At 33.4% G+C, this 144,179-nt stretch overlaps 8 protein-coding genes and 2 long non-coding RNA genes across 14 annotated transcripts in view; 6 read left to right on the top strand and 4 right to left on the bottom strand.

Moving 5' to 3' along the window:
- LOC130628951 (uncharacterized) overlaps positions 1 to 10,983 on the top strand; it is a 13,061-nt gene extending 2,078 nt beyond the window's left edge. Inside the window, exons 2-7 of the mRNA XM_057442016.1 lie at positions 2,635 to 2,829; positions 8,443 to 8,515; positions 8,720 to 8,811; positions 8,981 to 9,069; positions 9,263 to 9,551; positions 10,087 to 10,983. Of these exons, the coding sequence (XP_057297999.1) occupies positions 2,635 to 2,829; positions 8,443 to 8,515; positions 8,720 to 8,811; positions 8,981 to 9,069; positions 9,263 to 9,551; positions 10,087 to 10,419 (1,071 nt within the window). The 3' untranslated portion in view covers positions 10,420 to 10,983. The remainder of the gene's footprint in view (positions 1 to 2,634; positions 2,830 to 8,442; positions 8,516 to 8,719; positions 8,812 to 8,980; positions 9,070 to 9,262; positions 9,552 to 10,086) is intronic.
- A 25,884-nt stretch (positions 10,984 to 36,867) lies between these two features.
- LOC130629173 (uncharacterized) lies at positions 36,868 to 43,595 on the bottom strand. Its single transcript, XR_008981921.1, has 4 exons — positions 43,541 to 43,595; positions 43,185 to 43,240; positions 37,183 to 37,238; positions 36,868 to 36,979 (listed from the first exon to the last, which is right to left on the bottom strand). It is a non-coding gene; the product is annotated as an uncharacterized LOC130629173 (long non-coding RNA).
- Positions 43,596 to 55,025: 11,430 nt separating this feature from the next.
- On the bottom strand, positions 55,026 to 81,106 carry LOC130628625 (uncharacterized). The gene is made up of 8 exons (XM_057441606.1): positions 80,957 to 81,106; positions 80,491 to 80,574; positions 80,232 to 80,243; positions 80,033 to 80,089; positions 79,497 to 79,562; positions 79,066 to 79,152; positions 78,141 to 78,188; positions 55,026 to 56,468 (listed from the first exon to the last, which is right to left on the bottom strand). Exons 1-8 carry the CDS (start codon positions 81,104 to 81,106, stop codon positions 55,530 to 55,532), a joined length of 1,443 nt encoding a protein of 480 aa, XP_057297589.1. The 3' UTR covers positions 55,026 to 55,529.
- On the top strand, positions 65,462 to 81,262 carry LOC130629168 (uncharacterized). Of its 2 annotated transcripts, none has more exons than XM_057442288.1 (12): positions 65,462 to 65,596; positions 68,173 to 68,264; positions 68,885 to 69,196; positions 70,320 to 70,465; positions 70,942 to 71,101; positions 71,467 to 71,805; positions 73,946 to 74,085; positions 74,803 to 74,944; positions 76,282 to 76,326; positions 77,604 to 77,703; positions 77,784 to 77,808; positions 79,650 to 81,262. In XM_057442288.1, exons 2-12 carry the CDS (start codon positions 68,189 to 68,191, stop codon positions 79,695 to 79,697), a joined length of 1,533 nt encoding a protein of 510 aa, XP_057298271.1. In that variant the 5' UTR covers positions 65,462 to 65,596; positions 68,173 to 68,188; the 3' UTR covers positions 79,698 to 81,262. The 2 variants fall into 2 exon arrangements, with proteins under 2 accessions (XP_057298271.1, XP_057298270.1); XM_057442287.1 differs by lacking the exon at positions 65,462 to 65,596 and adding an exon at positions 65,784 to 66,000.
- LOC130629171 (uncharacterized) lies at positions 77,817 to 86,590 on the top strand. 3 transcript variants are annotated; one of them, XM_057442293.1, is made up of 8 exons: positions 77,817 to 78,461; positions 81,671 to 81,774; positions 82,876 to 83,193; positions 83,590 to 83,729; positions 84,081 to 84,231; positions 84,782 to 84,864; positions 85,033 to 85,219; positions 85,420 to 86,590. In XM_057442293.1, the coding sequence occupies exons 2-8, from the start codon at positions 81,714 to 81,716 to the stop codon at positions 85,497 to 85,499; spliced, it is 1,020 nt and encodes a 339-aa protein (XP_057298276.1). In that variant the 5' UTR covers positions 77,817 to 78,461; positions 81,671 to 81,713; the 3' UTR covers positions 85,500 to 86,590. The 3 variants fall into 3 exon arrangements, with proteins under 3 accessions (XP_057298276.1, XP_057298275.1, XP_057298274.1); XM_057442292.1 differs by lacking the exon at positions 77,817 to 78,461 and having other exon boundaries at positions 81,404 to 81,774; XM_057442291.1 differs by lacking the exons at positions 77,817 to 78,461; positions 81,671 to 81,774 and having other exon boundaries at positions 82,070 to 83,193.
- An 832-nt stretch (positions 86,591 to 87,422) lies between these two features.
- LOC130629169 (uncharacterized) lies at positions 87,423 to 94,170 on the top strand. 2 transcript variants are annotated; one of them, XM_057442289.1, is made up of 8 exons: positions 87,423 to 87,573; positions 89,192 to 89,527; positions 90,450 to 90,586; positions 90,792 to 90,942; positions 91,512 to 91,585; positions 92,143 to 92,350; positions 92,822 to 92,933; positions 93,581 to 94,170. In XM_057442289.1, exons 1-8 carry the CDS (start codon positions 87,504 to 87,506, stop codon positions 93,774 to 93,776), a joined length of 1,284 nt encoding a protein of 427 aa, XP_057298272.1. In that variant the 5' UTR covers positions 87,423 to 87,503; the 3' UTR covers positions 93,777 to 94,170. The 2 variants fall into 2 exon arrangements, with proteins under 2 accessions (XP_057298272.1, XP_057298273.1); XM_057442290.1 differs by having other exon boundaries at positions 87,425 to 87,573; positions 88,744 to 89,527.
- Positions 91,592 to 92,027, top strand: LOC130629172 (uncharacterized). The gene is made up of 2 exons (XR_008981920.1): positions 91,592 to 91,788; positions 91,822 to 92,027. It is a non-coding gene; the product is annotated as an uncharacterized LOC130629172 (long non-coding RNA).
- Positions 94,171 to 99,739: 5,569 nt separating the features above from the next.
- Positions 99,740 to 100,708, top strand: LOC130628624 (uncharacterized). Its single transcript, XM_057441605.1, has one exon. It carries the CDS (start codon positions 99,740 to 99,742, stop codon positions 100,706 to 100,708), a length of 969 nt encoding a protein of 322 aa, XP_057297588.1.
- Positions 100,709 to 121,694: 20,986 nt separating this feature from the next.
- Positions 121,695 to 126,493, bottom strand: LOC130629134 (uncharacterized). The gene is made up of 11 exons (XM_057442240.1): positions 126,389 to 126,493; positions 125,848 to 125,955; positions 125,048 to 125,221; positions 124,792 to 124,965; positions 124,522 to 124,704; positions 124,251 to 124,433; positions 123,583 to 123,756; positions 123,085 to 123,271; positions 122,524 to 122,715; positions 122,213 to 122,371; positions 121,695 to 121,859 (listed from the first exon to the last, which is right to left on the bottom strand). Exons 2-11 carry the CDS (start codon positions 125,953 to 125,955, stop codon positions 121,747 to 121,749), a joined length of 1,647 nt encoding a protein of 548 aa, XP_057298223.1. The 5' UTR covers positions 126,389 to 126,493; the 3' UTR covers positions 121,695 to 121,746.
- A 7,321-nt stretch (positions 126,494 to 133,814) lies between these two features.
- On the bottom strand, positions 133,815 to 136,027 carry LOC130629127 (uncharacterized). The gene is made up of 2 exons (XM_057442232.1): positions 134,898 to 136,027; positions 133,815 to 134,293 (listed from the first exon to the last, which is right to left on the bottom strand). Exons 1-2 carry the CDS (start codon positions 135,223 to 135,225, stop codon positions 133,848 to 133,850), a joined length of 774 nt encoding a protein of 257 aa, XP_057298215.1. The 5' UTR covers positions 135,226 to 136,027; the 3' UTR covers positions 133,815 to 133,847.
- Positions 136,028 to 144,179: the final 8,152 nt, after the last annotated feature.

Here is a 144,179-nt window from a genome sequence, read left to right as displayed (position 1 = left end):
AAAAAATATTCAGCAAAATATATTGGTAATGTTATACCACTAGCTATAATGCAGATGACTATACCATTTTGGTAAAGATGTAAAAAAAGTCAGGAGAACTTAATAACGATCAATATCTGTATAATCCAAATTCTGTAAATTATTTATATCAGGTATGCACAATAGAGTTATCAAGAATGCGCTCTAATTAAGTCCGAATAATAAATAAGGATTATTACAGCGTAAATTTCTGATAATATCCGAATTAACGAAGTAGCTACCGCCTGAAGACAATGAAGCTCTTTTAACATTTATTTTCACCCTGGTAAGCCATTTAAAATTTTAGGAAAAGCCACAAAGAACAGAAAGGCGGAAAGTTATTCAAAAAGTAGTAGAGTGTCTGTAATTTTCAAGATATTCTCCGACAGGGTCGACAGCTAAGTGGGAGGAATAAAATTACACAACACTGATCCTGATTTTCTCATATGGTGGAATGAACTACAAAAAAAATATTTTTAACATTTTCCCTTCTTCATCCAAGTCTGTTTATGTTCGAATTAATAGATAAAAAACAGATATTATTTGAATCCACAAACAGATATTTAAACACTAAAACGAACAAGACAACAAAAAAGTCATGATAGACTAGCTGAAAATATATGTGAAGAATCTGGTTTCATCATCAGCATTAACTAGGCAGCCAGCAGCGTGATAGCTACAAATATTCGATTTATCTACCAACTAATTGCCAGTCAAAAAAATTGGTAATCCTTATTCTTATACTTCTATTCGCAACTCATAGCTGATCAATTGAACCAGAATTTAACTAATTGTTTGTATAATGGTGCATTCTTCAAAAAACAAAGCAAGTGCCATCACAAGGGCAGAAACAAACGATGGTAAACTGTTACCTAATTATGCATGTCCTTGATGACGTCAGTTGAAACAATGCAGTACAGTAATTAATTATAGTCTTCTTAACCAATTTGTATGATCTGTGTGGCATTATAAACTTAACACCGTTATTGTATATACACATAAGGTGCAGCATGTTGTATCTGCATGTTGTATGTGAGGTTTGGTATCTATATTTTTACATATAGTATTGGTCTATGTAGTGTCGTTGATGTATAGTTGTATATATCCACATTGTTAATTAGCATGTTGTATAATGTTGTTTATTGTGGTTGTGTATCAAGTTGTTTATATGTATTTTATATCTACAGGTTAATATGTTGCAAAGCTTTGAAGTATATATAAAACGTAAAGCATTATCGTAGATGTATAATAGGTCGTATGCTTCTATAGTATACAAGTTTTACTCAATAGACAAAACTTTAACAAACCCAAACCCAAAAACAATGCTATATATAGTATGTTATATTATATGACTATATTACAATTTGCAAAAGTGTCTCTCAAAAAACTCTCACTTCCAATTTCGCGATTTGCTTAAGTAAATAGAAAGAGAAAAACGCGAAATTTTCTAACAATGGAAAACATACATATTGGATTTCGCGTTGCAGAACGTTGTATATTCTAATTGCATGCTACTATTTTTCCTGTATCGCAAAATAGGACAGGCAGTTTACAGTCTACCCGGAACAAGAAACAAAAGAAATTCTAAAATCTTTACACGTTGTAGCTTTACTAAAAAAATCTATAAGAAATCTGTAAATAATCTGATATGGCTTTTTTGTCGAGTCATGCAATTATTATGCAAAACTATGCGGATATTTTTTTTATTGTTCTATTATTAATTTCAACCTTTTCCATGCTATTATTATTAACTATACTAATTTGAAATGAAGCTTTGCTCTTAAGAATTTTCGTAACTTGTTATAAAGATTTTCTCAATGTTGCTTTTTCGTACCGTCCTCTAATAAATTCTGTGTGGAGAACGCAAATACTTCATCTACACTGCTAACTCCCTAATTAACGCACCATATTTTTTATGGGCGTGTTGAATAGATCATATATGAATTACAAAGGGGAAATTTGGATGAGTATATCATTTTATTGATACCTTAACAACACTTTTTGTGCGAATTTGAAATACGATAAAAATCTGCTCCTTTTATTAATAAGTTGGACCGTCCCTTTATTAGAACAGACTCTGGCCTGGTTGTGAGGGGAGTGGACGAGACCCTACAAAGAGGAAACAAGATATCAGAAAGAATTGCAATGAACATCACTGAGGACAGGAAAATTACAAATCAACAGAAACTGCGTCGGTTGAACATTTATCTCGCCAATTACTTTTTAATAATACTCAATTAATTTGAAAATTACTAAGAATGTTTAACCAAGCAAATTTACATTAGGAAAATATTTTCAACAGCTATAGGTTACCATGGAAATATATAAAAAGGATTGATGAAAAAAAAACCGTTTAGTAGGACACTAAAAACTCGAGTAAGTAAAAAAGAATCTTGTAGTATTCTAAAATGTACTGCACACGGTTTACTTTTGAATGTTAGGATTTTCTTTATTAGATATGCGCATGCGCACAGGATATATAAATTCCAGACTTTATTATTTTAAAATACGAGACATTGACGTCATTCAATTATAATGCGTATTATTAAGCAATTACTATGGAATTTTTTTGTAAACTGCTAAAGGCTATAATTTTTTTTTTGTTTCTTTCCTTAGATAATTACAAAATTTATAAGAGCATTAAAAAGCCAACATATCGTTGAATCAATCTACCAGAAAGTATCAGTGCATCAAAGACAACATTCAAACATGGCTGACGTGAAAGGAATAAATCCAATAACTGCAGAAACATCCAGTGACCCGAATACTCCAAATGACAAAGTATGGTTGTACGAGGAAAACATAAAGAGAGTAAGCTTATTTTTAATCGTTACATCTTTCCATTTGCAGAAACTTTTTCTCTTTTAAAAAGTATCCTGTAAGAGGGTTCTAACTTTAGGTAAAAGAAAGGAAACAAACCTTAAGGTCCTACTATGTGTGATTATTTTTGATAATGCATTTATACCTGTTTCCAGCAAATTCATAATATTGGGCAGAAAGTCTACGGTAGTATACCTCCTGTGATGTTGTGAAGCGAACATATAAATTTGTATTCTTCTGTAATAATTTACTTATAAGATAATTTTTATATTAAAAGGTGATGGACACTTTTTCCATCAATATATATTCTTTATCTTTTCGTTATACACAGTTGTACCTTATACTGTCCGAAACTATGACGTCATCATAACGTTAAGGACAGCTTATCTTGAGGATAATTCAAAAGATGTAGAAGAGAAGAATATTTTAAGGAAGTTTTAGTTATTTTCAGCAGTGGCATGCACCAACAGTGATTAAAAAACAGATAACTAACGTATCGAAAGGGGAAAATCCATAATATTTATTCACAAAATTGTCCGTTGCTCTTAGTGTCTTAGTTTGAAACAGTAGGAAACACAAATTTAAATTCCTTTATGTTAACTTGACTGTGCGCCGAATCTGGTAAAGATTTTGCCTATTTTTTGTCTAATTTTTTTTTTATTTTTTGACTTCACTGGCACCATCATATATAACACACTGAACATCTCCAGTATTTTAATCGTTGCATTTTTCCTTAAGGTCACACAATCACCCGTACGCAAAAATAAATAATTTCTTCCTATCTGCTTCTGTACCAATTAGAAAGTGGGTTGCAAGGTTAAAGGTTAAATTTGATTACTCGTTTTAAACTTTATTATGTGAAAAAAATAATAACCAGGAATAAGCATAAGCGCGGAAGTAAAAGTTTGCATTTGGTTTTAAAAATGTTATTATTTTTTGTGGTAAATAAACAAACAAAAAAACAGCTACAGGTTCTTCTTCAAACTTTTAAAGAAAATCTTTTTGCTGTAACTCTTGACGAAGACATCACTTGTCAGATGCTTAATAAACAATGTTTTAATAATTCTAAAAATTTTAAAAGCATCAATGAAACTTCCTGCGTCGTTACAACGTATACTTTAGATTTAAATTTCTCAAATATGTGATCTACAATAAGTTAACATACAAATTTTAGACACTAAAGATGCCATGATTTTATCAGGTACTTTTCCTGATATAATATATGACAAAAGCTGCACTCGGAGGGAGTGATGAAAGAATTGCGGTAGAACAAATATAATAACACTAGTTCAATGCCCCGTAAAACAGTCTATTTACTTTTAATGAATAGAAATATTGTAGAATCAATATTTCTTCGAGAATGAGTCATCACTGACTCTTATTACCCTTCTTTTGCCAGTTCATTCACCAGTTATGTTTGTTTTATTAGAATCTCGCCAAAAGTTCTATAATTGCATGTTAAAGTTCTTATTCCAGCAGCGATTTTCAGTGATTTTGGACCATAGATTATGAACTCATTCTCCTATCCTTATTTTAACCTCCAAATACACAAGGAGGGTGTAACCCTAATTAAAAATGTGTTCATTGCGCATGCGATACCTGGTTGTTGTTGCATGAATGATTCATAACTTAATTTTTTTTTTGTAATCAGAATGGGAACTGTTTTAATTGCCATATTAGGCAAAAACAAGAGAATATATTAACATTAAAACAAAGCAATTTGTTTTGTTGTGTTTTTATTTTTTGTACAATTTTAGTAACAATTTGTAATGTCCGACTTCCCTTTGAGAAGCAACTAATCAGATGGCAAGAATTACCGTTGCGTTTTATTTTACTCCAATCATTTCTTCTTCTGTGTTTATAAATCTTAATACTCCATTGGATCGTGGCTAGATTTATTCTTCTTACACTTGTGCAAAGACGAAAGGCTTGGAATGGGAAAGAAAGGCAATATTCTTATGCATTCTGTCTCTGTCTAGACATAGAGCCTATTTTCTTCATGCACTTTCACCTTCAGCATGATCGAACATGTACAGCGTTTGTATTTATAAGAGTTTCGACGTAGGGCATAGATAGATATGTGTTTTATTAGGTGCGTATAATTTGCACTGAAAAAGTTATGTAACTTTAGAAAGATTCGTTTTTAAGTAGAGCTGTGTTAATTATTAAACACACTGATTGAACACACTGAAAAACTAATTGCTAGGGGGTGGAATGGTTTTGCGGGCTTCTATTTGCGGTGTCTGACACTTAAAACGTCAGGCCTTTAAAAAAAAACAACACTTAAAACGATTTAAAACATGTTTTGATTTGTTTGTTGTTTGAAATATCAAGTAGACATAAACCGCACCCTAAAAAAATTTATTCACTGTTTTTACCGTTACACGAAAATCGGTTGGATATCACTTGACTTCATGTTGTTTTAAACAAAGAAAAAAATACGAGTTATTTATGTCGCTGTTGTATCGCTATCTCTGATATTTAATTACTTTTGTCTGAAATGCAAACTCCATATAAATCCACGTCCGGTACTTAATCGTATGTAACAACGGGAAAATTGCCCCCAATTAATGCAGACATAAAGTGTTCATAGAGGTGGCACGCGATTAGGATTTAGCTCTTTGCAACATTTCAGCTGAAACTTTACTTGTTGGTCACATTAAAAGATAAGTATATGTTCCTCTAAAATTAGCATGGTTGTATCAGCAACTTTTCATTTGCTTATTATATTGGATTCAATCACCTGAAAATTTATTTTTTTCGAAATGTGACAAGTTTTGCTTTAGAAAGTACCCAGACGTTTGTTTCGTAGAAAAAAATTTGTCTCGTGACTCATGCGCTAGTCTAATTTGCGGTCAAATCTAATGCGTATATCAACATCAAACTTACTCATTTCTATACAGATTAATCCTTAATTCTTTATCTTGTATTATGATATAATCCTAGGAAAGCACCTACGGACATGATCTGCATGATAAATGTATTTCGATATAGATATACGTCATTCATTATCGTTCAAGGAAATGGTGGCTTTACAACCTATGGACCTACATTTTCATTTCCTAAAAACGGATATCTGCTAGACGTACTCGAGTTTAGAATATTGGAATAATTTAACATTTTGATTGGTTGAAACGGAATACAGGCAATCCCATGTGATCTAGATATCGAAAAGTTGAAAATATATCACGTAAATTATATAATTTTAGAATAACCGTTGTATTTTTTAAAGCATCAACGACTAACTAAAACCATCCCTTACATAAGAGAATCTTTTTTAATAACGCCGAAAAAGATAAAAACAATAACATCAAAAGTCATTGTAACAAATAAAACTTTTAAAATCCAAGGCATGAAAATTAACTAATCCAACCTGATACAATAAACATACACAGATATCGCTGAATTTTATTAAGGATAGATTCGTTATTAAAATTCTTAAGCTAATAAAAGAACGTGTTACATGTAATGAACGTGCTACACATGCCTAAATTATTTAAAAAGGTCACAGATTCGTATTCCCTGTTGGCAATTTCCACACATTTATAATTACTCTAATTTTTAATAATTCTTAATAATTTTTAGTAATTAGTATCTCATATATTAAGATTAAAAACGCTTATGTAGAATAGGCATTCTTATATGAGTTGATGTTGCTTAGAAGAAATTACCAAACGACAATTATATTGACGCTTGAGTACAACATAATTTTAATGGCATTGATAATGTGACTGCAAGCAGACTATTAGGCACCATTTATCACAGATGCCGCTCATAAAATTAATCAATCAGCTGCATCCACGACATGGAATGGCCTGCTAAATTGCCTAATTAATTTTGATATCATTTATATGACAGTTGATGTCATTCTAAGTGATTGGGGGGAAAACTATACCGTTTATTTGATTATTCATTGCTCGCCGACAATTTGCTGTTAAAGGAAGGCAAACTGCAGCAAAAGGCAACTATTAAGTATTAGGATGAAGGGGTAAGGGGTAAGGGAGATGAATATTAGATAGTGAGAAAACTTGTTTTACTTTCCCCCCCCCCCCCCCCCTGCTGCATATTGTGTAAGGTTTTTCGAATTAAAACTTTTTGTGATACTCTTGTAATATTTAATATATCTTGTCTGTATAGCAAAGCTTCTAGGGGTTTAGAAGCAAATCTACTGTTGACTACAATGCGGTTGGGTAATTATTTAGTTAACTGCGGTGCGATTGGACAATTTTCAGTTAAACCTGCAGTGTGATTGGACAATTACTCAGTTAACTACAGTGTCATCGGACAAATGCTCAGTTTACAGAAATCAATGTTGTACTGCTGCTTGAATTAAACAATTCAACTAAAGAGAATATGCAAAAAGTAACCTTTTAACAGACCCATACACTGTAAATAAATTCATATAAAAATAATGACGCAGATTGAAAAAGCAAGTGAGTGGATATTATTTTAATGGCAGCATTATAGGAAGTTTCCAGGAATTGGTCATTATGATTAGTTTTATACCGTTTAAATGCTGCATGTTAATAAAATAGAAAAATCCTCGTTTCATTAAAATATTTTCTTGACTAGCCTTTATTGGATTACGATAGGTAATCATTTTAATAAGATGTTAAAATATATAGTATTAAAGTAATATTTATCTTCAGATAATCCTCTTTTTTGCAGTCTTAGTTAAAATGAAAATGCCAAATGTTTATTCTATCTCCTAGGCAACGTTGATATTTTCTCTTATGATATAAAACGCTTATCGAAGTATTGATGAGAGATAAGTTGTTTGACACCAATTATTGTGATCATGTGGAAAACATCTGCGGTTCTAATCTTTTCTAAACTATTTTGTCTGTCGGCTTTCACACATAAAAACATGCAGTGGTGAGTAACGAAGAGCACTGTCCTTAAGTAAGATTAAGTGGGGGATAATGAAAGATTAAGTGAGGAATAATAATTAGATAGTGGAAGGGTCAAGAAAATAAATCTTTTTGTGTCATTCTTGCATTTAAGGACATGATCATAAAAATCATTTTCCCGTTCCAATAACTCTTGTCTGATTTTTGATTACGAAACTGATAATATTTTTTCTCACCTTAACTAAACTTGCTGCCTTAGTTTTCATGCATGTGGTGACGTAAAAATATTTTTGCATAAAAATGCGCCTTTTTCATAACTTAAGGTGCTTAATTAACTAGATTTTAGCGTGAAATACATTTTAATGTTAAACTAATCTGTTAGTACCAATCTATCCCACATATACGAATGACAAGTAACTTAAGCGAATTTTGTTCAAAGGCCTTGGGGATTCTATCCTAATGGCTGGCTCTTCCTCCCCTCGACTGTAACTATGTTACATTACCGCAAAAGGTAAGTATAGCATTGGTCTAACTTGCTTGCCTGCCACACAAGCCGGATAGCGGTTAGTAGATGGCACAAAATGGGCTAACAATACTATTAAAAGTGCGCCGGTGTGAAGACTCGAACCTGAAACCATATGATTACAAGGCGAATGCGCTACCATTTCACTATCTCCACACTGTTAGGTCAACTTCTATTTGCCTGATTAATCTTTCATCACATTTATTTATCGTTATCTCATTTTACTTTTAGCTCTACAGTCTAGACGACAATCCGGAGCGCAAAGCTTTTTTGGATGATTTCTTCAGTTACAGAAGAAAAAATGGTGAGTCCAAATTTAAATTGTTAGTGGAGATATAAGAGCAAGGATCAAATCAATTAACATTTGCACAGCAATCAATGGAATGAAAAATTATTTCTCTAGTTTTTGATTTTTAGTTTTTGATTTTAACCGCTGTTTGTTTTGACCCTTCACATGGCAATAGAGTATATTAACTTAATCGAATGTATTTTGCATACCATTTTTTAGGTTTATACTGCAAGATTCCAGTGATTGCAAGAAAACCATTAGACGTTTTTGTGCTTTATTACATTGTGCAAAAATATGGAGGATTTGAACAGGTTGGTGCTATGTTGTAAATCAGTATTTTTTCTTGTAAGTCTATGGTTCAAAATGTGCACAATTGGAGTTATTCAAAAATGCATACCTAGTTTCTACTTTATCTAGCGTCCTGTAGCAACCAGTCGATTTGCTTTATTTCTGTAGCTATATATTGTCCTATGTTTCTAGACGATGAAAAATCGCATGTGGAGTCAAATCGCTCGAGAATTGGATTTACCAAGAACGATGACAAGTGGAGCATTTACACTGAAATTGAAGTAAGCCACGAAACTTACAAATCAACTCTTTTAATTAAAGAACCTAAAATATTATTACTAGTAAAGGAATACATTGTCGATGAAGAATAAGGGGATAAATATTTTTCTAACAATTGCCTTAAACCCTTTGTTTTCAAGTCATAATGTAATAATTTAAATGACATGGTTTTATAAATTTTTACTATGTTTACAGGTACATTCGTCTGTTATATCAATTCGAGTGTTATAAATGCAACAAGGCCGTTAACCACGCAATTTTATACAACGAATCAGCACTCATTGATCCGAAGGAACGCTACGACAGTCAATCAGATGATAGAAGACCACCGGCAATGCGTTCACATCCAATCCCTGTTGAAAGTTATGTAAAAACAGATTATGTGGAAAATAAAGAGAAGGAATATAGGGACGCATTGATAACACGTTTAAGAAGTTCAAGTGATGAATATGAATATGCTTCTTACCCCGTACAAAGGGGCAAGGTTAGTAGAGAATAATAATCATTGTGTAAAAAGCACTACAAGCGACATCGGAGAACTTAATTTTATTGGCTAAATTATGTCTATTTAATGGCATGTTTAGCATAAAGTGCTAAGAACAGTGTATATCTAGATCATTTGCACTAAAATTCCTCCTGTGGCACTCCTTAAGTGGCATGAAAATAAAATGCGATGGCTGATCAGAAACACGATGGCTATTCAGATGTCCTAAAATAATGTAATAGTTATATAATATTTAGCTTATTGGTAGTTCTATTTACTGTACTATCCATATTATAATACCCGTATACGTCTGTCCGTCTGTATGTCACGCAAAATGGTAGCTTATCTGCGCAAGTAGCGAGACCCACGCAATGCAGTATAAAAAAGAAAGGCGAACCCGTGGATTTTTCCACGGGTAAACGACTATTTATCTCTAATTCTTATAAGTGCCAATTAATTGAGTGTCAATCAATTAATTAAGTGCCAATAAACAAGATGTCACTTGATACATCAATATTTCTTTTTCTGATTACAGTATCGTCATTATGATCATTCTCCTAAAAGTCTGCCATCGCGAAGTCCTGACACCATGTGCGCATTAACTGAATCATCAAGACACGCTTCTCGATATCCCTACTACACACAGGCACGACCAAACTCGTACAAAAGAAAGTACTCAACGGAAGAGTATTACGAAGAGCCAAACGATCACGAGTTCCACCCACGAAAAGTCAGTCGACGCCCTAGCGTTACCGCCATAGATCTTCAACAAATGTCAGTGAGTTTTATGGAAATCACTAATAACAGACTGACTCTGAAAGTTTCTTTAAATAACGAGCGCTACGAAGGAGTGCTCAAATGTTGCTAAACTGACCAATCGATGTACGTTTTTAGGAAAATCCTGTTAGGCATTCGAAAGCATGTAAATAAAACGTGTCGTTCTTGACATGTATCTTAAAGTAGACCGTACAGAAACGCTTTGCGAGACGAAGCGAAGGAAGAGAAACATTTAAACATTTATGAAATGTATAAATTACTTGAAATTAATATGTATATATATTTGTTGTTATTATTTAAAATATTTTTATATAAACTTTTCGCTTCATTAAGTTTTTGCTTCATGTTTTTTAACTACAGATTTCATACAACCTTTCTGACCAATCAGTAATTTGCATTTTTGTAATAGTCAGCCTTTGTTTTATCAGATTCTCAATCTGTTTAGATTTTCAGTAGGTCATATCAATTAACCTATCGACGCTAGGCAACAGAAAGGGTGAGTCTACGACATTTTGAGACGATGATATCTTTAATTAGTAATGTATTCACACGCGTTAAAGCGTGACTGTATTTCATTTTATTTCTACAAGGAAATTGTAACATAATAGCAGAATTACGTCTTCTACAGAAATATTATATAGTCAATGTTTTCATACTTTGCTTGATTTTCGTGTCTAAACATTAAGGCGAACTTCCAAAAATATTTAAATCAATTAAATCGATGGATGTCTATTGAAGAAAAGTAAGACACAATCCTACTTTGAAAATCGATCGATTAAGTCGATTAAGTTAAACCCGCTTTTATTGTTTTCAATCCGTGTAAAGGCTAGATTACACGTAACTAAAATACAGTTGACGTCTGTTAATTCGAATGCCGCTTAATTCGAACTTTCCGTTATTTCGAACAAATTGTCAAGTCCCTTGAGTTTGGTTTAATAAAGTCTTATATTTTGAGCTGCTTAATTCGAACTCCGATATTTTGAACATTTCGCTAATTCCAACAATTTTTTTAGTCCCAAAGCTACATTATGCTCGTTAATTCGAACTTTTGTGTATCAAAAAGTTGGAAAAGGAAAAGTCTCTTAAAGTGATCTATCGTAAGAACGTGGTTTGTAACATTATCAGATGTGTCGAGAGAAAAAAATTGCCTCCAAAAATTTCTTTGCTACAAGGAATGCAAATGCTTGTTACAGCCTGGGATGCAGTGACAATAAAGACAATTGTTAACTGCTTCCGAAAGTCTAAAATATCAAGTGAAAGCCAGAATGCAGCCATTACTAAAGATGATAACCCTTTCAAGGAATTGGAAGAAGAAATTGAAAACCTTCGTACAACCCAACCCAATCTTGTTGTAGATTCCATAGATGCGTCTTCCTTTACTGACGTTGATGCAGAAATTGCATCTATACAGCCACCTCTCTCTGACGCCGAAATTATAGCCAATTTATTAGATATGGAACATGGCGGTGATAATGATGGCGATAATGGTGCATTAGAAATTGAAGATGAACCTGAGGAGTGCCCCAGCCGACACGAACTTCTCTATTTGATAGAAATAATGAAGCAATTTGCATTATTCACACATGACGTGGAAACGGTTCAATCGTATGCTAATTGCATTGGTCGCATAATTGACCAGCACTTTGCGCAAACGAAAAAGCAAACAACGTTAAAAGATTTTTATAAAAAATTGTAAAGTTGTAATAAAGGTTTTTTAGCATAAAACCTTTAAACGTTTATTAAAATTCTTGTTTTTCTGAACTTCCGATAATCCGAACATTCGTTAATTCGAACAATTAATTAAGTCCTTTGAGTGTTCGAATTAACGGACGTCTACTGTATTGACAGCAGGATAAGGAAGAGACTTTTTATACCCTTGTAAAAATCCAATTTTTTCGACTTGTCTATTATTTTCTCCGATGTCCCCGATGTCATAAGGATTTCTTTATTTCACCTCCAATCCTTATCACTTCGACTTGTACCAATAAATTGGGTGATTAACCCTTAATTTAAATTAAAGTTACGTTAAACCTATGAGATGATTATTTGGCTGAAATACCTGACGTTCGCTTATTGGTATTTCTTACAAGTTAAGTTACCATCTATCTTTTTATATGTGCAACCTACTGAAATTAGAAGGAAAAAATGCTGAAATGATACTTATTGTATACACCCCGCTCATTCTTAACAATCTGCTTGCAAGCATATCCTCTCTTCTAACGATTAAAAATATTACATATGTACATAGAATTTCTGCTTCTATAGCAAAACTTAAAGGCTAACAGCATTAACTGATAAAATAAGTAAGTAATCTGGATAAAATAGGGTTATGGATGGATTAATAAATGGATGAATGAACGGATGGATGAATAAATTGATGAATGAACGGATGGATGAATGAACGGATGGATGAATAAATTGATGAATGAATGAATAAATGAATAAATGAATAAATGAATAAATGAATAAATGAATAAATGAATAAATGAATAAATGAATAAATGAATAAATGAATAAATGAATAAATGAATAAATGAATAAATGAATAAATGAATAAATGAATAAATGAATAAATGAATAAATGAATAAATGAATAAATGAATAAATGAATAAATGAATAAATGAATAAATGAATAAATGAATAAATGAATAAATGAATAAATGAATAAATGAATAAATGAATAAATGAATAAATGAATAAATGAATAAATGAATAAATGAATAAATGAATAAATGAATAAATGAATAAATGAATAAATGAATAAATGAATAAATGAATAAATGAATAAATGAATAAATGAATAAATGAATAAATGAATAAATGAATAAATGAATAAATGAATAAATGAATAAATGAATAAATGAATAAATGAATAAATGAATAAATGAATAAATGAATAAATGAATAAATGAATAAATGAATAAATGAATAAATGAATAAATGAATAAATGAATAAATGAATAAATGAATAAATGAATAAATGAATAAATGAATAAATGAATAAATGAATAAATGAATAAATGAATAAATGAATAAATGAATAAATGAATAAATGAATAAATGAATAAATGAATAAATGAATAAATGAATAAATGAATAAATGAATAAATGAATAAATGAATAAATGAATAAATGAATAAATGAATAAATGAATAAATGAATAAATGAATAAATGAATAAATGAATAAATGAATAAATGAATAAATGAATAAATGAATAAATGAATAAATGAATAAATGAATAAATGAATAAATGAATAAATGAATAAATGAATAAATGAATAAATGAATAAATGAATAAATGAATAAATGAATAAATGAATAAATGAATAAATGAATAAATGAATAAATGAATAAATGAATAAATGAATAAATGAATAAATGAATAAATGAATAAATGAATAAATGAATAAATGAATAAATGAATAAATGAATAAATGAATAAATGAATAAATGAATAAATGAATAAATGAATAAATGAATAAATGAATAAATGAATAAATGAATAAATGAATAAATGAATAAATGAATAAATGAATAAATGAATAAATGAATAAATGAATAAATGAATAAATGAATAAATGAATAAATGAATAAATGAATAAATGAATAAATGAATAAATGAATAAATGAATAAATGAATAAATGAATAAATGAATAAATGAATAAATGAATAAATGAATAAATGAATAAATGAATAAATGAATAAATGAATAAATGAATAAATGAATAAATGAATAAATGAATAAATGAATAAATGAATAAATGAATAAATGAATAAATGAATAAATGAATAAATGAATAAATGAATAAATGAATAAATGAATAAATGAATAAATGAATAAATGAATAAATGAATAAATGAATAAATGAATAAATGAATAAATGAATAAATGAATAAATGAATAAATGAATAAATGAATAAATGAATAAATGAATAAATGAATAAATGAATAAATGAATAAATGAATAAATGAATAAATGAATAAATGAATAAATGAATAAATGAATAAATGAATAAATGAATAAATGAATAAATGAATAAATGAATAAATGAATAAATGAATAAATGAATAAATGAATAAATGAATAAATGAATAAATGAATAAATGAATAAATGAATAAATGAATAAATGAATAAATAAATAAATGAATAAATGAATAAATGAATAAATGAATAAATGAATAAATGAATAAATGAATAAATGAATAAATGAATAAATGAATAAATGAGTGAATGAATGAATAGATGGATAGATGGATAGATGAATAGATGAATGGATGGATGGATAATAGTTTAATAAAAAAATGAATAAATAGAAGAATAAATAAATAAATAATTGATAACAAATGATTACCATTAATTTTGAGACATTCCATTTCTCAAAGTCTCTTGCCTGAGGAATTTGTTTAAAATAATTTAAGGTTAGATCGTTACATGCGACAGGTTAAAAATACGTTAACATATTGGCAAGGAAAATGAACAGTAAAACGTTCTTCACACTTGAACAGCTGAAACAACAGCTGTCTCCTATTACCTACCAAATTTCCCCTTACATTGCACGGGTTAACCCGTAGTTGTGACAACGACACTTGCTAAACATGCTTGCGCTGTGGACTGAACCACAGACTTTGTGATAACGAAGCGATTTCCATAACTACAATTTCACGAGCTACTCGAAGTAGATGTTAAAAGTACACGCAACTAGTTAACGCAAGCATTCATGCAAATTTGTTAACAGCATTGCGGCATTCTTACATATTTGGTTGTATCGTTGCATGTCAAATCCTATCTTTGCCCACTACCGAGCATGTCAACTAGTGCAAAATCTTCCAAACTGAGGTATATAAGAATCGTTTTACCTATAGATTTCGAGTCAAGAAATTTTACGAATTTTTCGAAATAGCCTTTAAATTTGCAAATAAATTTATTACGAAAGAATTGTTTTTTGTCATTTCTTGTTAATTAAAAACTTAATAAAGTAAATAGTCAGATGGAGTCAACTGACAGGTAAATTATTTTATTATAAATAGGAACAGACAAATATAAGTGATAAAAAAAACAAGCTTTTAAGTTAATTCATTTTGTTTATCGATTTGCGAAAGTTAATTCTCAAAAAACTCTAACCAATTTTGCAATTTTTTAAAGGCCAAAATTAGTCGCCATCCATATTTTTAAACATTTTTAAATTCCCTACCACAGTTTCAAAAAATGTTTAATTCGTGAAAATATCTAAAGGCAAAATTCCTGATATTAAATTACTCCCCATCCATATTTAATGTTTCTTAGACCACAGAACATAACCTATTAGAGGTATAACTTCATATTTTATTGTAAATTAATAAGTCAAGACAATGCTCTTATTCATCCAATTCAAGTTATTTTTCATTCTCTATGCTTTACTCATTATATTGTTTATCTCCTTCAAAATATTTTCTTGTCCTACATGTCTGCTGACTTTGACCTCATTCTTTTTTCATTTGATTCTCCGACTTTTGATCACATAGATCATGAATTTTGTAATTTCATGTCACATTCTCGAGATAAGATTTTATCTCAATGAATACTTGTCACTAGTGTTGTTGTCGCATTTACTTTTGCGAACTTCACCGTGAATGGATAACAGAATAAAGGTAATACAAGCTATTAAACGATATCGGGAATGGACTTTGATTACATCTATATAATTCCTTAATATCTTCCACGTAACACTATTCCACCTTAATTAAACGACATTCACAATTTTTTTGGTTTAGGTATATTTTAGCCATTATTTTACGTTTTAACTCGCTTTTCCTGTTCCCTACAAACGTTTGTAGACCTTTACACCTTTTCGTGAGCTACATTTTTTCTTCCATACTTATCCTCGCGCGCTTCTAGCGTTGTCCTTATTATCTTCGCCCTTATTATCTTCTTTTGAAATATACACGTTAAAATATACTGCCAATGTAAACTCTGTGCTGCTCACTCGGGGATCAATCGATGATTTAGTTTAGAACTTATTTTTGTAATTTTTTTTTAACTGCAACAATTTTAAATAATAGAAAATCCCCCAAAACATTTAAAGTTCCAATAACTTATTTGGCCGTTATTAGGTACAAAACGTTTTAGAGATGGATAAAAAAGAAAACTTTGCGGAATGCGATTGTTTTAGACATCAGACGTTCTCGTGTACGTCGTATTTGGTCCGGACTTTTCTAAGTCTATTATGAACATGTGGGTTAAATTCTGCCTCCCCTCCCCTCCCAAGTGATGTCGACAAAACTTGAACTTTTTTCAATACACCACAAATTTAATTCACTCACACTGTGATTGCTTAAAACGCAACGCAAGAAGGCGTTGCACAACAGATGTCAATATCGAGCTTTTTTCACTAAAACTTTTGTTCCTGATAGCGATCATAGATAGCGATCATAAAAAAACCCCGACCAAAACCATCGTCGACCTCGCATAGCATCACCAAAAAAACCCGCCGGGTAATAGAAGCGTTCACCGGAACGACCGCCGACCTGATAAAACGCCGACTATAATGACTGCCGGAATGTGGCACTGATCCCTCCTGATAAATATGCAATGTGCCTATTGATATACACAATGTTCCGTTACTCTTCCAGCAGGTGCAGACAGCAGTAACCGCATTGATAAGGTCACGTTTACTTCAAAGCTGTTTCACCAAAACTTGTGAAATCTATCCTAAGTTAAATTTCGCCTATTTTGTTAAAGAACATTATATATAGTGGATTATATCAATGATCTTTCCCCAATGACAACTTCAAAAGCAAGTAAAAAATATTTTGCCTTCAAGTTGATTCAAGAAAAACTGAAAATCGATTCGTCTGCTTTTCTCCAGAAAAGAAGAAAGATCATAGAAGATATATCATACGGTGGCATGTATCTGCAGAAAAATCGTGTTCTTTTTATTTTTTGTAATTAGGCGGATCTGATAATACTTCAAAATGAGCGAATCCGCTTAAATGACTAAAAACGAACGAATCCCTCAATAATGACTAAAAACGAGCGAATTCGCTCAATGATACTTTAAAACAAGCGAATCCGCTCAATAATATTACAAAATGAGCGAATCCGCTTAAATGACTAAAAACGAACGAATCCGCTCAATAATGACTAAAAACGAGCGAATCCGCTCAATGATACTTCAAAACGAGCGAATCCGCTCAATAATATTACAAAATGAGCAAATCCGCTTGATAATGACTAAAAACGAACGAATCCGCTTAATAATACCTCAAAACGAGCTAAATCGCCTAAAAGAAAATTCTTTACTCCTTTGGCGTGTTAGTCAAACACTGTTTAAAGTTTCTACAACAAAATAAGTTTATATTTTCCGGTTTTTACATGATTCGCATGAAAAAGCTTCTTGTTTAAAAACATTCAAACGTTGATACTATTTTTGCAAGGAATCACCCAACAACCATACTATGGGGGATATCCTTATGGAGAAAAAATAGCCCGCCAAGTCGGAGGCCTCGGTTGTCCGAGATCTCTTTGTGGCAATTTTCTAGTAAAAAATGCTTTGCGTTCACGTGTGAAAAAACAGCCCGCCTAACCGAGATCTCTGTTAAGAGGCCTGGTTTGCTCCCATATGAACACAACTTCAAAATTCAGCTGGGCTGAATTTTTTTGTGCGCATAATTTATTTGCAAAAAAAAACAACATTTTTTATTTTGTACGTATTGACAAAATAAAAATTGTTACCACTCTCTTACATTTTTTTGAAGAAACTTCAGAACCCGCTGTAAAATATATAAACAACTTTCGTGACTTTTCAGTCTTTCTAATCGGGCCAGCTTGCCTCATATTAACGTAAAAAATTATCAGCCCGCCAACAGACAGACTTTACGGCTATTATTAATATGGAGATAAGAGATATAGGTGAATACAGATCTTCATGCAAAGTCAGTGAATTAAAAATAAACAAATCAAATTTTAAAAAAGAAATAAACTACCTTCATAAAACTTCATTGACAGATTACCACAACTTTTATAAAAAAATTTTCAGCAGAGATTTGTTTCATATCATTTTATGATCCTTTTGTTGAAACTTATAACATTATTACACCAACACTTCGGTTATTATTCAAAGGATATTTCTCTCGCAAAGATTTTTTTAATAAACGCATAAGGACCTATTTTAACCATGGCTTCTCGATGACAGGGTGGGGCATAATGAGCTGTTTATAAATCCTGATGCAGTTGTACTTGACGTAAGACTTGGCTCAACTGTCTTTCTTGTTGGTGCCAACAATTTAATTATCTGGGGGAATGTTTTTACCTAACTAATTCGCGTGATTGATATGAATGGTGGGGAAATCCCTCCGAAGCGATATATTTTTTATATCGGAATAGAATCGTAAAAATCGGATTAATTAAAAACATAACACTTTGTAAAGTTTACGTGTTCAGAGTCAAACTTGAAAAAAGCAAGAAAATATAACAATAGTCACATTTGTATAACAATTGAGCAAGTTTTTCAGCAAAATAACAAAGTTGAAAAAAGCGCTGCTGGTCCTTTCGTCTTATACCAAATAGGGTTTACAGGGACATTTTTCATGGCCGTTTAAAATAGTTTCAAAAGATTTAAGCCTGGTACACACAAGCATTAAAGTAGAATTTGATAAGATTTGTGCTATGAATGGTCGACGGAAAGGGCTTTAAAGCAGATTGCGCGTCCCATATAACACCGATGACATCAGTGTGGTTTCAACATTACAACGCTGAAAACACTTTTAATCCCATTACCATCATAAATAAGACTTTGTGACTGACACTCGCAATACAAAATATGATATGATAAAGATTAAATTAAACGAAGTCGAGCCACACAGTCTTCAGACCTTGATCAAATCTTCAAAAATCACGAGACAACGTTAAATTTCCAAAGTCAAGGCGCATTTTCTTTTAATCAACTTGGATAACATTTAATTACAGCTATACGTGCAATTCCTGTATCCTCATTTATTCAGTACTAGTGTAGTAAAACACACGTGGGTAGACGACCGCCAGCGGGCTGTACACGAAATTCTGAATATATACATTCATCATATGCGAGAATTTTCAAGTGCGAAATATTATATAAGTATATAAATATGAGTTTTTTCCGCGAAACTGCGTAAGAATTGTCTGCCTGACAAGTCTTAACTTTCGCAGTAACAAATTTTCGCGAATTAAGCTTTATTTTACATTTTCCGGGTTCGGCAAATATGTTTTCTTTTACTAGCGTTCCATCGGACCAAGCGTACGCATGAGTTGATGGAGATAATGCTTTTTTATGGAGTTAATTAACTCCGTCATTCTTTGCCACTCATTTCAAAAATGGTAGATGTTTGCAGCGATTTTAGTCCCTTCACCGCTGGTGACTAATTTACCTGACAAGTTTATTATTTTGTCGCTAAGCAGGAAGGTTCGAAAAACAATTGCTCACATTTGAGGTTAACAAATGTTCTGAAGGACATTCGCATTAACTTAGCATGACAAAAGATGGCATACAGAAACCAAAATCTCTCCAATGTGTTAATTTACGTGTTTTTTATGTGTTAAATAATTTACCTCCACAGGAATGCATATTTGTACGTATATTATGATTTGTACCTGTGTATAGGACTAGCTCTTGTTTCAACTACCCGAGTTTTAAATATTCCCGTCATATCTCTCCTGTTTACCAATGCTTTCCTTGCTTACCTAAACTTAGGTACTTGAGTTGTCATTGACTCTGGGCATGGTGGATGCGGTTGACACGACTGTTTAAAGATTACATGGAAAAATATTTTTCTAGTTAAAATACATGAATTATTTTGAAAATATAATGTATTATATATGTGATGTTTTTCTGGCTTTTTCTTAAAAACATTTGCATGGCATGATGACTTTCTAAATCCATTAGTCAGTTTGTTATTTCTATAAGCACAACAATTTGCAAAACCCCTGGTTTGTTAATACTGAATTCATAGGTTTTTCCCCGAATTCTAAGTATATTTTGGTAAAAATCCACTTCTTCCGTACTGGGAAAAAATATTTCTTACTTTAATGCGCGAAAAATTCTGTTAAGTTATTGCTATTTTGTAATTTTGTTTACTACAAAATACTGCAAAAATTTCATTGGCTGCTGAACCAGCATATAAAAAACTATCAAACCATGGTGGATAGAATAATATTATGTGTTGCCAAACGTAGCAGAAAAGCTTACAAGCTGATCTAACATAGTTTTCATTTCATATTCCACAGTTATGTTTACGTTGACTAAATATGGGCTCTAGCTCGGGAAGTTCTCCTGACGAATTCAAATCCGCCACAATAGCGTAAAGTATAAAGTATGTCTGCTTGCTAGTGCGAAATCCCTAATGGAGTTATGTAACGATGGAAAACATATAAACGGATCACAGTCCCCACTTCTTTCCCCATAAATATTTGGATATACATTGAATACATTGCCCTCTGGGGAAGAAAATTCCATTGAATTTCAAGTACACACTGTTTTAATAAGTAAAACAAAATATTTGCCGTGCCTCACTGTTGCTTCAGTTTCTCTTCTTTACAGGCTTACTTTTTGGTTGTGGCATGTTGCTTACATACAAGCATTGCGAAGAAGGATCGGAGACTTATCATGCTTAATATTCTTATGTTACAAATCTCCAGCAATTGCTGCAGTTAAAAATGAAAGTTACCCATGAAAGAAGCATTTTACCTTATTAGCCCAAACTGGAGCTCATTGTACTTCACCGCCTGTTTTTGTTACCGGAGCACATTAACCAGTGAGCGGTTGATGTGCACCGGTTTTCCTCAAATTTTATATCGGATCAGAAACTATTAAAAAATTGATTGCCGGTATATTTTTTCCGCAGAGGCCCATTTGTTGTCAGCCTATGTTTTTTTTTATTTTAGCTGTTTTTGCGGTCCCAGGATTTACTGTCCTTAATATTGTTTCCAGGTTAATTTTCTTTCCCATTATTGAATTATTTATATCAGTATTGTCCTAAAAATACAACTGTTGCTCAGCAGCTGGTATAGAGTTTCAATTTTTTAAATTTACAATGGAGACAACTAATTGTACAAGAAATTCTGTGCATAAAGGTTCGGGATAAGTCAATCTGTCATTTAATTTCTTGTGTGTATGTAAATAATGGTATGTTGCATTATATATATTCAGTTATTAGCGTGACGTGATTTTGTTTTGTTAGCAACAAACTAATACATAAAATGCCAAAAAGAAAAATTGCAGCTGAACAAGCCGTGGAAGATATTTTACATTTTGTTGAAAATAAAGATGATGAAGTTGAAAACAATAAGGATCTTGCTAAAATATATGATAATGGTAACATTGAAACTGCAGCTGTGGAAAGTGATAGTGATACTAGTAGTGATGATAAATATGTCTCTAATGATAATGATACCAACAATGACGGTAATGACCGAAGGCGACCACTAAAACTACTTACTCGGGTGCGTTTGGTAAATTTCATCAATAAATTCTTATCTCAATAAACACGACTTTGGCATGGTTGAAGACAAAAACAAAGCTGAAGTTCTAACTGGTTATTTGGGTACCAAGACAAATTCAAATACAGAGAAAATCCTCTGTGTGTCGACGAAGAACTTCGATATAGCGCCGATTGAACCTGTCTCAACGAGGCTTCTCCTGATATAGATTCCGTAGCTTATGCCTTCAATGTTTTGTTTCCAGTTGAGATGGTTGAGCTTGTTGTGAAGCACGTCGACAGCAAAATCCAGTTTGCAAAGGATAATTTACCTGAGCCCCGTGTCTGTTTCGGTAGAAGTACCTACATCCCACCATTGACCTACCGTGAATTTTTTTGCGTTTATCGCCTGGCTTTATGCTCGAGGTCTTTTTGAACAATCCATGCATAAATTTAAAAATCTTTTCTCTGACACTGCTGGTAATGTTGCATTCAGTGGAACAATATCAAAAACCGTTCCAGTTTTTTTATTTTTAATTTTAACTTCCGGCAATGCCAATACACGCTGATGGTGATAACCAAGAATGACGACATCTGCAAGCCTGCGATAATCAAATTCTATGACTGTACCAAAGGGGGTACAGATGTCATGGACATGAAGATGGCTAGAGTTTCTTCCAAAGCCTTGACTTGTCGCTGGACAATGATTCATTCTTACCTTCGCTGCAATTCGTTATCGCTGTTTTCAATCAAACATGAAAAGGATCGCCGAAAAATTGATTTATCTAAGACTTCATCGGATCTTGTGATGAGTTTGGTAAAACCTTTCATAGCTAAAAAGCCCCCTTACAGGCTTGAGCCTGAGAAGTAGGATGTCAACTTTTCTTGAAAAATATTCCGGTCAGGGCTGTCGTGAAAAAGAAAACCTAGGTATGTGGACATCCCAATGTCAAGAGTGTGGGAACGTTGTTTATGCTGCTCACTCAAAGCTGATTTACCAAAAACACTTGTAATCTGCTGGAAATGTCACCGGAGTTACATACAATTTCACAGCCTTGCGCCCTGTTTTCTTATTGCTTTCATCTTGTTCCTATTTTCTCAGCCAACCATCTGACGTGCTCGGTACCCCTTATCAATTCGATCTTTAAATTCCACGCCTATTACCAAATGCGTCGTATATTGACAAGAATGAAGGTCCCCATGCCTTATGATGATGGGTTTTCCCAGTACACAAATCCCTACTCAACCTCTGGATACGCACAGGTATGCCGCAAATACGGTGCGGATGCCAATGCTTTGTACAAGTTTAAAGCTGTCATGTCGTCACTCACCAACGGCAGATGGTGGCCCCAACTCTATGGTGATTGGGCGAAGTTTATCATTCCGACAAGTCAGGGTTTGACATCGGAGGGTTTGACCAAGCTAAGCGAGAGTATCAGGGTTTACGTGGTCTTATTGCTAGGATGGCAAGCAGGGACCAAAGCATCTCTGATAGGATCTGGTGCAGACAACTACACAGCAAGGAAGATCCTATTGCAAAGATTTGAGGCCATGGTAGCACGTCAGGAGAACGTAGGCCATGACATTATTGAATTTCAGAAGGTGCTGCAATATGCCCGAACTCCAGTAAATTGTGCGGTTATACCAAGCGTGTATATGCTGCTCTCGGACATGAACTTGCGCATAGGCAAAATTGTGTTACAACGACAACATCCTCATAGCACCTGTCAATGTTAATGTGGGGGGTCCAAGTTGATGTGAATAACAAGCTTATTCATACGGAGAGGGCTATCAAACCACCTCCGAAGCATACCACACCTCCTAAGCATACTACACCGCCCAAGCATACTATCAAAACACCTTAGCATACTATACCACCTTAATACCACCTATACCACATACTACGCCTCCCAAGCATACCACAAAACATACCATACCACCTACACCTTCCGATCATACCATACAGGCTATGCCATACACACACCCCAGGCATGCCGTGCCACCCACTCCTCCCGATCATACTACATCGCCCGGACAACTCCCATAATAATTAAGTGATTAATTGCGGTCACAACGGGGGTAAGAATCATCATTGCCTCTATATGGCTTAAAAAATAGTTCATAGTACACCTTTCCAACATATAGCACCATAAACCCGGCGGCAGCCGCAATAAACATGTACATACACTTAGCCGCATACTCGACGATAGTTGATGCTACCCTCAGAAAGAAGAAGACAACCGTACCGATGATGCCGGGTAATGCAGCACCTGCCTTGCCTGTCAGATATTTAAGGAAGTTTCCGAGCATTTCAAGCTGCTTCTCTACAAAGCCTTTTCCTCAACCTCCTGCAGCACTTCATCCCGCAGCACCAGCCGCGGCAGAACCTTCCGTAACGGATAGTACAATAGTGTAAACAAGCAGTCCAATGGCAGACACTATGCTCGCTATAGTTATACCATGTTCCCTGAATAGGGTTTTAAGCTTCTCCAGCAAAGGCATGTTATCTGCGGTGATTTTCATCAACTCGGCCTTGATATTTTTCATATGCTTAAAAATCTCGGAGGAAAGTAGTCCGTGTCTACCCGGCGCAACTTTCTATTCTTTTTCAATTGATCAATATCCTTCTCAAGTTTGTTAATTTCTTTATCCCTTTGCCTCCCGGCCTTCTCCTTCTTGAGTTCTTTTACCCTCGCCTCCTTTGTCTTGATTTCACATCATATTTAATAATCGTATCCTTTAATTTTTTAATGTTATTCTGTAAGGTTTCAGTTTCGGACTTTATTCCTCCTATATTAATGTCCTCGACGTCATCATTGTTAACAAACGAAGTATCGACAAAATCTTGCAGGCTGTACGTAAGATTTTCCAAGGGTTCTATTGTTTCCATCTGAATAATCTCACCCGATGCCTCTTCCTCCTCACCCTTATTCACGAGGACATCAATCCTATTCCTATTTGTTGGGTGTTTGATATTCATCAAAACCAATGGCCTTCATACGCGTACTACCTAACAACCTCTGGAGCTGTTTACAAGTTGGAAAGTTACCATCTTGCAACGTGAGTACTACTTCCGGTAACGAATTTTTCCCCGTCACAATCTTTTTAACGACAAGTTGGTTATCCTCCCCCATTTTAAACCTGTCGTAATGTGTCGCATTAGGCGTCAATCCCAGGCCATCCCTAAGATTTGTGTAGAAGCTATCAACCTTCGATTTAAATAATGTACTCTCGGCCGACTCCGTACCCAACCTCAATCGCTTACGCGCAGCCGACTGTTGTCCGGGCGTTGAAGTCCCCGATGTTCCAGGGAGTTGTTGCGTTGATGGCGTATCTTCCTTATCATCCCCACTACCCCTATCAAGATCTTCCTCATGCGTAAATACTGGGTTATCAGCCATTTTATTAGAAGATTTCCATCTATATATAATAAACATGAGTACATTCGGCACTACCCTAGACACATATGCGGAAATTAAGCAGCTTTTTTGTGTCAAAAGCAGAAAACAGAGGGTTCAGATTAGCCATATACCCTCAACCATCAACCAGAATGAAGACCTTTATGTGGATATCCCGAACATGCCCCAGAATGATGTCATTCTCCCGGGCAGCATAAAGCTCTTATTTGACCTAACGCTGACGGGGACCAATACAAAGCGTACGATCGTATCGAATATAGGCAAAAGCCTGGTGAAGAACCTGCGCATTACGTTGAACATTAACGAGGTACAAAATGTATCTGATTACAGCCTTCTGGCAGTGTACCGGGACTTGTGGTTACCCAAGTTCGATCGTGATAACAACCTTATCCTGGACGCCATCAACCCAAACGATGGAACAATCCGGGCCCTGCAAGTCAAGGCCAGTGATCACGTGGGGACGGATGAGGAGAAGGTGATTGTCGCCGCATATGGCAACACTTTCTGCGTGCTCTTGGGCAAGATGTTTGAGTTAACGAGAGATCTTCCGTTTTATCAGGCGGCATTGTACGACCGCCTCCAATTTGTCCTGCATTTCGCGGCACATGCCGACGTGATCAAAGATGCAGGGACAGCAGCCTCGAAAAGCACGGCAGCCAAGGCTGCTGACTCCGCCTACAAGATCACCAACATTAGGCTGGAGTTCGACAAGATCACTCATGAAGGTCTCGTGAGTGCCATGATGACAAGGTATGCGAGACTCGCTTTGCCGTATGAACGAATCCTAAGAAGCAAGGTCGTTACCATGAAAAAAGCAGATACCTCATACAAACTTCAAATTGACACTCCCGCGGAAAGCCTCAAAGGTGTTTTGCTACTCTTCATAGACCTCGGGAAAGCGAAGCCATATGCTAAAGTCAAAGAAGTGTTCTAAACCCCAATATTGAGAAAATCACCGTCACGGTGGAGGGTGAGCGTAATGAACTTTTTAGCCATGTCATGTTTCCCAAGGACCACCTCGAACACATCGTGAACATTTTCGGTGCCCATGAGTTCAATGTGACCATTGGGCATTTCTTCAACGAAAGATATCCGTTGTTCGTCGATTTCAGAGCGAGCCCCGACGACGGCCTGCATGGTTCTGGAAGACCCCTGCAAAGGCTTAGTGACGGAATCACCCTCCACATGACCTAGAAGGCTGACGGAACTGGGGATTTCAGGTACTATGTTTACCTCCTACAGGACGCGCAGCTGAATATCTTAGATGGTAGATTTCATAGCATTGAGTACTGAAATAAAGATGACCACTATCGCTGTAATAGTAGCCGGTGCTTCGATAAATGCATTGGCCTTTAGTGGTACGAACCTTCTATTTACCAAACTATCCGGACACGGGGAAGTGGAGAGGAAAAGACACGATGAGGCCATGGAAAAGCTCAATGATGCCCAGACCCAATGGATACGGGACAGGCAGGCCAAATTGGATTGGTTTGCTGGACAGCGGGAGATGCAATAAAAGGTAGAACTTTGCTATCGCACAGAAAAAACGTCTACTTATGGCACTGAAACTATCTCAAATTTCGCGCCAAAATTGTGGCAGATGATACCATCAAATATAAAAACATCTGAAACGTTACAAGAGTTTAAGTCAAAAATTAAGAAATGGAATCCAGAAAGTTGCCCTTGTAGGTTGTGCAAACCGTATATTAATGGATTAGGTTTTATTTGACAGGCAGACTTTTATTTAGTATTTATAGCATTTTGCGGTTTGTTTTGTTGTTTTTTTTCCCGAATTTTCTGGCATACCACTTCCTTGCAATATATAGGATCTCAAAAATAAAAGCTATAGTCTAACCATCCTTTATTTCAGGATGATGGTATGCAAAGCAAAGAAGTCAAATTAACTAAATTAATTGCCTTCTTCATTGACTTTAATTAGCGACTTTTCCCGAGAAGCTAGATTTTTTTTTTTACACGTCAATGTAAAATAAATTGTTAATAATAATATAATAGTAATCAGCCAAATCCGATAGCTTCAAGCCTTTATCTTTGATGACCTCGTAACAGAGTGCCCCGTACTAATTCTCTTTAACCGAAACACAATGGAGCCCTAGGGTTTGAATATCATCCTCTAGATCCTCATCGTTCTCACGTCTGGCGAGAGTGGCCCATGCTTTCCTTCCCGACCATACCCTGTGTTGAAGAGCGTCGTCTGTAGGGTACTCAAATCCTTCATAGTATTCCCCATTTCGATACATAAAACTTTCCAGGCAGGTAGGGCAATAGCCAGTCACCGACCCTGCCTTTATGCAGTATCGCAGTACAGGTACGCGGATGTCGTAATCCCTTGTAAATTGCTTTTTTTGTACATATGCTTCCATCTTTTTGATTTTGCAATACCTCATATCTCGGAGCCATAAGGGTCAAAAATGATAATTTTAATACTCTTTTAAGTATTAAAATTAGCGCCCGCTTACAACATGTTAATGTCAAACATCCCCTCGAATAGATCCCGCGTATCATTTTCGGGTAATGTGAAGTGATTTAGGTAATAATTCTCAATGCCTAGGGTATCGTCTCTGAATCGGCACCAGGCATGTACGGCATTCAGATCATCGCATTCCGGTTTCCTCACAGTCATCTCGGGGAAAATCTCCCCTAACGTGCTTATTCTTGCACTGAGTTGCCTACGCTGGCATCGGATCATGTAGTGCTTATGTATGCCTTTTTTTCGATGTTCGTGAGGATCTTTTTTATCAACCACACATAGCACAGTATCATATTGATATCGGTGCGGAAAATGCCTATGCTGTAGTTCCGAGTTGTCTTTCTTAAGAGAACTAAGTTGTTCATCCCTATCCTTGAGCTCATCCCCGAGTGCCACGAGCTGGCTATCTCTATCCTCAATTTTGTCACCGAGGAATCAATTGCATCCCGTTGTTTTTGGACACCTGCCCTGGCCAGCCATTTGATGACTCCTGCAGCCTTGGGTTTCCTGGAACGGCGAAAAATTTCCAAGGCTCCGTTCAATGTGACAAAGACATCATGCGGATTTTTGCCTTCATTTGGGGCATATGTACTACATACACCTCCTTCTATTTCTTCTCTTGTTGATATCATTTGATTATCGAGGCCACACTGTCTAACATTTTCAATGCCCACGAACCGCCCTAAATCAGCCCTTTTAAACATAGGTTGATCCTGGTTATTGGATAGTGTCTCGATGGCTCCTGCGTTGAAAATAACTTACGACGACATTTTGTATATACCAATGCTTACCCAGAGGATTTAAACGTGATCATTTTAATACCCTTGTCGGTAGTAAAATTAGTGCTCGATTACGACATAGTCCTCTAGGTTAATTTCAGCAAACATATAGCGATAAATCTTGTTAATGATGTGAAAAATGGAGAAGTTGGGGGCACCAGGGTTATATCGTATAAAGGTGCATCTCAAGGCTTGTTCGATATGCTTTTGTCTCTTTACCTCTTAGCCTATATCTCTATAAGCATGTCCAAATTCATCACATTCGATAGCCAATCTGTACCTTGGGAAGTACAAGTCGATCCTATATCCATCAATATGATGCTGCATCACCATATCTTCGCCGTCAAAAGCGGTGCGGATGTTGTAAATGGTGCCCTCCTCCTTGGGAAAAGCTTTATGTTTTGAACTCCTATACCACAACGTCTAGCAATTTTAATGGCATCCAAACTTCTACATCGAACCAAGATTTCTGTAACGGCTTCGGCGGAAATAAATATATCATGCCCATTTTTCCCTCTTCCTCGCATACCTAATCGGGATGAGGATGATTGAGAAAGTTTATCTCTACGTTGACCCTTAATTTTTTTGTATGATGTTTTAATCTTTACGATACCCAAAAACCTATCAAGGTCAACTCTTTTGAACCATGGGGCATCACAACCGTCGTATATGATTTCTACGTGTGGGGCAAGTACCATAACAACCTTTTGAGATGACATCTTCTTTTGTCATTTATTCAGGTAGATTGTTTGTATGGTCATCTGAGAATCTTCCAGGTCCTAGGATGTTCCAACCTCACATACAGGCATGCATGCTTGGATTTTTTAAGTTCAGCCTTGATATCATCCCAGTCGGGGAACAACTTCGTCTCCTCGTCTATCATTTTCATATCGCTCCTCTCATGTGGATACAATGCAAACAATGCCTTCTTCTGCCTCCTCAGATTCTTGGGCAGGGCAGTATATTACTGCGTTAAGAGCCACAAACTATGTCTTCTGTGCCTACCACTGATGGCAAGCTCAAGTAGGGACTGTCGACACTTGTCGAGGCTTTCATCGGCTATGACGTCGTCAACCACAAACAACGTCTCCTCACCTGCCAACAATGAGGATAGTTTTATAGTTTTTGGATCCATTCAAACAACTCATTCCCGGGATCCATAAGGAACACATATTCGTCATTCCATAGCGAGGACCTTTCAAGGTAGGTGGTATTCCACCGTATAGTAGGACACAGGATGATGATATTGTGATAGTGCTTTTTATACTCATTCTCGAGTAGATCCAAAACACGTTGTGTTTTCCAACATGATGTGGGCCCTGTGAAAATTGCCGTACACGGTTCCTTCACAATGTCCATTTACTAATAGTTCGACCATTTTCGACCGTGAATTTTAGGGTATATCGCGGCACATGCAGAGCAAATCAATACACCACCATGATTATTCACCAAAGACCCCCGGCAGGCAGGGCAGAGCTTGGTATTTCGAGCCTGGTATTCGAGGGGTAGCGTAGGATATATTAATTTTCCCTGTAGGCATTGCAACGCTTTGCAATATCTCTTGACGAGCAGTGCCTTTTCCCGGCTCTCTCCGATGAGTTTGGAGTAGTGAGGTATAATGTCATATGTGAATAGGGTATACAAAAGCAGGTAATCTTCATCCTGTTGAAATCCTCTAATTTCCCTATCAATATCAAGGGGATCTACTTCGCGTTCGATAACATGGTCCTTGCATTTGCCTCTTCTCCTTCGCTTTATCCAGACAACTTATACAACTCTTTGTTCGACTATTGCCTCTGATCTTAAACTTGTCTTGGGTTAGAACGCGCTTGCATTTTATGCATGCCTTGTACATTTACTATCCATTTGCTCACCTGGTGTATTGCCTTGGCAACCTCGGCAAGCGTCGGCTGCCTGCCAGTTTCCACATGCCTAAACGGTACCTTGTTATGTATATGCAAATATTCATAGAGCTCCCAGGTATAACCCTCGAAAAACTGGGCTTCAATATGACCTCTACAGATAGTCATGAGCTCTTATAGAGGCTGGTTGCCGGTGCGTACGTGCTGCTCTCTTGACATTTTCTTACCAGTTAGGCACCATATGCATGTCTTGACCATTTCCCTTGATCATCTACATCTACATCTACATCTCTGGCACTTGGTTCCTTCCATAATAGAAATTTTACTAGGCGCTCATTTAGGTTTCGGCACGATACTCGCGGGTAGCCATCCCTTGGAGACTTTTCACGGCTCGCCCTACCTGCCGCGAAGTACGCCGCCATCTTGAGGACGTCATTTGTATCCATTTTTGTAGAGGGCCTTGTTATGCCCAACAATTTCTTACCTGCCATGGCATAGGCAAAGGTGAAACTAAGGTCTACGACTGTCTCATAAAGCATATCGAAAATCTCCTTTTCTTTCGGGGTTACGTTGCTTGTGGTCATTTATTTAGTGTCAATTTTTGAAAAAATTCAAAACATCTTGAAGATGTCAATTTGAGGCTGAGTTTTGCCCTGTTTCCCCTGCTAAAGCTCTGGATTGGACGCCGGCGTGTTGGATTCATTTCCACCAGTTAGGCACCATATGCATGTCTTGACCATTTCCCTTGATCATCTACATCTACATCTACATCTCTGGCACTTGGTTCCTTCCATAATAGAAATTTTACTAAACGCTCATTTAGGTTTCGGCACGATACTCGCGGGTAGCCATCCCTTGGAGACTTTTCACGGCTCGCCCTACCTGCCGCGAAGTACGCCGCCATCTTGAGGACGTCATTTGTATCCATTTTTGTAGAGGGCCTTGTTATGCCCAACAATTTCTTACCTGCCATGGCATAGGCAAAGGTGAAACTAAGGTCTACGACTGTCTCATAAAGCATATCGAAAATCTCCTTTTCTTTCGGGGTTACGTTGCTTGTGGTCATTTATTTAGTGTCAATTTTTGAAAAAATTCAATACATCTTGAAGATGTCAATCTGAGGCTGAGTTTTGCCCTGTTTCCCCTGCTGAGGCTCTGGATTAGACGCCGGCTTGTTGGATTCATTTCCACCCCTACTAAATCGTACCAAACCCCGACACCTATGGCAAGCACGGCTAAAGTCCCCACCACATATATGTTGACATTGTCCGTCGACTGTACGGAACTGGTCCCAGAATAGGCTTTAACTGCAGGCTCTACAGTATCTGCTTGTTGCTTCATTTCTTCCTTCCTCTTCTTCATCAGTGCCGCCGGCTTGTTTCCTTGCGCAACCCTTCCCGGATGCTTTGGTGGTTTTGTAATGACTCTCTCTCTTCTTGCTTTTGTTCTTCTTCACTCATTTATCTTATAGCACCGCCCGAGGCTCCTTCTCCTTCTCCTCCTCCTCCCCCTCCTCTTACCCATGTGTCTGGCGGTATGCCCTGCTACCAAGATAGGCGCCAAACACCTCCCAATGGTGCAGTGCACGAGGATCCCGTGATCTGTAATAGAGTCTCGGATAATAGGGTCCTCTTCTATATCTCGACGTAATTCGTCGGCGCTGTCTATATCCACAAAGTTCCCGATCATGCTGGCATACAGGCTGATAACATGGGTAGACGGTGCCCTAGCAGTCTTCTCGCCCTTCTCTTGCAATTCTCGCTGTACGTACTCGGTATGTACCTTGTCGATGGCCTCATCTGGAGTCTCGTCGACAAACCCTTCTGTGCATTTCTTGGTTAGGAGATGCCCTTTACCTTTGCGTAGGGCCTCTTTTAAGGCTTGAAGTTTATTGGGTGGGGGTTCCACATGTTTATATTCTTCAGAGGCATTATCGAACACTCTTTCAATATCAGACATCTTTATTAGTAGTCGTTTATAAAGAAAAAGAACATAAGCGATCATGGCATACGGTAGAACTATAGCGATTAGTAGGCATATGTCCATTTATTCCGCGTAGAAACCCGGCGGTAATGGCCCCTGGCGAGTGTCGTAATTTGATCGGGTTGTACGAGCCTTTTGTCATCCTCCCTGTTGAGTGCTTCTGTAGACGTCAACGACCTCTTCCAGACATCTTCGGTAATCGTCAAAAGTGATAGATTTCTTAGTTATGCACTTCCTTACGCCCTTCGCTTTGCGATCACCGCCCTCTTCGTAAGGCTCTTGTAAGCATATAGCTTGGCCCTTAGATGAATGGTGATGAACTCGGTCATTATTTTCCCACTTAACTCATTCTTTATCAAGCCGACGACCTTCTTGTTCTTTCCTATAGGAAGGGGCCTACCATCGTCCTTGTTGTAGGCACTCGTGTCAAAGCGTGTTTCAACATCCTGCGCGATATCCCTGTAAAATTCATCTGTTGCGGTGGTTTCTAATGTTCTCCATCGTCTCGCCAAACACGCTTAAATTCATCAACTTAAAGAAATCCTTTTCAAACTCATTTTTGGCAGCCGTTCTAAGCCTCGTGTTGTGATCGATGTACCCTTTAAGTCAGGGCTTCTGGTTAAATTGGATGACCCTGCGCACTCTCTTCAATTCAAGCCCATGTTTTAAGGCTTCGTGAAGGGCTCTAATATGTACCACGTACTTTTGCTTGTCGTCCAAATTTGGTACCAATTTCTCGACCCTGTTGATATGCATGCGTTCGGGTAGGAACGGCAACTCATTATGTCTATCGTGCAGTCTCTCCGGGTAATCGATATCAACCTCTAGAATGTACCCATGTCTATTGCCAATAAAGAGCTTTTCCATTCGCCTTTCTGTGAAGGCCTCAGTATTTGAAACCCATTTGAAACCATCTGTTGGGAGGTCTTGACGCATCGCCCACCCGTACAGCTTGTTCGCATCCAGATACTGCAGGTAGGAGGATTCTTCATCCGGGTTATACTGGTCTCCCATGTACTTGTTATCAGCCTTGGCATAGCGATGTACAGCTTGGGTTATACCTCCTCGGATACCCTTCTCGAACATCAGGAGCATTTCGGGATCAGTAAGGAGCTCCAACCTGATTCCAGTATACTTGAGTGCCGCCTTCCAGGCCAGCCCAGGTGCGCTGTAAAAGTGTGCGGGATCAAGCTTGTAATTCGTCAAGCACACGTGCCGGAACGTTTCGAAGATCTCGGCTAATAGCAGAACGTCTATGGTCAGGTAGATTTCATGGTAGTCGCCCATAGTAACGTTAACACCCTCCGGGGTAATGACATTCCATACCTTTTTTGCGTATGCATACTCATTGTCGCTGATCCCCTTCATATTCAGCTTGCTGTAAAAAGCCTCCTTGGGAGGCAGCTCCACCTCTTCAAATCGTTGCCAGTTATCCATGTACTCATAAGGGTACACGCCTTTTCGAAGTATCAACCTGAAGACATCATTTTTGTCGATGAACTTTGCCATGGATGGTACGTTTTCCCTTAGTTTCTCCTTGTCTAATTGCTTCGTGGTATTCAAGTTGCAATTGTGATAGTGTAACTTTGTCATGTATTCGGCGTCTATACTCTGGAATTCCAGGCAGGTATCTGCACACTGGTGGCATTTCATACCTTAAGCGTTTGTACCAATGAGGTTGCTGGCCAATTTGTCAAGACTTGAGGGCATGAATCGGCAGCTATCGATAAACCTAATCTCGATCTTCTTATACGTTTCTCCATCGCCATACCCCATGCCTGCAAGGGGTACCTTGATTATAACATTGAAACATATATTTTTCACTATTCTCGGCGATGCAACCCATGTCCTGCCTGTCGTATTTTTTCCCAAGTTCCCGGATAAACAGGTGTGCATCGTACCGCTTAGATTGTGGAAGATGACGGGTATATGGCTAGGTATCTTGTATTTAAGGTTACAGCTGTTATGCGCTGCGCCCCTATACAGTCCTGTATAGTGACAATGGTCCCTAACTTTACGGTTATTATCGCAGTCGTCAAACAGTTTCATGCAGATATGGCAGTGCGTGGCCTCGTCATGTTCCCTTTTTAGGACCTTTGCTAGAGGCAGCATGGGCTGTTGTGGGTAGGTATTATATAACCTCTTTACCTCGTCTTCCAGATAGCTCACAAATCGTGTCACACAGTTCTCACCCTGTATACTTTTAACGGATCTGGTACATCCCCATAGGCGAAGGTACTATAGGTACACCATCCAGATGGTACGTGATTACTCAGCTTTTTAGTCTTGTTGCCTCTTGCATCCTCTACCGGGATGAGTAGACTCTCGAAGTCTGCATATATGGCAAAGGGTACCTTGAATTGCTGTTGTCCATCCCCATAGTATAGCCATTTCTCGGCCTCTGTTGGCATCGTGATTTTAACGGCCTCGTGGTCCTTGCAGTAGCCATGGTGTTTGTCCCTCGATTCAACCGTGTTGAAGCCTTGTTGGCAGTTCAGGCAAAAATGCATCGATTTTGTGTTCTTTGATGTCTCACTACCTAAGATTTGCGATAGAGAATTGACGGCTGTGTAGTGGGTCTTTTTCTCATCGGTGATAAGCAACAGGTTCACCTGATTGCTACGTCCGCTGTGCTCTGATCGCCTTAGGGCATTGATCTTCTTTCCCGTCACGTATAGGACATTCACCGCAATGCCTGGGTTATACTTCTCGAACTTGTATATGCTTTTGATGTTTTTGGGGAACTCTATACCCTCCCAATTGTAGAGGTCTACATAGGGCCTGATGCTCCACATGTGTTTTGATTTGAGTAAACATCCTATCCAGCATGTCGTCTACGTTGCTACCCTGGAAGACCGAGGCCATATTACTATTGAATACCTTTTTCACCTCAATATACTTATCGTTGGCCTCCTCCGAGTTCGTCCTCTTCTTCCACATGATCCAGAGGGACAGCTGTATTTTTGCCGAGCCCATATCTTCTACCTGGTCCTCAACCAAGGTTTTCACGTTGGGCCTTATCATTCCCATATACCCATCGACGTCAGCACCTCCTATACCGGGAATTCGGAAAGTTCAAAACGTCCTGTTGAGGGCATGCTTATGTTCTTGGGGGGTATAGTCTTGCTCCGGCTGATCATATAGTTTTTGGATATCTGGAAGATAGTCTTCTTCGGCCTCCTGTTCGACTTTGTCATGAAGCGTAGGTCTCGCATTAGCTGTCCCATTAGAGAAATCCATCACCCTACGTTTAAAGGCTGCATAGGTTCTCTTGATCTCCTCTTTTATGGGCTTTGAAACAGCGTCCACAAGCCAATTATACTACCCTTTCATCTTATCCCCTACAACCGAACGATTTTTCGACAGTTGCTGTTTCTTGAGTAGGTCCATCTCGGATGGGGGCAATACCCAGTTGTGCCATTCCCTGATTTTACCCCTGATAGTTGGACGGGCCTTCGCCATCTCCTGCCTCTCAAAAATGTCCATATCCCCCGATGTTATGGGCTTAGCTGGTTGCTTAGGTGGCCTCGATTTATACCTCCGTGGTACGTCCTCCAATAAAGAAATCAATTCATCTTTACGTAGCTTGTAATACCCCGTAATTCCACGGCTTTTAGCAATATCTCGTAGTTGTTTCACGGTGTATGTATTTATTTCTTTATTGTATATTGTAAGTTTTTTACTTTCCCGGACGATTTCATCCTGCTTGAAACTAACACAGTTCACATCTTGACTGCGGATGCGTTGATTATTAGCATAAGGAAATTCCCCCTACTAGGTGCCCTAGAAATTTTTTACTCATTTTTGTATGATTTTTGATGATGTCACTGCTATGCATGGATAAGCATTGACTATAAGGGACTTTACATGGCTAAGCACGGCATGGTACTGGATTTACCCCTTGAATTCCATGGCTATGCACTGCATGGTATGGGTTTGTAGGGACTTGTTGTGACGTCTGTGCGTGCGTGTGCGCGATTGTGTTAGAACATACACTTTCCTATCTCTAAAACTGTATTTTGTGCGCTTTGTGAAAACAGAACGGGAAAAAGGTTTTCCAAACTTTCTTAACCTCAAGTTATGTAAGCTGAAAAAAGGTAATTCTGGCCAAAATTTGATGTTTATAGCTCAATCCTACCAAAAGTTATCACCTAAGGTTTTTTAAAGACCGTAAAAGCCCAGGCTGGTAGGGTTAAATAAGTTTAGGACTGGTTTTTCAGGAATATACTTTACTTTAATTTACCTAGTTCTTTCTTTTAGCATCCTAATGTATTTTGCTTAAGAAAACTACAAAAAAAGAATATATATTGGTATAGGAAACATTTTAAAACCTTTTTTTTTCTAAAATCTAAACCCTCTTTGCACACGTATAAATGTCTTTCTATAGAAACTCAATAAATTTGCAATTACCTTATTGTACCACTTTAGGAGATATCGTGCAGCCCAGGGTTTTCTATTGATACTATAGGGAGAGGGAGATTATCCATGAACAATTGGGAGATGGAGGATAATTGTACGACATTATTGTACGAAGAAGTGCATGATACTTGAGCTCACCCCAGATACTAACCAGAGTTTAAAAAGTCATTTTTATCTTTAGCATTTAATCATCGAGTTACAAGTCTGTGCATTTGCTATTTATCCAACTTGACACCTTCTTCTTTACCGAATGTTGTGTGCCAGAAGCCTAAATTAAACAGCTAGTTATGTATACAAATAAAAATATCTAATTTCAGCAGAAACCAAGAAAATAAATAAAAATAACTAAATAAGTAGCAATTCAGTTATAGCCAACCTCGTACTCAGGCCTTTTATACGCCTTTGGAATTTAACAAGAGGGCTTCATGCCATAGGCGTAAAAGAGCTCTGGAACAAGTAGCTAAATTTTACCTGTCTGCTTTGCCTCTGGTTCATTACTTTTAGTTACGCAAATTCCAGGTTTTAACCTAAAAAACAAAAACTTTTTAACAGAATTGTTTTTATAAATAATTGATATCAAAGACTCTGTGGAGTAGTTTACTATCTTTTTACATAGTTTCTTACACCTAGTCTTTTTAAAAATCTTTACAACAAAGAGCAGGCTGAATTTGTTTTTCACAATGTTACAATAAGGTTTCAGACATTTCCAAAAGATAGGGGAGAATTCGTGAAAGGTGTAATGATCGAATGTGTTATTGCAACGGGAAGTTTATTAAGATATCGGTTTTTTTAAATAAATTAATAAAAATGTAATTTTACCAAGGTGCAAAACCCTGTTGCAGGGTGGGATCCAGCTATAGGCAGGGTAGGCTAAAGCCTACATTGGGAATTTATTCAATTCTTTGTTTTTTCTGTCATAAAAATTTTCGTATTGTTGTATTTTTCGACAAATTTAGAACCATTTAAGGCATTTAGATAGCCTTAAAAGCAGCGTTAGCTTCCAGCTTTTTTGGATTAAGCCCTAACAAGCGCAATACAACGCCTTGTTGGGGCGTTGTGAACTAACTTATTAAGCATTTTTTTACTTAAGCCTACTTTTAAAAAATCTCTGGATTCGACCCTGTGTTGAAGTGGTGAACTTTCTTTTGGTCTTGGTGATGGTGTTAGGCCTAAAAATATGAAGCATTTCATGTGCGGTGTTTACCACTATTTTTACCGGCACGGCGTTTTTTAATTGTGCAGTGCAATTATATGAGACCAGATAGGTTACCACTAAAATGTGTTATCCAGTTCGAAAATTATAGGTGTGCTTTTGCAACGTGGTGTCAAAGACCAATTATACCGATGTAGCAGTTAATAAGTACTCACCGAAAAAAAGTTCTTCCCAGTACTTATTCCCTGGGAAATAAGTACTCCTTCTGGGAAATAAGTATTCCCCTAAGTTTATTTAGGGGAGTACTTATTTCCTAGGAAAAAGGTACTCCGCAGAAGAAGACTCTCCATTGCAATTCGTATCGTGCCCATTGGTTTAAAACTTAAAGCGAAAGAAAAGAAAAGGTGGGAAATTTAATTACATATGACTTGGTCCATATACGTTAAAATCAATCTCGAAACGTGGCTTGTGTGAGCTTACCAAGTTAAAAGGAGAAATCTTGAAAAAAACGAAAGTCAAGAGTTTTCAGATAAAGGTCCTGCAACGACCAGCGAAGAACCCCCTATACTCGTCTACACCACCAGGATAAAATATTTTATTCTGTTGCTGTGTAGCTATCTAGCGCAATAAAAGTATGATAAATGGAAAGAATCTTTATTAAGAGTAGTACCATAGCTAAAATTTGCAAGAATTGTCAAATAATATGTTTTAACAAGGTCATAAATTATACTAACTACAATTTAGTACCTGGCAGTGTAATGTCTTCTTTATATCTGACGTTTTTATTGGCTTTTATTGATCACGTGAGCGGGCGGTATTTTTCTGTAGCGACCGAGTAAAATGTACACACAAAAAAGTAAACAAACTTGAAATTTGAACGCTATCATAAGATCCAAGTTTTGAATTAATCGAATTAAGCTTTTGGCAGTACGATGAAATAGATCAATTTATACATTGAAAGCGAATTATGCTGCGAAATATGGAAGCAATACTTTAATTCTAGAAACTTTTGCGAGAGAAACTTTTGCGATAGAAACTTTCGCGAATTCGCGATTTTTCGCCATTTTCGCGAAATTTTATCTCGCGGAAATGTGCGATTTTCTTTATTCGCGAAACTTTATCTCGCAAAAGTTTCCAAATTTCTTCATTCGCGAAAGTTTATCCAGTAAGCTGTTTTATCATTTTTCACCAAAAACGCACAAAATACTTATAAATCTTATTTCAAGAAAGAAAATTTATAACATTTTTAGTTATGCTAAGAATTTTGAAGTTTTTTCTAACAGCAACCTCGGTTGTTTGTGTCATGACGTCACAACCTCAGTCGCTATTTTCCCGTAGCGCCCGGATAAACTGTTTATAGGCCATTAATCGCACTCAAGACACGAAGAATTTATATAACCTTCAATTATACTAATCGCGTCGGAGACACACATATCTTCAATCAAATCCCAAAAAATCAGAATTCTGTGCGAGCTTTCAGCCGAAATTAGAAGCTGTGTCTTCTACAGCTAATTACAAAGAAAGTAAAACCGAATATATAAGTTAAATATTGGTCCCTTTTGTTAATTTTAATTCCTAAGAGAGAAAATTTTCGAACTGGATATGATATAAGACAGATAGAACATGGCATTACCGAATGTCATACAACGCAGTCTGGGTATTAGTAAAGAGCTAGTATGGGACAAATTTTTAGGGTATTTTAAAGGTCTTGATGTACCACTTGTCTATTTCTCTTCAGGAAGTTGGTATTTTACCATTAAATACTAATTATCAAGTTTTCCTGTACTCAAGAATTTGGTTAAAGAGTTAAGTGGTGATTATTATCAACAACATTGTGGTTCTACCTTAGGTAAAGTTAGCTAGCAGATAGTAATAGTCAGACTGTCAGATTTTTCAGGAGATACAGCTAGCTTTAGTTTACAATAATGGTCAAATGGTTTTGCTAAACAGCAAATGGTGAGCCAATAAAGTTTTATCGCTTGCCTAGAGACCTCAGTGCTAGAAACCGATAGTATAATAATACAATGTAAACTTTTTTGTCTATCTATACCGAGAAATATTACCCGAGAGGTCAAAAGTATAGAACCAGCTTGCAAGGTGGATACGTTGACCGAGGCTAATATTTCTCGGAATAGATAGACAAAAACAGGTGATATTGTATTTATTAACTGATGCTATTTTCAAAATGTTTGTAGAAACCAGGATTACTTTCTAAAGATTTACTTGTGACAAGTTTGTAAAAACCAGGTTTTGTTAAAAAAAAAAACGTTTGATTAGAATTTCATTGTTTCAATTTTTTAAATACATGTACAAAGAGAAAACAAAACATTCGAATAACTATATATAGAACTTTTTTAAACGTTTTTTGAGTTTATTCTTCGTCAGAAGAAGGCCGAAGAGTGTTAACGCGTAAAATGAATTTTGCAAAGACGAATTAAAATCTAAAATAAATGTCAAAGTCAAAGTTAAGTTAAAAATAAAAACAGAATTCAACCTTAAGTTCAAAGTAAAAGTCATTATAAAGTGATGCCACTATTCGGCCAGCAACGTGGCCTAACAGTGTCATGGTGCAAAAAAAGTGAAAATGCAAGTTTATCGTTTAATATGTTTGTAATGATAAAATTTGTCGTTACCGTAAGTTCAAAAGATATTACAAAAGCCCTTGTATTGAAGTCGAGCATGGAGAATATACGTGAAGATGCTGAAGGTTTGAAAAAAAAGTGAAAATGTTTAGGTTTAACTATCCAATTTCAACTGTTGTAACTGTGGAGCATACCCACTAGCAAACCTTAGACTGAATGATGCTATTTTGAAAAGATTTGAAGATATTTTTAAACTATTATAAAAGCAGCAGCAGGGCAATACGATGACTTCTTTGTCGGCCCAACACCCAAGTCTTAAGTGTTAAATTTTGTCTGGCGAGTTTAAATTATTAAGATTTTTGATTACATCCGAGATCTTATTAAAACTAGCAGTCTTTTTCTTTTCCTTCTTCTTCTTCGACCGATTTTTTAGCTTATTGCCGTAACGTCATGACTTTTAAATTCCAACCAAAATGAAAAAAAATTGTTATTGTGAAAAATTTAACGGTACCGAAAAAAATTGTGACACTCATCGGCCACGATGTTGGCCGAGAAGTGTCATCAGTTGCGTTTCAAGTTTTAAAATTAAAATCATTTCAAATTTTGTTTTTACTTTGAAATCAAATTTGACGGTACCGAAAAAAATTGTGACACTAATCGGCCACGATGTTGGCCGACAAATGTCATCATTTGCGTTATAGAATATATTTCACTTTACATTTTTCCTTCTCGAATTAATTTTATGCGGTGACACTCCTCGGCCACCATAGAAGAATCTATCACATAAATTCGACGTCTTTTTGCTTGTTGCTCATTGTGCTGATAAATGTTTATGTTAAAAACACAGTTACTTATGTGCGCACAATCGAACATGGATTTAAAACTCCTTTTCATGTGACTATGTTTAAAATTATCAACATTTCTTGATGATGAGATGGATGCAGTGTTTGTGATGTTTACTGGCAACCAAAAAATCGCTGATTTCATCTTCAATTCCAAAATCGAAATTACTTTCCAGTTCTTCAATGATACTTGAATCGATCATGCTGCTGTTTTTTGTAGCTTTAAAAAAAGTTGTTTTTGTAAAAATATAGTTAGCTATGTTTTCACGATTCTCTGGCAATGTTATTTGTTTACATTTATAGCTACCATTATGGTTTCTAAGAGGTTAAAAGTTATACCGTGCTGCTTTTCATCCAATCAGCGCTACAGATTTCCCGTATTAACCGGTTGAAAATAGCTATCAGTTAATAAACTGGAAGAATAACCATATGTGTTGCAAACATTGGAATGGAGGAATAAGAAAAAATACCGCTGATATACCTAATATGGTTGTACCATATTCCCAAGTATCATTATTAGAAAGTAAATTTGAAAAAGCTACGACAAGGTACAAATCTACTAACTAACCAACATCTGCCGAAAAAAAGCCGCTATAATGCAAAATTAAAAACAGCAAGAAAAGAAAGCGCAGCAGATTTGTCTAGAAATTCTTTCATGCTTATATGAACTCGTAAAAAAGCATTTCCACGCTTTCTAAATTTTCAACTTCTAACAAAGAAATAACAGAACTAAAGAAACAGCTGAATGAAGCAAATAATAAAATTAACATTTTACACACAGAGAATAAATCACTGAAGACAAAAGTGAAATGCTAAACAGTCTATGTCTAAAAAAAATAGTAAATACACAATAAACTATCTAACTCAGTTATATACTATGATTTTTTTCTTTATATATATTTTGCTTCCTCTGTATATATATTTAGAAATATGTGTATTTGTTTAAACTATATAAATGTAACAGTAGGTACTTCCTTCACTATTCTGTTAATATTACTAAGCAGCCGCTTAAAAGACTCAAACACTGTAACTCTGAAACTTTTTTCTAAGTCTAAAGATTCAGATTCTTGTTCTTCTTTATGAGATCATTTGATAATTAGTACATTTTGATAAATGCTTGTGGAAACACTTTTAATTATTGACCATAAATGATTGTTTCTCTTAATCATAAAGTCATTTGCGAACTTTGATTCGGAATGATAGGACATTATTATACAAAAATCAGTTGATATGCATTCCATTTGTACATGAGTTTGAATAAAGTAACAGGGGCTTTTCCTAAAGGATCTTCTGAATTTGCTCCTCTTGTTTTTATTTTCAACAGAAAAAATTAGACCATCACTAGCATTATAAATTTTATTTGATGGATGATTGAAAAATCCGCAGGTCTGTGATTTAGTCTTATTGTTAAAAAAGGTCATTGCCTCATCTTCATACTGGTAACCTATGAGAAAATTTTTTAAGTTTGTCTTTAATAGATTACTCTCTTGTAATCCTTCTCTTGCCAATTTCCAATATGTGTCTAACTTTTTGTTACCATAAATTCCAAGTAACGCAGGCAAACGACTACCTGTCAGTCATTGTTATTAAATAATTTAGATATTATCATGTCATGAGTTATAAGTTAATATTATAAGACAGAGGTTAAAATTTCTTGCTTGATGTTGTTGTTGTTTTCTTCTTGTTCCGCAACCGTTATGAAAAATTTATCCCTGCGCTTTACTAGTGTCCAGACATGCATTGTATGAAAGTTGGTAATTACTCCTAGCGTTCAGAACACCTCACATCTTACTCAAAGATGTGAGGTATGGATGTCAATTGTCACATCCTAGAGCTTGCAACACTCAAAAAAGCATTCAACGGTACATAACTTTGAAAGTTTGATAATATAATTACCGTTTCCCATGACTGCTTTAAAAAATACCAGTGTGTAATGGCTATCACTCGTAAAACTGTAACAAAGAATAAGTTATTGCAAATGTGCGAAACTTGCAGATACTTTGTAATGTACTAAATAAATGAAAAATCCTTAAAATATCATCAGAATTTCAAGTTAAAACATGTTAATAAGAATACTTCATACTGAAACCAAATTTCCTGGTTCATAAAGAAGATATTTAAAATTAAATCCTGATAAAAAGCTCTAAAAATATAAAGCATAAACCCAAAGCTAAGCGTGTAGCTTGCAGCGATTGTTCGTCACACTTTTTCGTTTTGTTAACAGTTCAAGCAGCCAAAAAAGTTTGAACTACCTTCCTCAACGTATCTCACTCTTCTCTTCGTAATCGTGTTGGCAATTTTATTCATTTAAAAGTTTTGTGGATTAATACTACGTTTACACTGACGCTAATTTATCAGTTTTCATGAGTCATGTTACTAAAAATAGAAACTTTTCCGGATTGCGTTTACACACGGTTTTTTGAAAAGTTATCCGTTTTGATATACAATTTTGACGAAAACGGATAAATTTGAAAACGCAATCTAATCGGAAAAGTTTTTTCTGTTTTCTTTGGGAAGTGAACTCTACCACTACTAGTCCGTCACTACTAGTCCGGAAATTTAGCGTATATAGTATATGTACATCATAGATATTCATGTTTGTGTTAAAGTATGGTCCCTGGTTATAACTGCGATTCAGTTTTTCGTTTTCAAATATTTTTGCATTGTGTTAACACGTGAAAACGGGATTTTTAGGAAATCATATTACGTATGAATAGTGTTTATATGCAAAAAATTATCATTTAGCAGTAAAAAAAATCTTAGTAAGAGCATGGATTCGTTTAGAAAGGTTATTACGATATTGTTCTTACATTTTTGTTTCTGCTTATGCGTCTGCCCAGTTGAACTTGATGTTAATATGTCTGCTTATGAGGAACAGAAAACTACAAATGAAAACCAATAAACGATTGTTATCTTTGATGGAGAATAAACGAGTCAAGTCAATGGTTAAAAAAAGGCAACCACGAAGATGCTGGGTAAAAACAGGGCGAACATTAGCTTAATGGGAAAACTTCATGAATGGTTCTGTTCCAGCTTCTGATTAGAAAGAAAACTGAAGAATGTCACAAAATGGCTTCATGGAAATTTGTAACATTCAATCGACCCTTGACATGACATTTGACAGTTCGATGACATGGATGTAATGCCTTTTTTTTCAGCGAACGAGAACCTCTAAGGCATAACAACATTACCGTAACAGGGAAAAGGAAATTTTTGTTCTAATATAATTGACTGCTTGTGATACAGGTATGTCCCCTTTCTCTGCAATTCTTTCCGATAAACGTTTGTAAAACAGCTTACACTCTCGCCCCATTCCACCATTTGTTGAGAAAACCAATGGGATGAACGACCCGTTATCAACATCAAGTACACGTTCATTGTACTGGCGTTTCTTCTCATCCTCGTTGCGTTTAAAGCATTTATTGAGTTCCAATCCCTGGTATCTCCGAGTGTTTAGGTCAAAAACTCGTATATCCAAAAATACCCTTTGACCAGGAGTTCAGAACACAATAGCGCTTATATCAAGACCAGCTTCTTGACTTCTATTGGCGCTTCGTGGTTGAATTTGTTCACCGTCCTACTGAATCAACATTGGTTCGTGTCGAACGTCCTTACACTTTCGTTTAGAAAAACAGAAGTGATATCACGAACTTCATTGTGTCTCATCGTGATAAAACCACCTTTCTTGCAATCAGTGTAAACGTAGTATAAGTTATATTATTAAAAGTTAATTAATTAAAAGTTACGTTTCAATAGCTACAGCGTAGAATAAACTCGCTTGTTATTGACATGATAATATCTATATTATTTAATGACAATGACTGAACAGATGAGTGGTATTATTTTAAAGAAATTCCTCTTTGTTATTTTTGTATTTCGAGGAAATACCCTTGTTTTATGTGTACGTTTTGTTGTTGTTTTTTCTACTGTTAATGTGATGTGTCTCTGAATATTACATTCTGGTATTTCTGTGAAAAGTATATCGCCATGACAGTTTTTGTCAATTTCCCTTTATTTGGATTAGCCGTGTGTGGAAGAGCAAAATCAAAATTTTACAACTAAATGTTTGCTTGTGGTTTTTGTTTAGTTATGGAAAATATTAATTGTCCTGGAAAATTTGTTATGGACAATTATAGCTAAAAAGGTTTTAGTAGCCAACATAGTCACCTAAAAAAAATGGATAAAATAGCGATAATGCAAAATGGATATTATATCCATATGCACGGCTTCATGAAATAAATATAATATCCATTTCTAGAAAATGGATATAACAGCTGATATCAGCTTTGTTATGTTTTCGTCAACTAATCAATCCGTTTATTGCAAAAAAGAAAGATGGTGTATTGAGCTGTGGCAGCCACAACTTCCTAATTTGAACGAATCCTATTACTGCCCTTCCTTCGCAGCTGGCGACTTAAAGACCATAAAAAGAAGTATTGTGAAATTATCCACCAAGATCTAGTTTAGCTATAGCCAGTCTGCTTAAATTTAAAACGTCAGAGAGAAGAAGAAAGGGAAAAAAGGAATGGCTGTCTGGGTTGCAAAAGTTGTGATGGTGGTATGTTGTTAGCTAGCTAGCCAGCTATAAGCTAATAACGGATATCACTGATAGGTGTTTGATAACTCTTCAGAGAAGAATACCAGACGATGCTTTATAGCACAATCTTTATATAACTATATGTCGATTTTTGTGTTACTTATAGTCTAATTTCTAGCTAAACACAGACAGTTTTCTTTGTTTAGTTTCAGCAACTGACATCTCCTCGTGTGGCATGCAATAATATGCTAGCTAGATCTTGCTAAAATAAAAAATTCTAGCAGATTTCTTCTTACAAAAGCATCATAGAGCACACATATATTAGAGGACCACTGAAAATGTAAACAAAGAAATCTGCCTACAGCTAGCTAGGGGCGGTCAACAAAATAGGTTTGTGACGCTTAGTGGGTTTTTTCAGCAAAAGGTGTAGTGGTCAGGGTTGAGATAAATTTGCTAAAGATATTTATTTCATGGTGAAAATCTGTTTAAGCATGAGTCATGGTCATGCCTTTTTTTCTTTGTGTTTTAGCTGTGTAGTTAAAACACAAAGGCAGAAGGTATGGGATAAAGTTTCTTGGTTATTTAAACAATGGCAAATGTCATCCATGACAGGTTTATTTTCCAGTATCAAACTCCGCTCTCTGCAAGTTTGTTACAAGGGTTTGTTCTGTCGATCAGAAGTTCAATGTGTATATAGTTAATTTTTGGCTGGATTCTGGGGTTAGGAATAAAAGTATTCATTAAGAGGGTGGCTGGGTGTGTGGGGATGTTAATAGACGAAATCTCCTAGGTGTAACAAACCTCGATTGTTAAGGCCCCTTATGGTTTTTGTTTTGACCACACTCAAAATATGTTTGGTTGGTATTATTTCTAATTACAAAAGTGAGTCTGTCATATTTTATTCTCTGTTTTTATTGTGAGCGCTAACTGTACTTAGCTAGCCTCTATTTCAAGTTCATTTTTTTCAATTATTATTTCTGTGGTTTTTACTCTTTTTGCACAAAACATATATATGTTTTGCAAAGTGGGAAAATAAAAAGGGTGTGTATGTCTGCATGTTTACAAAATTAAGTAATTGTTTTCACAATAGTCCGTACAAAATATTTTAGTGCTGTCGTAAATATATTTACCAGGCTTATCAATAAGAAAATAACACCAGAGTAATAAATCGTTCCCCAAGGTTACAATAATTTAAACTTTGGTCGAGCAATCTGAATAAATAGAATAAGATTATAAACGCATATTTTATCACAGTCTTTTTTATTTATTTTGGTTCTTTTTTACTGAAAATAATAAGAAGGAGAACATTGATTTCCATGTGAGATAAATTGATATTGCTCAGCCAGAATTTTTTTTGGGGGGAATTAATGGCAAAACTAGTTTCTCATTTCTCAGAATTGAGTGAGCCTTTGCTCTCCCCTTATTGATAGGCCTGATTTACGCCGTTTGGTTCCAGGTAAGCTTTCCAAAATTTTTGTAATTTTAAGGTTGAATCTTATTTTATTTAAAAATTTTATTTGACAGACTGTTTCACCAGCTACTTTCTTTGGTCCCATCTCGATTTTAGTTTTGACATTCTATAAAGAAGGTTTAGTCAGAAAGATAAACTAGCTACCACGTTTTTCTAATACGGATCAAGACGCAAAAGCCCTGCAAGAAAGAAAAGCAAGGAACTATCACAAAATACATTTTTTAACTGTACTAGACCACTAGCAAAATTATGTGATTAAGCTGAGGCAGTCTATAAGATTTTTCTTTTCTTTATTTCTTTTTTGTTCTAATGGCCACAGTGGAACAATCCCCTAATTATAGGTTTTTGTGATTATTATTATATTTCCTAAGCCATTTATATAATAACAGATAAACCTCTGATAGTTTTTACTTCTTGTTGGGTTTAAAGAAGGTTGCTTATAATTTCGTGATCTGGCGAAAGACAACAATTTAAAAAATATTTTCAGTGTAATTAGTGAAGTGGTGTGCTAGTTTTTACATGCTATATCATTAGCTATCCTGCATCGATAGATGAGTTGTTGGTGTTTATGTGCGTGCATCCTCACAGGCAATAGAAGAACAAGAAAGAACACAAGGAAAATTGAGTACTCCCTGTATCAGCCCTGAATATCACCGACTGTGATATTTTTTAGCTAGCTAACCAAGAAGAGGGCTTATTTATATTATTTTTAGACCCTTACTAGCTATGTTCCTGCCTTGTTATCCAATGAAGTCACCCATAGCTAGCACCCATAGCACCCAAATGTATCCCATAGCTAGTTAGCTATAGGTAGCTACTATTGCTGTTTAAAAAAAGTACAAAAGAAAAAAAATGGGCAGATATGGGATGGAGTTGTCTTTACAATAATTGCCACACCAACACCTACTAAGAGTCAGGACATCTAGTTGCTTCTTATGCAGAAACTTCTAACCAACAAAAAATACATAAATCAACACTACATTATTACAAAACACACTTGAATTGAACTTATTCTAATCTAGAAGCAAACGCAAAAAAGAGAACCGTCTTCGTTTCGTGTTGGCGAGGTTTGTTTCGCAGTTCTGGACCTCTCTTCAAACAGCCTCGTATCCATAACTAAAACCTCATTGTGCTATTATTGGGACGCTGTCAGTTCTTGTGGTTTCAAATTCAATATTATATCCATTTTCTCTAGAAATGGATATTACATCCATTCTCATATCTCCGTACATATGGATATAATATCCATTTTGCATTATAGTTATTATATTCATTTTTCTTAGGTGAGTATGTTGTAGTAGCAGTAGTTTGACAAAAAATTTTGATAAGTAAAATAAATAATTAAATATTGGCTATCTAGTACAACCATTTTCTTTTTGTAAAGTTTATTACATACCTTTATTCAGATCATCGTTTTTTTTTAAAAAACCCAGCTTGTCATCTAATATAATCTTTCTCCAGCTATTAAATGTTATTGTCATAGTCCATTGCTAGTATTTGCCTGGGTGTTACTTATTGTGCACTTGTACTAAGCATTGTTTACGGTACTACGCAGTAGTTATAACTGTTAGTTGTTTTTCTTATAAGTTATTACACAAAATTAACCCATCTACCTAGTAACCTTATTTTTCTACGGTGAGAATACATGTAATACAATAATATTGCGTTTACACTTGAGCACTTATACGAATTTAAACGAAAACGTAATAGTTTGGAAACGGATTTTTTTATTTGTTTTCATCTGCTTACAATGATGTGCCAAACCGTATTAATTCTCAAATGATCACCTTCGTATTATGCGAAGTTATTTAGATTAGTTTTCTAGTACTAGGTATCGGACGGTACAGAGTACAATATGGCATATATATTATTTCAGTTCTGATATTTTCGTCTCGTAATGAAGGCAGGAAATAAAATCAAAAATATTAGAACGAAGAGAATATGCCATGTATGAGGATTCAGTGCGATAATTAGAGAATCATTGATTTCCGCCGGTCGGGGCGTTATCATCAAAATGATCTAAGGAACCAGTCAGAGATAACCATCGGAAGCCTGAATGCGCTGATGAATGGCGTATTCGGACTAGCGTAACAAAGGTTGATTTACACGAAAGTTGATGGAGATTTCCTTGCGACGTCTGAAGGCAAAGAGAATAAACAAATTCGATAAATAATAATGATTTACATTTTATCTAGTTCTTTGATGGAAAAAAAGTATATCATCAAACTGTATAATTTTAGTACGCAATATATTTCCAAATCAAACATTAAAATTTGGCGTGTAAATCAGATTCACAGTGCAACAAATTGTTTTATTATCCAATAAACAATACTTTACCGTTTTCTATCAACTAATTAGAATACAAAATTTCTAATTCTAAAAGCATCTCATATGAGCGACAGGTATGTTCTCTAATGACAGCCTGAGAGTCTACTTTTTAACGCCATATTATGTCCCTTGAACTTGGGAGAGGTTAATTAATTGTATGTTTATACTAGCCACATCGCACAGTTAGGCAAAATAGCCTGTAATAAAACCTAGACGGAACAGTTTAATTAGGCAGTACGTACAAAATAACTGGATTTGCTAGAACAGAATGATCTGTTAATCTATCTCATCCTAGTATTTTTCAGAAAACATTAGCCTGCCATGAATAATATTTCATGCTTGCATCTTGAAGCCCTGCAAAAATAAGTGGGTTGGTCAGTCAGATTATTGCCGGAGATTTTATAGAAAAGATGAAATATCCTAGCACAGGACTATTTCATTTTACTATGTTTAATGTGATTCAACAGATGTAAAGTTATCACTGCCTCTAAGAATAAAAGAAAAAGCTTGTGAGAAAATTGCATTTGGATTAGAATTTCTTTCAGAGGGTTTTACTGACATGTAGAATTAGTATTTTATCAAAATCAAGCGAGTCGATTGGAGGATGCGAACATAGATATTTTTGATGGCAGCCTCAAGAACAATTAATGCATCATAAATATTTGCAAACCGAAGTTTAAAAAAAGGCATTTTGCCTAAATGTTCAATTAAGCGCTTCTTTAAAAACAGGTCAAAATTTCGTATCTTTTTTCTAAGTATATATATGTTCTAACCCTCTCTTTTTGTAAAGGAGACTCCTGTTATTGGATGAACTCTCCTGTATTCCTGTTTAGAAATATATTCTCCATTCAAGCAACTTTTAACAACAACAAAAATTTAGACAATCAAATTTAGAAAAAGATTTCACATGATTCTGACGACAGATTATTTGCTGAAACAATGTAACAATGTTTGGTGATGTTATAACTTTCTTTTTTTTGGAAACGCATTTTCCAAGCATTTAAAAAAGTTCACAAAAAAATAAATCTCCTATATGGAACCTTGGGGTTGAAAGTATGCCTAACTTATGTGCTGTAAATGTTTGTTATTTTGATCTTTTCCCTAAATTTCTGCATGTCTGCATCACAAGTTGCAATTTCAGAGCTCAACATCTCCCTATCTAGTGAATTACAGTACCTTTATTATAGCTATATTTTTTTTCAGCTAGTTAGTATATAAGATACCTGTGGAAAAGCTACTAACTACTTTAAAGTCAGAACTTTTTGTTTCTCCTTAGATAATCAAAAATGTTTTTGATATAATACTGCATTGCTCAGCTTTTTTACGATAGAAAACATACTATTTATTGTTACTATTATTAATTAACAGTAAAATTCTTTAGTTACTACACGTCTTTTAAACAACTTTTAGAAACATGAGGCATGAGGTAAGCAAAAAAAGAAAATTTTTGTTGGAACATCAAATACAAAAACTTTAAGTCCATTTAAAAACCGGGGGTATGATTGCAGCTATATTCACCTTAATAACCCCAGTGATCATAGTAATAACCCCCATCCAGCATTTTGAAAATCCAAATTATATCCAAAATACAATTAGTGGCCTTTAGAGGCATGCCAAGCAGCATTTTTGCTAGACAATGAACTAAACCATATAATAGAACGTAATACATTCTGGTTAATTCTTAAATATTTTTAATTTCATAACTAATTGAATTTTTTTCGATTTTTTTGTTAACCGCTTGACCTATTGGTAAGAAAACATATTTCTTAGAAAAGCTGGCGACCTACCAAAAAGGTGCTTATTTAGTTATTCTTTAGGGCTAACTGCGGCTTTCAACACCGGATCTTAGCTAGTAGTATATAATGTTTTAACTGCTCACTACAAGTGAACATCACAGAAAACGTTTTCCATGGGAAATTTGACATTTCAGGCTGAAAAATAAAAATAAGAAACAGTCAACGTTCATGTTTCGTATAAAGAAAAGATGTGTAATACCCATTAACTTTAATTCTGCATTGGTGTGCCATAATCCTATTTTTTACAAAATAGACAACACATTTCAACCTGTTATGTAAGCTTTTGTTTTTAAAGTTCTTGATTGTTCAAACTACTGCTATATTTTACCTCCGAATTCTAAGTACATTTTTGTAAAAACCCACTGCCTCCGTACTGGGAAAAAAACATTTCTCACTTTAAAGATAATTAACTCCTATATGTACGGAGGTGTGGCACCCGAGGGTCAAAATATGCTGATATCAGCAGCAAATATCTGAAAATCATAAGACAGAACCACATTTTTTGAAAATTACCCAGAGCTCCTCGACGTTGTCCGTCATTCTGGCTAGCGCTGAATCTTGTGACTGAGACGGGGTTGGAAGCTCAGGGATCGTGGCTTGAAACTAAAGACATGCAAAGAAATGCCATGAGTAGTGCAAGTGAAAGAAGAGGAATTCTTAAGTAATTTTTTTTCATTGGATTTACAAGAATTTGAGGTACCCCACAATGAGAAGTAAAGAACAGAAACGCCTTTCCGATTTCTGATGATGAGGGATGGTCACATCTGGATAATATTTATTTTGTGATTTTAAGCTACCTAGCCAGTACCATGCCAGCATTCCAGGGCACATTTGTTATTAAATAATTAAGTGATAAAGTAAATATATTACTTTAATGTAGCTAGCTGCACAAAAGATTTTTCAAGGCATTCTGTCATTTTAAATAAAAATAGCTAGGTAGTTATTTGGACCTCCCATAGCAGTGAACATTCAAGACTTGAGTATATAGCTAGTTAGGAATGCAAGACATTGCATGTTGGTAAACATGTTTCCACGACAAACTGAAACCTATATTTCATAAATAAATTTCTGCATATATAAATAATTTTGTAGATTTTCAGTTTTCTTTTATGAAATAACAAAATTTGGGAAAGTATAGCCAGAAGTAATATTCGCTTGAAGTGGGAAGACCTAAAGTCTCCAGGTTAAGACTTAGTAAAGCGTAAACTGTTTCACATGGAGGACACTTAGTGTAATGTGTTACAAATCCAGTGGAGCGCTTATAGCATTAAGAATATCTTTTTCATAAACCAACTTTCAAAGGACTTATGATAAAGATAAGCCTATTGTTACTTCTGCAAAGCAAATACAGTTGTTTCGCATTTTTCATTTTGCATAAAAAGTTCCTGTGGATATTAAAAAATTAATTGTGAGTGGCACCAGACTGAGCGATTAGTGCAATGTAAACGTGTTGCAGATACAGGTGGGAAAAAAAATAACTTTCTAACCACTTTGTATTTATACGGCATAAAATTTAGATTATGTATTTAGCACTGTGCTTTGGAAGCACATTCCCACTTTCTCTGAGCTGGATAAGGTATTTGGTCCTAAACCTGGGACACATTTTATCTGTTTGTATTATTTTTAAGCCTGAGAATCACTTAGAATGTTTTCTGTACACATGGCTTGTCAATATTGATATGCTGTCAAAAAAAGTTTATCGGCTTCTCCAAAAATGGCCAAAATTAAGAACTCAGAAACTATGATAGCTGTAAAAAAAATTTGGGGTTCATTTCATCTAAGTTTCAAGTCATTATTTCAATTTTTACTGAAGTAATAGGACTTTTACTTAGTATAGTTTTAGCATAGCTTTTCACACCGCTGACACCAAAATGACTGCAGCGATTAATCGGTTTGAAATTATTTATAATATTTTAATAACAAACTTTTTCTCTTGATGTGTTTTTATTTTCCTGCAAAAGTTCTTGCATAGCTTATGTATTAACATTAGGATAAGAACGAAAAAGTCACTGTGAGACATGGGTTTAAAACCTTAAAAGTTTCGAGCGAGAAATTTAAAAAATAATGGATGACAAAATCGCAAAAGTTTATCTTCAAATTTTTAATTTTTGTTAATGTAAAAGTAATCCACATGAAAAAAGTTTCTGATGCTTTTTATGAAGAAACTTCCATATTAGCCATATGGGGTAACTTGATGAACAATGCATTTTCCTGCAGGTGTTCTCAAATATGTGTAGTATAATCTTAAAAAATGTGATGTAATTTTCCTCTTTAAGTTTTGACTTTTAACCCAGCTAAAAAGCTCAGCCTTGTCCTTTCATGTTTAGTCTATCTAGCTATAGCGAAAAAGTTTAATATTCAAACTTGACCTATTTTACTGAGTATTAAGTAATAAATGCTAGTTTAATCCTAAATGTAACTATAGTAGCTAAGCTATCTGTAAGAACAACTTCAAACAACATCGAGGTTGTTCTTTTTTGTAAACAAACCCATTGGTATTTTTGTAATAAGTACCAAATTTTATGTTTTTATTTCTTGCGCTTATGAGTGTAACCGAAGTGCCCTGTACGTAAGTCATAAAAATTTATGTCATTGGCTCACTCTTTACGAATGACACAACGTAACAAAGAAAAACCATGCTTTGCTATTTTCCGTAACCTATACCGAGATTTGGTTGTGATATATATCAGAATTAATTCTCTTTAATGCACGAAAAAATCTGAAAGTCATTGCAATTTGGTTAGTTTTTATTGCAAATACCGCAAATGCAAAATGTCAAACCCGGGAACGAGGTTGCTGCTGTAAAAATTAGTTTACTAATTTACCGAGAGAAGTTATTGTACGAAAAAATGCATAATATTTGACCTCACCCAAAATACTAACCAGGATTATAGAGTAAAATAAATACATCAATTTATATTTTTAAGAATAATTCATCAAGTTACAAGTCTTTGCATCTTTTTTCATCCCACGTTACACCTCCTTTTTTAACGGATATTGTCAACGAAAAATCTAAATTAAATAGCTAGTGACATATACAAATAAAGATATCTAATTTCAGCAGAAACCAAGAAAATAAAAGTAAATTTAGATGCAGAGAAACAATTGATGGTAAGAATGGCAATCGGGAAAATATTATCATTTATGTGTTAAATATCAGACTGGATAGGTAAAAACATAACTACATACGTTGGTAAGACAAAATATATGACGTCATGCATTAATCAGCAAAATTATCAAAGTATCTGAGCCAAAGATCTCGACCCCGGCTCTTTCGCGGAAGTCTTTCACCACGGAGGGATAAATATACCTCTATGCTTTTATATTATAATAAGTGTATAAGCAAATAACATTTTAAAGGAATATTTACGTACGAATGAGATCATATAAAGTTTTGAGGCTACAGACAAAGAGCCCAATCACCGGAGACAAAGATGAAAATTTACTGAGCCTTCAACATTTATTCATCTGTAATTTTCGAAAATATTTCTTTTGCACTTTGTGAATTAAAAATTGTCTAGATTTGTTAAAACGTTATTCAAACTCGATGTCAGCCTTGTGACTGGATATAAACACCTTTTTGTAATAACTTTTCTCTTTTCTTCTTTCTTCCCTACCATACGTATTAGCCTTGTTCCCAGGACTTGTTAAGCTTTTGTTTGGTTATGCTTGTTCAGGCCGTCCAAATATAAAATACCTAACAAGTCCTGGGGACGAGGTTGCATGCGTACAATGCATCTCAAAATCTATTAAATACGTTTATATACAAAAGTAGAGATTTTCTGTAAGCTAAAAGAATCCTCTACATACATCATACATCCCAGGACTTTTAGTTGTTTAAAGACCGTCCAAATATAAAAGGCCCACAACGTCCTGGGGACGAAGTTGCTACTTAAGGTTGCAAGATAAAATCTTTTTTAACCAAATAAATTAAGAAAAATTGTTTAATAATCTGTATTATCCTTTCACTGCTTTATAATATAAGTACTCTTTAATATTTTAGATTTCTCGAGGCAGGATAATGGATTTTTTCTTTTGCTGCAGTGGCTGTGTTGTGGCAGCTCCTGAAGTTCGATTTTATAAGTACGAAATTAGCGAGATTCCGTTTCTTATTCGCCAGTTGAGGATGGTTTCATTTTAATAATATCATCCATTGTTTCAACCTTGTTTTTATTCTTTCTATTTTTGTCATCATCCTGTTCAGTAATTACCATGAAATCATCATTATTTTTTCTTCGTGGTGTATTTCTCTTTTTTGTGATAATATTTCGTCGTTCCTCAGCTTTTATTTTCCTCACTCTACCTGGTTGACTTTCTTGCGCAAGTTGTATCAAATTTTGAATTTCTATTCTGCTTTTTAGTTTTTCCTTTACGCTATCTCCTGTTGTACCTTTGTAGTCATCTTGCAACATAATATCATATATTGCATTTTTTAGATCGTTCGTTGAAAACCGTGATCCCAGATACTCTGATAAAATCTTTTCGTCGTCGTGGCTAAGTGTTTTATTGATCCAATTTACCATTTCGTCAACATCTTTCATATTCTCTCTGTCCTGTTTTTCATCAACAATAGAAGTGACATGGTTTCTCTTCTCGCTTGTCAACTCCAGCTGCTTCTTTTTCATATTAGAGGTAGCGACTGCAGCTTCACTTTCACCATCTTTTTTATATTGTAAATTTCGTTTTAAAAGCTTTATAAAATTATCATATGCCTTCTTATGAGGGTTTAAACGAGAAAGTATTACTCTTTTCAAATCTGCTTGGTTATTTATAGCTTCACGTCTGGTTGCTGCAGCAACATTATCCAGCTTTTTTGGTACTAACAATAGCATATTTCCCCAACGGAGAGATGGCGTTAACGGATTGTTTTCGCTTTGCACATGGGTTCTTTTATTGTAGACAACCTTTCCTTGTAAGTGCAGCAAACCACTGAGTTTACCTGTACTATATTGTTGTCTTGCTTCAATACATGTAACATTGCATTTACCAATGATGAGAAACAACAGTATTGCATATAACAACATTATCTTCACTCTTTCAAAAAACACCTAAAATAAGTCAAAGTAGTTTAAATAGTAACTTGATAGTTGATAAATAAACTATGTACAATATTTCAACAAAATTCACCCCGAAAAACTCGCAAAAATGTGTATTAATTTGCACCAACTGCAAGCATAATTATTGAGGCATTCTAGACACCGATCCAGACAACATAGTAGCTAATTTCCTTCGATTTTATGCTGCAATAGAACTGGCAACCAAAATTATTTTTTAGAAACATGTTATGAAAAAATATGAATTGCCTATCGTGTCAAAGGTGCACAGGCGGCAGATAAGCCGATATCTAGGTGAATATTTCTATTTGAATATTATAAGTTTAATGGAAATAGTATGCCAAAAAATTAACAATATTTTTCACCCTTTTATTGATGTTTTTTGCAAAATTCTTTATTTATTTTGACTCTGTGAAACATGTACATGATGTACATGATCTCAATTATGAACATGATCTCAATGATATAGTGGAATTTGTTAAAGCAACCATCTGTTATTAGGAACACTTCTGTAAAACGGACATTTTTTTCAGAAACGAGTACATAGAGGTTTTCATAGAGGTTTTTTTATGAGAGTTTGACCTTCCTTTCTTTAAAAAAGAGTCTGCTGTAAAGGGGTCTTCGCTATATATGATGTCCGCTATATAGGATGTCCGCTATAAGGAAATTTGACTGTATTTATAGCAGACATCATTTTATGGTATCAATTATATTACCTCGAAAACAACCCCTCTATATCGGACGAGCCTAATGATAGGTCATGTAAAACAATTCTTAAAAAAAGTTATTCTATATCTTAACTAAATTATATTATTATATTTTACATTCTAAATCACAGCATAATGTCAAAGACTAACGTCTAATTTATTTTTCTGAATAAAAGTACGTCTTTAAAATGTATTTTCTTCAAACTGTTCTTTTTCTCAAAGCAAGCCTCTTGACATAATAACTGTGGAAGCAATGTAAGTTTATATGAAAAGAACTGCATGTAGTGAACACTTCTTCATAGCAGATGCTCGTATGAGGTCTTATATATAGATTCTTTCACCGTAGTAAGACTGTTAGTCCTTTATGAATAGGCATTTATTTGACTTGATATTCTGTTATATTGTCAAGTGACGATGTTTCGAAAAAAACCTAAAGCAACGGGCAGTTTCGCAAATATTATTTCAAGGGGTTGTGGGTAAATCTTTCTGTATGTGTAAGAATAAACACTTCTAAAAATTAAAAAAAGGACTGTACTTTTTGAACCGAAATAAATACCACACGGTCACGTGGCCTTTATATGTGGGGCAGGTGGCCGGTGTAATCTGCAGAATGCATGGGACGTCAGAATTCACTGCACCCTATTCTTGGGTCTATTAAAACGTACATTAAGTGTTAAATTTGTGAGCATGCTGCATGAAATTGTTGGAATGCCAAATCGAATATTTGAAACATTAAAATTTTCGTTTGGTAAAATTGTTGTGAAGAAATACTGTAAACTTCCAAATAACAGCACCCTAAGTTAACTGCATCCTCTATGAACAGCCCATTTTTTTTTCTATTGCTAGGATTTTCCATGTACCTTAGGGTACAAATTATGAGCGCCCTCGAAGTGCCTCATTTGCAGATAATTTGTACCTTAGGGTACAAGTTATCTGCTGATGAGAGCACTCAAAGTGCCTCATTTTGCGAATATATAAATTTTCGGATGCTGAAGATCCGGTTCAGTATTTTCTGCTATTATAGCATTCAAAATTATACGTATTTTCAAATAAGCAACGAAAAGCTCGATGGCTTTGGATCTACATGATATACGAAGTACGAAGAAACGAAGTACGAAGAAATTATGTTTTTGCAGATACGGGAAATGGAAAACTTTACGAAACTTTATTTTGTAGATGGCCTTGTCTTCTTCCGCATGTAATAGTGTTTCTTAAATGAATACTGTTGTCGTCCAAGTACAGGCCTAGTTGTGCTCAAACACTGCTCTTCCTCCGCAAAAAAAAAAAAAAAAAAAAAAAAAAAAAAAATTGGTAGAATTACCATAGAATTAACATAACCAGTACCAATGTAGTTTCCAATGTAGATTTTAAGGTTATAACGATATCTCGTTTATTGGCAATTTATAAAAGTTTAGAAAAGCATAGGTACTTCATGGGCAATTCAAGAATTAAAAGCAAGCGAGTTTTTTATCCCTTCCTACTTTGCCAGAGTTAAGGATATTTGCACAACACAGAAAATCAACTGAACTAATGATTTCCACAATCATTAGAATTTACATAGTTATCATTTTGTTACACGTTTTTTTATAAGAAACCTACATGTAGAATCTTCAAAAATTAAGTATACTACTACATTCTGTGCCTATTTCTGAAATAAGGAACTTGTTTCTAATTAATTCTTACAATTACACAAAAATGCCGTGTCCTCTTTGCAGATAAATCAGAAAATTACATCAAACTGGATGACTTCAATGAAGCGGACGTGATTTTAGTGGAGTAGGGTTATGTTTTTTATTCTTCTTGAGTTGTATTGTTTATATTTTGTGCTGTTGTATTGTTTTTAATAAAAGAGATTTTGAAATGAAAAATGCTATATCTTTTCATTTTGAAACCAACTAGTCTAAAAATTAAAGAAACTTTTAAAACTAACTATTTATTTGATATAAGAAACCCTTATTTTATAAGAAATTTTAGAACCAAAAACATAGAATTTCAGCCTACAAATAAGAAACTTTTAAAACTAGGCCCTTCGCCATGTTTCTTATAAAAAAAATAAACATTAGTGACGAAGATAGGTAACTATAACATACCTGCGTCTTTTTACTTCTAAGATATTTGCCTTCCTTAACTAAGGTAAATAACAAACCACATATCATCAAACTCTGAAGTTGCTTAACTTTCTACTTAACTACTCAACAAAGGCAATTTTGTTGGAAGCGTGATGCCGGAAACTGATTCTTTAAAACAAAGATACACCTCACTGCACATTTGACGGCTTTTTCTTTCTATACACTTCGGTATAATTTTTGCTCTTGATTTGCAAGAAGAAAGGAGCACCAAAAATAATGAATTCATGCAATAGCTGGTTTCGGTAAAACTATTTAATTCAGATGTTATGAGGGCTATTATTATATGTTCAGAAGTTCTCAGATGCTCAGAAGGTTGTTGGGTGTTTAAACTTTTAAATTTTATAGAGCTCAGAAGTCCACTAAAACTAATAAAATCTAAAAATTTAAAATAAAAATGGTTTATATCTCTTAGAGAATTAAAGAAAGAGCGCACAATTTTTACTTACCCACGTTACTAGGCATCATGTTCCTTCTGCACTCCATTACACCATATCTAGCTGAATCTACAGAATTTTACTGGTGTAATTTATATCTACGTAACTCATTGGTTATTCATATTGGCAAATTTAAATTTTTGATGTTTTTTAAGGCCCTCATCCCCTTTTGGGAAAATCGCAAAAACTGGTACAAAAAATCATAAGTGAGGATGTAAAATATATATGTACAGTCGACTCTCTATAACTTGAATCTCTCCTTAATTCAACTGATTTTGCTGGCACAGTGGGAATATCCTAATAAACTCTCATAAAAAACTCTCTTTTACTCAAACCCTCATAACTCGAATCTATCCTTAACTCGAATGTTTTTTGGTCTCTTCGGGTATTTACTCTCTATAACTTGAACGTCGCAACATGTATCTAGAAATTTATATGACACAAGCAGTTATTTTGGATTGTTTTGGCTCTGTAAATGTAAATAGAGTCTTAACTGATTCGAATGTTTCATAACTACATGTTTGAGGGGTCTTAAGTGATTTGAATATCATTCGAACAAAACGTAAACACGTATTGGTATTCAAATTTTACAATTATAACGTTGAGATATTTTGTATTTTTTATATTTTCAGTCTGTTCTTAGCCTAAAAGGTCGAGATTTTATCTTGTACAAAGAAAGATTTTGTCACCATTCTCTATAAGGGAGAAAATCACGCTTAATTGGCCATTTATACAAAATTTATACAAAACTTGGAAAAACTCTTAACTCTCTATTACTGGAACCTCTCTATAACTCGAACGGTTTCCGTTTCTTTTCGTGGCTGTTCGAGTTATAGAGAGTCCAATGTATATATCTACACCTGTAGAACTTCAAAATCTAATCGGTATAGAGAAGCATAAGGCACATGATGCAAATCTATACTACAGACTTGTAGATTATTTACTCCTGTTCTTTAGCTAGGTCTACCATATTTGTTTATCCCTTAGTGTAGAGTCTTGGTCTAGTCATCCCAGTGCATTTTGGAACTCTTAGGACCACAGTTGAGAAGTGACCTCAGGTGTTGAACAAATATATAATATATACAATAAAAAACTAAAAGCGGTCTTGCTCAAACAAACCCACTTACACATATTTTCATGAAGACCAAAGACACTTGCGCTCAAAGATCTTATTTTGAGAAGAATTATTTTAACCCCTTAAGTCCGCCTTCAAGGAACCCATTTTTTCATAAATAATAATTCCATTATAAAAATTTTAAGAGGAACTAAGGAAAGAAAAAAAATTGAAGCACGTTATGTTAATAAAGAAACAGCGTATTACCTTTTCAAGGGATATATCGTTCTAAATAAATTGGATTTATTACTTTAATTGATGTCGTTCCGGTGTTTATTAAATTTTAATAGTTTAAGGCAGGGGTTTAATAGGAGGGGGCTAAATAAAAGAAGGGGGTTAAAAAAGGAATTACTGTTTGTTTGTTCTTATTTTCTGAATAAATAATTTCATTACCACCTATGAATCGCTACAACAGATAACATCTTTCTCTTTGCTATATTGGACCCTTTCCTTCCAATTTGACGACCATCATCTAGATTTAAAAATTTTACGTGTTTTTTGGTATTAAACAAACGCGTTTAAAGATTCTTATTTTAAATTTCTTGACTTATGGATAAACAAAACGTGTACGGCAGCACTAGTTTAACCTGTAAGGCACCGAAGCTGACCAGCCTGGTTCATCAGGACGGCGATAGAATTATGTTCTTATCGCTATCCCGGATGTCTAAAAAGATATAAGATGCCCTGGGGACGAGATTACAGGCTGTCAAGTTTACATTTCCAGGCACATCTTATTTAATTGAGATATGCCATGTCTGGATTAAAAACCCGTTAAATAAACCTGTTGGATCGCTAAGTAAAGTCGTTGAAAGTGGTTGTTAGAAGAACGTTTTCATGCAGTCCTTTCCACGTGTGACGAATATTGCTGGATTGCACAATGGAAAACGAAATTAAGCACTACTTGAAACTGTGTTGTAAACAAATTTGGTGTATGAAAGCACTTAAAACACAATTCTTGAAATTCGGCCAGTTTTTCTAGGGGATCTTCCTTCACAATGTCACACCGTAGAACAAGTAGGTGCAGTAATGTATTTAAATGCAGCTTTTATCAGAGATGAGCAAGTTCTCTTTCTCATGTGAATCTGAATTAATTCAAATTTTGTGATTACATACTTTGATAAATGCCCAGACTATCTGAAACGCCTGTCTTTTAATAAACCCGCCCCTCAAAATAATAAAAAATGATTAAACGTCCGTTCTCTAATAAACACCCCATTTTTTATGTCAAGAATGGGCGTTTGTTAGAGTTTTCTTCTTTCAAACAATTTACAGGAAATTAAGAGAAGGATTGATTTTTACTGTATATTTCAGCTAATTAAATTGATAAAAAAAAGAAAACATCATAATCTTTCTGTTAATGCATTCACAAGGCACAAACTTGTTTTCTTATTATTATTTCTTTGTCCATTTATTTGTGATGACTTATATTCAAATTTCTTAGCTATCAAATCAACGCCCAGTCTTTATTTGACGTGCGTCAAATAAAGACTGGGCGTTGATCTAAAATACTTCAATAAACGCCTCCTAAAAATCTTGAAAATAAAGAAACGTCGGGGCGTTTAGTACAGCATTCACGGTATATATCTTTTTTAAGTCTCGTGATGCTGATAACACACCACACCAACATCTCCCGGGACCGTGCAAAAAAAAGGGTCTAGGGGAGATTAGTGTACACAAATTTTTAGCGCCTTTAGTAGCTTTGAAGCTCAAGCTGTGAAGAGTTGTTGTTATTTTTTGTTGCAGCTTTCATTTTTTTAAGTTAAAAGTTTGCCATAGAAATGGTTAATAAAATGAATGTGGATGAGTTAAAGATGTTCCCTAGGCTTTAATAATGTCGATTCCCTAGTTCATACTGTGAACGTAATAAAACTAATAAGATTTTTATTCCAGGTGAAAAAGCAACTTTGATGTCGACAAACAAATCGCAATTTTTGCAACATTACCACTGAAAATAAGTTTACAAATGAAAACGTGAACAGAAAACAAACATAGCAATGATAAATATTTACGATATTTTTTTCACTATATTAATCTTTTTTAGCCTCACGTTATATCACGTTACAAGTAAGTAAATATAAAAGCTGAACAAAGGCTGTAGTCACTCAATAACAGTTTGTTAGATCTTCGTTAAGGTATACCGCCTTAAGTCAAGACAGTGAACAAGTTTGTCGATTATTACAGAGTCGGGCTTATAAACCCTATATAAAGAGGGAGGAAGGGAGGGAGGGAGGAGCCGAAAGTAATAAATGTGAATCTGCCAATCAATGCCGCAAAAGAAATAAGATTTTCGCAATCTCATTTCCAGAAAAAAACATAGAAACTTAAAAACGAGGTTGTTCATTACAGTAGCAGCAGCAAGATGCAAGACAAAGAAGAAAATCGGATCTGTTAAAGTACCATGCATTTGGCGACTTGTCCTGTAAACTTTTCCGATGACCTAGTTTGCGGTTCTAGTACAAATTGCAGTGTCTGTTACATCGTATCGAACTCATTCCTTTTAACTCTGTCAGGAAGCAAACGCCATGGACCAGCAAGGAAAGTTGCGCACAAAAATTTTTTTTATTATTATTATTATTATTATTGCACAATTAAAGCACGTCGTAACTCTGCAGGGTAATAAAATAAAATAATTGAAAGATAAGAGATCCTTAGACAAGAGGAATTAATAAGTCAGCGCTAGAAAGGTCAGCATAAAGACGCTTACGTTTCTGATGCGTTTAAAAGAAATGTTGTTTTAACACTCCAGAGTTCTTGAGTACAATATCATGTGTAAAACTACAGAAACAATAAAATACATTCTATAACCTCGCAACAGGATTCTACTTTAATTGTTGTGGTTAGAAATCGTAACACGAAGTTTGTTTTTCTTTCTTTCGATGTAGTATGAGTTTCCTTCAGACTGATGCCATTTTTGTGTGCGTGACATTTACATATACGTATTTACATATATACATATAAAAAACGCACATGAAAGAAGTCTATAATAATGGTGTTATAATCAAGAACATTCATTGTAGTTAGGCTACGTAAAGTTGTCGCCAGTCGTCATTGCAAACCTTATTTGCAATGACGACTATCTAAATAACAAATAACGGACATTCATTCTCGTCCTCAGAGCTCTTTAAGATAAACCTCAAAGTTTATCTCAAAGAACTCTGGGAATAAGAATGACGGTTACTCAATGTTTTATTAACTTCTTTCTCAGGCCTATTAGCTTTTCAGCAGGAGTGCGCTTTCTTAAATTCTAAAAGGTACTCTTTTTAAACCTCCTTGGTACTAGGGTAAAGCTTGACATTTTACAGCAATGCTAACAAGGTGACACGCCGGTGTGCGTAATTTTATTAATATTAAAAATAACAAATCATAACTTATGTTTATCTTAAAACCATACATTATTTTTTTGTAAATTTATTTGCTTGACGCGCATCCGCTGTCCGACGATTCTTTATCTAATAAACGGAATACACGACTGTTCGAACAGTGCCGTAACCACTGTGGGCGGAAGAGGAGGGGGACGGCCAAAAATAAAAAAATGTTTTTTCCATAAATAATTTTTGAATAATCTCTTTCTGAGAAACATACCATTTTCATGACACGCTACAAGACCGTTATTGGCAAATTTATTTTGAAGACTTTCGATATAATAATCAGTTGTATCAAGCCAAGATTATCAACCTCCTTTCCAGGGTCTTGTGGCCCCTGATCAATTACTACGGAGTGTCCAACAGTATCAACAAGGCAAAATGCCCTGGGAACGAGCCGGCACGATTATAAGATTTACGTCGATGTTCGCAACGTTTATCTCAAACAAATCAAAGGGTAAAGCTGGAATGAGCTCTTACAATCGGTTTAATGCTTCGACTAAAACACAACCTGACCTAACCCCTACCATTGCCATATCACTTAGTTACGACCCCAAGATTCTCTATTGTAGACCTCATCTCGTTTTTCTCCAGGGTCTAGTTGCCCCTGAGCCGTTATTACAGATCAACAAAGCAAAATGTCCAGGGAACGAGGTAGCAAATGTTTGAATCTCTCTTAATTAATTTTGCTTACTTAAGTCGTAAAGAATGCAAAGTTTATTCCCATAATGCCCGCTACAAATGCTATAAACGAAAGATCTTTTTCTGATTTAAATAGAGAAAACCCATGAACAAAACGGATTCTCGTCTAAACAATTTGCCGGTTGTCACTTCAGTCGAAAAACTTGACTTGACGCTGATTGGTAGGGAACTCAAATTTTCGGACAATTAGTTATAGAAGGTTAAAATTCAGAGGGAAAAATTTCACTTTACGGCACAAACTATGATGAGACCTCCTTAGATATTCAAAACTCTAGGCCCTCTCAAAATGAAAATTGTGGTCACACGGCTCTGCGAAAAAAGAAGGAAAGAATATTTAATAAAGTTATGTCGTAACAAAATATTCCGATATTTAAAAAGGAATATACAGCGCGATGAATAAACGTTAAATTAAACAAGTTCTAAGCTTCCCTGCTGCCTTGCTTTCTCTCGTTTACTTAACCATTTTTGATTTGAATTATTAATTTTCCCCGGGGCTCAAAAACGGGGCCTGCGCACGAAAAATAAAATTAAAATGGGTTAGATAATCACAACGGTGGAGAATTTCATGTTTTGACTGAACCCTTTGAGGCGTCAAAAAAATCTTCTTGCTTGTCATACATGTCAAGACATGCATGGCTTAAAAGAAGCACGTGATTTGTAAAAACGAAAGCATGGTAAGTACATTTAAAATAAAATAAACAAAGGGAAAATAGTCAAATGTTTTTTATTGTGATGTCGGCGCTTTCTCGAGTTTGAACGCAAGGAGCAGGAAGATAAAAAGATATAGCTAATAGAAGACAAACACTAGCTAGCTATATTTTTATTTTGCTACAGTTTCGAACATTTGTTCAATGAAAACAATGGTTCATTAGTGGGTTGGCCTAAAAGTTTGATTCTGCCCTAGCTTAGGTGGTTGTGGATTGCTATAATAGGCCTAAAATTTATGTTTTAGATTTATTATGTGGCTTCTTTAGTTTTTTTTGAAATAGTCTAACTAGAGCCACCACCCTCTTCAGGCAAGCCAGTATTCCTAGAAACTCATTGAAATGGAAAACACTCCTGGAAAAGTACAAAAAAGGTAAAACCTTTTGAAACATAATTTTTCCTAGCATACAATAGTGTGGAAATGTTACCTCCATTTCTGCGCGCGCAGGATGAACAAGACACTATGATTGAGTGTATAGTGTGTTGTTCTGCCCAATCTTGGAACGCGCCCGTCTTAAGACTGGCCAGGCAAATCTTCTGACAGTGACAAATGGGTGGCCAGTCTTAAGATCTATGGACGTACATGCCCAATGTTAGAACAATTGTGGAAGACAAACAGAACAATAAAATTTTTAGAATTTACCTCTTAATAGAAACTTTAAATTGAAACTTTTCTTGGAAAATCAAAAGGCCAAAAATTAATATATACCATGTATTTTATGTATAAAAAATTGAAACTACTCAACCATTTTAGCATAGTCTATAAGGTTTTTCTTCTATAGACTATGATATTAGCTAGCTGGCTAAACATCTCATCCAATGAAATTAACAGCTAGCTAACTAATAATATGGTTGAATACAATTTTTCTGATTCATCATAAATATAAACATTTTATTTTTAAAATTTAGCCACTACTACAAGCTGTATATAAATGCTAAATGTATAACATGTGCTCTACCAGCTATCAAGCTAGCTAGCCGCGATTTTCACTCTACTGTGTCAAAAAAATGGCCAGGTCAATATCGTAGCTTAATGTCTTTTTCCCATAGCAAATCTGAGTTAGATTGCATTAGTTTTAAGGTCTTTCTCAGTCTACCTCTGGTAGCCCCAGGAAAAATACAGTATATGTATTCACTATATAACACCTTTTCCTGCAAGTTAAAAGCCCTTTTATCTTTTGTTTATTGTAATTACTTTAAAAATCTTGTTAGAGTTATGTTGCAAATGATTTAACAAAAGCAATAAAACAATACAATAATTATTTTCTCATAACTGCGAGTTTTATTGTGAATCTTGTAGAAAATAAAATCACATTAGGTCTTAGCACGAAGTAATAAAATTTAACAACTGGTTAATTATATATGCGAAAGAATACTATAAATCATGCTATATCTTTAAGACTTATTTTAAGGTGCCACATTAGCCTTCTGTGGTCTCGTTTTGACAATTTTCAAACAAGCTATGGTGCCATGTTATTATCCAATTATCCAAAACGGTAGTAGGCTAGCCTACTACCGTTTTGGATAATTTTTAAGCAACCTTTGCTGCTGTTTTTGTTAACAGTCTCGTATTGACAGTTTTCAAGCAAACTACGGAGATGTATTAACCTCTGTGACCAGTTTCGACAATTTTAAGTGCTTTACAGCAACTTTTTAGCATTATATGGTCTCTTTTCGGTAGTTTTTAAACTAACTACGGTGTTTTAGTGCAGTAAAAGTTCATGTTCAGCAAAACAGAAAGTATATGTCATGCGTCTTAATTTTTAAATTCCTGATGTGAGTCTTTTGTCATTGGCGTCATGATTATTTATGCAAGTTACAAATAACAAAATAGATCATTTTGAAGCAATGTAATATTTCATAAACTGCATATATAGGCCCTATATTTTAACTCACAAAATTTAATTGCAAACTGACTTGGGATCTTCACCTTTATAGTATTTATGCATTGATAAAGTTTGCATGCACATCCCTTAATAACAAGTCTAAAATTACTGATCACAGAAAATGCCAATTTACTTAAATATGACATCATAATTTATGCAGCAGAATTAAATCTGAAATTCTTTAAATGTGAATATCTGGAAAACAAAAAAAGCTTTTTAAAAAAATTAAAAATAATTTACCAGCTTTTTCAGCTCTATATAATAATATATATCTAACATCCTTTTATACCACGGTTCCCTTCAAGTTTAATGGAGTAAGAAACTTGTATCTATTAAAAAAGGATATCCCTTGAAGTTAGTGATGCTAACTACGTTTTAATAAAGTAAAACAAAATTCAGATAGCTAAAACATAAGATTAGTGGAAATAAATGTCTTTTTTTAATTATTTCTCAAAAAGGTCAATCAAAGTCACTTTGTCACTCTGCAGCTCATAGGTTTTAGACCAAGTAAACCATGTTGAAAATGCATTCCACAATGCATTATGGAATAGTCCACTCCATGGTTCATAAATTTGTTATTGTTATGAGCTGTTATGCACATGTTGCTGCCAAAAATTTACAAAAATAATCCTGTAATAAATCTTCTTTATTTTATTTAGGGTTACATTAAAAAATATGTGGTATTGGATAATCTCGCTGTTTTTGCTAAGTTATTATGCAACAGAAGCTAAAAGTGACTTTGGACAAAATGGTATGTTTGATACAAAAAAAACAACACATTATCTATATAATAATACGAAAATTCTGTGTCTATGACTTTTGCAAAGTGGATTATATTTTCACAATTTTCTTTGACACAGTCCATATAATATCACCTAAAAATTGTTCCGAATTGCATTGCACTTTTAAGTTTAAGGCTAAATAATCTAAAAATTAGGTGGAAATAACTAATGTTATCGTCTGCATCGGTATAACTAGGGACCACCTGGGACAAAAATCAGACCAATTTCCAAAACCTGAATCAACCTACCTGTTTCGGAATAGACAGGGTTAATGACGTCATAAACAAACCTTTAAACCTCTAAAAAATATCTCTACAACCGTTCATCAAAAGGACATGATTGTCTGGATCAGCGTTTCAATGGAAGCAACTGTGAATGAAACTTCTAAATTGGCGGTTCCTTTGTAGACATGAGCAAAATTTTGAAATCCCAATATCTCCTTAAGTCACTGTTCATAAATAGGATAAGATTAACTCTTCAAAAGTGGGAGGTAAGCTTTAAACCTGTAGTTTCTCTAAAAGTCCTGTGTAATTACTTTTTAGTGACTTGATAAATGTTCTAAATTTTACCACTTCTATTGTAATTTCAGGATCTTTACAGTTGATGACAATTGGTTGTGATATTGTGGATGATTTCATTTACATAAAGGCTGTCTACTTAAAAATTAAAAATGATAGCGAGGTTTTCATGCAATATATGGATAAGACTAAAAACAGTACATGGCAAAAATTTGAAAACTGCACTAAAAAGGTTACGCTTTTAACCAGTTCTATTAAATGCAAAACCATGAGCATATTTGACAACAAAACATACCGCATCCAGTTGCTAAATGGAAATTGGTCCAGCTTGAATTTATCTGATCCCTTCATGCCAAAAACATACCGTCGCCAATGTATTTCAGGTAAGCTACTACAAAGCTGTCGAATGTGTTTATTTAACAGAAACATTTTTATTTTCAATTTTGTGTACACCGTATACTCAATTTATCCACAGATGAAGAAGTGTAGATGTTTCGAGTCTTCATTTAATCAGGAATTTACTTTGGATTTTTCAAATTTATTTCCTTGTGAGATTATGATAGCCACTTACTTGGTACATTTTTTTATTGCAGATTTAATTTTAAGGTTCATATAAACAGGTCGTTTTGTAAGGCCTTAGGTGTGTGTAGAAATTTTTAGTGATTCAAAGTAGTCATCTTATATAATAATATATACGGAGTGTTTGTGATGGTCATAATGGATATCGTCATTTTCCTTTGATGTCGCTGAAATATTCTTTGAAGAAAAAAGTATGTTTCAAATGTTAAGTTTTAAGACGTTACGGCACGACATCAATGACACTACTTTAACGTCAATATCCTGTATTAAATTGAAAAAACCATTACAGTGCACTTAAAAATTTGAGGCCAACTAACTTGGAAACAAGGTGGTGACGTCAATGATTTTTCACTTCATGGGTAACTAGGGACCACCTATTGATGACGTCATCAAAAAACCTTTAAACCCTAAAATCTCTGCAACTGTTTCTCAAAATTACATGATCCTATACATTTTTTTGATCAGAGTCTCAAGATCTATATGATGAAGGCAACAGGTATATAAATTCCCTAAAAAAAAAATTTAGGTACTTTCTGGAAACTTTGTTGACGTCAGCACAATTTTCCAAGCCTTTTATCTCATGAACTGTTTATTAAGAGCACATCATATACATTTTCTTGATCAGCATTTTAAGCTCTATACAATAGAGGCAACATGAAAAGGTTGTAATTTTTTGGTGGATGAATTGCTTATGTCATCAAAATTCAAATGACGCTTCTTTTTTTTAATTTTTATCCTGCCTCAGTGGATTTTTCCACGGGCTTTATTGACTAGTCTAATATTAATAACAGCAAGTATGTTTTCCATTTTTTTATCAAACAACACAAATGTGTTATTTCTTTCTAAACAAAAAAATCTAACTACTCCTCATGTCAGACCCTTTACCCTATAAAATAATGCATATTTAGCAAATGTAAAATTTTTTAGGTCAACCAAAGGTGGTTGATGTGCGGAAGTTAAAGTCAACATCTTCCTCTATAATAGTGCAAGCAAAAGTTTCTCAAAATGCTTATTACAAGAAACCAACGAAGGCAAGTCTGAAGGTTTACAAATCGCCTGAACTAGTTAAAGAGGTAAAACTTTTAAAATAAATAAAAAATGGATTAAAATATATTACAAACCAGTCGTCAAGTCTAAACGTTTTTCTTTGTCCCAGAAATTCAAGGGACCAAATTTTTTTTAATGTGAAAGGCAGACTTTCTTGTCTTAGAATTACCTTATATTTTACTACAAAAAAACGTCTGTAACCATGTTGCTTGCCTAATGCTTTTAAATAACAGAATATTTGCCATCAAAGAATACACGTTTTCCACCTGTCGACCCCTTTAAAACTTGATTTTTATTTACCTGAAATTATAAGTACAAGTTGTATAAGTTGTAGAAAGAGAAAAAATCATTCAGAATCTTTTTGTCTAAAAATTTGTTTGAAATATCTTTAATTCACTTGAAAATCCTGGTAAATAATATGTAATGCAATAATATGTATTGCATAATATGTATATTATAAAAAACTGGTCCTGATGCATTCCTTTTTTTTGTATTATATTAGTATCCATGTAAGTTAGTCAACAAATCAGCAACATGTGTTGCAGATGGTTTACTCTCATCTACCCTGTATAAGCTATGTGTCACTATGAAAATGAAATATTATCAATCCTATACTACCTGCATTAAAGCAAAGACTGAGAATTCTTCATCTAAAGAAAACAGTGAGTTTTATTTCTTTTAGTTTTCAGTTGGGACAAACCTGACAGTGTTTAATTTCTGAACCATCATCTTTGCAATTATTCTGTGAAGAAAATGTTGTGCTGTAATAAAATAACAGTTAACAAGGGGTCAAAGAGGTTTTCTTCTCTGCAGTCAGCAAGTTTTTGTGGGCTGACTTTACATTTGTAATTTTTAACAGTAATGTGTTAAAAATCAGAACAGAACATAGAAATTCAGTTTAAAGAAAAAGTCCCATTAATTTATCAATTCCTCAGTGCATAAAATAATATGTATACACAGACTATTAATTCATTTATAACAACAATGAAGTATTTTCTACTGCTTGAATATTTATTGACTATATTAGAAACCGAAACAAAACTAAAAGAGGATGACATTTCAGTAAAGAATGTCACATGTAAAAATCAACACGGTTACATCTACCTTAAAGTACTCTTTGCAATGAACAAAACATTTGACATCGAAAAAGTAAAGTTGCGTTATCGTGGGCTGTATGGTATGGTTGGCAAATGGAAAACATGCAAAGAATGTGATGTTGAACCAGTTAAATCCCTATACATGCTTACATGCAAGACGGTAAAAGTGATGGATTACAACACCTACACTTTTAAACTGCAGTACAAAGAATTAACTGCTAATGCAGTGACCTTGATGCCTTTGGTTTACAGCAAGTACTGTAAAAGCAGTAAGTAAAAATACCTGCTTCATTTCATGTGGACTAGCCTATATTTTGGTGTGAATTATTTTCATTATTTCTAATATTGTGACTATATATACAAAATCCAATTTTGCTTTATGTTGCTAGAATTGCTGCTAGAATTTTTTACTGCTATTTTTTAACTATGAATGAAAATAACTGTGCACCTTAATAAGGAGATAATTATCTGGATGGACATATTTTTAGAAACTATTTTTTTTTTTTTTTGAATTCGTTTGGATGAATTTTAAACATCAATATTTCACTAAAATTTATAAAGTATTGTGATTTGCAGTATTTTCTTCAAGTATTTTTTGACAAAACAAAACTTATTACAGTATAAGAAGTTTAAAATATCAATATGATTGTTTTCCTTTGCTTTAGCTCGCCATATGCATGCTTTTGCTGTTTCAACCTAGCATGGCTCGGCAAAGTGAAGTAATATTTAAGTCATCACATACTATTCTTAAATCTACCTTCGAAAAGGAGGAACCAAAAATTATTAATTATGGAAGCTGTAAAAGCTTTATTAAAGAAGATTTTCAGAGAATAATGTAGATAAATGGGAAAACTTTCAAGAAACCTTTGTAAATATATTGAACAAACACGTTCTAAGAAAGAAAAAGGTCATACAAGGAAACCAAAAGCCCCATTTCAATGAAAATCTTCGTAAGGCGATAATGAAACGTTCTATGCTAAGACGACTGGCGATTAAACTGAAAAGCCAGAAGAAGTATCCATCTACAAAAGACACCGAAACTACATCACTAAACTTAACAAAAAAATTAAAACGGAATTTATGAATAAACTCCACATTAAGAAACATACAAAACCTTTTTGGGTAGTATGCAAACCTTATTTTTAAATAAGCATGCAGCTGGAAACAGCAGCAATATTATTTTAATTGAACAAGGAAACATAATGACTAAATCAAATGATATTGCATACTTTGGAAATATTCTTTAAAATTATACAACTGGCCTGGTGAAAACTTCGAGATGACCTTGACATATTAGATAATTAACAAATTTAAATTTCATCTAAGCAACTTGACCATTAAACAAAACACAATAATTAATGGAATCTTTACTGTTAAAAAAGTAACATTAGATCACATTAAAAGGACTATTAAAAACTTACTTACAAACAAAGCTTCTACTGGGGAAATTCCCTGCTCATCACACGATCTCCTGATCGCAAAGTTTGCTGCTTACGGTATCAGCACAAATAGTCTAAAATTACTTTTAAAGAGTGAATGGCTTGAGATTATTTGTGGTGTTCCCCAAGGTTCCATTTTAGGACCACTTCTATTTAACATCTTTATTAATGACTTGTTTTTTATTATTGCAGAAACAGAGGTATGTAATTTTGCCGACAATACATTGTATGCATGTGGTTTGAAGTTGGCTACTGTACTAAACTCATTAACTGTTGATACACAAAATATGCTATATTGGTTTAAAATCAACTCACTAAAAGCTAACCAAATTTCAATTTATAATACTAGGTAAAAAAACAAGAGATAAAATCACTCTACCACTAGCAATAGAGGTGTTTAAAAGCATTAAGAATCTAAACCCTGAATTCATGTGGTGCCCTTCTTTGACTTTACCTAAAGCTAAAACCACTACGTATGGTACAAATTCCATCTTGTATCAAAGTTGTTGGATATTAAATTAAAAATAGTTCAACCATTGAAGAGTTCACGATTAAATTGGCCTGCCAGGATTCTATTTCATGTAATTGTAAATAATGTAAAAAAAAAATAATAAAAAAAAGTGTAAAAATACGAATTGTAAACTTTAATTTATTTTTGCCCAGAATGTTATTTTTCATTTTTATTATTATTATTTGTTACGTTAGTTGGTTTTTATTAGCGAAAAGTATCTTGTATATTTGATCAACGTTAAATAAAGTAACATTATATAATATGAACTGAGCCAACCCAACTAATTAACCTGTCCTGGATTGAGAAAAACTATAATGTCAACTACTTTTTAAATAGTGATCTACCATTACACCAAGGTCATTAATTTTATCATTTTAAGCATGCATTTAACCATGTAAGTATATAGAGAGTCTTGCATACTTTATACATAATAAAGATATATACAACTCATATTTGTAGATCATCAATTTGATTTGGTAAAAATTGCTTCTTCTAAAGTATCTATCACTGTGAAGGCGGAGAACATTACTGCAGGCTCTGCAATATATTACTTCACATCAAAGGCAACAGCATACCAGAAGGGGAAACTTGTTTCTTCTGTAAGTGTTTTAATATTTTTTTTTCTCAAATAGACTCTAAAGCCTAAAAATATTCTTAAAAGATATTATTAGAAGTAAAGAGATGTCATTTATTTCATGAACACAAGCCATGTTTTTTTTATTTTTGGCATGTCAAACACTTTTTTTACAAACATCAAACAAACAAAAAAAGGCATGATAAAAAGGACTTGAGTGAACATAAAACAATAAAAAAACAGTCAAGAATGATAAATTTTTAAACCAAGCATACTTTTTGAATACCTTCTTTGCTCAACTTTTGCATCAAGGGAGCAAACAATCAATAATAATCCTAACTTATATAGGTTGTCCCTTAATCTGTACACAAACACCCTTAAACCTTAGTGTGATAAAAATGAATGTTGAAATGTTTCCCAATATTACTATAGTTCTATATTGCATTATCATAACATCCTGACAAGGTTTATCTTCACCAGATATATTATTTTGTTAATCAGTTTCTTTTGTCTTTTTATGCACTCTTGCCATTTTAACAAATGCATTAAGAACCAAAAATTTTTACATGATTTTTAAAATGTGTGCAGCCAAATTTTGGACGAAATAAATGAAGAATATGTATCTTATTTGAAAAATTGATTTTAAACTTTAGGTTAGAATTTAATTGCTTAATCGTTTGCTATAGAGGGAGATAAGATGCTTTTAGGCTACTCAAATTAGACTACTACTCTTAATATTTAGGCTCCCTGTGAAATGATTTCATCATCAGAAGTAACCTGTACAGTAAAACGGTTGGAAAAATGTGAAGCATATTATGTATGTGTTACGATGGTGAATATGCTTGGTACTAAAAGTTCTTCCTGCATAAATGCAACCACCAAAGGTTTGTATGGTCACTTTATTACTTCACTTAGCATTGATTCATGACATTTTTACACGTCTAATTTCCAGCAAAGCCTCGGCATAACAAATACTTTTGACAACCTAATTATATTGTTGAGGGGGGAGGGGGAGCATCAGAAAATTTCAAAATTTTTTCCACACATTTCAATTTATTACCACCTCCTTTTTCCTGCAATATTAAATAGAATCCACCTTACCCCTTCTTATTAAAAGTTCTAAAGATTATGCAGATTGAAAAGAATTTTTGGAGAAATAGGAAATTAAAGAAATTGACATCTATTTTTCACATACGAAAAAGTCAGGATTAGTAATTGCATGAAGTTCAAAGGACGTTTTATTGTACATTTAGAATAGAAAAATTCAAATTATCACATGTAATTAATGATTCACCCCATGAATCATATGTCTGGAAGGGTTAATTTCCAGACGCATATACCATGGGGTTGATCATAAATTATGTGTCTAAATGACCCGTAATCCTTGGGATGGATAATAGATATAAGGCCGCTTTTGTATGGACCCACCTGTAAAAAGTGAAAGTTGTTTTAATTTATAACATCTAGAGATTTTTGTCTTTCACATACTTCAAACTGCTTGTAAATAGCATTTTTAGAAGTCACGTTTTTATAATTTATATTTCATGAGAGTATCTGGCGTTTAAAAGTTTATAATGATATGGATGATATCTTAAAGGCTATCCTTGATGAATGAGATATAGAAGAGGGTGCAACTGCTATTGATTCTTCTTTTTTAAAAGTATATTTGACTTTTTATTTGAAACAGCTCTATTTTAATTTGTGCTGAAGGTTTTGAATTAAGTTTTTCCCCCTAGTTTTTCATTTTATTTAATTTTTCTCATCTCATGCATATATCAAAACAGAAATCCAAACCAACTAAAATTGAACTTTTAGCTTTAAAGTCAAAAATTTTATGTTTCTTTAAAACTTCACTACTTGGAAAAATCTTTTTAGTTTTTTTATTACAATTTCAGAAAGATAACTCTATAAGAAGAAAAAAACGAGAACTGACTTTTAAAAACTCAACTAATGGTTCAATAGTTAAAAAAAATTTGAATTACCCTTCCCCTTAATAACCGTTCCGCCTACAAAAAATGCACAAAAATTAGATTGCATACAATTATGAAAAAACGAAAAATTGAGATTTTTAACATGTCTAAGGGCTATATTTTTGCTTTGGTGAATATTTATGAAAGAATGACACTAAAAAACATGTCACATCAATTCTTTTTATGTAATTACAAAACTATTAACTAGTGCTATTATTAAGTTGAAGTAATACTTTTTGTTGCAATTACAGGATGTCCTACAACAAAAGTTGGCAAAGGTAATGCTAAAGATAAAAGTAAGTATTCCTAAGGATTGATTCATATAGTCACTGTAATTATTATTCGCAAGTTATAATTTTCAGAATATACATGTAAAATTTTAATGAGATTGTAGTTACATTACAATTCCTGTATTATTCTTACATTTAGTATGTAATTTAACAAATATCAGGTTGACACGGAGGCGTAGTTTATACAAATTCATGATAAGCATTATAACATACATAAACAGTAGGAAGAAGAATAAACGTGTAGCTTTTATCACTATTATGTGATTTTAATAAAACGAAACGACCAATATAAAATAAACTTTGGACTGAAAAATAAAAATTTCTGAATGTAGTTCCCTTTTTAAGTTGTAAAATTAGTTTTATCTTTGAAGCTTTTTAGATTGTCACAGTTTGTCATTCGAGTTTCCATGTCATGAAAGGAACTAAACAAAATAGGCGCAATAAACTTTTGTTTATGTATCCAAGGGTCCAAAACTTACAGAATGATCCCCTTAATGAAATAAAGTTGTGTTGTATGTTTCAAACTTTAAGTCTAATCCTAACGAATGTTATTATATTTTCCCTGATTATAAGGATTTCATAGAGATTTTTAGGGGTAGTTTTGAGTAATAGCCAATATCAAAGGCTTTGAAAGGTATGGGACGTATAATTTGGCATGTAGGTGTTTAATAGTAAAATACTAAAATTCAGTAAGTATTATGGCCATGTAGCTTGGCAAAAAAGATTTAAAAAACCCTGGAAATCCCTTCAGTAACAATCTATCGCAATTTCATCGCTATTTTGTTGCTTTAAGTGTTAGAAAATACACATATTGTACTAACTTTTTCTTTTAAAACAACTTGGATCCGTTTTCTACTCTTACACTTTCATTGCACATGTTAGGTACTCAACACCAAGTTCGACTTTCAGGTGCTTAGTAGGCAGGTAGGCTCGATCAAGCATCTACTTAAGGGTCGAAATCCCTGCCATATTTTCAGGCGAGAGAAGAGCACTGTTAAGTACTCAAAACTGTGTAGTGGAGTTTGGGATTTTTCTAGAAAAAAGTCCTAATTAGATAACGCAAAATAAAATTGATTAAAAAACAACAATTGAATCTATATTATAATACTCGTATACGTTTGTTTGTCAGTCGCGCAAAATGGTACCGCAAGTAGCGATGCACACGTAATGCGGTATAAAAAGAACAGGCGAACGCATGGATTTTCCACGAGCCATTGACTAGTTAGTAAAAAGAAGGGTTGTGAAATGTTTTGTTTCGTGATTTGTGTTATTTTACTTTAAAGGCAATCACAGATCAGTAATAATTGGTCTGGTTATCTTTGCTGCTTTGTTAATCAGTACTGTTCTTGTTGTAATTTTTGTACGAAGACACTGGACCAAAAGGTTACTTTTGTTTTTGCATTTGTTGTTGTTGTTTTCAAATAAAAAACGTGTAGTTTTTTAATTATTATTTTATATTACAGAACCCCTCTGCTCAAGTCGTCAAAGGTATGATTCTCTTATTTTAAATATCAATTTTAGGAGCACAGGCTTTCTCAGGAACAAACCTTTATTAACAAAAGATAATCCATAAAATACAACGTGCCGTTCTGGTGATTTCTGTAAGGCAGCCCCAGTAACTACCACGGCCAGTATCAATTCCTTCATGCATTTTTTAGTACAAAATGTAACTGCTAATAGCTACCTCGGCACAGCAAACTGCTAATAAAAAATGCCTTGATATGGTGGCCAAGTTTGTGTCAAAAAAGTTTGGGTAATAGCATAAAGGATCATAATTAATTTTTGAAAAACAAACTTTATACGCATGCAGTCCTACTAACTGGACTTCCAAAGTTGATTGATCTACATGTTGTTTCAAACAAGTTTGTCTGTATTCATCAATAAAAATGGTAAATAAACTATATTAAAATTTTATGTAGAATTTTAGATTTGTTTTAACTTTTAAATTAAAATTTGATTAGCTACATTATGCCACTGTTAAAAACAAGAAAATGTTTTTTGAATATTCTAAGTAAACGTTTTCATGCATAATAATTTTAAGAATTTTGGCTGTCTTGCAGAATTTTTTTACTAATCATTAATTAGAGCTGAATCAGTAGAATAATGGCTAGTATTGTTATTGGAGCTACTTTGAGTATAAGGTAATGTGTGAATTTTTAAGACAACATCTACATAATTAACTGGCTTCTTCCAGTTTTAATTGGTTTTATAGTGTATTATAGACAACTATGACAAACCATTGTGAGAATTTTTCATTTTTATATTAAATTGTTGTACCATTGATATTGTTTACGCGAGGTAAACATTTTAAGTACTATAAAATAAACCTAATAAATCATAAAAAAAGAAATAAAAAATAACCGTCTCTTTTTTTCCTGATATCTTTTTGACAGATATCTTATTTTAAATTTACATGGTTTGGTGTTTCACCATGAGAATAGAGGTTCCTTACAAAGCAGATCACTTACATTTTATCCATTTATCAAAGTTTTTAAACACAATTTCTTGTTTGGCTTGGCTTTATTTCGTTTGTTAAATAGTAACTACATAAGATATTTAGTACATAAAATTAGTATATAAGATATTTGAGCATTTATCCATTTTGTATTAGTAACGTTCTACATTGTGAATTACTTTAAACGTTGTAATAAATCAAGTACATAAATGCAATTATATAAAAATCAAAATTAATACAACCCATTCAATGTTTCAAAGGCAACCAACATTTCTGGAGAAATGCCCCACCCCTAGACTATTTCCACCTAGGATAATTCCTCTTTTGCTTTCAATAAACAAACCATTATCCAGCTTGTTGTTTAATCTATCATAATTCTAACTGACAGCCATTTAACCATTAAATAAATCATACAAAAAGCCTACACGCTAGCCTGTGCAACATTGAGTTTAAATTAAAAAAAAAACACTACATGATTTTTTAAGGTCTGTTATCAATATCTTCTAAAACTTATAAAAGCATTATGTTTTTGTATGGTTTGTATATTCCCTTTAAAAATTGAGCTTGTGCAGAAAAAGAGTAAAATTTAACACTTTAGCTCTCAAAAAACACTACAAACCACAAAAAAAGAGTTTGTACTGAAGCCTTTGGTGAATTAGTGGAAAAACAGTAAGCAGTTATCCCGGGAAGTTGTCTTATCCAATGGGGATTGTCCTAGAACCAATTCTAAGACTCCGTTGAATAGTTTTTTAAAATCTATCCAATACTGGTCTATAAATAATTGTTTCTGTAAAAGGAAGACATGGATGATTTAATTTCACTGCCATCCCCTAAATTACTTTCTCACGTGTATCACTGACATATTTTCCTCTAGAGTAACTACGTACAGTTTGATAAAGAAGACGTGTTATTTAGAAATTGAACAGTGACATATTTGAACACTACAACAAGAACTTGTTACAGAGATATTATATTTTTTATGCTTCCTATAATATGCTTCTTGTTTTTTATTGTTTATGCTAGATTTGTGATTTTACATTTTTTTAGACATTTAAAATTATATACTTTATGCCAGATACAAATATAAATAAATGGTTTATTATTATATATTTTGATACAGAAAATGATTATTTTTTCACACAAAAATGTTTTTTTACATATAAAATAAATTAATGGCTTTATATGTTTTATCATTTTTATAATCAGAATATTAACCCTACAAACATTTAGATCATGATATCTGTTTCTATGTTATACTGTATCAATATAAGTTTGTTTTATTTGGCTGCATTTTCTACTAGAGCTTAGCACATGCTAAATTTGACAAAATTACTGCAGGTTAAGAGATTTCTTGTGCTCAAGTAGACCTTAAGCTCAGCAAAAATGTGGAATTAACGACGTTGTTTTTCTCTCCAGCATCACATAGTAGTCAATGACAAGTATTTTGACCTATTACGTCAACTGTCAGCTAAAATTGAAAAATAACAAAATTTATTAAAAAGTTAAATCAACAAATATGTACAAAACAGCTCGTTTAAATTTTAAATGCCTTAAAGATTATCTTGCTGATCAAACCACGAGATATTTTTGCAAAATTATCAGCACCTTCAATCGTGTCTCTTGTGTTGTGTCAATTTCCCTGCATTTTTGCTTTTTGTATAGCAAGATTAAAATTTGAAAACAATTATTTGTTTACAGCAGCTGTCATTAATTACCTTTTTTAGTTTTATTTTAAGTGTATTAAAATACATTGGAAATTTATTTCTGCCTGAGAGCGAAAAATTTGTGAGCTCTTTCCGCTATAGTGAAAAATGCAGCAAAATGGAAATGAGCCTTGTGTTACATTGTTTCTGAACTGTCACTGTTCGGAAGAGTTATAGTTAATTTTACCATATTGATTTTGAATGGACATTGACGTAAAGCTATATTGATTAAAGTGTAATTTATAAATAATTATTTTTTAAAGAAAATTATATATTGCTTTTTTGGGTCAGCGTTGAATTGTTTATGCATGCAGTGTTCTCTAAAGGTATTTAGTGATTAAATGGCTGTTATTGCCAGAATGACAGCAAATTAACAGGGTGAATACCGATTAAATACTGCTGGGTTTATTATTGAGGTATAGTAAGTAGTTTCCAGGAAAACTTTCGTGAGTATAGAGAAATAAAATTCCTAATTTACTGGTTTTATTTTTTTGAATTCATCCTCAAAAATATTCTTGGCTGACTTATTTTCTCGAATCTTGGTTAAACTCGTGATAATAAGTCCTGTAAAAGTTATGCTATAATGATTTAATCCAGCATTATAGGTTTGTACTATGTCACAACACATCTCATTTCTTCTGTCTGCTTTTTCTTTGACAGTTTTGAGGGGGGAAGTGGCGTTTATAACATTTTTATATTTAATATATCTTATTTCTTATATTTCGTTTTTAATGGTTTTTATATAATTGTTTTATTTTTTTGATAAATGATTTTTATTTCTTAATTTGCACTTCTTTAGTTTTTACAAATCATCACACTTATAAAATTTTATCATTTATAAGATCAAAAATCAAAACTGTTGTAACAGCAAAAATGTGCAACATTTTATTCCTAAACTTTTGCGAAAGGGGAAACATATTATAGTTCTTATTTTCAAGAAGACCTGAATACGGAATAAATAGTAAAAAAGCTACATCACTCACAACTCTATTTGAAGCAAACTTATTCTACTTTTTACACCATACCCAACGAAAGCTCATCCCTTTGATATTTTGCAAATAGGTTAAAGGAAATTTTTTTGCTCAATAATAATTCCACAAAATGTTGGTGAAATTTGCAAATATTTTTTATTACAACATTTGGGATCCTAATTCCAACTATAAGTAAATACTGTTTTGTTAACGTTTCATAGATTGCAAAACTATAAACGCTGGCAAACAAGCATAAAATGAGTGATGATATCCAAGTTGGTCAATATTATAATTATTCTTCCACTGTCAACAGTTTTGTGTCATGGTAAGTCTGCTTAATTTAAAGTAAAAACTCTCTGGGATAGAACTTCTAATAGTGGTAGTAATAAAGTTGTTTAGCTTTGCTTTCATGGTAACCAAGAAAAAAAGATTTGAAATAGAGTTCATAACATTATTTTAATGGAATAATTTTATATAAAATTGAATTACGCGACTTCACGAATTTTTAGACTTTTCACAAAATACTTTCATTTTCACTGTCGCCATTTGCAAAAATAAGTTCTCACGAATTTTTGTCAGTTTCGTCTTTCGATGTTTTAAAACTAAGTCATCTAACTAAGTTCAACAGATTTTTGTATTTGGACATTAGACGTCATTTTTTCTAATCAAAGTCGCTTCTTTTCTTTAATAGGACATCTTTTCATTACTACTTGTACATCTAGGAAGCACTTAGAACACCTGCAGAAACATATAAAATTAATAAATCGTTCTGCTGACAGCCATACCTTTCTAAAAGATACACCAAGTGAAGCTTTTATTAAGTATTTTGATTGTTATTTCACAAGATATTTCTGGTTTCGTTCTTATCAACGAGCTTCTTGAAATCCTAGCAATTGGCCTTGTAGAAAAATATAATCTTGCGAATTTTATCGAAACTTATCCATCCGCAAAATCTTGTAAAATTTTGATTTGCGAATTCATAAATCTAAATTCCTGCGAAAATGTATTCCTATAAATAATTTCATTACAATTAATTTTATAATTTTGCGTTCTAATAAGATTCTGATGGTACCATTTATGCATTCAGTTGCATTCAATTAACTTTTACTTTTTCACCTTTATTACATACGCAGTTTATAAGACGAGGCTGAGATTTTTCAAAATTTAAGCATGTTTGAATGTTTTTTATAAAACAATCTTACCAAGCAATTGTTATGTACTATAATATAAAAGAGAGAGACTTTAGAATTTTTTCATCCGCCTTGTTTAAATGTAGGCGTTTTTCTTGTCTGTGTGTTGTTTAGTCTTGAAATTATAGCGAAAACCTCTAAAACAGATAAAATGACCTTAAAAACCTTACCAGACAAAACAATTGCCAGAAATCTTGGTTCCTGTTACAGTTTAGATCTTGTGTTCTCCTTTTTAGTGGAAATCATTTCAAAAACATGCTCTGTATCAGATGATTATATACTCATGGGTATAAGTTATACAACGCCTCTTCATCGCCGCAATGTTTTTACTAAAATAAAGTTTCAAGAAATCAAACAAAACCGTTGGATTGAAGGGAAAAACTGCAACAACACCTTGTTAAATAGTTCTATATATGTGTCCTGTCAACTCTTCAAAGTTGATCCTGAGGATGTGTTTGATATCCAGTTAGTCCTGCAAAATGATACAGAAATAATTGCGCAAAAAACTGTTTATGCTAGTTTTGATGCAAGTAGATGGTTTTCTTGTTACGCAGGTATGATTGTGTATTATGGCATTCTTCTCAACCCTTGAGTTATGATTTACTGTCCAAAAAATTGCATTAAATATACTTATTAAAATAAATTTCCTGTCATGTGCACACAAAATATTTTTAAAGATACCGTTCGCGAGCATTAAGTATTGCAAATTTATGAATGATTTTATCTTGAAATTGAATTATTTTTTGATCTGAAAAATTAACTTAAATATACACCCATGCTTACGTTAATTCTGAAATGTTTTTGATGAAATTTAAGTTCCTTTTCCCTTCCCCCAATACTTCAAAGTAACTTCCTTTTCCTTCCCCCAATACTTCAGAATAACATCTAAATCAACACCCATCTCTATAATAAAATGCATTTATTTGATTTTATTCCTTTTTTCAATTCAGATCACAACCCAAAGATTATATCAATTTCCTCTTCAAATACTTCTATTGGAATAATATGGAAATACAATACATATGATAGAGTTCAATTTTTGCAGTCTGCTCAGCTACAAATAAAAGAGAATGGGAGCGTTACGCACAAGGTAATAAAGAAGTCCACGACCAATAAAATCTTGACCTAGTCATTGACTCTCTTAAGAAATATAGAAACCTTTGTGATTGAATGACTCTAATCGCGAAATTTAGGTCCCATGAAAATTTGATTTCTCTCAATTGCGAAAGTTGATTCTTGTAAAAAATAAAAAATCGGCCATTTCGTGAAATTCGTGAAGTTTCTATCAAAAATTTCGCCATTGTTTTGCCTTGCGAAACTTTGTTTTGCGAAAGTTTCCACCTTTAGTCAAATTTTTCTTCGATATTGTCTAATGGTTTTTGCCATCAAATATTCCATCTTGGACATAGTGGTTTAGTAATAAGTAATATTCCTATTTTAGGTGGCTTGTAAAGATGCTACTTTATCCCAACAGATAAACTGCCATCTTGGAAATTTAAATCCTTGTTCATACTACAATATATGTATTCTCACTTTCTTTAATGTTGGTTTAAAACAAGAGTATTGTGAAAGTGTGAACACGTCACCACTTGGTTAGTTATTTTCATTCTTTAATATATCTAGAATACTGACTGTGTGCATGTTTGTATCACAAAACACAGTCTAAAATGTAATGTACAGTCTGTGTCTGGAGAAGTCGATTATATTTACTACAATTTTCATTAAGAGACCTTATAAACATCTATAAAATATTCTGTGTTTTATAGAAATTTTTTTAAGTCTTTAGTAGACCAGAAAAAAATCACATGATAAAATGAAATAATTTCATTGGCTAAGAATTTTTCTATTGTATTATAATTTCCCGTGGGGAGTTTTAAGACTACGAAATGTAATTGCTTTGTTATAAATTAATGTACGGGTAAAATCACAAGTAATAAAACCATGTTAATGTTGTTGTCAATAGATGAAATTAAAAACAAACCGATTCGTAATAATAAGCACTTTAAACTTGAAAATTTAGTAGTCACGGCTTGAAACAACTAGTTAGTTATACTAATAGGTTTTGCACATTAAGTATGTACATCTAGCTGGTAATTAAACATTTTGAAAGGTCCCAAAGTGTACATATCCGTTTTCTTGTAGCTATGAATCTTCAATCACCAACACATGTAGTAGGAAAGTGTACCAGAAGTAAAGAAACTGAAATGAAACTAACATGGCATTCAGTAAGGATTTTTTTGTTCTATGAAAAGCATTGTAAGTAAAAGCTTCTATAATGTTTTTTTATCTCTGTTTTTAAATATTGGGAAAAAGATTCCTATAAGTTTAATAAAATTTGTTTATGTTACTTTAAACTTCAATATCTTTATTAAATTACCCTATTCTCATTTCAGGGAAATGTAGAGCTTAAGGATTATTACTTTACCGTTACAGTGAGATCAAATAAAGCAACAATATTATCAAGAAATACAACTAATTTTACTACACATTATAATGTTAACACTAATCATGAGGTGATATTACGCACGTGCAGTATTTGCGAATGTTCGAAAGAAGTTGAAGAGGTCATTTCTTCTTGCGGTGAGTTTTTATAAAGTAACCAGTAACAATTCTAGATTTAAAATGTATCGAGTCTGATCTTACGACAAGCCTGGATGAATTATAGACTCATTAACAAATATTTTTATATAAATATATACACATATTTTAATTGCTTTACACTCTTGTGCATAACAAAAAATATATAAAATAAAGTATCTAAAATAAAAAATTGTTTTTAGACACGACAAACTCAAGTCCATCAGCACCGAACTCCAACTTGCTTCACCTAATATATATTTTACTTCTATTATTAAGTTAATTGATATTATTATATATTTTATATTTTTTTGGTATTTTAATTTTATATTTAGGCAGATATATTTATATATTTATCACAGATTTTTTTTCTTCCTGACTACAATTTTTATGCGCAAGGCAAAGTATTGATATTTTATAAGATCCATTAAAATTATAAATATTTTGACTATTATAATTATTTAACAATGCATTACATACATTTACAAAATCTTAGACATTATTCTGTTAAAAAAAGGAATTCCATTACTGCCATTGTTCTTATTTTCAATCTGTCTTTTTCTTCAGTTGTTTTTATTTTCCTTGTATAAGAAACAGAATAAGGGTACCTACGAGAGTTGCATGACGCTAAAGAGAGTGATGAAAATTAATGGTAAAATAATTAAACATAACACATGATTTTTTTAGGTTAAATTACTATATATATATATTTACAATAAGACTTATTGATTTTTTATTTGATATAGTTGATAATTTATAAATACAAACGTAACGGTCACAAAATCTCCACATTATCTCGTAAAAGTTGACAATATATTTTGACTACAAAAGTATTTTTTCTTTTTATAGGTTACTATTTAATTAATTTTATATATTACAAACACATTTTATTGTATTTCCGTGATATTTTAAGTATTTAGGCATGTTTTTTATTGGTGATGGCTTAGAATATATTTTTATTTTTACAGAAAGAACGGAGAAAAGTATTTATTATGTTTCTTTGGTTATTATTTTTCGTTTATATGGAGCTATATTGAGATAGATATTTAAAGAATATTAGGATATTTTAATACTTTAAGTGCAGAAACTTTTGCGGAAAATTTTATTTGCGAATGGGAAAATTCGCGAAATTTTTGCATGTGGCGAACATAAAATTTCAGCGAATGGGTCATATTAAAATATTTTGCGAACATAAAGTTCAGCGAATCGATGTTCTTGAGAATTTGTCCAAAATTCGCGAAAGTTTCTGCCCGCGAATGTTTTTAAACTTTTAAGTATATACAATAGAGTATATTGTCATATATTCGCCTAAAGGTACAAGACAGCGTAAACGTACATTTTTAACCATACATGAATACTTCTTTTTTTTTAACATATTAGCCTATTTCTTTTACAACTTGTTATAAACCTATTTTTATTACAATATAAAAATGTCTGGCTCTCAACTCTTCTCATGTTCTAAAGTCACTAAGTACAACATAAGTTAGGAAGAGCTATGTTTGAGTAACTTTGAAGTTAGCGTAAATATACGTAGACGTTATGACAACACCCGATGACACATGATAAGGTATTTTTCACCGCAATTCTCTTGCAATTATTAACCGCTGGAAAGGTGTCTGTAGATTTGTCTTTTGTGTAAAAACTAAATTATTCATAAAGTCATGATTTTTACTTAAGAGAAGAAAAAAATGCGGAATTAGTTTTTGCAAATTTGTCTCACATTCCACGGAAATTCAAGTTTCGCATTTTTAAACAAGAATGAAGATCTTATATCTCGCATTTTACTTTATTTTTGGATTCTTTACAATTTCCTTATAAATCAAGCATAACATTAACTTAAACAATTATTTCAGATTTCTATTTTACCATTTTATTTCGGTGATTTTAATAAAAATGTGCACGCTTGCATTTTTTTTAATCTGCATTTTACAAAATTATTGAAGGTCCTATGCGCAAACTTAAATTCTGCATTAAATTTTAAAATCTTTTCTTTTGCAAACAATTTTTTACATCACGGTAACCTATTTAAACCTTTATCACAATACCCTGGTAGGTTTGGCTAACGCAACAGCACTAAAGTGACTTCGCTTAATTGCTAAGACGATAACTTCGAGAACTCTTATCGCGTAGTTATCGTCTTAATTGTGTAGAGGCTGTCGTTTTAAATGCATTGCAATGATAATGTGCGTGTTTACGTCAAATATTTCTTATTTTTAAATATTTTTTTCAGGGATAAAATATGATAAAAAAAATTATACATCTATACATAAAAAGATGCAGTTAGATCATGCTGGTGTTACACATTGCAATTATTTGGTGCGCAATTTATCTGAATCCAATTGAAGCTCTCTCTAGTTGTAAGTACATAGTGTTATCGTTCCAGAGCATATAGTTCACTTTTGAACAATGAAAATCAAGTAATTTGGAACTGGTTAAGTCAGTGAAATGTCAGAGAATTCTTGACATTTAAACATGGATTTGTCAAGAGGAATAAGAACAGTTCTGATGGCTTCTAATTTATCATATAACTGTAGCATAATTTTATAGAAAGACCTTTCTTAGATATTCTTTAAGTTAAAAAAATAAGCAAATTGAATTCAAAAGCAAAGATGCAAAAAATTTTTAGGGAATTATCAAAGAATTTTATTCCATGCTTTGGTTAAGGACTCTAACTTATTGTTTTCTCAAAAACCAAAACCCAAAGGTGTTTATAGTAAACTGAAGAATTACTTACGCTTTTACTGCACAAATGTTCACAATTATTTCTTTTCTGTTTACCTTAATAATCTCAACTAATCGTATTTATCTATAAAACAATACAATTTCTAACTAATATGGTTTTGTTCTTGTAGGATTAATGTGTGTGTACATCTCAAATTCGATATAGGACATACAGTTTGCGAGATCATAATCACGGTCAAAACCTTTCGTATTTCTTAGTTTTACAGTGTCACATTTTACCATTGTATCAAGTTGCAATGCGTTAATGAGAGGAGTAGTTTCATCAAGCGGCAGCTGAAACTCCAGAAAAATGATTATCTATTATACTATCCACTGTAGAAATAATCATACATGAATAATAGTCACAACTATCAAATCTATCTTTACTGAGTACGGTTTTCTCCTCCCAGAATCGCTATAGCATATATTGTTTACTATTTTTCACCCGTGAAAGAATCCACGGGTCCGCCGGTCCTCAGATCTCCAACATCGGTATTATCCACTTGTTAGCACGAAGTGGTAAGATTACTTTTTGCAAGAGGAGGGGGGGGGGGGGGTGGGGGTTCTGAACAAAACTTGCCAGGAAACCATTTTAAAGGCACGGAATAGGGTATTCTTATAAAAGGAAGAGTTTTCGATTGTAATTTAAAAGAAATCCACTTGGCTATACTACTAACTTATCAATAATATGGATTATAGCTGTCATCATGCGTTGCAAATTAACGCCATAGAGAAAGGGGTTTTTGATGATAATTTCCAATATTTAAGATAGTTGACGTTAAAACCTTCTTTAATGCTTTTCCTAGCACTATTCGTTCTCACTGAAATGACGTCAACAGATTTTATAGAAATTATACCAACGACAACACTATAAAACACGGCAAAGATGACATCAATAACAAAAAATGACCTACAAAGCAACCGTAAACGTGACAAAAAAAGGACAGCTGGAATGACTTCAACAACGATTAAAGTAATTACCGACGATATTGTCACAAATATGACAGAAATTACGTCAACGATGTCGTCACCAGATACGACAGAGATGACACTGGCTAACTTGACAGAACATTATAGTAGAACTGACGCGAATAGTAAAATATCTAAACGATAACACCGGCGAAAAGAGCAAGATAAACACGATAAAAACAGATAAAATAGTCACGCTAGTTTTATATAAGTAAAGACAAGAACAAATATCGCTTCAATGATCTGTTATCAATTATTCTTATTATATAAATAATCTCTGTTTAGTACACGTAGTCACGACAACTTGTGATGTAGCGTTTAGTTACATATATATAAATGTGAGTTACAACTTCGAGAATACACCACCGCACATGGTATTGATACAGTATAAGAAAATGGATTCAGAGTCTGGCAATTGGACATCTGGGTTGTTTTGTAACACTAGTATTGTGGAACGTATAAATGGTGATAATAATCAAAACATCAGATGCCGTTTGTTTCACGTTAAAGACACCAACATGTATCAAGTGCAATTGGTGTTGGAATCTGATTCTGAAATTAACACTACCATCTTAAATAGCAGCTATCATCCAGCAAACGAAGCATTTTTTTGCTACAGTAGTATGTTCTTTGTTTTATTACTCTTGCATTTCACGAAATTAAACTTACATAATCCTTTTACGCTTTTTACAGTTTTCTTACATAAGACTAGTTTTTTAACATTTTCGGCAACTAGTTTAATCTTGTAATTATGTTACAGATATCCAAAATCTAGTAATTATTGCGAATATTTATTCCCTGCTGACAGAAAATTTAAACTGAGAGCTTTACTAATCTTTGCCAATTCATTGTTTCTTTCCATGTCACTTTTAGTAAAAATAAACAGCAGAAAACGAAGTGTTGTTCCACAAAAATTTATACCAAACAATAAATAAGAACAAAAGCAAGACTGCAATTTTACTGATATTTTTTCTAAAAAATTGCAATTACATCTTTAGACTACAAATATTTCTAATGTACTGTAAAATAATGTAGTCATAAACCTTCTGATATCATTTTAAAAAAGAAAAATTGCAAGACATTTCTGGTCATTTTATGTCAGTTTTATATTCTCGAAAACTTTCCAAAATCCTGATATATTTTAAGCATATTCTTAGCAAAGTTAAGATTTAAAGATCTGAGAATCGCAAGTAATGTAAAAATCACCCCTATTATGTAGGCAGCCTAATCATACATTTGGGTATATTTATTCAGAAGCCTTTTGATATCATTCAGAAAAAACTCACCGTTTTTGAATAACTCTATTACAGGAGATTGCTGGTCTTTTTTTGAAAGGTTTATTTTTTCCAAAATTTTCCAGGACCTTTTAGAGACTTGAAAAAGAAGCATATTTTTCGCGACATTTTTTTTTCTGCTTTAATTTTAATTGACATAAAGAGCTCGCATTTTGTGGTTATAATAAAAATACTGCGGCGCAAGTTCTTGTTCGCAGATTTTATTTAGGTATATTATTTCCATGCGATAACTACTGCAATAATTTTAGATCACGATTTAGAAGATTTAGAAATGAAACCATCCGACGTTTCAGTGACAGCTTCTTGGGAGTATCCAACATACGACATTAGTTATATTGTTAGTTCATACCTGCGTGTGGTAGAGAATAACCGTGTAGAAAAGCAGGTAGAAAAAAAGTTTTAAATTTATTGCAACTTTTCCCGATTTTCCACAAAATTAAAGTTTCCAACACTATTGCCCCTTGAAAAAAATTGGTGTTGGGCTTAAGTTATATAAACTAATGTTTTAGAACGCTTGGTCACATTGTTTGTTTTCCCCTTTTCCCGAAAGTTAGCTCTTTATACTTAGGCTTTGTATTTTATTTTTCAAGGTTAAGTGTGCAGATATTGATGGGCCAGAGAAAATAGTATGTACTTTGAGAGATTTGGACGATTGTACGCACTATAATGTTTGTGCTTTGACTATGTACAATGTTGGTAAGGAACACATAGAGTGTCGAAATGTCACTACAACCTCCACAGGTATTATGTGTAATATGTTGGCCCGCTTTGTGAATGTTGTTGCGCGATTTTTTGATATTTTTTTGATTAATTTCATAATGAAATGGAACTGCTTTCTCAAAAAAAAAAAAAAAAAAAAAAACAGTTTTTGCAATTCGCTAAAAATGTTATTTTCACGAAGGTTGTTATCACGAAATTCACTTCTCCAAATTTATGTGTGAACACAACAGCGCAAGAAGTTATCGTATATCTGTTTTTTTATTTCTCAAAATAGAAGCTTGTTCTGTTGTAGATGTGTGCGGTATGAAATGCTCAAAAGGAGTTATAGATTTAATTTAGTATTATTTTATCTCTAACCCTGTTCTTTATACTCCTCTAAAATTTGATCTGACCTTAAATAAATGGGTTTAAGCAGACATGACACGACGAATTTCAGGCTTCTTATGGCGTCCCTGCAAAATTGTTGACATAAACTAACGTGTAAACTAGACTGCTTTCATACCCTGGTCTAAACTGTATCCCACACTCATCATTCAGTGTTGGAGATAAGTACGTAAAGTGCAGCATTTAAATATATTTTTCCTATTCAGCTCCGCGGGCTCCTACTGGGATGAAATTGTCGTGTGAACAAGATCAAGAAAATCGAGGTACACTATCGTGGCAAGTAAGAAAATTTTGTACTGTTTTCAAATCATATTTGCAGTGTTTATGTATGCTGGTGTATGAAGCCTGTGATTTTGTATGTGCTAAGGTTCTAACAGTCAGTTTCCATTAAAATAAAAACGATGCTGTAGTAGTAGTGCTGGTAGTGGAAATAGTGCTGTGGTAGTGGTGGTGGTAGCGCTAATGCCGATCGTACAAGTGGTGGTGCTGGTAGTGGAGGTGGTGCTGGTAGTGGAGGTGGTGCTGCTAGTGATTCTGGTCGTGGTAATGGTGGTGGTAGTGGTAATGCTGCTGGCACAAGTGGTTATGTTGGTAGTGGTAGTGAAGGTGGTGGTTCTCGTAGTAGCAGTGGTGGTGGTGGTGCTAGTAGTAACGGTCCTGGTATTAGTAGTGGCTGTCAGTGATTAACATCAACAGTTCTTTTTTCCTTTTAACTTTTCATTTCTTCCTAACAAAAAATATATACGATTTAAATGTATATGATTTTTGTAAGTATTTAAGTGATTTCTCCTAACTGGCCACTGGTATAAGAATATGTATTTTCTTGTTACACAATAGGGTCATTTGAAAAAAGAAAATCCGCATCATTATTTTACCTACAATATTACATCTGACGGGATAATACTTTTTCACGGAAAAACACGGAACACCTCCCTCTCATACGAAGCTACGTTAGTTCATAATGCAAGCATAAGCTTCTGTACAAGATGTCGTTGCTCTCCTGTGAATCGAATAGTTTTAAGAAGTTGTTTGAAAGGTTTTAAAGGTAAAGCTTTAAAAGTTTTTCAATTTATTTTTAGGTTTTTTGATTTTTGATTCGGGTTGTCAAGCTCGCTAGATGGCAATAGGGTATTTTGCAAACCTGGATGTGAAAAACAACTTCTTACCCTCTCCCTATAAGTCAGATTTCGAAACTCAAAAAACTACTTGCACTGAAAGAAGATAAAAAATGGAATCTGTCAAATTTCTTGTACTATAGATGTACTTTACATATTATCTTATCCCGTTGAATCGGCTATGTAGTTTGACGGCTACTATATTTTGGTCGGACCTTCACAAAGTTGCGATTTACCTGTATCTACATCTTCTATATATAACTATGTTAGTACGTAACAATGAGATTTCTTTTTTCATAATTTTTTTTGTTTTTTAAAAGATTTTTGTGTAGTTTAAAGATTTTTTATTGAGGCTCTCTATTACTCTGCTTCTCATAAACCAAGTTCTTTTTATTTTACAGATCAGGTCAATCGTGATGCAGGGGATAAAGTGATTACGCTTGTTGTCATTATATCTGTCATATTTGTTATTATTCTTGTTGTTGTTGCTGGTTTTATGATATACAAACAAAGGTAAATTTTCTCTTTATATATATATATATATATATAAGACAACCCCTAAAAATGGAAAAATCCTCGGATAATTTTAATGTTTTAGTTTCAGGTCTATATGTATTTAAATCTATCTTAAAGGCTGTCTTTATGGAATGTCGCATAACAGATTTATTTATTTTGCGCCCTTTAAATATCGTACAGTAACGAAAATTCTTTTTCTCGGGTATTAATTTTTATGCAATACACCTTTCCCGAATTAGTTTTCTTTGATGTACCGCTACTATTTTTAAACTTTTTCAAACAAAATGAATATGATTTTTGAAATCCTCACCTGTAACTTGAGAAAATGTGACCTATTCAGATTCATACAACAAACAAACAAATTTTGCCCTAATTGATCTCTTCTTAAAACCAAGGCTATGCGTAAAAGTAGAAAATTAATTCGGGACACGTGTATATAGTAGTGTGTATGTACTTCGAGGTAAATTTATTCAATACTTAACAATTACCAGAATTTTAGACAAATGTATTTCGCGCAACACGTTTTGCGCGTAATTTCTGTACTAAATTTCGCGCCTATCTTTTCTCACGATTGCACAGAAATTATAATACGCGAAAATCAGCACTAATTTTGTAATGAAGTTTGGACGCGTTCTTCAAATTAGATCTGGGCAGAGAAATGAACCCCAAGAGCAGCAGGTTAGTCCAAGACAAAATGGAAATGAATTTCCTGAACCGATCTATGAACATATAGACTATGAAGCTCTATATAAGCGTCCAAACTTGATTGGAAATCTAAATGGCACGTCTTCTAATGGAACTATACCATCACCCAGTTTATTGATCCACAGCCCTACTTAACAGAATAAATGTTAAAGATTTGGTGGGCTGGATAATCAAGTTATTGCAGGTTAACTGGATTCCATAATCAACTCGGTCATGGATTGTCCCACTTCTAACTTGCAGGATGATTAACCAAAAAAAGACAATATCTTATTGAAGAAGACAAGAAATTGCATGTAATAATGTTAGCCGATATATTTGATTGTAGATTTTAAAATCTTTACGAAAACAATTTTGCGTGTAGTTTTTAAAGTTTGGAAGAAGATTTCGTGAAAGACTCCTTTGTATATATATTTATAAAATGTGAAAACGTTGGATCGTTATAATTTATATTATGCATGTACATTAATTAATAATTAGGCTATAGATAGAAAGTTTGTATGTAGAGTTTTACAAAACAATATACAAATTATTTGGCTGTCTTATTTATAATTGGTTCGAGATTCACAGCTGTACTGTTTTTCTATAATATAAACTTTGCTGACCGCCTGTCCGTTAACATCTTTTCTCAGAATTGGATCATCAGTTTTTTCTAATCTTTTGCACAAAATGAGCAAAAACGATCCTAAAGTATGTTTTTTAGGACATTTCTGAGGATTGGATTATAATCAGAGCAAAGTATTTTTAGGTTAGAAATTAATTAAAAAGTGCAGAATGCTAAATAACCGCATTCTGAATCATTCTACCAAAAGCGTAATGATTTTTAATTATACTCAACAATTTTTTTACATGCAAACATAATCTAACAACTCCAAAGAGATGGTTGACCATAGGAGTCTAACAACTCTCGGACTCTCATATTAATTAAAACATCCGTCTTTCGGCTTTCATACAGCGCAATCTGGGCACAAGTGAAGCGGTTGTAGGGACAAATTTTTCATAATGGTAGCGCAACAAGAAGAAAATAACAAAATAACAACATTGAACTGTATTTTATCCGAAAGACACAAAATTTAGGGTTATTAATGACTAAAAACTCTTGATATTCGTCATATGGTTAGCCTGGCTAAAAGTCGAGCATGCAACCAGCGTGTCAAACAAGGTAGAAATGTTATTTTTTGCACCATATTTATAGTTTTTATTGTTATCTTTAAAAACATTTGTCCCTAATAGTTACTACCACTGTATTTTTAAAAGAAAGCAAGTGTACCTTGATAGACAACTAGCGGACGAAAAATAGGTATAGTATAAGCCGGTTAGTTGTAATTAGCCTGGCCAGTGCACAGAGACGGAAAAAATTATGTGCACTGTAAATACTTTTGTTTTATTATCATTATGTTAGCTGTTAGTAAGCATAAATTCACGAAAATAATTATAATCCATCGTCCACAAAAATTTTTTCATTTTTCGGCCACAGCAGTTTTCGTTAATTGACAATACTGATTTTTCTTTCACTAAATTACTGAATCTTCAGCATGAGAAAAAATAATTTATGCAAAAATATTTCTGTATGCCACAAATAATTCTTTGTGAGAAAATGACCAAGAAACTGCACTGGTCTATCCAATCCAACAGACTGGGCTGTATGAAAGTCGATAATTATTGACGAAAATGACGAACATGAAGTTCTAGATGTAGAAATCTAGTGCTGTTGACTTTTAACCCTGCTACTTTTCCCGTCAAACTGTTTCCAAACTCCTTCTAAGCAACCTCCTCTAGTAAGCTCCTTCATGCCTGAATTTTGGAAAAGGCTAATAAGCGCCGGGGCGCTCAATACTACAGGAGATACGATAATAGTACTCCTTTATGACATTAAAACTAGTAGCTGTTAGAACTAGTAAGGAAAGGTACATCGACATAAATTACACAGACATAAAGTTATTCTGTGAAAAGTGACGGAGTTTTATTAGCGGAATATTTCACGAATTTTTTTTGTACTGATAAGTTAGGCCGCGGTTAAACCATGGAGGTGAAAGCTTCAAATGATACCGCTTTTATTAGAAATTTAAATAGAATTTAAATGGACGATTCGTGAGTTGTATCTCCCGTTCTTTTATATATCTATGGTTAAGCGAATAATCTTATACTGATATAAAACTTGTACCTCAGTATGGTTAAGTTTTTTCTCGTTTTTATACAGCACAAATATCATACCGGTGTGAGAGACAGGTATAAAATTTTGTTCTGGCATAGGATTTTATGTAAACTCGATTGACACAAAAATGGAGCTATTATGTATGTGTACAAAGGTAAACGCAAAAAAGGTTGTTGCGCATGTACATTTAAATGCAATATTAACAACTCCGTATAAAATTGACAACTTTATTGCGCGGTAAAAAATCAGTATGATTTCATTTCAAGTGGTGATGTAAAAGCTGCTTTGGTTTGTAATTAAATTCGTGTTGAGTAAATTTCCTTTATACTTCTCTTACAAATTCCTAAAAAAAATACCATATTCTAATAAGACAAATTCACTTTTGGCAATTAAGGGAGCTTCAAACCGGTTAAAATGCTCACATTCCGTATATCCCGCGCACATATTAAAAATCCTGCAAACGCGTTTTGCGCAATGAACAGACCAGCGCACTTTGCTCGCTGGTTCAATATTTTTTTTCAAAAAGCATATTACAAAGAAATATTTCAGCAAGACTCATTCTGGATGAAAACATGGCCAAGGCTGGAGAAGGTAAAAATTCTAAATGTATCTATATGTTCGAGTCTGTAAATTACATACATCCCGGAAAAATACCATTATTGTTTTCCGCTGACATCAGCTGGACTTTCGTGTAAGTCACTAAAGTCGAAAACCAACAGCCGTTCCGTAGCCCCTTTAAAATGCGTTTATCCTTGTTCATCTAAAAAGTCGTAACACATTGTGAAGAGAAGGCTTTTGAGCCCTACGCATGGCACTGCATGGCACTTACAGACAATTTGTTAAACGGATTATAAAAAATTTGCTAATTTAAATTTGCTAATTCTCTTTGACCATGATAAAAATCAAACACTATCACACTTTTACCATAAGGCCTAAAGACGAAATTTATTTTTATTTTTCCGTCTGAAATAACGTCCAATGCGTTGGAGATTCGTCGTTCTGATCCCTATTTTCGCCTGAAAGCGATTATTTTATAATTACTTTGACATACGTCTACCATGATATATTTTTAAGATGAATTGGTTCTTGACGCTGTTTATAGACTATAATATACAACATAAAAATGCTTTTAATGTTTATCTTACACAAGCTGATATCTGATTAAGTATTTTTCTTCCAACAGTTGTTGCAAAGATGACGTAAATGATAGCATCAACAGCGAGACCAACATAGAACGTTACTCCAAATAAATAATACAAAGTTATTGAACTTGAAAGTATATTCCTTTCCATCAGAAAGTAAACAAGGTCACAAAGAACGACAAAGACAATAAACGACAACACCAGTAACGATGGTAACAACAATTTAGTCGAACGTCGTCGTGTTGGTAATTTCGACTTCTTCTGAAGTCCTGTTCTATTGGATACTTTCACATTTGAAGTACCATGGCGAGCTCGTATATCAGATTGAGCGTTATAACAGCTAACGGAGGTCGTAGTGACTCTAGCAGAGTGTGAGAACTTTTTGAAAATGTAACTGTAAGTAGTCGTAGCAATTACTAGAAACATAGTGTCCAATGTAGGGTACACGTATACTACATAAACCCTACTTATTTGATTTTTTGTAGATTGACCTCCCTTTGGGCAACAGACATAAAAGAGTATATCCTGTGTTCCAGCTACAAGCCAGACAATTCCAAGAAGAAATTTTGTTTTCTTTGGTGTCCAATACATTGAGTATCTCATGCTGAAATAAAATTTGGCCAACCGATCCAGAGTAAGACATATCATAATCATATAATATGTCACTGAGAAGGAATAGAAAATAATGTAAATGTTTGTCGTGTAAGTGTTACTACTTCCAAGAATGAATTCGCATATAGTACGAACTAAAGATATGACACACAACAAGATTTCAGACACACTAAGATGTAGCAAAAACAACTTTTGGCTTTTAGTGATACCTGCGCTTTTTTTGTAAAGTAAATAAAAACCAATAACATGCAAGGATAGCGGTATCGCACGTCCAAAACATAGCAATATCAATATAACTGTGTTGATCATGTTGATTTTCTAATTTATACATTTCATAACTTATTTTTTCTAAACTAGCCTAGCCAATTTATTAACTTCTACAGTAGTGCATTATCTTTATTGTTTGTTTGTTTGTTTTATTTCATATTATCCTTTAGTATTTCTTATGTCTTTTTATTTTTCTATCTAAATATTATTGTCTGTAATGGTTACATCTTCACATCTGTTTTTTACCATCGAAGTTTAGTTGATAAACTTCAAAAGCCAAAGCCACTTTAGCCTAACAAAACCCTTGATTTATTACCAATTCTCTTGGAATTTATCGCCGTTGTAAAAGACGAAGTCTCTTGTTTAACAGGATCAATTGTAGGTCTGGAAATAAAATCGACAATTAGGACATTAACGTAAGCATTTTATGTTTTAATTTAATAAAATTAATTAAGCAACATTTGTGAAGGTTTATTTGGACTTCAATTAGAGATCATTGGATATTTTTTAAGCTTGGCAATCAGATTTCAAATACAACCGTTTGTATGGCGTTTATTCTTCATGTGTTTATTGACGGGTTTAAAATAATGAAATTGGCATATGGTTCAAAATTTCTTGCTTTGTATTCTTAAAAAATAAGTTTTTATATGAAGAATCCAATCTTTAATTTTTGGCAAACATGTAAACAAACAGATTTGATTCATGTTCACCATTTTACGAAATTTTTTTTGCCTATTCATAGCTACCACTTACAGGAGATAAACGAAATTTTTAAAATTAGAAGTCTTTTAAAATAACAATATGACCCCGCCCTTTTGTTTTAAGTAAATTAAAATGATTTAAGAAGGAGTATTTTGGAAAAACAAGTTTATTGGAAGATTGACAGGTGTTATTCTAACAACATGTGGTACAGGTTTCCAATACGATTCTTGTAATATATATATACAATTTATCATCCAAAGATTAATTTAATTTAGATTTGTTCAATATATTTGTTGTACTCTACTTCGTTTTCGCCAGCTCAAGGGATTTTTGTTGGCGTCACAAAAGGGAGTGACGTTTCAAGATTGTAGGTTTAGTTAATTACTAAGATTTTTCAAAACAATATAAAAAATCTGAATTTTTAAGTTCTTTACACAAACTCAAGTACTATGCATTAACTTTTATATGATTCCTTTGCAAACAAAAACTTAAATCTAATTACTCGTAACGAAAGAAAGGTTATTTTCATTTTTTCCAGCTTTTACCGCTATCCGTAAAAACATCTTCTACGCATTTTACGTAAACTGGTTATCATTTCGAATCCGTTACTTTTATTCTGACAAAAAAATTGATTTTAGATTTAGATTTTAGAGTAGTGGTGAATTTGTTATGACAATTGGCAATTACAGTAAATTCAGGTTACTTACTACTTCGCATTTGTGTTTGAGAATATTCTTAAAGTTATAAAAGACTAGTCTGCGAGCCATAAAGTGTGATTGAACAGATATTTTCACAGCTTTTTAATCGTGTTCTATAAAACACGTTTCCCTACATGGGTGGCACAACACAGGGAGCTCGCTACTTGTCCAGTGGGATTATGTTTCATTATATAATTTATCGTATAATAACATTATTTATATATTAATTGCATACGATTTGTTTTTTTGTATATCCTGAATCCAAAAAATTAAATCCGAACTAAGAGAATTTGATGAATTTTATAATTCCAAAGCCTTTTGAAAAACGTACAAAGTACACGGAACTATTTATATTGCTTAGCCAGATAATTTTCTCTCGCCAACCTTTTTTGTTATATCTGTTATAATAGCTGAAAAAAATCAATTTTAATCAACGTTTTCTGAACACTGGAGAAATCGTGAACATTGGAGCAAATAAAATAAAGCCAATACTAAAAACCAAGAAAGCGTCAAAATAATTCAGAGATGGTGACGATGTTTGTTGTTCTAATAACAATTTTTACACTAGCCTTAATATTACATTTGATTGGGTTTTTCTTGTTATATAACTATAGCGGAAATATCAGCAAAACTCAAAAGAAGCTGATGTTAAACTTAAGTATTACAGAAATAATTTTATCATGCCTTAGCATTATGAATACCAGTTTCACGCACATCACTTTGGATACACAATCAAACAGCACAGCCAATGAAACTCTATCACAGTTCTTTGTGTATGACATGGCATGTACAGTTACATCGACAGTTTACTTCGCCGTCGTTCTATCGTATTACTACAGTATGACATTTTTAACACTGGACCGACTATGTGAGGTGTATTTAAACATTCGATATTCATTGTATTGGAGTGCGAGGAAAACAAAGTATTTAACCCTCTTTATGTGGGTTATTATCGTGGTAACAGCTGTGGGCTCTACAGCATATGCTTTACAAAATAAAAGCTACCATAAAATGGAACACTTTTTTTATTACATCATATACCCAACAAGCAGTGCTTTATTTTTCTTAGTTGGTGTGCCCACGTATACGTACATTATCATAATCCTGTTACGTAATGAAAGAAGAAATAAACAAAGTGTCCACGGAAGTAGAATAAGGCATTCTTCTTCTTCTTCTTTTTCTTCTTCTTTTCCAGTAATAAAATTAGATCGTATACTTTTACCATTACTTTTGATGGTGACTTTCATTTTATTTCTGATCGTACCACATATTCTAATTTTTAATCAAGTTATTACAACATGTGTGTCAACACTTTTGCTTGAAATTTGTCATATCATGCTTGGGTTTGGCTTCATGTCTGATGTGGTTATATACGTTCTTTTTTCAACATCCATTCGAAAGAAAATAATACGACAAATGAAGTTATCAAGAAGATTCAAGACAAAGATTAACGAAGCAAAAACTTCAGCAAATACTGAACTTCCAAGAGACTAATTTATTAAATATTACTAACTCTGAGTACCAAAATGGTATAAAAATTTAAGAAATGTAACTTTTGGAAGCCATGCCAACAAAAAGTTAAAAGTGACCACCATCGTTTAACAAACTTTAACTGTGTTTTTCATCTAATGAAAGAATGTCAAATCATTTATTTATGAACGAACATAGACGAAATAGTATCCATTATATCCAGTATAACGACGAGCTAACCTAGCTAGCTATTTAAGTTTGCCTGTAAAGAATTTTATTCAGATTGATATAAGTGCATATGCTTGTCAATATTATTTATTATTTCTTTGTTTGTCTCGCTTATTTGCCTTATTACCTTATTTCAAGTAATTCCCATCAATCTAACTTTTGTCAAGAGTTCAGCTTGGGTGATTCTTTCACATGGCTAGTTACCCTGGCTAAAGAGTTGGAAGTATGCAGACATAAAATTCATAAAATTAAGCAGAAAAAAGTGATACACAAAGTCTTCAAAACTTATTACAACCATTTGCTTACTTTATGTATTCGAGTTTTAAATTGAGGCATGGAATAGTAAAGATGAACACGGCTCTGTAACTGAAATCGAATCAAGGTTAAACTTTCTTACACATAGCAAACTCATATTTATGTACTCGGCTATAACTATCTGGTTAAGAAAAATTAAAATAAGAGAAAGGTCTATCAAATTTGTACTTGTTGATATTTGCCAATCATCTGAATAAGGGTAGGTCATGGAATTCCGCCACAAGTATTCATCTTACATTTGGTAGCTTTGTAACGTTTTGCAATAAAAATAAAGCACATATCCGAAACCATCAGGAGCTTACAAGTTTTTTATAAGCAACACAAATATTCTTGCAGAGGCTCGATGTTGCTTAAATTTCTTTTTCTTACAAGCTTGGCTGTCGGTGTGTGAACAGAATCTCTTCTTTAACATAGTGCGCGTGATATTTTTGCGTCATAGCGAAAAACGATTAAATCGAGCCTTAAGAAAAAAAGATGTGGTCAGTTTTTTTACTTTGTTGAAGCTAGTTAGCGAATGTAAATTAAATTTTAAGTTGTTGTGCCGCGTTTTGCAACAAATGGCTATTCTGTAATAGTTGTCGCGTTTTGTAATAAAAACAGCTAATTTTGTAATAGCTACTTTTTGGTATGAAATCACATCTTCTGATGACTCTGGTACTGGAACCGATGTTTCTGGTGAGTGTCCTGGTATAATCTAGTGTTCTGGTGTTTCTGATGATGAAGTTGATGTGTCAGGCTGTAACATCCTGGTGAAATAAAGTGCTGTGGTATTGTTATGTGTGTATTGTTGATTTTAGTGCAAACTTATATAATGTTTTGTTGGAGCTAACCCCCACATTATCTGTCTATGGAAAATACCACCTAGTACGAACAACTAAAGCGGTTTCTGAATTAAGTTTCTGATTTAATGTAGAAATTGACTTATTCTACTCTCGCTAGTGCCACACGACTCTGGGCCCACACATACAATAACGCTCGGGCATTTAACAAAGGTAAAAGATATCATTGCATAAAATTAATTTCTTATATTCTTTGTTAATGTTATTATTTATTATTTTGCCTCCTCTCTTGAGAGATTTAGGTGTTGAGTATAGTACAGTTGTTCCACAGTTCTGTAGGCATCCAGCTAATCGCTACTACTCTGATGCACTCAATGAAAAGAATATCATTTTATTTTTATTTTAAATATCAACTAATTTTACAAGTAAGTTTGATTTCAACAATCAGAATCACTAGAACATGTAATTTTAACAAGTAGGTTTCGCCAATTAATTTTACGAAAACATTCATTAAATTTATCAGACTCAGTAACAGAATCACAAAAACATTTAATTTTAACAAAACTGTCAGTAAAAATACCTTTCTTATTATTTAATAAGGCGTTTTTATTACAAAACGTCTCAGTTTCTTTGTTAGATTAGTATATTGGTATTATATGCCCTGCAAGTAAAGCGTTTTATTTGTATACTGTCTATAGGAGCAACATATCGCAGGATTCTTGTCCTGCCACAGTAACAAAGTTGGATCATATACTTTTACCATTACTTTTGATGGTGACTCTTGTTATATTTCTTTAATGACGTCATCAATCCGTCTATTGCAAAACGAAATCGGGGACCCAGGTTTGAAAAACTTGCCCAATTTGGTCTTAGGTGGTCCCTAGTTACATACGTGGTGAAAAATGACTGATGTCACTACCTTGTTTCCAAGTTTTTTGCCCTTTAAGTTCTCTCTATTACAATCTCTGTATTATTGTAGGAGACTAGTCGATAAACCCCTTGGAAAAATCCACTGAGGCCGCATAAAAATGAAAAAAAAACGTCATTTGAATTTTGATGACGTCAGTAACCCTTTTTAAAAAAGTGGTTAGCAAAAGACATGTATATTAAAGGATTATCTTTTTTTATTTTTAAACTCAGTATTTTTAATATATTTTATAAAAAAATAAAAAAAATCTCCTATTTTTTTTTTTTTTTTTTTTTTTTTTGTTAAACAACTGAAAGTTAATATTTACTTCATTTATTTAACTTCCCTTTCAATCACTAAAAGTAAAAACACTTGTATTGTATCGACAAATACGACTTTCCTTTGATTAACTGTGAAAGTTTTTTTGACGCGGAAACTGGATCCACATTAATTGTACTAAGGTAATATCGCCGTTAAAAAAAATAACTCTCGCCAATATTGATTCTAGGGAATGAAAGTTCGTAATAATTTCGCGAATATTCATTTTAAGGAAAAAAGTTAAGATGCGAGATAGATATTTTTTAGATATATTTAAAGATAATTTTATAGTCGTAGTTCAAAAAAAAATGAACAAAAATATTTGTAATGTTAATACCAGTTCATAGAACTATGTCGCAAAATTACGTGTACAAAACATATCAAAAACCACGACTTTATCATGATCTTTTCCCCTGGGTGTTAATTTTCGCGAGTTGTATGTGGAACGATATTTCGCGGGTACTTTTTACATAAATTTGCCTAAACTTAGCAACAATTGGTATCAAGAAAAAATATTATTAAGTTGTAATTAAAACTAACATTTTATGTTGTCTCTTTAAGTTTATTAGGTTACTGTGTACTTGGATATATATTAACTATATATGTTATATATATATATTACTTATTTAAACTTAAGATATTTATTCTTATTCTACCACACCCAAAACAGCTGGTTTAGTTACCATAGCGACAACTCTAGCTGATTTAAAATTTATGTAAATTTTGGGTACCCGGGCTATGAAGGTCTTATAAAGGCGATTGCGGAATCCTAATTAGTTTATAGAACTCAAATTACACCCTTAGATACGCACAAGCATACACAAAAGATAACCGCCTGGAGTATCAATCCTCTCTCATTTTAAACGCTAAGCACATAGGATTGATTCACACAAACATTCGACTGCGCTTGGACTTCCTCCAAGGTTTGGACCTTTCACAGTTAAAACGAGAAGACAACAAGTCGGTTATATTGTGAAGAAATCATGCAAGTTAGGGAAGGCTCGTTGTAGGCAATAAAACAACTTTTGGCAAGTCTATTATATTCTGTGTTTTTTCAACTTTGTTGTAAGAATGTTGTCTTTTATCGTTTAAAATTTTCTACGCTTTCTTTGTTGCAATCGAAGGATTTGAGAAAAAATCATCTTCCACAAAGAAGCATCGATTGCTTAAACACGACACCTTTCTACACTGACCAAATAAATTCATGCAATAGCTTGATCCAGTGCCACAATCCGCAGTTGTTGTGCAGCTGTGGAAGATACATGGTTGGCAAGCCTAAAAGTAATTTGTTGTACTTTTAAAAACAGTTGAAACATTTATTTTTGTTCATACAACTAACAAGCTTTTAGAACTACTTGGAGTTTTGGTGACTACTTTCAGTTACATTGTCTAATTTGAAATCAAAAGGTTTCCAGGTAAGAAAACCTTTTTTTTTGTAAATTTGTAAACTATATTTTTAACTAATCTCAAATCGTAGGTTTTTAATTAGAAAACAAAGAATCTTGTATTGGCTTATTGAAACCTTTCCAAATAGACACTTCCATTTATTAGGAAAATATATAAAACATTCGAAATCCCCGCCAAAAAAAATTATAAGACTTGGTGCACCCACGCTTTACAATTTCTTCTGTGAATGCAGGTTTAAATAGTGTTTAAATGAAACCGATTTTCAAATCGAAGTTTTGTCTTTCAGTTATTTTGCCGAGATATTGCCTGTTTCGCCCTGTTTTAGCTCTTCTGTTATCCAAAAAATACCGCATCAGTTCTCTGGAAGAAAAGTCAGCCTTGCGAAAATGCGCTTCTCTCAATCCATACATGTGACCTTTGAGTAACAAAAGCGGCCAAAAAGGCGCTTGAATTGACGCATGTTATTCAGTGACTATTGCTAAAGTTAGCAAAAATTAGTTTAAATAACATAAGTGGCAACAAAAAAATAAACCATTTTGCCGACCACTTTACGTCTCATTGTCGCTAATTTTAAAATGCTTTTGATTAAGTTCTCGCATAGAAAGCAGAAGATGTTACCTCTAACATAGCTAATTACTACAGATTTTTTAAAAAAAATTATTCACTTAAAATTCAGGCCTTTTCTTACTTTTAGAATTTAGAGTTACACTTATTCTCAATATTTGGCCCTCACAAGTTATTATTGTTGGTTATTACTGTGCAGACCACAAAAGTCACAACATTCCGAATGAAAAAAAAAAAACTTACTGGATTATCGTCACTCTGAACCAAACCAATATAAAAAAATAGAATTAAGAGCGTCTGAGTGAAAGATAAGAAATGCATTATCCATACAAGATCTATCAATGGTCAAATTGAAAGAATTTGAAATCCCCATCGCGGTATATTCAACAATTTCAGACAATAACACCAAATATCGATCCATCTGTTGTGTTGGTATAACAGGAGTTTGTTTCAATCCTTCCATTTTTTCAGGTGTGAAAAATTGTGGAAGAAAAACGCAATTTCCTTTATTTGTTATTACACTAAGTTCTCCACGATTTAATAACAATATAATCTCTTTCAGCGCAATATCTGCTTTTGTTTAATACTCTTTTTTCCACTACTTTCAATCTTAACTTTATCTGTTATTGTTATCATTGTAAAATAATTAAAATAAGTTTTTAGAGTAATTAGCTTTATTTTTCATTTAATGCATCCTTAATTTGCTGAAATTAAACACCTTTTTTGTCGCCTTTTTGAGAGAATAAGAACACCCATGTCGTTAATTGAACTTTCTTTTGTGTTAATTCACGCCTGTTGCAAACATTTGAAAAGGAAACAGGCTTTATTTTTTATTTTTTTTATTTATTAAGAACCAGTAATCGCCAGTCGCTACTCCTGGCCACTACGTTTGGCTACAAGACAGATAACGAGTATTGTAATGTAGATATTCCCTTCGAATTGTTTAACCAGCTTTTTTTCATGATATCTTTTGATACTGCTTCGTTAGATGTGACTTCGCGTTTCCATTGTGTTTACAATCACACATAAGTATCCTACCCAATAAATCGAACAATCACAGTTGCTTATTCAAACGCTTACATAAAAACAATGCTCTTAAAAACAACACAGCATTACTCCACACTTAACATCTTAGATACATTCATATTTCTAGCCAGGTAGCAAAAAAACTTCTCAGGTAAAAATCCTATATTTTAAAGCTAGCCAACCAGCTAGCTTTAAACTGAGAAAAGGGTGTTACCTAGGTTAGTTACCTTAGTTACGACGTTCCTTGATGCTCCTGATAAGTTATGTATAGTCCACTGTATATATACCGTAAATGATGCACTAAATGCTCCCATGTTTCATTACTTTCGTGATTTTTAGTTGGCGTTAATTGGGGTTTTTTCACACTACCTGCCTAATAAGTTTTAATATAAATAACTGGAAAGGCTCAGATGTTATGGCTAATGCAATTAGCTAAAAAATTATTCAACGATGGAGGGTGTTAACAACAAGTGTGATGTTAAAAACACTCGGATTCAAACGCATGGAAACTAAAGTTGGATAAAATTTAATAACAAAGTATTTCATGGAAAATTTTTTCCATAAATTACCATCCCGAATATTACGGACAGTTAGCAAGATCTTGATTTGATTTTTGATTTTGATTTTCTCTTTATTTAACGTCGATAGATACAATAGTATTTAAATAACTAATTTAAATCGACAAAAATCGATTTATTTAACATATTTTTTTTTTAGTTAATGAATAGTCAGCCTCTCAAAACTCGAGCCGCAATTAGTGGCTGAGAACAAGACCCAGACGGTTCATGTTTGATACTGTTGGGTCGTCTAATTCTTTCTCCTTTTAAAACATATGGAGCACTCTTCATGAAAACCTACTGTTAGGCTGGCTTTGCGCTATTTTTCTAGATATTTGTTGGATCTGTCCTATAATGGTTAAGGATATCAAGCAGACAGCAGAGTAGGCAGATGTCAAGTAAACATGCGTAGAAATAAGCTAGAAAACCCACAAATCACCCCAAACATAAATATCTCAAACACTGCAAGACGCGCTCCTGAACATGTCTACAACATATCCACCTGCATACTTATGTAAATCTACTTAGCTTAAGCAAGCCCTCCTACCTAACTGCATACTTACTTAGAGACCTTCCTACCTTAGGCGCAGAACAGAAACAAAGTTTACTTGTTGTCCATTTCATAGAAAGTTGTGCTTTATCGTTCTTTCGATCTGTTGTTTATCTTTCGACTATCATTGCTTCTCGTTTGTTTTTGTTTTTTGTTTTTCCTTTACGTAGTCTTGATCTAAAATTATATATTATTTTCTATGTATTCTCACCTATTATATATCTTAACAAAAAATTGGGAGATAAATTATGCAAGAAAGGCAAAAGAACTTTTTGAAGAATTTTTATATCATTGATAATACAAGTAAAGTCACCTATCTTATCTGGAAAAACACGGGAAAGTTACAAATTTTAGGGTCAGTGTGATTAGTTTTAACAGGCTAATATCTTCTCGGAGAAAAAACTTTCTGCATTTACTCGAACCGACAATCCGAAAGCTTTGTTTAAATTTTGATCCTACTTAAGCCTTATGATTAGTTCTTATATGAATTATATATTGATTACAACAAAATTCAATAATCTGAACTTGTTTAAGATTATGGCAACGATCCTTTAAATTAAATAGGTGACTGCACGTAAATTAGTGCCTGCATTATGTTAGAGCGAGTATAAAAATATAATGAGACTAAAAAATGGTTAACTACCTTCACTCACAAAAATATAGAAAATGGCACCTTCTCGGCTGTTTTACAAAGTTAGCCAGCAACATCGACTCACGGATTGTGCTGCTGTTTCAGATGTGTAGGTTAAGTAAGTGGCATTTAAAATGCGCTGGTCGCACTTTCTAACATGTCCGCTTTACGGAATAATCCATGTCAGGGCCCACAAAGGCCTTGAAATTTAAGAAAAGTAGTCACGCTGACAACAGCAAAAATTAACACATTTTAAGGATTGGAGACTAACTAAATAACCTAAGATCCTAGCTCCGAAATCCATTGTAAACATTAACAACTTTAAATGTACCTTATCGGTAAAAAAAAGTCGGCACTTTTTGCCGAGTAAATTTTTGAATTTAGTCACTAATAAAGGATAATTGCATTAAACTGATTAAAATTGGCAACAAGGAAGAAAAATCGGAAATAAAGATGGTCGGAAAAAAAATTAGGTCGAAAAAAATGTCGGAAAAAGGTTTGGTTGGAAATAAAGAAATTGACAAAATTTTTGACGGCAAAGATATTAGTCACCTAGCCAAAATTTAGTCACTTTTTGCCGACTTTTTTCACCGATAAGATATCTAGTATAGAAGTCGTCTATATAACTACTTGCGGTGACGGACTTTCAAATTTGCCAATTTTTCTTAACATATTTTGTCAGGGACTGTGGTAACAAAATAAGAACAATGACAGGGCAAACATAACAGTATATTCTAATTGGATCTTAATTGTGACGATTTTGCAAAAGTCATAGATACCTACATTACAAAAAAAATTTTACTGTATAATAATAAAAACAAAATCATAAAGAAAATAAAAAAGTAAACAAACGAGCGAGTAAAAAAAATAAAAATACAAAAATTGCTAACATACCGACATATCAAATTTGGTAAAATCCATAAGAAATCCAAATAACCCAATTTTTTAGCGATTTGGTAATTTCTTTTCTAAAAATTAAACGGAAAATTTATGGATAATAATCTTCACTGTAAAATAAGATAAGAGCATTACAGTTAAAAAAAATTAAAATAATTGTAAGAAATATAAGAAATATAGATAAACTGAACATTCTTATTTTTACAACAGTAACGTGGCCAACATAGGGCTAGTCTTACATAAATGGTCTTGAGCAGATAACAACATTTAACATTTTCGTAACAATATTAACTCTTTTTTATCAGCAATATCAATTTTGACCGAGACTCAATGTTGCTAACAGCATATACATTCGAGTGTCTTTTAAATTTCGAATGTGTTTTTTTGAAATTCGACTTTCGAATGTCGCCATTTGAGAAAACTCCTTTGATATTAGCTATAGATCTATTTTTTGAAGCGATAGAAATGAACAAATTTTCATTTCTATAGATTTCCAAAATAGAACCAGTTTCAAAAAATAAAACCAATAAAAGCTAAAAAATATGTGATAGAACTATTTCCTTCTCCACTAAAGCAAGTTCTAAAATTTTAGCTATAAAAAAAGCAAGCAACGGGTTTTTATCGCCTTCAGTGGATACATGGCTTTAGAAACTGTAAAAAAACTTACAAATTTCTGATGCTTAGTGATGGAAACTTCTCATATTTATGTTGTGCAAAAGGTTTTACACCATGAAAAAGAAAAGCACGTGCTCCATCAGAAGAGAAACATCACCAGAATAAGCAGAAAAAAACAGCACAAAAAATCATGTGTAAAAAAGGCTGGATTTAATTTTTTTCATATCACCACAAATAAAACAAAAACAAAAACAAAAACAACGACGGTTATATACAACAAAAAATGACAAGATTATATCAAGCAGATCTGGCTTAACTTTCATAATGAACAATGTCGAAAATATTCTGTAGCTGCTAGCTATACGATAAGATTTATAGTCTAAGCCCGCCCTTGATTATAAAATATGTCGTTTCACGTAACGCATCATACGACGAGAAAATTATTACTTTGTAATATTATTGAATTTCAATAATATTACTTTGTAATATTATTGAAATTCACAAAATATAAAATTCACAGTTTCTGCGATAAGTCTTATTTTTTTAACAAACAAAACTCACGTTTCTATTTCATGTTAAATCGTCTGCATAGAGTATTTTCTTCACTTCTTACAAACAAATCCCGTGCCACTAATTGTTTATACTCAAACGCACATAATTCGCGCCAAGTGTAAAACTGATGTCAATTTCATAACTCTCCATGGTCCAGTTCTTATTTTGTTTGCAACAATACCACTAATTTCTCAATTAGACCCCGCGAAGGAGCATTGCGATTTTTTCTCAAACTGCTGATAAAAATCAAATGGTTAAAATTAAAATTTAATCCACGATAAAGACAGGAATCGTTCTTATTTCACCGTGCAGTAAAAATTAGATTCAAATTAACTTTGTTGTTTTCTTGTCCCGTTTAAATTATAATATACAAACTATATTGTTTGAAAAACTTGTCTAATTTTTGTTTCTTAGACGTCCATTTCTTTTCCCGCTGAAAATTAGAGTGCAATTTTATACATCGGTAGAGAAGTCACTTTTTTGCCTGCTTTTTAAAGAAGCAAAAATTTTCTAGGAACATCAAAAACAATCAATATTACAAAATAACTTAACCATATTTTTGGGGGAGGGGTTTGAGAGGGGCGGAAGGGGGCCAAAAATGCCCTATTCCCAATTAATAAGGCAATAACTTCTGAAGCATCTAACAACATACTTTGAAACTTAAAACTTTAAAACTAGTTGACTCTATTTGTAAATCATTGATTTAAGGAGCGTCTCATATGCGTGAGAAAAGTTTGTGCTACAAACAAACAATAAAAAAAGCAATATTCTTTTATGCACTTTGTTGTGACGGTCGAATTCCTCTGAGCTAAAAGCTTGTAACTGTAAATATCAGTGAGTTTTGATAAATGCCTAATTTACATTAGTTAGGACAAAAAGTCCTGCACAATTTTTTTTCAGATATTGCACAAGGCAAAGATTTTAGAGTAAATATGACCGGTAACCTGTAACCTGCGACTGTGAATCTGCGAAGTAAAAAATGTCTTAACTGCATCACAAATTCAAGAGATATCGAGAATTTTTTTATCGAGTATTTTTTTTCCGTCATTATGATCAAAACTCAGATCAATGTCTTATCCTTAGTCTGTTTTACAGTTTAGAGGTAGAGGCAGTAAAGTCTACAATACTTTACAACGTGTAATTATTATGGTTACAAAGTATATGAAACAAGCGGCCTGTTGCAGCGGTACTCAGTTGTTGAACGCTCTTCCAATCCACGTTAGTTGTCCATAAAAGGTTTATCTACCAAAATTCAAGATTTATCATCTCTGTGAAATGTTCATACATGGAAGAAGACTATTATAAACAAGTAGTTCTTGCGATTTAAGTTACCAGCAACGTTCCCAGTGATGGTGAAACATTTTGTGCGGATAGTTTATTAAGAATGCTGACGAAATAGCTATGATGTCTCAGCTTTTCAGCTCTGCAATAAAAATAAAAAAATAAACAAATAAAAAATAACAAAACATTTTTCTTCAAATTAAACAATTTCCAAGCGTTGACAATTTGTTTTTTTGAACGAACGGGTTGCTGGACGAAAAGAAACGCAATAACTCGTTTACCTACAGGCACTATTTCCGCAACTTTATACTATAAATATGATATTACATGAGCGGAGGCCACCCTCCTTGAATACACACACACTACCTGTTCACCACGCTTTTTCTTCCAGCAACACGCTATCTGAAACCTCCAGACGAAAATCCCAGACCTACCAATAACCCGGACCATTGCACACATAAACAAAATAACCTGTTGCACCATAATAAATGCAAATACATTTCCAAATAACTCCGGCCATGTTTTTAGGAATTAAAAGCTTATCTTTACCAATTCCTCTTTTATCCCGGAGAAACGACTAAACCACTAAAATATTTTTCACCACCCCAGTCCATGGTATACACCGCTATAGCTGTATTACTCAAAACCCAACATCCCCAGAGCAATGGAAACCTACAACGATTTGAGAAATAGGTCAAAATATATCATGCATTTCACTTAATCCAAAGCCTATTCCATCAAAAAACACAAAACGGATAGAAATTTGCCGCTCCCTTATTCGAACACCCTTGTTTACATGATAGTTTGCAAGCACTTTTACATACTCTGGAACTTAAATAAATATTTAGGATCAAAAATTCCCGCTTTACGCTTCCTTTTGCGTCCGACAATTATCCAGAAATAAAAAACGGATCGAATTCTCCCGCCCCCAGATTCAAACATCGTTGTTTACATCAAAGTCCGCAAGCACTTTTACATTTCCTGAAATTCGATTAAAGAATTAGGATCGAAAATTCCGGCCTTTTTTATGCTTCCTTTTGCGTCCGATAATTATCCACTGACAACAACAAAAACATTACAGGAATTCAGGGTTAGGTATTTCCGCTTCCCAAGTTGTCAACGACATAGTTTTACTCACGAAATTATTTACGTCCTAAATTTTAGGTGAGTATTTAAATATTCGCACACAAGCAACTCGCGAGCGCTCATTGTCACTTTCGTTCTATTATACACTTCATATTTTCTAAGGAAAACGAGAGGGGTCTTTTGCAATTGCAAGGAGTTTGATCGGATACTTCCATGTCGGGCAGGTGAAACATGTTTCACAGAAACAGGGAAGAAACGGTACCTGCTCCTGATGACGGCCGTTTTGGCAAGCCGATCATTCTCGTTGTTTTGGCAGTCTACACCTATCGTTTTTCTTCCGTTCTGTTTCATTTCATTTTGAGTTAAAACACTTTTACTTTAATTGCATAACGTTAAGGCGCGCTAATTTTTACAATTTCCAAGCGTTGACAATTTGTTTTTTTGAACGAACGGGTTGCTGGACGAAAAGAAACGCAATAACTCGTTTACCTACAGGCACTATTTCCGCAACTTTATACTATAAAAATTAAACATTTTTCTTCAAAATAAACATGTTTTTGATGATTTGTATTTTTGCAATACGTCAGCAATAAAACATCCAGGATGAAAATTAATGTTATTCTTAAAAAATTAAAAATCCTATATTTAATCAGGCTAATTACAATAGTACGGATTAGATTACTCTGGTAGCTAGTCCATTTTAAAACCCTAGAGATGAGAAAACGTGCGTCCAAAGCAGAAACTTTGCAATCAATTATTTCATACAATAGAAATTTAAACAGTTTATAAAAACGGCTAGATTTGAGTCTGCTGCGTCATATTAAATAATGCTTGTACTTTTTCATTAACAATTTCTTTGGTAAACATTTATGCGAATTAAATAAATGTGAATAAATTCTAGGATAACTGGTGAATATCTGCGTTGCATTTACATTTCAAGATACCAAAGTCCTGTTCGCGAATAGCGTTGAAACCACAAAGGATTTATTGTTTTTACTTATATAGGTGATTGAAAACTATCGCTCTGAGGCATATTTCTTAAATTATTTTCAAAACGAGGGTTATAGGACAGAGGTGTTTATCACATCTATCATTTTTTAAGTATTTAATTTATTTTTTTCGATGAAATTGAATATTTTTCATAACCGTATTTAAATTTTAGGCGTCATTTATCGTGGACAGGTAGAGGGGCTAATTTCTGTTGATGAAGCATGGTAGGAATATAATATAGATATGAGAAAATGATTGTCAGAGATAAAAATGTGCTAACTTGAGCAATTTTTCTATGACCACACTAACATGTATTAATGATTTAAAGAACTAAAATTATTTATATTAATGAAATTTATGTTTTCTTGAACATAATATGTTTACAATTCTTCATAAATCATCTCCACGATTTCCTCTTCAGCAGACTGTGCTTCGTCATTAATTGTTTTGTATGCCATTTCAGTTAAAATATCATGAGTAGCATCGAAACCCTCATCGTATTGCCCTAATTCAATAAATGAATAAATAAATAAACAAATAAATAAAAGCAAGTAAACGAAAACATACATAAAGAAAACATGACCACCATGCAAATAGTTAGTCAATACAGTAAACCTTCTAGAAATCAGAAAAACATTGTGGTCGCAATTTGGGTTACTTCTTGGAGTTATACCTTATAAAATTAGTCTCTTCTTGCTGAAAAATTATTAATCAAAAAAATAGAATTATAATCAGCATAAATATAAATAAAATTAAAGAGAAATTAAAATACAAATCCCAGAATACTTAAAGAGAAGAAGTTAAAAGTTCTTGAGATGACAAAGATTTAGGAATAAATTCTAAGCGCACGCTAACGTACACGAAATGTGCGCAGTTAAATAAATTTTTGACCCATCTACGCATTATACTGAGACATAGGGTCTTGTTATTGAGTCATTCCCATGGGGTGAGAAGAGTGAGTTTTTTTGGTTCTTAAACAAGTCGTTTGTCTGGTTAACGCTAAATTTTAACTCGTGTTAACTTTCAAAGCTGAAAACATACAGGCATTTAATTGCACATGTCCATGTACAAAAAAATGGGAGCTGGAACAAAAACGCCTTTACTTTTTTAAAAAGGTATCTTTTCTAAATTTTTAATGTTACCTTACCTTGGTTGTTAAGAACCTGTTTAACGTATTCCTTGATTTTCTCTAGTTGATCTTTAGTCTTACCAATAACTCTGTGATCACAACCTTAGCTTTTCCATGAGCTTTCTTTAAAGCATCCTTCAATTTTTCAATAAGACTTTTGTGAACATCATCCATGGCTAGAAAGAAGATTTGTTTATTGATAAGATATCAGAATGGGGTGTTATCACTCTCAGAGGATTTCTATGAAAATCAGCTATGACTGCGTAAACCGCAAATATTAACAGAATATGTGAATGAAAGTTTTAGCGCTAAATATTATACTGTTAAACATTTTCTAAACCTAAATTTCATTACATACCAGAAGCTCCATCTGCAGGTTGTAAAGTAAATGAGCCAGAATCTCACAATACAAAAAAAAAACTCTTGAATTGCCATTGTGATAAAGGAAACTAAAACACCTTAAAAATTGGTCACCGGAGCTGTTCATATAGCTTTATAGAAAAAGGCAAAAGGGAGAAAGAGCAACAAAGGGTAAAAATTTGCCTATTTTTTGTCGAACGGAAAAGTAAAGTTACATTCAGAAATTAGGTTTTGCTCGATATAAGCCTTGCATGATACTCATAATTTGCTGCTAGCAAAAATATCCACATGATATAATGACACTCTCCTAATTCATCATCTGATTTTGGACCGTACTTAGCAATAAGATCTGCAACATATTTCTTAATTTTTCCGAAGGTAACTTTTCCATCTGCGATTCACTTTTTAATTTCAGCTTCTAAGCGAGCCCTGGTGGAACTACTTACTGTTATAACTTTCTAGACGAGTGCCAAAATTTTCTCTTGAATTTTGTCTTTAACTAAATTAGATTGGTAAAACATCAACATAGTTCAGGGTTTGTAAGTGAGTTAATCTTCTTAAATCTATTACACTAGCCACGCCCAAGCAATGCAAAACTTTTGGGAAAGCCTCAGTAGAATTTACATAACTTTTAGGTCACTATTATTTATTTATCACCAGTTATTTAAACCCGTTGAGAATCACTTAAATTTATTCTGCTTTTCATCATAAAAGGTTTGTGAATAATTTCATTAAAAAGGCTAAAAAACAAAATCCTGTGACGATATCCACTCACAAACATTTAAAATTTATTCTATGTTTCTGATCACAAAATCATTTGTTGTCAGTTTCATTTTAAAGACGCAAGCAATTAAAACTTTTGAATGAAATGGACCACAACAATAACAACGTTGATTGCCCGTGACTTTGCTCGTACAATAATTGATAACAAAAGCACTCGTCACAGTAAATTTAAATTACCGTGTGCAATAAAATTTCCAACTAATGAAATCACTTTATTTTATCACATGTCGTAAATCGTAAACAAAACTTTTCTTAAATACAGAACATTTTTATAGTGGATGTATTATAGACGCTTTTAAAGAAAAAAATAAAATACACTTTGCCTGTTACAGACACACAGACACACACAGTCTCCGTATTAACCCTATTCGGTCCGGGGTTTTTCGAACATACTATGACCGGGGGGGGGGGGGGGGGGGGGGGGGGGGCGGATTCCGCCCCCCCTCAATAACTTTTCATAGGATTTTTCATAAAATTTAATTACTTTTGTTCTAGAGCGAATTTTTACATTCTGTTTGCAGTTTCTGAAAGCTAAATAAGAGTCATTTAACATATCTTCCGGTTTTTACATGGATCGGATAAAAAATTGCCAAAAAATGCACGAAAATCCGCTTTTTTCCGATTTTTGGGTAAAATCCGACAAAATCGGGAAATCGGATTAGTCACGTGTGCAAATTATTCAAAATGATTCTTCTTGATGAAACAAAGTTATGTTGCAAGTTTCAAGTTCTAAGGATAATCTTAACTGGAGTTATTATATTTTCCCCATTATAAGGATTTCATAGGGATTTTTAGGGGTAGTTTCGAGTAATAGCCAATATCAAAGCCTCTGAAAGGTATGAGACCTAAAAATTTAGCATGCAGGTGTCTAATAGATAAATATTGAAACTCAGTAAGTAACATAGCCATATAACAAAGCAATCAGGAGTTATTAAAAAAAACCGTCAGGGGGGGGGCGGAATCCGCCCCCCCGGACCGAATAGGGTTAATATAGAGATAATCCGTTAATTTATTTAATGCAAGTTGATTTTTTGCTTCGTATTTTTTATTATTGTTTTTATTATGTTTTATATGTTTTTTAATATAGTTTTTATAGTGTTTCAGATCAGCAGTATTTTGTGTATTACCGTGAAATTTTCACGACGATATCACCATTCGACGAGATTATAAAACCAAACACTTACGACTTCCGTCAGCATCTCAGACGCCAAATAATTGTTGGGACGACTGCAAACCACATTTAAGCAGCATTAACATTTTAATTCCAATTTAAAGTAGATAAAAAAAATTATATACCGCAGTGCATAGCTGAGTGAATACTTATCCCTTGCAGCAGAAAACTTACTGCTTTTGCGATCAGATCTTCACATTTTAAATTCTTCGCTTTTTCAACAAGACCACCAACAACTTTATCGCATATCTTTTTCGCGTTCTTAGCGCCACTATCGACAGCCTCGACTACAGTTTCTTTCAGTACGAGAGCTTTTACATGAAATTTGGTAGCCAATTTGTAAGGAAAGCGCATCTCTAAATACGAGATATAGGTTATACAATGAAAGGTTATTCGCTATACTTAACATAGTATATACAGCCGGCTAGCTATGAATTCTTAAGAAGAAAAGAAAATTGTTCGAATCTTTTTCGGTTAGAAAGATGAAAGAGGCATTAGAGCACTTGTTCGAGGAAACAAGGGGTAAGAGGTAATCTATATTTGTTATCACCATTACAATGACTTCTTTTACTTAGTAGAATGAACTTAGGACACAAAGAAATCAGTTATTTGCTTACGTCAGGGCCAAGTACTTTATCGCATTGCATATTTTCTGCAAGGTACTCTTTTATAAAGGTCAGCATTTCACTAGCTTTGGTTTTGTGTTGTGCAATCGCAGCTTGTACAGCATCTTGGATGGTTGAAGCTTTCTCGTAAAGAAGGGTGGAAACTTTACGAAGATTTTCGCAAGTCTAAATATAATTTTTAGACAATGTTTTAGTGAATGCAAATGATAAATGCTCTCTTTAGATTGACAAGTTCAATTAAATCTTTTAACCAAAAAAATTAACATATGTAAATACAACATCTTAATAAAAAGGTTGGTAACTAAAAAGCAGAGTCTCGAACCTTCAACCCTATTGTTACAAGTTCACAGCGCTACAACTACACTACCTCCCCTGCAAATAATTGGGTAAAGAAAGTCGTTAAATGAGCACCGGTGCCTACATTATATCTATATTATAACTTGTCGGTGTTCACACAACCAACTTTCTAATCAAATTATATAAAAAAACTGGAAAAGCAATATTTTGTTCATCATCCTTACTTGTTGCGGCAAAAAATCTTCACATTTTTTGGAAGTAACTCCAACACCTTTGGTGCGGTTGTGAGCTGGAACAGAAGGATAGATGCGACGGAAAACAATAAACACTTCATCTACAATAATAAAATACGTTGTTGTAACTACATGTAAGAATAAACTCGTTAAAAGCCAACATTGTTATAAAAATAAAACAGTATCTCTTTACAATTATTATTGTTTACAAATGGATATGCTAGTCGAGATCTAAAGTTTTACTGTCAGGATTCCTTTGTATGAGATATAGGAGATATACACGCCCCCAGAAATCTGTAAAATAATAAAGGCCATTCTTGACTATTCTTCGGATGTGTGTTGGTTTGGTTTGGTTTGGTTTGAAGATAACAACTTTAATGACATTCAAAAAAATAGAAATTGAAGAAATCGTTTCGGTCAAGTACACAGCAACAAAACTTAAATATATCTGAATAAGTTTCGATATTACTAAATAAAACACAGTCCCGGGGGTCCGTTAGTAGTAACTACTCTAATTAACCCCCACTTTTACCTATAGAAAGAGGGTGCTTATTGAAGGGGAAAAGGGTGCCTATTAAATTTTGCAAGAGTTATAAAAGAGCTTCTCTGAGCAGTGGGTTGAGGCTCTCAAAGAAAGGGTACTTAATTGAGCATATAAGGTACATAATATTCTTTTTGCTGTAATGGTACCTATATTAAAACCCATTTAAACAAAGCATTATAACACAATGCGTTATTCAACTCAAAAAATATTAATTTAACCTGTTTAAATAATTTGTTCAAATGTCCTTTGTAAACACAGATCTGATATATCGTTTTCACGGAACATAAGGGGCGTAAAAGTTTGTAGGGCGTGTTGAACTTAACATAGCTATGAAGAAAAATTTTTTTTTGAAATCACTCAATAACATAACAAACAAATTTAAGGAGAAGGTTATTTTATTTAATTATACAGTGAATTCTCTTTAAAGCGAACACTGCCAGTGCTTAAAAATTGTCCGCGTTCTATAAAGTGCAAGCTTTATGGAGATTTAAACTTTATAGAGATTTCGTGCAAAATATAATTTAAGGTCGAATGCTAAGCCAAAAGTTTTTCAAGTTTTTACTTCACGAGGATTGTAAAGTAAGAGGTTATGTAGTTGGGTATAAGCAATATTCATAAAAACATTGACTAAAGATAAGAAAGTCTTTGATTGACGATCATTTTTAGTTCTTCAATTGAGAGGTTTTTCATCCATTTTTCGATATATATTGACTGCCAAATGGGAAGAAAAGAAAAAATAAGAAAATTGTAAAAATATTGAATATGTTAATTGTATATTTTTATAATGCACGCCTAGGGTGCGTTAAAAGTGAGAAATTTCATTTGTTGTAAAAAAATGTCTCTTATTAAGCGTTCACTTTATGACTCTTCGTTGAGGCTGTGTTATAAAAGTTTAACAATCAGATTTATCCGCTCCGAGCACCACTGTTTTTATTATAGAACTTTCTGCTTTAAATGGTGGCCGCTTCAGCGCGATTTGGATTGTTTTTATTTAATGATAGTCCTAAACTAAATCTTGTAACGGCTCAGGTCTAGTGTTTAATGTCTTATTTTAATAACACGACGACAATAAATAAATTAAAAAATGTTTATTTATTAAAATAACATTACAGTGAAACCACTCTATAGCGGCATCAACGTGTACGTTGTAGAGAGGTTGTTCGCTACACAAACGTTCTACACAAACTGCTTTATATTGCTTCAAAACCTGCTGTCAAATATTAAAACGTGGCACAATTTATTTTGAAGTGTGTCAAGAGACTGCTTTTGAAAGAAGAAATGGCATAAGGACAAAACTTTGTGCTTTGTCTTGGCACGAACAGCAAAATATAGAACAAAACATAATATAGAAACAATTTTTACAAAAATATATATGACCCATTGTTTGGTGTGTCCGCTGGGCTACAATCTATTGTCAACTTAACATAGAAAAAAAGTTGTTTTGCACTTATTTTGCGAAATTCAGTTCTCGTGAATGTTATCGTGCAGTATAGCTAATACGGATACCCGGCACTTCCTGCTGTAGTTGTAGTGAAAGTTCCCAAATTGCCTAATTTAAATAAAAATACGAGCCCGTCGCTACCCCTCTAGTTAAAACAACCACCCACCCTTTTTATTTTGGAGAAAAAATTGTCGTGAAAGTTCCAAAGTTAGTTGCAAGCAATATTTAGCCAGCTGTATAAACAATAATACTGAGACAGTTGTTGCAATGTGTGGACGACATACCCGCCATTGTAACATTAAAGTTGCACCAAAAATAGACTTAGCTAATCATCTGAAAATTGTTCTGCAGCTGACTCTAGCTAGCTGTGGCTACTTTCGCTTTTTTAACTATGTATTCAAATTAGTCCAAGCTGCACACAAACAGATTGGTAGATATTAGACATGTAAACAATAGTAGCCAAGGAAAGGACTTCGACTATACTGAATAGAAAACATAGCTAACAGCATACATACAGCATTAGCAAGGCTACTACTCACGATGTACATTCGTTGGCATAACTTTAATATTGGTTTGTTAAGGATTTATGAATGGCTAGAAAACGTGATGATATACTTACCTTGACATGTAAGAAGATAAAAAAACAAATTATACAAAAATAAAAACGTTTTCGAACACGAAAGGTCAAAATTTATTATTTCGTGCAAATATAAAACGTTTGTGTGCCCGTCGCACGATATTTTTCTTGAGTATATTTAGACGGAATACGGTTAATATTAATATTGGAGAATTTAATTCGTTTGATTACAAAAATTCCTAATTTTTCATGCTAAGGTTGTTTTCGGGTATTTTTTTCCATATGTCATGTAGCAAAATATTCTTGATTAACTAAGGGACACCAAATAAACATCCGGAATATGTAGCTGAAACTACTTTTATGCTTTGGACAGCCATCGTCCTTTCTTACACAATATGGTAATAAACTAAATAGCACATGTTTAATATTTTTGAAAATACAGCTTTGTTTTGCACACACACCATGCTAACTAACATTGACCCCTTTAAGCCTATATACACCTAGCTTATTTGGTCTAGTGTATCACCGAGAGGGGTCCACGGGCCATAAATCTGGAACTTTTTATATGCTATAGGTGCAAAACTTAACATACTTGTAGACATTCTGAATACAAGCAGATTGCAGGTAAAAAATCAATTTGATGACTTCATTAGATCTAAAATGACGTCACACATGCCTAAAATTGGCCATTTTCTGAATTTTGCAATAAATTTGAATTCCTCAAGCATTACTGACGATACGGGTTTAACTCTTGGTAGACTGACCACTGAATAGAAGAAAATTGATTTCATATAGAAAATGGATCTTAATGACGTCAAGGGAATCAAAAAAAGGATGAAAAATATAAAAAGATCCGTTTTTCACGAAATATTTATTTTTATGTCATTTGTTCATGTCAGTTATAGATGTTCCAGGTAAAAAACAATATTATGACGTCATTAGGATCAATTGACGTCATTTCGATGGATGGGTATCTTCTTCAATTCTGGTCTGTATCTTATCCCTATGACCCATATAGTTCCGTAACACAGGAAGAATTGCTAGCGTTTGCTCTTATCTGGTCTTTTATAAATAGCGGAATTTAAAAAATTGATATGTTATTCTTTTTTAGTCACAATAGGCCGTGACTTAACAATGAAACAAATGTTTGCAAGTTTCATTATATTTCATAACAAGAGGCAAATGTCTTTACAACATTTTACATCATCTGCATGATTTCATCTGCAGCAGATTGTGCTTCGTCGTCAATTGTTTTGTATGCCATTTCAGCTATAAGATCATGAGTGACATCCAAACTCTCATCGTATTGCCCTAAAAGTTAACAACTTCTTTGTTAAAAAAAGAAAAGCAGATACAGTTGGGAGAAATGCAATATCATGTTCTCTGAATTTTACAACTTTATCGAAATACGAAGTATTACCACAGTTCTTTAGCAGTTCTAATGGGAGTTATTGGCGGTTTGATTTCATTTCATTTAAATGTTTAGTGACAAGTTGAGTTTTATTCTTTACAGGAATGAGAGCTCTAGATGCGCAAAACACTGGTTTCTGATTGCTCGCATAAAAAAGTTGTATTTAACATAAGAAATTTAATTGAGAGTTGTCCTTGCTTTGGACTTATGACTCTATTGCATCAAACCTTTACTATTACATTGAAAACGATACCTTGGTTGTTAAGAATCTGTTTGACGTATTCCTTGATTTTCTCTAGTTGATCTTTAGTCTTAGCCAATAACTCTGTGATCACAACCTTAGCTTTTCCATGAGCTTTCTTTAAAGCATCCTTTAATTTTTCAATAAGACTTTTGTGAACATCATCCATAGCTAAAATATGATTAAAATGATATTAGAACAAACTTGTGCAGAAGACATACAACGTATAGACTGTAGATACTCCTTTCGGTAGGAGTTTCAAATGTATTACTTTTTGGTAGTTATCACTTTAAATGGTATCAAAAGGTGCAGTGCAAATATACCTGTTACTTCATCTGATTGTGGACCATACTTAGAAATAAGATCTTTAACATATTGTCTAACGTTCAGGATAGTGACTTTTCCATCTTCGATTAATTTATTGATGTCGGCTTTTAGTTTGATTTTGAGGTCTTTGCTGATAGTGATCACTTTCTCGACGAGTTTCATTATTTTGTCTCGAAGCATGTCCTTGACTATAAAAAAATAAAGAAATAGTATAAAAAAGACTACACTTAGTGGTTAAAACGAGGACATAATTTTCTAAATAGTGAATATCTTATTAACCTTATATGTAATATACTACATGCATTGGCAAAATGTGAAAGTGGTAGCTATTTAGTATAATCTATGACTAATCAATTGCGCATTAAATTATACTATTTTATTCATAAAGCAATTTGTAACCAGGAGTTGAGTTGAATAAGGGCAACTACAGTCTGATACATTAAACGACGAATGGAGACGTATATGTCACGATTTTAGTCTAATTAATGTTTGTTAAACTTTGCGTTGGGATAATGCTATGGTTGGATAGATACCAATAGAAATTTAGATAGACTCACGACTAAACTCCGCTTGTCTTTTGTCAACAGCATCGCCCCAAAACAGACCCCACACGTACTCAACGATTGTCTTGTAGATGTCAGAAACTTTGGTGACTCCAGACGCATATAATGATCTTAATTTTTCAATGACTTTCTTGAAACTGACATGAAGTTTGTTTGCGAGTTTTTCAAGCAATTGGCATGTCTAAGAAAAAAAAATTGGCGGAACGTCTACACCAAATGTTAGTGTGTTTTTTATCTCACAATGCTAAGTTTACAGTTGTGTTTTTTGGCTTATTCCGTTTTTCCTTTTGGTCTAAAATGTTTAAAAAAAAACTCTTATGCACTATCTGGAAAAAAAGGTTTAGGTTTAAAAACAATGAAACGTGCGGGCACATTAAAATTGTTTTTGAACTAACAACTTTTTTATAGCTAATATCAACTAATATATCTTATCATGATGAAATAACTAAAATAACTAAAATAAGGTAAAGAGAAGGACAACAGACTACTTACAGATTCAGATAAGAAAGTGTCACATGATAGCTTCTCAGCCAAGTATTCACGAACAAATTTTGCAGTTGATCCAACGGTTGTGACTCCTGATGCAATAGCGACCTTAACTGCCATTGTGACATCAGAAACTTTCAGGTGGACATTTTTGGCAAAAGCATCAAGTTTATCACAAGTCTAAGAGATAGGTAATGCTTCTTTCAACTTTAAAATTGGAAATATCCCTGGCTTATCACATAGCTACCTAAATTACTACCTTAACTACTTGTTTAATCAATTTTATAGCATTTATAATTATGCGAAAGTTCATGTTTTTAATATAATTGACTTAAATCTCCCGAAACTCAATGGTTACTTGATTCGTTTGATTTTTCAGCTTTTTTTGATAAGCGAGTGTTTTTCGGAAAGTTTGCTTATATTAAAGACTATTAAAGATATTTAATATATGAAATAATCACAATAGATAAAAGTGACAGACAGTTTTCTCAGTTCGTTCGCCAATTCGTCAGCTAATTGGTTCTTGTACTCAGTAGATAACTAATTTATTTCATTTAAGTTATAACTAGCAGAAATAAGTTAGGCGTATGGTAGTTTTTCTAAGTCCATTTTTCTTTCACTCGTCACGTCGCCCTACCGAATATATCAATTGTTAAAAAAAATTAGTTACTTACATCCTTAGGGATCAAGTCTTCACATTTCACGTTTTTAGCCTTTTCAATCAATTCACCAATGGTGATATCGTAAATTTGTTTAATGCTTTTCGTTCCATTGAATACTGCTTCAACTATGGCTCTATTAAGCTCTGTAGCCTTGATATGGAATTTTTTAGCCAAATTGGTAATGAAGTCACATTGCTAAAATACAATCTATCAATTAAATTAAATCAATTAAACAAGAAGAAAAGGAAAAAGAAAAAAGTAAAAAGAATGAAACTTGACTTACACTTTGTGTCATGACATCCGTACATTGAAAGTTGGTCACTTTTTCAACAAGTGTTTCCTTGACACTGACCAACAAATTCTTTACATTTGTGTAATGTTTTTGAGCAGCAGTCATAATAGCCTCATTCAGAAGTTGGGACTGTTCCTTTAATTTCTTCATAGCTTCTACCATATTGTCACATGCCTAAAAGAAATTCCAGTTAATAAAATGCTGCAAAGTAAGGCAAGATTCATCCAAAAAAACAACAACGATAATAGAGGTACAACTTACAACTTGACCGAAAATCTTTGAGCATGTAATTTCGGTTGTCATGAAATCGACGGCTTTTTTGTAGATGTCTGTGACTTTAGTAGCTCCAGTAGAAACTGCATTCTCAATGGCAAGACGAACTTGAAGTGCCGTCAATTTTACGTGATCGCCAAGAGTGCTGAGTTGATTGCAAAGCTAGAAATATGCCATATTGTTATATAATTATTGTTATAAAATGTAGTAGGTATAATAACAGTACGATTGAGAGGGAACTTACTTTTTCCGTCAAAACTTTCTCACATGGCATTTTCTCTGCAAGGTATTCTTTGATAAAGGTCAGCATTTCACTAGCTTTGGTTTTGTGGTGGGCAATGGCAGCTTGGACTGCATCTCGGACTGTGGTGGCTTTTTCGTGAAGGAGGGTAGCAACTTTACGAAGGTTATCACAGGTCTAAAACCACAAAGTAAAAATATATTTTAATTTTTATACGTGTCATATAATAGGTACAGTCATAATGGATTGTTAAGAGCTACCTAAGATAACTTAGCCTCCAACTGATAAAAAGTGTGAATATTATTAGAAAGAAAAAATGATTAATGCAATTTATGGTGCTCTAATTATCATTGGTTTAATAACACGTGTAAATGCAACCATGAAGGTTCGTTCCCATTTGACTGCATTTTCCGCTATAGCGCAAAAAACTCTCGGGCAAAAATCAATTTCAATTGACACAAAAGATTAATTTTATACAGTCGAATCGAAACGAGCCTAATATTAACGATTCATTGCAGCATTCTTTTCGAATTCCTTTTTCCATTTTTCTTTGTTATAAGGCGTCAAAGTATAAAAGAAGGAAAAAGCACGTACTGAATACAGTATTCTTTTACTAATTTAAACAAGAAAGGGGTCAAAAATATGTTAGATTAAACAAAGGAGCAGAAAAACGAGTTTAGTAAAAAAAGGACCGAAGAAATTTGTGTCTTGATCCTTTGTTGCCTTGTTATCTCAATAGCGCATGCTCAAATTAATGTTATTCGAATAGAGATCGTGTACTTTATGTAAATATTTCCACTAACCTTTTGCGGTAAGAAGTCTTCACATGTTTTTGGAGTTACGCTACCGTCTTGTGCGGTTGCGAATTGAAGAAGAAGGATAGATGCGACGACAAAGAGTAAACACTTCATCTAAAATATAAGTTATAATCGGTTAAGATCATTGTGATAATTATTGATATATGAAAAACGTTGGACATGTTAACATGTATTTATAGTCATATAGAACAAAGAGTAAGACAATGTCACTGACCCTGTAAATATAGCAGAGAAGCTATTGGTTTTCATCATAAAGGTCATAGACTATCGGAACAAAAGATTACCGAGGAAGGAAGAATATTAGAAAGTCTTATAAAAGACAAAAGGTTACTGGTTTTACCAATTATCCGGACATTCTGCAGCGCTTACTTCCGTCTTGTTCCAAGGAGTGAACATAGTAAAGTAAATGGTCCTCACTTACATGATCAAAATTTATCAAAAAATATAATTTCTATAATTTGCATTTGCACTATAATCAACATTGGTACATTAAAAAATGAAGTAGTAGTAACAAAATTGTTGATACCTTTGATTGATGATCCAACGATGTCCAAATGGAAATGGATATTTTTTTTGAATGTCACCATATTTATGCGCATTGGCAAAAGATATGATTGTTATCAATTTTAGGGGGATAATAAGTAATCCTGTTTCTGCCCTTCTTAATTAAAAATGATTGAAAGTTTGAAGAACTATTATCATTTTAGTTTTTATAGTATTCCTTTAGTAAAGTTATTGCTGATCCTATGTTTTCTGTGAAATTAAGACTTTTTTAGCAGTGTAGCTAGTTCTTTACCTTCTTTCGTTCAACATACAGAACCTCCTTGCAGCAAGAGAATTTTAATTAAATGTAGAATGGTATATGCTGCCATACATGGTAAATAAATATCGTAGGTGAGCCCGCCCCTTATTTTAAATACAATAGCGTGCTCTCCTCTGCAGAGTTTCTTGCCTCTCCTCAATGCTACTATTTTTTTAAAAAGTCAAGATTGAAAATAAATTGGTCCTTTTTCCGTTGCATTAAGGGACTTCATATCCATATTACCGTGTACAAACACACAGACTTAGGGTATTATATAAAAGATCCACTTTATACACCCACTAATTTAATGCAAAGGTGGAAGAGAATTTAAACTATTCCCAATCAGAGATGCCTATTGGGTCGATCATTGCCACTATTTGGGTCATGTCATCACTTGGTAACCGACTTTTATGTGGTATAACTTGAATTATTTGATACATGATATTACACCTTCTTCGCGTGTTGATACCTAAAAATATTATAATTTGTTAATTTTGCTAATTTTTAGTACTTTTACTTTTTATTTCAAATTGTTGTACCAGTACGAAGTGTTTATGTTTTGTCACTTGAATATGCGAATCTATGAGCGTACTATCTAGAGGAAAGTTTCAGCACAGGAGTTTCTCTAAAGAAAAAAAATTACAAGTATCTGCACGTGTCTTTTTAATTCTATCTGGATCCAAATATTCTGTCAGGATATAAACAGTTCGAACTGTACAATGATAAAAGGACACGTTTTAGTTAAATGCTCGTTTCTTTTTATCGGACATTTTAACAAACTACTCAATATTGTTAACGTAGTTTTTATTTAGAATTGTCAAATATCACATAACGTGTGTTTTTAAAATTTCAAAAAACCCAAATTTTTTAACTTTGGAGGAATAGCATAAATTCCCCTCTTTGACCCGGTTTATAAAAGCTTTGTCAGTTAATAAATTAACTTTTTAACCACTTCAATATTTCGCCCTAACGTATCTTTAAGAACGAAATGTTTCTCATGAAGAATGAAATTACTTAAAAAGGAAACAATTTTTACATCAATATAACATCAATGTAACTTTAACTTTATCAAATAGGCCTGCACCCATATAATCTACAGATCTTCACGACATTTAAATTACTGAGAAGTTAAAACAGCAAGGGTTATTTATATTTAGTTATTTTCTGAAGTTACAACGTAGAAGAGTAATATTGTACATCTTAAAAACAAAGAAAATATAGCTGTGTAAACTATTTAACCAAATGTTATTTTTGTTTACCTTGTACTAACTCTTGCACTGCAAGATTTGTTAATCTCTTCTGTTTTTGCAACGTAATTTTTCTGTTTAATCAGCCAGTATAGAAAGCTGTAGTGTGAGCTCAAAGTCCAAGTTGTTTGAATATAGTATTACGGACGATACTATGGGCAATAGCCTTTAATGTGTAGTTAGAACTTACTGACTAATCAGTTGATATTTTTTTCACTTCTCCCACTCAAGATCATTACTATTGCCTGTTCTAAAGCGTTCTACCTGATCGTGTGGCACAGTTTACGGCTCTTATTAGGCGCCCCACAGAGTGTTTAACGCCGTGTCACACCTTTACCTATGGCTTAACCAGTCGCTTCGACGCCGAGTCTCCTGGATAGTCTATATCATTATACCGGTATATCTCTGTCTGTCGCGCAAAAACTTTATGGTCCTTTGTGGACCTTGACGTGGATTATTTCGGTGTTCAGGCGTACTAGAGAATGTGAGTACCCTGGGCTGCGTGTATGCCAAAGTAGTGAATTTGCTGCTTTCTGACTATTTGACACTTTTGTCCATATTTATGGCAAAGCTACACAGTACACCAAACATTGTGTTGCATCAATAAAAATATACATAAAGCATATGTGACTGCTTAATTGCTTATCTAACGGGTTTGCCTTAACTTATCGCAAGGTATAAGCAGTGGCAGACAGTGAGAAATGCTTATAACCTGTCTATACTAATTTACAGAACTCCTTAGCTCAGTCCCGGAACAACAACAAAATGTACCTGATATTTCTGTCTACTTCGTTTCATTCTAATTAAAGATTAAATACGCAAGTATAGAAATTAAAAATAAAATTACAATGATAAAAAATCAACACAAAACAACGCAAATAAGTCAGCTAACAAAACAAAATAAACCAAACCAATCGATCATACAATTAAACTAACCAGAGAGTACAAGCAAACAAACAAGGCGTAAAAACATGGCCAATCCACAGAGCAAACCAAAGAATTAATTCAACCAAACAACCAACAAATTAAGCCAACCAACAAATTAAGCCAACCGACAAATTAAGCCAACCGACAAATTAAGCCAACCAACAAATTAAGCCAACCAACAAATTAAGTCAACCAACAAATTAAGCCAACCAACAAATTAAGCCAACCAACAAATTAAGCCAACCAACAAATTAAGCCAACCGACAAATTAAGCCAACCAACAAATTAAGTCAACCCACAAATTAAGTCAACCCACAAATTAAGCCAACCGACAAATTAAGCCAACCGACAAATTAAGCCAACCGACAAATTAAGCCAACCAACAAATTAAGTCAACCAACAAATTAAGTCAACCAACAAATTAAGCCAACCACAAATTAAGCCAACCGACAAATTAAGCCAACCGACAAATTAAGTCAACCCACAAATTAAGTCAACCCACAAATTAAGCCAACCGACAAATTAAGCCAACCGACAAATTAAGCCAACCGACAAATTAAGCCAACCAACAAATTAAGTCAACCAACAAATTAAGTCAACCAACAAATTAAGCCTACCAACAAATTAAGCCAACCAACAAATTAAGTCAACCAACAAATTAAGTCAACCAACAAATTAAGTCAACCCACAAATTAAGTCAACCCACAAATTAAGCCAACCGACAAATTAAGCCAACCGACAAATTAAGCCAACCGACAAATTAAGCCAACCAACAAATTAAGTCAACCAACAAATTAAGCCAACCAACAAATTAAGTCAACCAACAAATTAAGTCAACCGACAAATTAAGCCAACCACAAATTAAGCCAACCGACAAATTAAGCCAACCAACAAATTAAGCCAACCAACAAATTAAGTCAACCAACAAATTAAGTCAACCCACAAATTAAGTCAACCCACAAATTAAGCCAACCGACAAATTAAGCCAACCGACAAATTAAGCCAACCGACAAATTAAGCCAACCAACAAATTAAGTCAACCAACAAATTAAGCCAACCAACAAATTAAGTCAACCAACAAATTAAGTCAACCGACAAATTAAGCCAACCACAAATTAAGCCAACCGACAAATTAAGTCAACCCACAAATTAAGCCAACCGACAAATTAAGTCAACCCACAAATTAAGCCAACCGACAAATTAAGCCAACCGACAAATTAAGCCAACCGACAAATTAAGCCAACCAACAAATTAAGTCAACCAACAAATTAAGTCAACCAACAAATTAAGCCTACCAACAAATTAAGCCTACCAACAAATTAAGCCAACCAACAAATTAAGTCAACCTACAAATTAAGTCAACCAACAAATTAAGCCAACCAACAAATTAAGCCAACCAACAAATTAAGTCAACCACCAAATTAAGCCAACCAACAAATTAAGCCAACCAACAAATTAAGTCAACCCACAAATTAAGCCAACCAACAAATTAAGCCAACCAACAAATTAAGCCAACCAACAAATTAAGCCAACCAACAAATTAAGTCAACCCACAAATTAAGTCAACCCACAAATTAAGCCAACCGACAAATTAAGCCAACCGACAAATTAAGCCAACCGACAAATTAAGCCAACCAACAAATTAAGTCAACCAACAAATTAAGTCAACCAACAAATTAAGCCTACCAACAAATTAAGCCAACCAACAAATTAAGTCAACCAACAAATTAAGTCAACCAACAAATTAAGCCAACCAACAAATTAAGTCAACCAACAAATTAAGCCAACCAACAAATTAAGCCAACCAACAAATTAAGTCAACCCACAAATTAAGTCAACCCACAAATTAAGCCAACCAACAAATTAAGTCAACCTACAAATTAAGTCAACCAACAAATTAAGCCAACCAACAAATTAAGCCAACCAACAAATTAAGCCAACCGACAAATTAAGTCAACCAACAAATTAAGCCAACCAACAAATTAAGCCAACCGACAAATTAAGCCAACCGACAAATTAAGCCAACCAACAAATTAAGTCAACCAACAAATTAAGCCAACCAACAAATTAAGCCAACCAACAAATTAAGCCAACCAACAAATTAAGTCAACCCACAAATTAAGCCAACCAACAAATTGAATTGACAAAAAAAAATAACCTAATGGCAAATTATTTCAACTAGCCAATCAAAATATCATCCAACCAACCAACCCACCTAATAATGTAGCCAGCAAACTAAATATTCAAAAAGATTAATAATGCAACCAACAACTAAAACGAACAAAAAAAACACCAAACTAAAAAATTATAAGAACCAATTGGATCAATCAACAAAAAAGATCAGCCAAGAAATGAAATCAACAAGCAAACAAACCAAATAAGAAGATGAACCGACTAATTAACAATGCGAATCAATTAACTAAAAAATTCGAATTATTGAAACGACAATGCAAATCAATTAGCCACTCAATCTATATAAAAATACGCCAGTTCCGTGTGTCTGTAACAGGCAAAGTGGATGTGAAACAGACGCAGTAACATGTCACTTTTGCTAAACTTTATTTTTTTTCTCTGTCTTTTGTGTGCTTTTTCAAATTGATTTAAAATTTAAGAAAGACGTGATAATGTTGCCACAAAAAACTCAGGATTTGCTCATTTCTGAATTTCTTTAATAGAACTAATATTTCTACTATTTTAGAAAGCAATGTGTCAGAGAAACCAGCTAAACAAAGTTCAACAATTTACAGCCCCACCGCAAGTAGGGCTTTTGATGGAAATTTGAGACAGGATGGTGTAGACGGTGGCAGTTGCCCACATACCAATTATGTTCCTAAACATGTATGCCTCTGAGTTGAACTTTAAGAACAAATTTATCATAACCAGAGCGAAAGTATACAATTTGAAGCAATTTTCAGCTCGGATAAGTAATGCGTTAATTGAAGTGGCAGTTTCTGGGGATATATTAAATAACAAACAACTTTGCGCTAAGATGCCAAGAATCTCTTCTTCTGACGAGATTCAAAGTTTCAGTTGTTCATGAAATATAATTGAACAGTATGTAGTGTTTGTATTGTTAATAACATTATCACTTAAATTATCGCTTTTCTGCTTTTTATCAAAATATATGAAAATGTGATAAAGGGACAGTAGTCAAGTTATTTTTTGTAAAGAAAAAAATAATTTGGTAAAGTAGGCAACAAGAAAACCAAATTGAAAGTAATTCTTTCAGTGCCTTTATTCACAAATTATAATATATCCCAAAGTTCTGTTGAAAAACTTTCCAACTTGTAATGGCTAATGGTAAAAATAGGTAAAATTTATTTTACTGACTTCAACCTTTGTTTTAAATAAACGAAGAAATTTATTTTAATATTTTCTTTACTTTTGTCTAAAAAATGAAACAAATATTATAATAATAAAAAATACATCTGATTTGATAACCTACAACACACACCCTGACTTGACACTAATATGCACATACCTTGCCGAGACATAACATATAACTAGCTCACTTTATTTATGTCTAGCTATGCGCATTGACAATTTGTTTGGAACTGTTTAACTGGATTCTTGTAATAAATACAAAACGACCACACGTAAATATTGAAAAATTCATTTTTAGCGCCATGCTAGCGAAAGACTAATATCTTTATTTTTTTTGTAGTATAAATAAAGTAGTGTTTCTAAAATTAAAATCGTTAAGGTAAATCGGAAAAGAATCAGCAATACATTGCTGTAATGTGAAGCTTCTAAAAATGTGTGATTTGAAAGAAAAGAAATTCCTCTGCAACATTTTTAATTCAAACTCAGTTTGCATTGAAAAAAAATATTGCATTTATATTATGATACCCGTATACATCTGCCCGTCACGCAAAATGGTAGCTTAGCTGCGCAAGTAGCGTAACACACGCAATGCGGTATAAGAAGGACGGGAGAACCCGTGGATTTTTCCACAGGCTAACGACTAGTATTTCAATATTAAAGCAATATATTGTGGTAATATTCTGCAATTATTTAATACTAATTTTGTTGTTACTTTTTAACATGATTAAAATCACACGATAGCTATGACTCCAATACGTAAAAAGTTAGCTATAATAAGATTCTCTGATTTCTCTTCTTTAACTTCATTTCAAGAGACAATGCCCAATTATTCTTTACGTTCGTCGTTTTTCTTACAAGAACATCCAAGGCTATTACAATAAGTAATAGTAGCTGTGCAAATGCAGCTAGCTACTTTACCTTTAGATAAAATGGGAAGACCAGCGAAGCTGACGGGTAGATGACATTTGAATGCCAATTATGCCACGACAACAACAATAACGGCAATCGGCAATCTGGAACTTTTCTTTTTAATGTCCTTTTAACTCCCTTTTCACCATTTTAACTGTTTCTCGCTTTAAAAGCTAGAGTTACAAAGTCACGAACATAGCTTAGTAAGTTTCTGTCATATATGTTGCTAGCTAGGTGCCAGTGATAAGATGAATTAGATAAAAGAAATTTGTTAAATTGGACTTCCACATATTACGTTGCCGCCTCCGTGATAATATAGTTTAAAACAGTAGAATAAACCTAAATATTTCGACCTCAATATTTTAGACGGAACAATTTTTAGGTTCTATTAGCGATGTTACTAAGTTACAAAAAAACATGGTATAGCTGTGCGTGTGTGTGTCATTTTGTCTATAAATCAGTTTCTTTCAAGACATCAAATGGGACGTCTGGTGGAAATTGTGTATCTTCCAAAGACAAGGTATTTGATATTAAAAAATCCTAGATAAATATAAGGATTTTTTCTTCTTCTTTTTCTTGGCCCTGCAACGATTGGAAATTTAATGCTTAAAATTTTAAAGTAATAACATTTTGGACAAGCATTTTAATACCAAGATTTAAAAAACATAAATAAACGCTGTACGATTCTGTCTTTCCAATATAAATATCCAAAATCGTTAAATACGTTAAAACAATGTCTCCGTTAAATATCGATAAAAAAGTTGCAGTGGGTACGGTTAGTTGTCATTTGATGCGTAAAACATCATTTCATAGCCGAACACCTGAAGCTCACAAACATGCAGATATCCACCTGACTTAATCAGCCGCACATACCGCCCGCTTGTGTATGGTTGGCAATCGAAATTTTGAATTTGATCTTGGGAAAATATTTCCGGCACTTTAGCGCAAAATCGGTTGTTTTTTGACATATCTTTAGAAGCCGCCACTTCGATGGTTGCATTTTTCAGTCGATATGAAAACTTTATTAAATTGTATATTTTGACTCTTGTTATGGCGAATAACTTTTGTAGATCAACGCGAAGCCATACAGGAAGCGACGAACCGGTATGTGAACAGTCCTGAGTTAAAAGTTGGTTAAGGTTTCCATCAGTTGCTTTGCTTGCATACATTCTGTAGGCTGTTGAAACTTGGGTAGTTGGTTTACCCTCAGACAAATTGACTTCTAAAAAAGATATAAGCACTTTTTTATCAGAGGAAGTTATGAAGGTTTGACATTCATCATTATGGCATTGTGTTGTCTTGAATAGTTTGATACCAATTGCTTTTCATCGTCCTGTATGCATATTGAAAATTTTTTTTCAAAGTTATTTTTAAAGGGCGTTCTAGTATGTATATTTTCACATAAAATGAGACAAAGTAAGGAACAGAAGAATGGTCTGTATTCAATAAAACTTTTCTCAATTCGACCATCTTATAAGTAAGCAGATACTTTCATGAGATGATTTCATTTTTTTACTTTTTAGGTATTTTTCAGCATTTTTTTTTTTTAAGCATTTTCCTTTTTTTTCCCGTTTCTTTTTGACTTGTTATGCAATAATTAAAAGGAAATTTTAATCAGTGTCTCTTGATAAAAAGATTTTTGTCACCTATCAAGAGTGATAAAGCTTTAAAAATTATAAATTCACTAAAACAATATAGAACAAGAATATGATCCAAATAGTAAATTTTTGAAAATAAAAACAAAATCCGAATTAGAGACAAAAATTAAGTAAATGTGGCAAAATGTAACAATGCAATGTAAAACACATAAAAAACGAAGAACTAACCTAACGGCATGTACATAGCCACGTTTTGTTTGTGAAATGCATTAAGACCGGAATCCTTTTTCTTCTTGATGCAAACACAATCAACCCAGTTTTTTGTTCTTTTTTGAACTAACACTAAGGCGTTCAGCTTGGTGCAGAAAAACATAGCCTCTGTTGAAAGAACATGGTCTTTCTTCGCGACAATCACCAGATCATTGAGATCTTTACTCGCTGCGTAGTAGTTGGAAACTACTGCGCGTAAAATTAAGATTGCGATGGTAAATCGAAACAGAATTTCCATCATAATTTTTATATGTATTTGCTTGTTACACTGCAAATGAAATCCCATGCACTTTCTTCTGTAATATAAAATAAAAGAATTGTTCTGTAGTTAAATCTATATTAAATATGGAAGAAAAAGGTTTAATGCATCAATATCAATTTAAAACAAGCAATTAATAATTTATAATTTTTCGTAAACACTTGAATTAGTTTGTGACAACGTTGCCATAATTAATATCTGTCAAAACTACAATTGGATATGTGTAAACATATAACTGTGCCTGCTGTTACAATACCAAGTACATCAGCACCAACAACAAAATAATGATTAAGGTATACTTGCGTTTCAAAGGATCAGAAAATTTCGATGTTTGATGAAATGGTGGATCGCCTTTAAAGAGGCTACGGAACGGCTGTTGGTTTTCAAATTTAGTGACTTACACAAAAATCGAGCTGATGGAGGCAAAAAACAAAACTGGCTATTTTTCCGGCATGTAGGTAATTTACATACTCGAACATATAGATCTAGAATTTTTATCTTCCCAACCTAGGTCATGTTTTCCTTCAGAATGAGTCTCGCTGAAATATTTCTTTGTAATATACTTTTCGAAAGAAAATATTGAACCAGCGAGCTAAGTGGGCTGGTCTGTTCATCCGGATTTTCAATATGTGCGCGGGATATACGGAAAGAGAGCATTTTAACCGGTTCGTAGCCCCTTTAAGATCTGTACTGTCTAATAGTTATGTAAATGTTGCAGAGAATTATCCTATCTCTACAACATTTAATGCGTAACATTCCTTGTGTCGCCTTTGTTGTTGTAGAACATGTGTTTCGTATGAATGCACAACAGTTGCTCAACACTTCTTATGCTAATGAAAGCCGACTTTTAAGCTAAATTATCTTGTTATAGGTACACATCAGGATTTTAAAATTTTGATGTTTTGACTTTATGATCTTGAACAACATTGAATTGGTGTGTGTATAAATTTTCAACTTAATCCGACATGTGAAAATGCTGTTTTGGTGGAGTTAATGTTACGGCCAAAGTCTTTTAATTTTTGATTTGTAGCTACTAATAAGCTTCTGTTTCAAGCAGAGGTCAATTCGTACAAAATTAAAAACCTGTTGTAACAGGTTGTTTGTTTGCTGTATGAAACCAAAGCCTTCACATTTTATCAAGTTACAGGTAAGGATTTCAAAAATCTCCATCATTTTTTGATAAAGTTTGAGAAATAAAATCATCAAAGAAAACTAATTCGAGAAAGGTTTATTCAACCAATTAAAAGGACGCATTCAGCAAAAGTCCCAATTTTCCACTTTTCTAGAAGAAACAAGTAACCTAACATATTGTGTTTTATTTGAAATGCTTTTGAGGGGATAGAGGTGTATTCCTTACGAAGGAAAGAAATTAAAAAATAGATGTTTATAGAAATGAAATGTCTGAAAAAAGCTTTGCAACAGAGCGATAATAAAGTTATCATCATGCGAAAGGAATCTTCCTGATCCTTTAGGCTGCTTTTACAATTCTACTAATTTTACTCCTTCTAAACCTTGAAAATATTTATTAAGCTTGCATTGTAAAATACTTTATTCATCATAACTAAGAAAAAATAAGCTTTTGATGCTTGTTTTACAGGGGAAAAATTAAACAGGCTGGCAAAATTGTAGGTAAAATCTAAGGAGGTAAAATCTAAAAATATCTGTGATAGTTAACTCTTGTTTCATGGGTTGAAGGCTAGTCCAATAGAACACCCTTTTGGACATGGTCTGCAGAAAAATTCTACAAATCTGAGCAATTTCAGACTATTTTCATTGTGATGTGGTGTTATATTCTCAAGATCTTTTGAGCGAATCGACAGGCAAAATAAACATGCAATAAGCCGTAGACCTACCAACCTATTATATACAAACTATAATTGTGAGTGAAGCCATTTTTGCATGCAGTTTAATTTACAACATACGTTTAACCATAAATTTACCTGTCAAGAAGAATCGCTAAATTATTACTGTAAGCGATCTACCCAGATATATAACATGGTGTACATGTACTAAGTATGCTCAACTCGGCGTGCTAACCCGGGTCTCAAAGTTAGAACAAAATATATATATTATACGTATACATAGCATCTTTGCGCATGAAACGATAAAGAAGTTATCGTACAAAAGGAATAATTCTTGTCGTCCGCTGGATATTGTACAAACAATGACGAATAAAATATTTACGAAAATAAAACACTCAAACAGGTTCTTGTATTTATAATATGAATTAACTGTAACAACATCTAAATTTTTCATGGGAGGAAAAAAAAGTTGAGAAAATTAAAAATGAAAGTTAGTTTCTTATCCTTTTATTTGAATTGCAAGCATCAAGGATTAAAAAGTACTAATTTCGTCATGATGCTAAATTCACACATAATATCTATTTTGGTAATTTTTTCTCAAACGTTTTTAAGTACAGCGAATACAGCAAGTTATTATACCCGAGGTAGGAGAATGTGTGATATACTGTAACAAACTGAATGCATTTCCAGCTACGACGGAGCGAAACGAGAAAGGATTGGTAGATTGCACATGTGTTGGTTATGGAAAGGATGAAGGAAGTTACGAAGTTTTCAAAGGTAAGGTTTTATTTCCAGCCCTGTAGGACAAAAGAATGCCAAATCGTTTGTCGAACAATATAATCGTCACCTAGATAAAGCTTCGTTACTTCCGTCCTACATATTTTTGTTTGATAAGGATTCTTGCTGTTGTTATACTTTTTTTTGATATTTTTGTACATTTCTTGTTAATCTTTTTTAATCTTTGTTTTTATTTAGGTAACTATTTGTTACTCTGTTACTTAAAAATTCGTTTAGCATCTTTAAGGGTCTTTTTTTTCTCCTCTTTTAATATTATTAGAAGAGTAGAGCACTAAGTAGTGTAAGAGGGGGTTAGGAGGATGCTATCGAAGAGAACACCATACCTTTGTTGTTTAAAATACTTCCTGACAAATAAAATTTTAGGGAGAAAAGAAAGAAAAACTTACCCTTCAGACTTAAAATGTTTTCTATGGACGAATTCATTTTCACAAGAGAAACTTTAATAACTTTTATAAAAACTTTGAAATGTCCTTTATTCTTTGAGATGTCGAGTCTTTGTATTAGTTATCTTGAGGGTTTGCATAACCTGTTGCCACAGTAATGCATCAGTGGTCGGAGATCAAGAACTATTATTTTTGGAAGAAAATAAACTTACAAAATACCCTTACTAAAGGCATAAATATACTCATTCGTGACCATTCTATATAACTCTACCGAATCACCTATCTACACGATCATTTATAAATGGTCACCTTCTAAATGGCCACCTTTTAAGCGGTCACCTTTTAAATGGTTACCTTTTTAATGGTCACCTTTTATATGGTCAGCTTAAACATGTATTTCAGTACCGGAGGCTTTACTTTAATTCTATTTTCACTTACGGTTTTATTTCTAAATGATGACAGGTACTTTTTTGATTTTATGTATGATTACAGGTACCCGCAGCTCAAAAATGGAAGTCGGCTAACACATTATGCGCATTATGGTTAGCTCATCGTTAGCCCATGGTGAGAACCAAGCTTTTAAAGAGTGAGATCGTGTACTTTGGCCTATATCTTTATATTTATTTTATTTCCTTCCAAATACTATATTAATTTTCTATTATGCTAGTTGGGAGAGCCGGCGTATATATAGTGTTTAGGGTGTAATATTTTTCAAAATATAATTTTCCTGCAACAATAGCTGAAAAAAAAAGTTTACAAACCGTTTTTATCCCGTCATAGGAACAATAATCGATCAATATAATTTTGTTTTAAGGGGTAATTTTCCGTGATAGTAAAAATAATAATCGTAAAACAAAGCTGAACGCTTAGTACAGGCAAACGGTGTTGCACATACATATCGGTATAACACCCTTTTCAAAAAAACTTTATTGCAGCCTCTGTTTAAGTAAAAATATAGGAAGCAGACCGTCGTTACCCCGTCCAGCTAAAAATATTACTCAACAATTTTATTTTGCAGAATAAGTTTTCCTAAAATTTTAAAAATTATTTGTGACACCGGGTCGCTTACTTTGTACAGGTAAACAATCTCTTTGTGTAATAGACTTTTCAAAAGAATTTTATCACCACTTCGGTTTAAATTCAGTTCAAAAATTGTTATTGCAAAAATACCATGACAGTATTAAAAGCTGTATTTATCTGACTGCATTTAGCATAAGAATTTTTTTAGCCAAGCTGCATTTTGCTACTTTCACTCTTTAGGTAGCTAGAAAAGAGCTACAATCCTTGCCAAAATATGTGGCAGTAAACTAATAAATTACTTGATTTTCTTCCTTACAGTTTGACAACAGAGCTCCCCCCTTCCCCCTAATTTTCATTGGTAGAAATAGGAGTCAGCACCTCACCCACCATTGAAGATCAGGGGGCAGGGGTTGCATAACCCAATTCAAAGCTTTATTGCCAAAATATTTTGGCGGGGATTGTGACTAAGTAGCCACAACTCCAACATAGAAATAAATAATAAATTAACAATTGAAATAAAAACTAAAGAAAATAAATAAACCTATAAACAAAGTATTAGGAAGAGAAAAAGATCAAACGGAGATCTACTAACCTGAAATCATCAATTCCGAATCAAACTTTCCATCGTAGCATGTTTCGGTTTCTTGGCTTCTACCATGATTTAATAAAAATAAGCTGCGTAGAACCAAAACAAAATCAGAAAAAAGCAGCGGCGCAACTCTTATGAATCCAACTTTTATTAAAGAGACTAGTCGATAAGGCCCGTGGAAAAATCCACTTAGGCAAAAGGACAATAAAAAATAGGTTGTTTTAGATTTTTTGCTGGCGACAGCAATGCAGATACAAAAAAGAATTAGCGAAGTTTAGTTTATTGGTTGCCTGTAATGTGTAGAGGCTAAAACCCTAATGAGAAAAATGTATAGGATCATGGGTTTTCGACGAACGTATAAGGAAATATAAGGGTTTGAAAATTTTGCTGACGTCAGCAAGACCCGCAAACACACATAAAATTTTTTTCCAGAATTTTATATATCTAATGTCTTCATCGTATAGATCTTGAAAAGCTGATCAAGAGAATGTATAGGATTATGCACTTTTGACAAACAGTTTCAGAGATATTAAGGTTTGAAGATTTTTTGATGACGTCATAAACCCGTCCATTCCGAAACGAATTTTTGGGGACCCAGGTTTGGGAAACTTACCCAAATTGGTCCTAGGTGGTCCCTAGATAGCCACACGGTGAAAAAAAATTGACGTCACCACCTCGTTTCCAAGTTATTTGGCCTCAAAGTTTTAGGTGCACTGTAATGGCTTCATTAATTTAATATAGGATATTGACGTTAAAGTAGTGTTTTTGACGTCGCGCCGTAATGTCACAAATTTTAACATATTAGGCATGTATTTTTCGGCAGCATCAAAGCAAAATGAACACATCCGCTTTGCCTGTCACAGACAGACGGACACGCTTAGCGTATTATTATATAGACTAGTCAATAAGGCCCGTGAAAAATCCACTTAGGCAAAAAGTCATTAAGAAAATAAGTTGCTTTAGCTGTTTTGCTGACGTAATCAATGCATATACAAAAAAATGTTCATAAAATCTTATACAAAATGTCAAATGTTAAATCGTACACAAAATAAAAAAGCACAGCTTGCACAGCAATACTCACAAGACCAACAGTCACAACACGGATAATAACAATGTCAGAAATGACGCATCTCAAATATGTACATCTTAGTCACGCGCCAAGGCACATGAATTATGCAACAAAACGTAAACAAATTTGGCTACATACGCGGTAAAATATAAAACTGTGGCTCTTCCTGGGAAATGTTTGCTCCGCCGACATATAAAAAACCAAACGTCTGTAAAAATCAAAGTTCTTACTATTTGTGATTTTAAATCCACTTTAAACTCTAGCCTTTGTTTCCTACTTCTAACTTTAGTTTACATCTAACTCCACTTCTCACTTCACTTTCCTACTTCTTCACTTCTTCACTTGGTCTCTTTTCTTTTTAAATATAAAGCTATGCTTTTTTAAACCATTTTTCCCTTTTTTTCAAGGTAAAGGGATCGTTCTTCTGTGCTTTTTTTTGGTTTTCTACTTCTAAATTTACTTTACTTCTAGCTCCACGTAGCTCCACTTTCACTTCTAACTTCACTTTTCTACTTCTTCACTTAGACTTTTTTCTTTTTAAATATGCTTTCTTGAACCACTTATTTTACTTCTTTCAAGATCGTTCTTTTGTGGGTTTTTTTGGTGGCGAGAGGACACCATTTTTCGAAAGTTAGCCGTTAAATTTATTTCAGCAAATCAAATTGAGTCGTTTTCATCACGTGATGTAAACAAAGTAAACACGCTAGGAAAATGGACATAATTTTTTCGGCGACTTCGAAGAGAATTTAGGCAACATCAAAGGAAAATGACGATATCAACTTTGCCTGTCATAGACAGACAGACACACTTAGCGTATTGTTATAGATATATGTTGACGTCCACGTTATGCAAACTTTATCCCTTTCGTTTTCCACACAGCTAACCAGCGTTTGTATCAGATTGGTGCAAAACGTTGTCTGGTCCTACCTCGCCGGTTTTTAAAACCTCTCACAAAGTCCGACGTGGATAAGGTTAACAATACCCATTTTTTTCATAACCTTGCGTTTTTAAAAAGCAAGGATTTTCATTTTACTAATTGTTAACTACTTGTCTCCGTATTACTAACTGCTCTGTTCAGAGCATCTCTGCCATTTAAAGATTTGTTTTTATATTTTATATAGAACACAAAGGACCAGCAAATATTAAGGAAAGACCGTTTGCGACAACTGAAACAACAACATTAACAACAACAAGAGACCCAACAACAACAACAACAACAACTAGAGATCCAACAACAACAACAACAAGTAGAGATCCAACAACAACAACAACAACAACTAGAGATCCAACAACAACAACAACAACTAGAGATCCAACAACAACAACAACTAGAGATCCAACAACAACAACAACAACTAGAGATCCAACAACAACAACAACAACTAGAGATCCAACAACAACAACAACAACAACAACAACAACAGATCCAACAACAACAACAACAGAGCAGTCAACATCAACAACAACAACAACGAGAGATCCAACAACAACAACATCAACAGAACAGTCAACATCGACAACTGCGTTAATAACAACAGGAGCTCGAACAACAGGAGCTCGAACAACAAAGCTAGTGTGCGGAACCTTCGGTAAGGATTATGCTTAACTCTTTCTACGGACTTTACAGGTTTCTTTTGCGACATTTGTAAACCCTGTCCTAAAATGCGCGACAAGAACGCACTAAGGAATGGGAAATAACGCCATTGATATTGCATATAGATAGTGAAAACTTGGCACTTAACAGACCGGCAACGCAATCAGAAACGTATTTGGAATACTATGCATGGAAAGCATTTGATGGTGCTTCAGGCACAATACAAGCAACAACAGAAAATCTACCTATCTGGCTGAGAGTGGAGTTAGCAGGGCTTTCCAACATCACAAAAGTACATATACATACACACGAAAACTTCGCTATAAATGGTGGAATAATAACAATCGCAAGATCTTCAGACATGACACAACAGGCAGAACAGTGCGAATCAGTTAACCTAAATACTGGAGATTCTAAATCGTTTGCTTGCGGAGCTGGTATCTTTGGAATATATGTTAGACTTAGTTACAATGCACGGTTGGTGCTCTATGAGATGAAAGTTATCGGAGAGACAGATTGTGAAGCTGCCGGTAAGAAATACAAAATGCATATTGTTGAAAAAAAAATTTTGTAGCCAAAAAATTTAGAATTTTAAGAAAAAACATTTTTAAATCGTAACTTAGTAAAATGTCGGCTGTTTATGCCGTTTTTGCTAATGTGATTTTATATTTTTGTTCTGGAAAACATCAATATTTTCTTCTATTTTTTGCACTTAGTATCAATTTATTTAACAATTACTTCTGTAAGAACATTAGGGGAGGTGTGAACTTAGAGGTAGTGTATCTTACAAAGCGACTGATATAAATTATCTAACGTATTATTTTTATATCAGCAACAACACCAACGACAACAACAACAACAACAACAACAACAACAACAACAACAACAGCAGCAACGACCACAACGACTCCGATTAATGTAGTAACAAGTTGTACGAACGTTGGTAAGGAAATAGCAAAAAAAAACTCTGCGCAAGAACGTAATTTACCGTCAGGAATTAAATCTACATTTGTTTACCTCTTTATGTTCAAGAATTGGCATAAGTTTATCATAAGTTGACTATTTTGAATACTGGTCGTACGTAAAGTAAAGTTCGCATTGAGTACACGTAAATTTTTTACAAAAAATAATAAAAGCTTATTTATTTTATGTGTGTGTTGGAAGTGAAATAATGTTAGCCTGTCGCAGAAAATTAAATATATGTGAAAAATAATTCTTAATAATATTTTAGGTTAAAAATATTTTAAAAACACGAAATTTACCCGTGTGAGAGACAAAATACTAATATAAGAAAAGCATAAACATACCACACATGTGCTTTAAAAACATGGTTTATAACTTTACGTAATAGATATTGATTACCTTTCTTTTATTTGAAGGTGGAAATAATTTAGCGCTTAACCAACCTGCAACACAATCTGCGACATATTTAAGTTACTATCCAGAAAGAGCATTTGACGGTAATCCAACCACCACATCAGCAGCACCAATAACTTCGCCTTCATGGCTGAAAGTACAGTTGGCAACACTTTCCAACATCACAAGAGTAAACTTACTCGCACAAATCGCTATAACCGATGGGATAATAACAATTGCAAGATCTTCAGATATGACGCAGCAAGCAGTAAACTGCATTAACATAGCTAGCCTTTTTTCTGGAATTTGTATGTCTTATCCCTGTCAGGGAGGCGTTTTGGGAACGTTCGTTCAAATTAGTATTACAAAC

Source organism: Hydractinia symbiolongicarpus, chromosome 15 (assembly GCF_029227915.1).
Source record: "Hydractinia symbiolongicarpus strain clone_291-10 chromosome 15, HSymV2.1, whole genome shotgun sequence".
In the NCBI taxonomy this organism is placed as follows: Eukaryota; Metazoa; Cnidaria; class Hydrozoa; order Anthoathecata; family Hydractiniidae; genus Hydractinia; species Hydractinia symbiolongicarpus.
This window is presented reverse-complemented; position numbering and strand designations above follow the sequence as displayed.

Coding starts and splice junctions, on each gene's coding strand:
- LOC130629134 (XM_057442240.1), bottom strand. CDS start 125,955: ATGAAGTGTTTACTCTTTGTCGTCGCATCTATCCTTCTTCTTCAATTC. Junction 122,716..123,084: donor AAGACAAGCGGAGTTTAGTC/GTGAGTCTATCT, acceptor ATTTTTTTATAG/TCAAGGACATGCTTCGAGAC. Junction 122,372..122,523: donor ACAATCAGATGAAGTAACAG/GTATATTTGCAC, acceptor ATCATATTTTAG/CTATGGATGATGTTCACAAA.
- LOC130629168 (XM_057442287.1), top strand. CDS start 65,969: ATGGAAAACACTCCTGGAAAAGTACAAAAAAG. Junction 70,466..70,941: donor CGCCTGAACTAGTTAAAGAG/GTAAAACTTTTA, acceptor GTATTATATTAG/TATCCATGTAAGTTAGTCAA. Junction 77,704..77,783: donor CGAAGACACTGGACCAAAAG/GTTACTTTTGTT, acceptor TTTATATTACAG/AACCCCTCTGCTCAAGTCGT.
- LOC130629169 (XM_057442289.1), top strand. CDS start 87,504: ATGCTGGTGTTACACATTGCAATTATTTGGTGCGCAATTTATCTGAAT. Junction 90,587..90,791: donor ATAACCGTGTAGAAAAGCAG/GTAGAAAAAAAG, acceptor TTATTTTTCAAG/GTTAAGTGTGCAGATATTGA. Junction 92,351..92,821: donor TTGTTTGAAAGGTTTTAAAG/GTAAAGCTTTAA, acceptor TTTATTTTACAG/ATCAGGTCAATCGTGATGCA.
- LOC130629171 (XM_057442291.1), top strand. CDS start 82,791: ATGACCTTAAAAACCTTACCAGACAAAACAATTGCCAGAAATCTTGGT. Junction 84,865..85,032: donor TGAAACTAACATGGCATTCA/GTAAGGATTTTT, acceptor TTCTCATTTCAG/GGAAATGTAGAGCTTAAGGA. Junction 85,220..85,419: donor AGAGGTCATTTCTTCTTGCG/GTGAGTTTTTAT, acceptor AATTGTTTTTAG/ACACGACAAACTCAAGTCCA.
- LOC130628624 (XM_057441605.1), top strand. CDS start 99,740: ATGGTGACGATGTTTGTTGTTCTAATAACAATTTTTACACTAGCCTTA.
- LOC130628625 (XM_057441606.1), bottom strand. CDS start 81,106: ATGTGTTGTGACATAGTACAAACCTATAATGCTGGATTAAATCATTAT. Junction 79,563..80,032: donor AACAAACTTATATTGATACA/GTATAACATAGA, acceptor TTCCTTTTACAG/AAACAATTATTTATAGACCA. Junction 56,469..78,140: donor CAATCAACTTTGGAAGTCCA/GTTAGTAGGACT, acceptor GACTTATTTTAG/GTGTTTTTTGAAAGAGTGAA.
- LOC130629127 (XM_057442232.1), bottom strand. CDS start 135,225: ATGGGATTTCATTTGCAGTGTAACAAGCAAATACATATAAAAATTATG. Junction 134,294..134,897: donor GGCTATGTACATGCCGTTAG/GTTAGTTCTTCG, acceptor TATCTTTTTTAG/AAGTCAATTTGTCTGAGGGT.